At 36.4% G+C, this 128915-nt stretch overlaps 4 protein-coding genes and 1 non-coding gene across 6 annotated transcripts; 4 read left to right on the top strand and 1 right to left on the bottom strand.

Moving 5' to 3' along the window:
- Positions 1-12434: 12434 nt before the first annotated feature.
- Positions 12435-79465, bottom strand: LOC133791422 (uncharacterized). Its single transcript, XM_062229352.1, has 2 exons — positions 79360-79465; positions 12435-12718 (listed from the first exon to the last, which is right to left on the bottom strand). Exons 1-2 carry the CDS (start codon positions 79463-79465, stop codon positions 12435-12437), a joined length of 390 nt encoding a protein of 129 aa, XP_062085336.1.
- Positions 61936-62042, top strand: LOC133793285 (small nucleolar RNA R71). The gene has a single exon (XR_009874737.1). It is a non-coding gene; the product is annotated as a small nucleolar RNA R71 (small nucleolar RNA).
- A 243-nt stretch (positions 79466-79708) lies between the features above and the next one.
- Positions 79709-83598, top strand: LOC133790805 (kinesin-like protein KIN-14U). 2 transcript variants are annotated; one of them, XM_062228580.1, is made up of 10 exons: positions 79709-80684; positions 80782-80865; positions 80961-81122; positions 81216-81322; positions 81424-81605; positions 81715-81879; positions 81972-82190; positions 82366-82403; positions 82481-82608; positions 82684-83598. In XM_062228580.1, the coding sequence occupies exons 1-10, from the start codon at positions 80462-80464 to the stop codon at positions 83308-83310; spliced, it is 1935 nt and encodes a 644-aa protein (XP_062084564.1). In that variant the 5' UTR covers positions 79709-80461; the 3' UTR covers positions 83311-83598. The 2 variants fall into 2 exon arrangements, with proteins under 2 accessions (XP_062084564.1, XP_062084565.1); XM_062228581.1 differs by lacking the exons at positions 79709-80684; positions 80782-80865 and having other exon boundaries at positions 80985-81122; positions 81216-81305.
- A 5284-nt stretch (positions 83599-88882) lies between these two features.
- LOC133790803 (uncharacterized) lies at positions 88883-90871 on the top strand. Its single transcript, XM_062228579.1, has 2 exons — positions 88883-89411; positions 89686-90871. Exons 1-2 carry the CDS (start codon positions 89083-89085, stop codon positions 90338-90340), a joined length of 984 nt encoding a protein of 327 aa, XP_062084563.1. The 5' UTR covers positions 88883-89082; the 3' UTR covers positions 90341-90871.
- Positions 90872-125563: 34692 nt separating this feature from the next.
- Positions 125564-128326, top strand: LOC133790802 (uncharacterized). Its single transcript, XM_062228578.1, has 6 exons — positions 125564-125735; positions 126521-126799; positions 126912-127060; positions 127141-127302; positions 127666-127781; positions 127879-128326. Exons 2-6 carry the CDS (start codon positions 126568-126570, stop codon positions 127895-127897), a joined length of 678 nt encoding a protein of 225 aa, XP_062084562.1. The 5' UTR covers positions 125564-125735; positions 126521-126567; the 3' UTR covers positions 127898-128326.
- The last annotated feature ends 589 nt before the right edge of the window (positions 128327-128915 follow it).

Here is a 128915-nt window from a genome sequence, read left to right as displayed (position 1 = left end):
CCATATTAAATATTGACACCTTTTTTAGAAATTATAATATTAAAAGAATTAGTTTTTTAAAACAATTAAAATTAATTTATCAAAAACAAAATGAAAATAACAAAAAAGTTGACCTAAATTATTGATTGGTTTTCAATTTAAAAATAATATTTTTGAGATATTAGTTTGAAATTTGAATTTAATTGGAAACTAAAATTATGTATTTTCAAGTATTTGATTGGTTAATTGTTTCTTGTGATGAAATGGGGAGAATATGAAGAAAGAAAACAAAAATGTTGTTTTCAAATTTAAATAATTTTGTACCTGTTTTTAAAATTAAGATTTTAACATTTTGCAAAACAAAACAAAAATCAAGTATTTTAGTGGGTTCCACCTATTTTAAATTTTTAGTTCACAAAAGTATATCTAAATTTTAAACCAATTATAGTTCTTTAAGTTTTGTTAAGAAACCTTCCAATTAAATTAAGAGCAAAAGTTGATATTAAACTTAATTAATAATTAAGACATTGTTTAAAAAATAACAAATGCAAATACTTGAAAGTTAATCAACCAAAATTGAAATGTAATCATAGTAGGAGTAATAGTTTAATGAACTAAAAATGCTAATCTTATATATGTAGGTGTTCCTAAACTAAGAGTAGCCATTAGATTATAGGGTTTATAATTTATTGTACATTGTGTCTTGATAAATCATTTTTGAACTATGTGTTTTCAATAAAGCCTTAAATTTGATTATGGTGAAAGTTTTTTTTAAAACTAAAATTACAAATAATTTATTAAATAAATAATTCAGAATAATAACACTATTATTTTGTTTAATAATTATGTTATTATATTTAATATTTTTTTATTATAATTAAATTTAAATGTTTATTTGAATTACTTTATAAAATGCATAATCTAAAAAGTAATTTATTAACGAGTCCAAATAAATTAATGGATAAAATACATAATCCAAAAACATAGATTATAAAAGAACTAAAAATACTTTTCTTTCATTCTTTTTTTAATTATTATTAATATTTTAATTAAGGAGGGGCAAGACAGCAAGATGATAAAGTTTGCACGTGGATGTGGGTTGTATGTAATATAGTTGTTGGTCAAAAGGAACCCAAACTAAAAGGCCAAAGTCAGATTGGGTTCAGCCGTCCCCATTAAAAAAGTTAATACATTTTAATTTGTTTCCTTTTAATTTAAAATTAATATTCAGTGCAAATTTATATAATAACGGATACAGACAAAATCCATAACAGTTCCCAAGTAATTCGAATCAAAGTCTGTTGATTAAAAATATGATACAAATAAGTCAAAATTGCTTATATTTAGATATGAATTAAAGTTTTTTTTTTATTATTTCCTGTGTACCTTGAATTATGCATAAAATTGCTTACCAAACTCTTAAAAGCATAATTTAATTTTTCCTCTACAATTAAACTTAAACATTAAATAGTAACTTCTGATGAATTTGGGGTGAAAATATAATTTGACAGGTAGTTCCTTTTTGACAAAGTGTCCAATTTATAATCACCATTGTATGTTTGGCCAAATGACGGGGACCCTTACTTTGTACCAAGAGATTATCGGCTACGGATTCAATTAGGACCAAACTAAAAATTTGTATATATGAATGTACAGATGTATTTATCATCCGATGTATTAATATTGGTTCCCCAAGATGGTAATGTTACTGTTTCTGTTCCTTTCGTCGTCAGATTTGAGAATTATTATCATATTATATGCTTATAATGTACACACTATTTGTAACATGTAATAAACTTTTTTTTTAAAATGTCCATTTTTAATCGAATCTTTAGATTATTAGTGGCACAAAAGGAAATGTAGAATGGTACATGTCTTGAAAATAAAATAAAGTAATATTTATTAGCATTTCTAAAAAGATAATAAATAAAAACATGCAAATATATTATTATAATATATAATAGTGATATTGACTTTTTATAATAGCATGGATACACAAATAAGCAATACCTATAGATAGGAAAGAATTAAGTTTTATTCCATTCAAAATAATACATATATATACACTAGAGCTTCAGCTTAGTTCTGGTGAGAAAAAAAAACAGAAAAATATACTTGTGAAAATGATGGATGACTAAATAAAATATGCCCTTTACTTAGTTCCATTGACTAACAAATAAGTGCACCATATGTGATACACTGTATTAATCATTAAAACATAGAATATTTATGGCTTACATTTTTTTTATTTTGTGAAATATTTTTAAATTGAATAATATGGCCATATGGGGAGTGTATATAATATACATCTATATATATGTAGGTGTGGGTAGGGTGGGGTAGGATGTAGATGTTGGTGGGTATCTAATGTGAGAACCATTTGCTGAGAAAAACTAAAAAGTCCAAGTCCTAGAAACATGGATGAGTTACCACAACCACAGAATTTGTCAACCAATTTTATTAATGGTTCCACCAGATATTTTTTTTAATGACAGTAAAAAAAATCAAACTTTTGTACATGTTTGGTGGTGGCCACTAGAAAAAATGCATTATATGTTGCTTTTGCTTTTTACAACTCAATGATTGTATCCTTTTGAAGATTTTTTTTCTTCTCTGATGATGTAATTGGCATGCTTAAATGTTTTAATTGTGAAGTTAAGCCTTTTTCTTAAATATTTTTTACATTTTTCTTACCATTTATGGTAGGGATAACCTTAGATAAAATTTGACAGGTGGCAGAGAGAAGTGATTTTTTCAACAAAAAAAAAAACAAAATTGTTAACTTTGTTTGCAAAAACTAAAGTGATGTTTTTAGCATTTAACATAAAACTAAATCAGGGATAATGTAAAAGACCCTCTAATTTTGTTTGTTGTATGATAATAATATGTATCAAAATATATTTGAAGTGTTCTGTATAGCAAAACAACACTAGATACATTTGTTTTAGAGAAAAGGGACCATTCATGATATGCTCTACTTTTTTTTAGCATATGAAATGTATCACATAATTAATTGATTATCTTTTTTTTTTTAAAATACACCTTGCGTAGCTGAAGATCGCATGCATCAGAAGAGATATTTTTTAATGTAGTAGCAACTAATGTTGTGGAGAAATTTGCCAACTATTGCTTGTTTTTTCAATTTTTTTTTTTTACTATATCTTACATATACTAAGGAGGTTATTCGCGTCCAAGTTAATAATAGACATCTAGTTGGTTGAGTTTTTAAAAGTAATTTTTTTCAATACACTTTGACTTTTAGCTCTAAAATGTTATTTTAGAAGAAGCAAGTCTTATCAATTTTTTGGGGACGCAAAAGTCCAATCAAATAAGCGCTTAGGCCAACTCCAATGGGACTGCAAAACATCAATTTACACCATATACCACGCCAATAGAACTCTAAATGAGACTGCAAAATGGTGTACGTGAACAGTGCCACGACATTATTGATGTGGCACTGTTCACCACGGCAAATTTTTTTTTATTTTGGTTTTGTGTTTTATATTAATATTGTATATATATAAATATATGTATATTATTTAATTTGTAAGATAAAATAATATAATATGTACTTTGTGGATAATATAATAATGTTGAATATATTTTTTGGTATAATTTTTAGTGTTATGGTTAGATTGGAAAAAAAATTGTGTTAAAATTACATCATTTTGATGTTGGTTCAACACCATTTTAGTGTTCATGGTTGGAGTTGCCCTTACACCTTTCTTTTTCAGCTCCTTCATAGGGAGTGCATTGTATTTTCAAGATTGAATTTTGTTTTTTCCCTCCCCTTCCTTCTCATCTTCGCCTACTTATGAGAAGAGAAATGGCTTCTGAAAGAATTGGAAACTGTGATCATCTTCATTCCACTCTTTAGGTAATATACAAGAATTGCCTCCGTAATCTTAGGCTACAATAATGAGATTATATATGTTATCAATCAGTTTGCTATGATTGAGGAATTGCTAAAATAAATAGATTTACACGACTAAGTCAATTATTATACATATATTTTAACGATTATATATTTATGATACAAATATTCTAACACTCCCTCGCAGTCAAAACGGGAGGTTCACGGACGCTTAGACTGTAACATCCCAAATTTCCTAATAGGGCTTAGTGCTTGGATTAGGGGGTCGGGAGGCAATAATTGAGTTATAATGTGAATTATATTATAATAGAATCATGCTTGTATGTTAGAGATATTAAATATGTGTTTGTGTGATTGAGACCACATTATTATGTGAAAATATTTGAGTTACTCGATGAGAGGCAGTCCCAATGAGCAAGTTAGCGGAAAAGTCACAACAGGGTCTTAATACCCGGTTCGGGGTGAGCTTGGGGGTATTCTAGTAATTTAGTACATTACTGGAAATTAGTGGGTAATGGGAATTTATTGGTAACCGTGTGAGAATATTGGGAGTAGCGGGAATTATAGGATGCAAATTGTGGATAGCGGGATTTAAGGCAAAGGACAAAATTGCCCTTGTGAGCACTTATTGAATAGGCTAAGGGCAAGGGGAAAATTAGTCAATTCCACTTGGGGTTTCAGACTTGGCTGGCTGAATTATGTTGAGAAGGTTTGAGAAATTACAGGGAATTAAAAAGAAAAGACTTCAGCAGCCCTCTTTTTCTCTCTCACGTTCTCTTTATGCTCCATGGGTGTTTGAATAGTTTTTGGAAAATTGAAGAGGAAAGCTTGGGGGAAAACAGAGGCTAGGCTCAAGTGTTTCATCACAACTGAGGTAAGAATTCTGAACTGAAATTGTATGGTTAGTTTTGCTGAATATTTAGAGTAAGGATGTCTATGCATGCTTGATAATTGAGAGGTTGGGTTTGGTAAGTTTAATGAGCTTTACTGTGATAACTAGTTGAGTTTTATTGGTGAGAATGAGCATATATATTGTGGGAATTGAATTGGAGGTGTGGGTCGGATTTGGTTAAGTTTTGGCTGGGTTCGCTTGAAGAAAAACCCAAAAATTTATGGGTTCGTGGGGGTGCGCCGCGACTCTTTTATGGTGAGCTGCGACCTGCGAAGAGAATTTTGAGCCAGCAGGGCTCGGAGGCAGGGGCAGGCCGCGACGCCTCAAGGGTGCGCCGCGGCACGCGTTGGTTTCCAGGGAGGCCGAGCCTTTGGAATTAGAGGCGGGCCGCGGCTCAGGTGTGAGAGGCCGCGGCTCGGGTGTGAGAGGTCGCGGCTCTTAAGGGGAATTTTGGCTTAAATGAGATTTTTATATTGGGAACCTAATCATTTGGGCTCGGAATCGATTCTACTTCCTTGTTAAGTGGAATTCGATGTGCCGGAGGCTAAGAGTTGGTCTGGAATTTGTTATTTACCCATTATTGATGGGAACTTCCTTATCGCGATTATGACTAGGTTTTCGTTAAGGGCTTGAATCGGGGATCGTACTCAGAGGGTCGTCGCTAATAACCCACATACGGACCAAAGGTAAGAAAACTGCACCTATTATGTGAATGCATGATTAGAGCTTAGTTAAGGTGATGAACATGATTATAATTATGTTGCGAATATCTGATTAGGTACGATGTAAAGTGCATAATTAAGATTATGCTTATGACTATTGTGTGAATGTATTATAACGCATTGTGTGATTATTTGATAAGTATGCTATATGAAACATGTGACTGTCTGTTATGACTGTGAAGCTTAGTTTATAAACTAGGGTATTATTAGGGTGTTAAGTGAGGATCAACTTATTAGTTGAGAATATGAAGGGCTCTAGGAAACTCGTCTTATTAGTTGAGAGTCCCAAGGCTTCTACTTATAAGTTGGAGGCACGTGGTGGCTTGACTTATAAGCAAGGACATAAGGAACTTAGTTTATAAGCTAAGATTGGCATAATGCACGTGGAGTGCAGGTCACCATGGCTGGGCCACCCTGGGAGTGCAACATGCACTTGACTGGCTTGGATGCCAACAACTTGAAAGAAAGTGCAACATGCACTTGGCTGGCTCGGATGCCAACAACTTGAAAGAAAGTGCAACATGCACTTGACTGGCTCGGATGCCAACAACTTGAAAGAAAGTGCAACATGCACTTGTGTGACTCTATGGTCTCCAATTGGGTTTGATGAATGTACTGGTTTCAGTTATTACTGTTTGATAGTTGTTTTATTCAGTGAACTGTGGATTATGTGTTTCTTGCTGAGTCTTCTGGCTCACTGGTGCTTTGTGGTGCAGGTAAAGGTAAGGAGAAGCTCAACCAGCCATGAGTCGGAGGGCATTAGCAGTGGTATGTACATATGCAGTCCGCTCGACCACCACGGCCGAGATGCTCAGAGGAACTAGGGTTAAACCCAGCTTTTGCCGCCTAGGTCGGCTTATTGTGTAATCTGAGTATTGTAATTAGTTTTTAAACTGATGTTTTTGGGATCCCATGTAAAGAACTTGTTTTTAACTTAATGGAAATGTTTATGAGATGATCAAAAGTTTATAATACCCGAACCTTAGTGGCTTAATCACATGTTTAGTCCAAATGACTTGTTAGTAAGTCCAGCACTGGTTTCAAAACACACCTGGTAATGGACCCTAATTAGCAAGGCGTTACATAGACTGTCTCAAAAATCATTAAAAAGTACTCGCGAAAGTCCTTTAGTGAAAATATCGACTATTTGATAGCGATAAGGAACATGTAGGACACGCACCTCACCACATTTGACTTTCTCTCGTACAAAGTGGATATCCATTTCTATGTGTCTAGTGCGTTGGTGTTGAACTGGATTTCTCGAAAGATAAATAGCACTAACAGTATCACAATAAACTAGTGTTGCCTTATGAATTGGACAATGTAGTTCAAGGAGGAGATTTCGAATCCAACAGGACTAGGAGACAACATTGGCAACTCCCCTGTATTCAGCTTCGACACTAGATCGAGACAGGGTGTGTTGGCATTTTGAGGACCAAGATATAAGGTTGTCTCCAAGAAAAACACAATAACCTGAGGTGAATCGTCGAGTGTCTGGGCATCCACCCCATCTTGCATCTGTAGAGGATATAATTGAATGAACTATAGATTTATACAAATGCATACCATAATGAATTGTACCCTGGACATAGCGTAAAATACACTTCAATGCATTTATGTGTTCAACCTTCGGATTATGCATAAAGAGACATACTTGTTGAACAACATATGATATACCCGGCCTTGTGAGGGTTATATATTGTAGTGCACCCGCCAACCGGCGGTATTGGGTAGGATCATCATATGGAGCTTCAGCCGAGGATCTCAACTTTCCTTGTGTGTCGATTGATGTGGGGCAAGGCTTGCAATGTGACATTCCGACCCGTTCAATTATCTATACGGCATATTTATTTTGAGAAAGAAATAGTCCTTGCTGGTGTTGGGTCACAGCAATACCCAAGAAATAACTAAGAGGCCCCAAATCTTTCATATCGAATTTTGTGCTCAGAAGAACCCTAATAGATCGACAAAGAGCATATGATGAAGCAGTGAGAATGATATCACCACCATAAATTAAGCTATATGCAATGTTAGTGCCACAACAATAAATGAATAGAGAATGATCAGATTTTTCTATGAGTAAAACCAATAGTGGCAACGTAGTCTGCAAATTGCTGATACCAAGCACGAGGGGCTTGTTTAAGGCCATAAAGAGACTTCTTAAGCAGACAACCATAATCTAGATGTGTGGGATCTTTGAACCCCAAAGGTTGATGCATATAAACTGTTTCATTAAGATTGTCATGGAGAAAGGCATTTTTGACATCCAACTGATGAATTTGCCAAGACTTAGACAAGACAATGTTGAGTACAGTCCGAATAGTAGTTGTTTTACTACTGGGCTAAAAGTGTCATCACAGTCTATTTCAACTTGTTGAGACCTGCCATCACCTACAAGACGAGCTTTGCGTCGCTCAAAAGAACCATCATATTTCTTTTTATGTCGGAAAATCCACATGGAATGAATAATATTAACATTAGAAAGACAATGTACTAACCCTCATGTCTTATTTTTAATTAGAGAATTATATTCATCCAACATAGCATTTTTCCAATTCGGGTCATTAAGTGCACTCACATGGTTACGAGGTAAAGGTGATATAGCCGAAGTAGTGGTGGCACTTAAGGCTTGGTGTTTAAGGTTTGGCTTAAAAATTCCATGTTGGCTCCATGTAGTCATTCTTTGGGCTGACGTTGGAGCATTCGACCATGTGAGTTGAGGAGTAGGTGGATTGGAAATTTGTGAGCTAGGCTGGGATGATGGTGGAGTTGTGGGTGGTGAAGAAGGTTCGACAGGTGAGAGAGAAGTGGGCAGAGACTGGTCAGGTGGGCTGGAGTAAGGTTGTGGATCACGCTGAAGGGAGATGGGTTATGGGTTTGGACCTGGGGAGTGGGTCGTGGATTGTTGGGTTTGTGGAGAGGCTTGGTGATGCATATGATGAATGAGCCAAGGTGACAAGCCGTCATCTAAAAAATCATAACTTGTAGAATTTGGTGAAAATAACTTAGAAAAAGGAAATTGTGTTTCTACATGTCATGAAATTATGATTTTTTGACTTGAGAGATCATAGCATTTGTAGCCCTGATAATTGGATGGATACCCCAAGAAAACACACGGTATGGAGCGTGCTTGAAGTTTGTGAATTGCAGTAGAAAAGAATAAAGGATAACATAAGCAACAAAAAATCCTAAGATGAGAAAATGAAGGATTTTTCTGGTAGAGAATTTGTGTTGGAGATATGTATCCTAAAACTTTTGTGGGAAGAATATTGAGGAGGTATGTTGCCATTTCAAGAGCATGATGCCAACATGATGGTGGCATCAAAGAGCGAGCTAGTAATGTTCGAAAAATATTATTAATGGATTTTATTTTTCGTTCAGATTTTCCGTTTTGAGGAGAAGTGTGGGGATAAGAAAAACGGAAATGTAAGCCATTAATGTCACAAAATTGATGAAATAGACCACTATCAAATTCCCCGACCATTATCACATTGAAATTTTTTGATGTCCCTTTCGAATTGTGTTTTAATCAATGCTTTAAATTTAATAAAGAGAGAAAATACTTGTGAATTGTTAGCAAGTGGAAATGTCCAAAGAAAATCAGTGTAGTTATCAAGAAAAAGAACATAATATCTATGCCTAGAAAAGCTAACAATTGAGGAGGTCCATAAATCACAGTGAACAATATCAAAAGGCATAGTAGTAAAAGAAATAGAATCATAAAATGACAACTTAACATATTTTCCAAGTGGTCAAGAAGTACAAAAAGAATTTTGGGTATTATTGCATGCAATTAAATTGTTACTCTGAAGATAATTAAAAACTACATTTCCTGGATGATCTAAACGGGAATGCCACACATTAGGAGAAATAACAGAAAAAGTTGAAGGAAAAATAGTTGATGGAATGGCCATATTTGTGGTGAATGGGTAGAGATTTCCTGAGCTTTCACACCTCACGAGAGGACTCCCCGTCCGTAAATCCTTCACAGAGAACCCAAATGGATCAAATTCAACAGAAACCATATTATCAATAGTGAATTTGTGAACTGAAATAAGGTTTTTGATGAGTTTAGGAGCATGCAACACATTTTTGAGATGTAATGGAGGGGTACTTTTGGTTAGTGAGGTATTACCATAACCACGAATTGAAATTGTGCTACCATTACTAAGAATGATGGCATTACTTTTGCTCAAATTAAAATGAGGTGAGAGTGTACCATGATTTGCCGTCATGTGGGAGGTTGCTCCGGTATCCATGTATCAATTATCAGCTGCCTCAACGTATGTTGGAGCCACACTAGGAGGTGTTGTGACAGTGTAGAATGATTGTGAGGGACGGGAGCCGAGAACACCAGGCTGCCTTGCTGCAAGTGGACGTTGCCATGGAGTAGCGAGATACGGACAAGGTGGAGTTGCCCATGGCTGTTGTGGGAACCACGCACCCCATGACAAGTAGATCCATGGAGGTTTTCTGTAACGCCCTGGTTACCCCATAACAGTTACGGTGAACAATGAACCGGAAATTTGACTCGCTACCCGAGTCCTTTGGTTAAAAACGTGATCTAAGTGCTATTTTTAGGCTAAGGTGAAAACCAGTAAAAAGGAAAGGATACATTTCATTAAGTAAATAAACTGCTCATGAGCCTTTCAAAATGTTTACAAGTAGTTTGTAATACGAAGGAGTCGTTACTGTTTCAAATTTACAGTCCCCGCCGGCCTAAGCGGCAAAAATAGGGTAAACCCCTAGTCCCTCTGAGAACTCCTTGACCGTGGCGGTCAAGCGGCCCTGTATGTACACAACATCGCCCAAGATCTCCACTCAGGGATTGGGTGAGCTTCTCTTTCCCTTTACCTGCACCACAAAGCACCCATGAGCCAAGGCCCAGCAAGAAAACACAATAGAGCATGATATAATATCAACAACGATCATAAAAACCATTCAGGACTATCAGTCCAAACAAATAGGTGACAATAGCCAAAAGTCACAATAATGAGCTCAGCCTCCTCTAGCCATGTGACGTTAGGGTCACCAGGGCTCAACTGACGAGTAGTTCTTTCATAAGTTTGATCAGGACAGGTGCATGGTGATTGGTCACCAACATAACCTTCCTCTTGACTCTAGAGTCGAAGCTATGGACAACATCCCCTAGCCATGTGACAAACGGTCACCGGGGTCATATACCTTGGCTATAGACATCTGGTCGTAGACCAGGCAAGCGCTTATAAGTTCTTCAACCTTAGGGTCGGTCCCGCATTAATGCCATGGAGCTATTCAATGCGTGATCATCGACTTTAGAGTCGGTCCCTGACTAGTCAGTGCCATAAACAGGTAATCAGCGTTCACTAGCATTTAATATGCAATCCACGTCCACATATAACAACCAACATGCCTCAATATCAAACCATGCATGTCATATATCTATACAGGGTGCAATTGTATTCATACACTGTTTTCTTACCTCTGGTTTGAGTGGGAATTATTATATGAACGACCCCTGAGAACGATCAACCTTTAAATTCCTTGACGGTCACCTGGTCATAACCAAAATATAGGATTCATCAATAAAAATGATAACAGAGGGTTCCCAAACCAAATCCCAGCCTCCGAGACATCAAATACTACCCAACCGGGTACTAGGTTCAACCCCGAGGCCTAAGGTTTGAATCCCCAAGCTAAAAACATCATTTTGGTCAAAATGGCCTTAAGGGCCGCGGCGCGCCCCTCAAACAGAGAGGGCTCCCCCTGACTGACGCCTTGAGCAGCGGCGCACCATAGCCATGCCGCGGCTCAATACCCAGAATTCCCAAAATGGCAGCACACACCAGCCAACTCTCCCCTGTGTTTTCCTCTCAAACCAGCCCTACAAACCAACTCAAAACCTCCTCCAAACACTCATTTAAACCTCCATACATCACCCATAACCTCCCATCATCAAAACCCAATCTAACCATCAATCAAAACCCCTTTAAATCCATACTTCCATCAAGAATCAAAGGCTGAGAATTTAAAGATAAAAACAGAGCATAACCTGAAACAAGTGACTAAAACTCACCTTGAAACCTATTTTGAACCTTCCTTTATAGCTAGACCAGGTCCACAACTTCAGCCCTTTGAATTCCCTAGTTGAATCCCCACTTAGAACTCAAAACTCCAATGAAGGAAAAGGAGAAAGGTGATGTACGGGAAGGAAGATGACAACCCCTGCTTTTGTTCTGTTTTAGTCTACAACCTTCTACAGCCAACTAAAGGGTAATATAAATCCCTTCAACTGACCAAAATACCCTTAAGCCACCTAAAACCTCTAAAACCATTTCAAGGGTAAAATTGGTACTTTCCACTTATCCCGTTAATCATAATTAATGCTTCCTAATTCCCGCTAAACTCAATAATCTCAAACTCCAATAATTCATATCCCGTTACCCTAAAATCCCCGGTAACGCTATAATCATTAATATCACCCCGAGACTCACCCCGAGACTCACCCCGAGCTCAAACCTGTTATGACCAAACTGATAAATCATGTTTAAAGATCGTCTCATGTCGAAATACTCGAACCAATCCACATTATAATGTGGTCTCACAATACATATCATTAACACGCAAACAAATATTCAATTATACCCTTAACAGGCCAAATTACCAAAACACCCCTGTAAACAAATGTGGACTCACATGCATGCATCTAACATCATATTATAATATAATTCTCATAAACATGCATAAACACATTTAATGACATAATTAGGCAGTTATGGCCCTCCCGGCCTACTAATCCAGCCATTAACCATAATAGGGAATCCGGGGCATTACATTTTCCTTGTTGTGGTTGCCCTTGTTGCGACTGCTGGTTGCCGCCTCTGCGATTGCCGCCATGGGAATGGTTGTTATTCCCTCCTCGACCTCGTCCACGGGTATTGGTTCATTTTCTTCGATTATTATTGCTTGAATTGTTGTTATTATTATCCTACTGTTCAGATGCATAATTATCAGTGGAAGAATGAACAAGCAAAGAAGAGGTCGAACCTGTTTCACGTTGGGTACGTTGCTGCATGCTTTTCGCCTCCAAACAAAGCATGGAACGTGCCTTGGCAAAGGAAGGAAGAGGGTCACGTTGTTGAATAACAGTGACAAAACCGTTGTAGGCTTCGGTGAGACCACCAATAAGTTTCAACATCAATCTTTGATAAGAGATTTTTGCACCAACGTTTGCTAATTGATCCGCCAAAACCTTCAATCGATTACAGTAGGCTGAGACATTAGGGAAGCCACTAAGATGAGTATTAGTGAATTCGATGTCGAGAAAGACGGCACAAGAATTTTGATTATCTTAGAATATGTCAGCCAAGCGATTCCAAGCATCTTTGACTTTATCATCCAGATCAATAATGGAGTTTAGGAGATCATAAGATATTGTACTATAAATCCATTGAAGGACTGTAGCATCGAGCCTATCCCAAAGAGCCTTTTCGGCTGCTTTTTCCGCATCAGTGGAGGAGGAGTTTGTCGGTGTTGTAGTTTCCTATGGTGGGACAATGTGTTCGTACACTATATTAGCACGACAATGAAGCTTGAACAGTGTAGACCAATTGATATATTGGTCGTTGTCCATGTAAAGTACAATAGGGGTGGATGTTTTGATGTTGGTGACGGTGGTAGCAGGGTGAATTTTGGAATCTTCTATTGAAGGGAAGAAATGAAGTAGAGAAAGTGACCAGTGGCTACGGTGGCAGAAGAAGATAATTCCTAAGCAACTGATACCATGAAAGAATGGGAAATTGTGATCATCTTCATTCCACTCTTCAGATAATATACAAGAATTGCCTTCGTAATCTCAAGCTACAATAATGGGATTACTTATGTTATCAATCAGTTAGCTATAATTGAGGAATTGCTAAAATAAAGAGATTTACATGGCTAAGTCAATGATTATACATAAATTCTAACGATTATATATTTATGATACAGATATTCTAACAACTTCTACCCTCATGCTTCACCACTTCACTCCAAAAAATTGACACGCATCCAAATCCAAACCTCCTACGTCACTTTTCACCGCCTTCCACTCTTTTTAAGCTCTGCCTTTCACATTCTACTCCTCTCCTACTTCACCTACTCCTCACCACCTTTCCCTCTCTTTAAAGCTCTTTTTTGTGAAGCTCTCAATCCTCAAACCCAATCAAAATTCAAACTCTTTTTATCTTCTAAGCTCTTTCTACTCGATGTTGCAATTAGGCAAATCTGGGTTCTCCATGACTTCTACCATTTCCATTTGAATTGTTATTTTCAAACTAATATACGGTGGAGGTGGTTATGGCTTCTACCATTTCTACATGTAATATCTAAAACATCCCTTAATTTTTTTAATCTTAAATTGCAGTTCTTGGTATGTTTAAATTGTTTTCAATTTCATAGCTCCTAATATCAAATTACTAAACCCATATAATCAAACAAGGTCATTGGACAAATTAAATATATTGATTTGATTTTTTATGACTTTGATATTGAATGTTACTACTCAAAGTTTGTGCTTGGTATTTTTATAATTGATTCTTGTGTTTGATTTTTAAAATTGCAAAGAAAGAGGCATGCAATTTTTATATGATGACAAACAGCTTGGCTCTCATGGTGGCCTTCCTTATTAATGTATATGTTAATTTTGTGAGTGGAACAATCTGCAAATTTTTAAATTTGAATCCTGAAGATTAGAAGAGCTGTGAAAACTCAAACTTAAATAAGGCTTCATTTTTACCAAGGTGCGTGATTACAGAGATGATTTATATTACTTTGTAGTCTTTATTTATGTTGAAAAGCTACTCTTTTAATTTTCCCTGGATCACTTATTTTTTGATATTGGTCATGATGATTACGAACACCTATATGTAGGGTTGTGCAAACGTTTTTGTAAATCCCCCAACTTGAATAAACCGCCCAAACCAAACTGAAAATACCGACAAAAAATGCAACCCAAATAACTCGACAAAAATTCAAATCGTCCAATTATTATATTGGGCAGTTTAAGAATTATATCGACCCACCCAAAATAACCCGAATAAACCGATTAAGAGTTTTTTTCTTCATTTATACATACATGTATTACCTATATTATTACATATATTATATGTAACATTAAATATTATTTTTAATTTTTTAACAATGAATTAAGAATAATGTTTTAAAGTTTCAATTTTAGAATAATATGTCTAAATTTGGAATATGTATACTATACTTTTAGTTTGTTGAATCTAATTATTTGAACATTTGAAAAAAAAAACTTTAAATAGGTTTGGTCGAGTTAACCCGACCAAACCCCCTAAAACATTGGACGGGTTAAACTTTTTTTTTCTTAATTGGACGGGTTAGAGTTGGATTTTTGCAGCCTGCTTTTTACATTGGGTTGATTAAAATATGTTATAACCTGAACACTGAGCAACCCTTCCTATATGTACATAATCTTTTAGGCAGTTGAAGCTCAAAAAAATTTGCTATGCCTTTGTTGGCTTCAAGTCAGAGCTCCACCATCACAGGAACATCTGGAGGGCAATATGTTGTGCAAGTAAAATTGTACTATTCAAACTTGTATAATATGCTATATGTAAAATTATATCAAATACAATTATTTCACCAATTAATTTCATTTGTCACTTTATCCCAAAATAGGTAAAATTACAAAAATACTCCTTGGCTCACCCCGAGCTGGGTATTAATCTCCGTTGTGACTTTTCCGCAAAATTGCTCAAAAGGATCCACTCATGTCGAATATCGCAAATATATCTACATAATAATGTGGTATCAATCACATAGCATATAAAATTATAATTTTACTCACAACAGGTCAAAATTACGAAAATGCCTACTTTTTTTTTAACAAAAGTGGGTCTTTAAACACATTTAGTACACATATTCGTGCCTACTCAATTACATAAGCATATAAATCACATAATACAATTAATCATCACATAATTACCCCACATGTCCTTTTGGCACGCTAATCCATACACTTAATTCTATTAGAGATTTTGGGACGCTACAGATCCCCTCTTTGATGCCAAGTCCTCCTTTCTTTTGGGGAAGAGAAATAGTCTCTTGAGTGATCGTATTGTATAGATAATATGCTTCACAACATTCTTTTATAAGTAGCAACCAGCCTGATTTTGCAGCCATACACATGTTGTTCCAATCATAGATCATGTACCCGAAACCAGCAGAACAATTGTGCCCTACTTTGTTTTCAAAAGCATGAGATTTTCACTACCCAACACCACAGGTAGGTGACATATTCTTAGTATATAATACTCATAAAATTAGGCTATTAATTTTTAAAAATTGAAACACTGTAGAATAAATAACTTATGTTTTTTTATTTTGATTGTTTTAGTTTGAAATTAAATTAGATAGGAGTTTTAGTTAGTAAAAATGTTTAAATGCCCTAATAAACCACCTTAAAAGATATTATAAATAATATTATAATTAATGAAGATTTAAGGATATGTTAAAAGAAATTTTAGAAAATGAAAATTTTATGAATAATTAATTTATTTAGATAAAAAATAAGTAATTATAAGAGGGAAAAAGAAAAAGTAATTCCAATAGAACTAATTAATTTGACACGCGTACGCGCTAACCTAATTGTAATTTAGAATAATGAGAAATTTCATGTTATATGCATGATAATTTAGTAAAAAATTTTAATATGCCAATATAAGTTACTGTAATGACCCAAAATCGCTAATAAGGCCTAAGGACCTTGATTAGTGTGCCAGGAGGGCATTAAAGGAATAATTGTGATTTAAATGACTAATTATATGTTTCGTAATGTTTATATGATAATTGATGGTATTATGTGGTAATATGATATGAAATAAATATGTAATATATGTGAGAACCACATTATTATGTGGACAGGTTCGCAGAGCATGACTCAAGACGATTCTAGGGTCAGATAACGGGAAAAGTCACAACGGGACTCAGGTTATGACTTTGGATAAATCGGGGGTATTTTTAGATAGTGGGTAGCGATTTGGACTATCGGGTTATGAAAATAAATATATGGAGATATATTTGAGGTTAGGATGTCTAGGCGGGAATATTGGGGGATTTTACCATTTTGGCATCGGGGACGGTTCCGGCACCCCGAGCCTCGGGATTAACTTAACGGGTAAGTTAGACATAAGGAAGCTTTTAGAAGAAAACACAAACCGACTAAAAGCTTTTACCTCAGCTCTCTTTCACGCTCAAGGGAAAACAAAGGGAAAGAAAATACAGAAAACTTAAGGGGAACAAGCTGGAAATTTCTGAGATTTGTGGTGAGGATTTGGAGGTTTAGCTCAAGAGTAAATCAAGAACTAAAACAGGGATTAAGGTAAGCATCTAATCTTCTTTTCTGTGGTTGAATTCTGAGTTCTAACTGGGTTTTGGTTAAGTGTTGAAGCAAATATGGTTTTGATGTCTTAAGGCAGAATTAAGAAGGAAACTTAGGGACTTAGCTTGGATTTGGCTTGGTGGAGTGATTCAATAGAAAAGGTAAGTTTCAACTCTTGGTTTAGAGGTTTTAAATTGGGTTTGAATGGCTGGTTTGAGTGTTTATACCTCTTGAGTTTCAGAAATTGAAAGGAGAGGATTAGTGTGTGTTGGGTTGAGTTTTATGTGGAATTAAGTTGTTTAAGTCATGTTAAAGGTGTTGGATTTGTTGGGTGTTGGATTTGTTGGGTAGGGAGCTTAAGAGTGGTTGTGCCTGAGGTTTTGAGCTTTGAAAATGGTGTAAATTCTGGGTTCGAAGGGGAGGGTCGCGGCTCTGTTCTAGAGCGCTGCAACCCTAGCATGCAAAGGAGCTAAGGAGGCTCGGCCAAAGGCAAGCGTCGCGGCGCCCAAAGCAAGGGCCGCGGCGCGTGTCCTCCTTCAGGGGTGGCGTTGGTTCTGTTTTGGGGAAGGGCCACGGATAAGCTTGGAGGGCCGCAGCCCTTGGTTGCACACATGAGTTTTTGAGGGTTTTAGGCACGGGAAGGTGGTCTAGTGTGCTCGGGATTGGTTTCACCACCGTGCTTGGTGGAATTCGGATTCCCGGGAGTTAGTTTTATAACCAGAAACCTATATCCGAGTATTAATGGAACCTTATACTTTGGTTGTGACTAGGTGATAAAGGCTTAGGCTCGGGAACGGATCGTGCTTGAGGGGCGTTGCTTGTAATCGATAACTGTACAGACTTAAGGTAAGAAAACTGCACCTGGTTGAATATATGTGACGGGACTAAGGGCTCCCTATTGTAAATGCTTGAAAAGATGGTATTATTCCATGCAAGCCATTTAGTGAACCAACGGCCTAAGGGTGCCAAGGGTTACACTAGCGCACAGGGCGCGGCTCGGCCACTGGTAGCCGAGGACAGCTTATTATGCACTGAGCTCGGTTTAAGCGGGCCGGAGTCAGTGGGTTAAACAGAGGGTGCGACCTAAGTCGTCAGCCCTGAATGTTATGTGACATGAATATTATATGTGATAGAATGTATCTTGAACTGGATTGCATATGTTGAGTATTTGTTGAGGATTATTTGATGGGAATACATGCGTATTGAATTAATTATTTGTTATTGTTGTTTGAGTTGTTTATGATGTTTTCTTGCTGGGTCTTGGCTCACGGGTGCTACGTGGTGCAAGTAAAGGCAAGGGCAAGTTAGATCAGCCCTGATTGGAGAGCTCAGCGAGCAGAATGTACATAGCCAGGTGCTCGGCCGCCACGGTTGAGGTCTAGGCAAAGGCGTGGAACTTGAAGACTGTCTGTTTTGCCTTAGTATGGCTAGTGGATACTCATGTACTTTTGGGAGTCTGTAAACTCATTCTAACTTTGTTTTCGTATGGGATCCCATGTTTACTACAGTTTAATATATATAAAATGAGTCTTTTGAGACCAAAACCTTTTTAACCCTAGCTCTTACATGTTTAGTGACACGTTTTCAAAATAATGACATGATTAGCAAGTCCTGCACCTTTATAAGTACATAGTGTAACGGTCTTGGCTATCCAAGGCGTTACAGTTACTATCCCAAATATATGATAATTTTAAATTTTTAGACAAAAATACCCATAATATTTAAACACTCATATCTATCTTAATCTGAACTCTCGCTCTCTAACATCTCTCATTCTCTCACTCTCTCTCTCTCTCTCTCATTATAATATTGTAGATATCGAAAAAATACCAAAATTAAAAAAAAAAAATCATATGAAACAGACATTTGAGTGAAAAAATATGATCCTCCAAAGTTTTCGTCAAATTTTAGTACAGAGCATCGAAATTGCATCGAAAAAGCATCGTTTTGGCAAAAAAATCAAGTTTTCATGATTGCATTGCAATAGCATCAAAACATCATCGATTTTGCATTGAAAAATCATCGTTTTGGCCAAAAAACAAGTTTTCATGATTTTATCGCTAGAGCATTGAAACGTCGTCGATTTTGCATCGAAACACTATCGAAAAAACATCGTTTTCGCCAAAAATCAAGTTTTCATGATTGCATCGAAACACCATCGATTTTACATTGAAAAAGCATCGTTTTGGCCAAAAAAAGTTTTCAAAGCTGATTACTGGTGAAAAATACACATTTATTGATTTTAATAGTCAAAATAAATTATATTTTCATGGAATTAATATGATTTATTTTATAAATGAAAATATTTGATTATGATTTAATTTATTGTTATTTTGTAGGAATTAAAGTTGTATTTTGGCACTTTGAAATGAAGAAAAAAAAAAGAAAACAATTAAATCTGAAAAAAAATATAATAGAAATGGCATTTTTGAAGTAAAGAAGCCCACAATTTGGCCCAAATAGCCCAAGCCCGTGGAGCCCCAACCCAGGCCCGTCTCCTCCCAAGCCCACACCTGACGCCGAGCCGAGCCACGCGCCGCCAAGCCGAGCCACGCTTGACGTCTGACATTGCCTGCCTGCTATGCCTGCCATCTGACAGCGCCACCTGCCATCTGTCAGCAGCCGCCTGCAGCAGCTGTGTGCGTGCCTCAGGTTGCGTGTAGCAGCTCCCTCTCCCGACCAACTCCGGCCCAAATTCTCCCCAGCTGCCACAATGCTTCTAGCCCAATATTTTAAGCACTTTGGGCCTTGAACTTCACATTTTGAGCTTTAAAGCTCACTTTTTTTTTTGTGATTTAGAAAAAGGGTACATTGACCATACACCAAAATAACTAGGTTAATATTTATAATAAGATTTGATTTTTCAAAATCATATTTTATTATTAATATTTCAGATTTATTTTGCAAACCTCAAATTGTTGTTTAATTTCTTTTTAGTCATTTTCTTCCTCTATAAATAGGGACTCTTCTTTCATATTTACCATGTAATTTTTAGGTAGCAAAACTCTACTAAATTTTAGTCTCATTTCTCATATTTTCTCTCTAGAATTTTATGAGAATGTCTAGCATAATAGGCTAACATTCTTAGGAAGGTTAGGATGATCCTATATGCACTATGACTTTGTTTGATATTTTTTATTCACCTTGTGCTTAAAGTTTATATATTTGAGTGATTTATTTTCTTTCATCTCTATTTCTTCATCTTGTTATCTATATTTATGTTTACTATTAGTATATAGATTTTGTCAAGCACATTCTATGTATTGTCAAATTAGTTAAAATAATATAGATAATATCTTTATCATTTTCTTCATCTCATTCATATATATTTACTTTTGCTAAAATCTATATAGAATTAGTCATGCTCTTTCTATGTATTTTATAAATAGTAAAAGTAATATTTATGTTAGGTTTTATGTCAAATATTTTATTTCATTATTGCCAATGGTATAATGTAATTTTTAGATTTCTCATAAGATTTATCTCATCCTTCCATGGTAAAGAATATTAATCACTTGAATGCATTTTTGTGAAATATATTTGTGCTTCAATGTTAAATCTTCCAAATGAATAGTTGAATGTGAACTATTCATTTGTGTAATTTTTTTTAATCAAAGATCCAAATAAATAAGTATGCATATTATTAACTCTTGATTCTTCCTACTTGTTACCTATTCTTACATCACACTTTATTCTATCCTTATTTCTAATCTTTAAATCTAAAAAAAAAAAAATCACTTGTTTTATTTTCTTCATATTATTTATCTCTAAAATTTATTTATTGATTAACTTTATTCATTTGCCTCATTGTGGAATCGACTGTCCGATCTATATTACAATCACCGCTAAGTGGAAGTCACGTTTGAGCGTTAAACAAAAGTATTGAAACATTATCGATTTTGCATCGAAAAAGTATCGTTTTGGCCAAAAATAAAGTTTTCATAATTGCATTGAAACATCGTTTTCGCCAAAAATCAAGTTTTCATGATTGCATCGCAGCATCATCGAAATACCATCGATTTTGCATCGAAAAAGCATCGTTTTGGCCAAAAATAAAGTTTTCATAACTGCATAACAGCATCGAAACACCATCGATTTTGTATCGAAACACCATTGATTTTGCATTGAAAAACCATCATTGTGACGCCCCACATCACTATGGCTGCTTTCTGGAATGACGACTGGCCCTACAAACCAACACAAGTCTTTCCAGCGTGCTTTGTCCTCACTCGCACACTTCTTGGGAAACCGTGGCAGTCAAGCGGCCCCGTATGTACATTACATCGCCCAAGCTCTCCACTCAAGGCTGGCCAAGCTTTTCCTTTCCTTTACCTGCACCACACAGCACCCATGAGCTAAGGCCCAGCAAGAAAACATAATAAAACATGATATTATATCAACAACGATCATAATAACCATTCAGGACTATCAGTCCAACAAATAGGTGACAATAGCGAAAAGTCACAGTAATGAGCATCGCTCCCTCTAGCCATGCGACGATAGGGTCACCAGGGCTTAACTGATAGGTGATTTCTTTCATAATCTTGATCAGGACAGGTGCATGGTGATTGGTCACCAACATAACCTTCCTCACGACTCTAGAGTCGAAACTATGGACAACGTCCCTTAGCCTTGTGACAAACAGTCACCGGGGACATACACCTTGGCTATAATCATCTGGTCGTAGACCAGGCAAGCGCTTATAAGTTCTACGACCTTAGGGTCGGTCCCACATTAATGCCATAGGTCCATTCAATGCGTGATCATCGACTTTAGAGTCGGTCCCTGACTAGTCAGTGTCTCAAGCAGGTAATCAGCATTCACTAGCATTTAACATGCAATCCATGTCCACATACATCAACCAACATGCCTCAAATATCCAACCATGCATGTCATATACATGTACAGGGTACAACTGCATTCATACACTGTTTTCTTACCTCTGGTTCGAGTGAGAATATTATGTGAACGACCCCTGAGAACGATCAACCTTTAAAATCCTTGATGGTCACCTGGTCATAACCAAATTATAGAATTTATCAATAAAAATGACAACCGAGGGTTCCCAAACCAAATCCCAGCCCCCGAGACATCAAATACTACCCAACCGGGTACTAGGTCCAACCCCGAGGCCTATGGCTTGAATCCCCAAGCTAAAAACTATATTTTAGAAAAATTGTCCTTAAGGGCCGCGGCCCCCCTCTGCTGCGCCGCGGCGCGCCTCCAAACAGAGAGGCTCCCTGCCCGCCAAACGCCAAGGGCCGCGGCGCACCCCTTCTGCACCGCGGCGCCCAGCCCAGATCAGCTAGTCGGCCACACACGAACCAAATTTTAACCCTGCGTTCTCCCTCTCAAACCAGTCCCTCAAACCATCTTAAAACCTCTTCCAAACATATAATTGAACCCCCAAACAACACCCTTAGCTTACTCACATCAAACCCCAATCAAACTAACACTAAAACCCCCTTTGATTCACACTTTCCACATCAAAACCCATGACTGAAAAGCTAAAACGAAAACAGAGCATAGCTTAAGTTCAGTGATCAAAACTTACCTCAAAACCTGTTTTGAACTCCCACACAAGCAGAACCAAGTCTACTAACTCAACCTTGAAGTTCCTTAGCTTGATATCCCACCAAGAACACAAAACTCTCAAAGAAGGCAATGGAGAAGATGAAGCTAGGAGAAGGTACGGGAAGAGAAGAAGCAAACCCCTGTTTTACTCTGTTTATTCCACAGCTTTCTAAGCCACTTAAGTCATATATATCCTTCCAAAAAGACCAAAATACCCCTTGGTCATCTTAAGCCTCTAAAGCCACCCCAAGGGCAAAATTGGTACTTCCCGCTTAATCTGTTAATTATAATTAACGCTTCCCAATTCCCGCTAATCTCAATATCCTCAAACACCAATAGTTCATATCCCGTTACCCTAAAATCCCCGGTAACGCTATAACCACAAATATCACCCCGAGACTCACCCCGAGCCCCGAGCTCAAACCTGTTATGACCAAACCGATAAATCATGTTTAAAGATTGTCTCATGTCGAAATACTCGAACCAATCCACATTATAATGTGGTCTCACAATATATCATTATCACGCAAACAAATATTCAAGTATACCCTCAACGGGCCAAATTACCAAAATACCCCTGTAAGCAAATGTGGACTCACATGCATGCATTTAACATCATATTATAATATAATTCTCATAAACATGCATAAACACATTTAATGGCATAATTAAACAGTTATGGCCCTCCCGGCCTACTAATCCAGCCATTAGTCATAATAGGGAATCCGGGGCATTACAACTATCCCCTCCTTACAGAAATTTCGTCCTCGAAATTTACCTGAACAGCTCGGGAAACTGACTCCGCATAACAGACTCCAGCTCCCAGGTCGCCTCCTCGACCTTGCTGTTCCTCCACAACACCTTAACCAAAGGTATCGTCTTATTCCTGAGGACTTTATCCTTCTGCTCAAGTATCTGAACAGGCTGCTCCTCAAAGGAGAGATCTGGCTCAAGCTCCAGATCCTCATAACTCAAAACATGACTCTCATCAGATACATACCTCCGAAGAGCGGATACATGGAATACATTATGCACGGCCGACAACGCCGGAGGCAATGCTAGCCTGTAAGCCACTTGACCAATCCTCTCCAGGATCTCAAATGGACCTACAAACCTGGGACTCAACTTGCCTTTCTTCCCAAACATTCTCACCCCTTTCCATGGCGAGACTCTAAGGAAAACATAGTCTCCTACCTGGAACTCCACGTTCCTGCGTTTGGGATCTGCATAGCTCTTCTGTCTACTCTAAGAAGTAAGCATCCGAGCTCTAATCTTGTCAATAGCCTCATTGGTCCTCTGGACCGCCTCAGGACCTAAGTATCTCCTTTCACCTGTCTCATCCCAATGAATGGGAGATCTACACATCCTACCATATAACATCTCATAAGGTGCAACACCAATGGTAGACTGATAACTGTTATTATAGGAGAACTCTATCAAAGGCAGATACTTACTCCACGACCCACCAAAGTCCAGCACACATGCTCGCAGCATGTCCTCCAATATCTGGATCATCCTCTCAGATTGCCCATCTATCTGAGGATGATAAGCTGTACTGAACTTCAGTCGTGTACCCATGGCTGTCTGTAAACTCTTCCAGAACTTGGAAGTGAATGTAGGGTCCCGATCTGACACGATCGACCTAGGAGCTCCATGGAGACGCACGATCTCTCTCACATAGAGATCTGCATACTGGTCAACAGTATAAGTAGTCCTCACTGGTAGAAAATGAGCTGACTTGGTATAGCGATCCACTATCACCCAAATGGAATCATGCTGACCAACAGTCCTGGGCAAGCCCACCACAAAGTCCATTGTGATGTCTTCCCACTTCCACTCTGGGATATCCAGAGGCTGCAATAACCCTGCCGGCCTCTGATGCTCAGCCTTGACCTGTTGACAAGTCAAGCACTTAGCCACATACTCTACTACATCTCTCTTCATCCCTGGCCACCAGTACAATGATCTTACATCCTGGTACATCTTCGTGGTGCTTGGATGCAAAGAGTAAGGTGTAGTATGAGATTCATCCAGAATATCCCGCCTCAATGCAGTGTCTAACGGAACACATATCCGTCCTTTGTACCTCAACAACTCCAAATCAGACACTGTATAGTCCCTGGATGCTCCAGCCAAGACATCCTCTCTAATCTTGATCAGCTGTGGATCACTCAACTGACCCTCTTTAATTCTCTCTAGCAGCGTAGACTGTAGCGTAATATTGGCCAACTGGCCCACCAGTAACTCTATACCAGCTCTGTTCATATCATCAGATAACTCTCTGGCTATCAGCCTAATACCATGAATCTGTCCCGGACTCTTCCGGCTTAAAGCATCAGCTACCACGTTGGCTTTCCCTGGGTGATACAGAATCTCACAATCATAATCTTTCACTAATTCCAGCCAACGCCTTTGCCTCATGTTCAAGTCCTTTTGAGTGAAGAAGTACTTCAGGCTCTTGTGGTCTGTATAAATCTCACACTTCTCTCCATAGAGATAGTGCCTCCATATCTTTAAAGCAAAAACCACCGCTGCCAACTCTAAGTCATGAGTAGGATACCTCTTCTCGTACTCCTTCAGCTGACGAGAAGCATAAGCTATAACTCTCTCTGATTTCATCAAAACACAGCCCAAACCCTGATGAGAAGCATCGCAATATATCACAAACTTCTCCTGGTCTGTCGGAAGACTCAGAACTGGAGCTGTAATCAACCTCTGTTTCAACTCTTGGAAGCTGTTCTCACACCTGTCTGACCATACAAACTTCTGACCCTTGCGTGTCAGCTCAGTCAACGAAGTAGTAATCTTTGAGAACCCCTCCACAAAACGTCTGTAATACCCTGCCAATCCAAGGAAACTTCTAACCTCAGAAGCATTCTTTGGCCTTGGCCAATCTCTGACTGCTTCAATCTTTGATGGATCCACTTTAATCCCCTCCTTACTGACAATGTGCCCAAGGAAGGACACCTGAGACAACCAGAACTCACACTTCTTGAACTTTGCAAACAATTTGTGTTCTCTCAACCTCTGCAGAACCAACCTCAAATGATGCTCATGCTCTGACTCAGTCTGAGAATATACCAGAATATCATCGATAAAGACAATCACAAACTGGTCTAAATAATCTTTGAACACCCTGTTCATCATATCCATAAAAGCGGCAGGGGCATTAGTTAACCCAAATGACATAACTAGAAACTCATAATGCCCATACCTAGTACGAAAAGCGGTCTTTGGTATGTCTCCCTCCTTAACCCTCAACTGATGATAACCAGAACGAAGGTCGATCTTAGAGAATACCGTCTTACCCTGCAATTGATCAAACAGATCGCCTATCCTTGGCAAAGGATACCGGTTCTTAATTGTCAACTTATTAAGTTCTCTATAATCTATACACATCCTCAGAGAACCATCTTTCTTCTTTACAAACAGAACTGGCGCACCCCAAGGTGAAAAGCTAGGTCTGATAAAACCCAAATCCAACAGCTCTTGCAGCTGTACCTTTAGCTCTTTCAACTCAGCTGGGGCCATTCTGTATGGTGCTCTAGACACTGGCTCCGTCCCTGGGGCCAGTTCTATAACGAACTCAATCTCTCTGTGTGGTGGCAACCCTGCCAGATCTTCTAGAAACACGTCCAGAAACTCACACACCAGTCTAGTATCCTCTGGTCTCACTGGCACGACCTTAATGGTATCAACCACACTGGCTAAGAATCCAATGCAACCCCCTTGCAATAAATCCCTAGCTCTCAATGCTGAAATCATAGGAATACGGGGTCCATGCACAGTACCAACAAATACAAAAGGATCCTCACCCTCAGGCTCAAAGGTGACCATCTTTCTTCTGCAGTCAATGGTTGCCCCATACTTGGCTAACCAGTCCATACCCAGTATCATATCGAAGTTAGTCATAACCAACTCTATAAGATCCACTCACAACTCTCTGCCCTCTACTATCACTGGAAAAGATCTGACCCACCTCCTGGATACAACCAGCTCCCCAGTGGGTAACAAAGTACCAAACCCCACAGCATAGAAATCATAAGGTCTACACAACCTATCAATAACACTACTAGCAACAAAGGAATGTGTAGCACTAGAGTCAATCAATACATTATAAGCAGTTCCTGCACTAAGAAGCTGACCTGTAACAACTGAGGGGGAAACCTCAGCTTCTGCCTGAGTCAATGCAAAGACTCGCGCAGGAGCCGAGCTATCTGCCTTCCTGGGCTCTTCCTTTCTTGCCTTAGGGCAATCCTTCTTGAGATGACCCACTGCTCCACAAGAGAAGCAGGCCCTTGCCTTACACTCTCCCAAGTGATGCCTCTTACATCTAGGACACTCGGGATAAGACTTCCAGGCTTCACTGCCCCCAGGACGGCCTATTGTAACACCACGAGGTCTCTTGTCAGGACCTGAAACTGGGAAGGTGTCAGGAACCTTCCTCTTCTGATCACTAGGGCCAACACCCCTACCAGAACCCACAAATGGAGGACTTGGCCTCCTGAAATCTCTTCTGGCTGCATTTTCACGCCAGATCTTAATCTCTGCAGTTTCAGCTGTAAGTGCCTTCTCCACCACCTGTGCATAAGTAGTCACTCCTGCCACAGTGGTGATACGCACATCTCGGGCTAACCTGGGCTGTAGCCCCTGTAAGAAACGCTCTCTCCTGGTCCCATCAGTGGGCACCAACTCCTTGGCAAACTTTGCTAAACGGTCAAACCTTAAGGCATACTCGGTTACTGATAAGTTTCCCTGAAGTAGCCTCATAAATTCATCAGCCTTCGCCGCTCTAATGGCGTCATTGTAGTACTTTTCATTGAACAAGGTCTGAAATTCCTCCCAGCTCAGGAGATTAATATCCTTGGTCTGACCAACCACTTCCCACCAAATCCGGGCATCTTCCCGAAACATATAGGCCGCACAGGCCACCCTCTCAGTACCAACTACCTTCGTAAAGTCAAGAACAGTGGTAATCATGCTCATCTATTGCTCAGCTTTGGTGGGATCAGCACTGCCTTCAAACACAGGACGTTGCTGTTTCCTGAACCGCTCATAAAGAGGTTCCAATCTGTTCTCAACCCCAGGCAGTGGCCCAATAACTGGCACCGGCACAGAAGGTGCCTCTGCAACACTGGCCACCACAGGCACTTGCTGCTGTCTTAGGAGACGAAGCTCCTCTCCCTGTTTTATCACTATAGCCTGCAAATCACTAAACATTTGCTGCCAGTTTGCAGGTGCTGGCTGTGGAACCTGAGATTGGTCATTCACTTGACCCTGACTATTGTCATTATTCTGACTCTGACCATTCTGGCCAGCTGAGGTGCCTGTCTGTTCTGGGTTCATTCTGTCACTGATACCTTACTGAAACAATAATCAATACGGCCAGTCAGGTAGTAATAACTAAACCTCTTGCCGCCTTACGGTCCAAGAACAAACAGATAATAATCACATTCCACAGTCATTCAATGTTCACAATCAAATACATGTTTATGGCATTCAGCACTCAGCATGTATCACATGATAGCTCATAAACAACCATACTAATAAGCAGGTGCCAGCAATCTCAGTACTAATCAGTACACATTTGCTGAAGATATGATATTTCAGGGCACAGGCTCAGCATAATATCTCATGCATGTAGGTAACACATATATATCACGTTTAAACAATTATTCATGTAACCACGTAAATAGTTACCAAACCGTGAGTCGAGATTGTCTTCGGTGATGTGTGTACATACCTAGCCAGTCTACAGGAACCTTAACCTTGGCATTGCTCTGATACCAAGTTATAACGCCCTGGTTACCCCAGAACAGTTACGGTGAACGGTGAACCGGAAATTTGACCCGCTACCCGAGTCCTTTGGTTAAAAACGTGATCTAAGTGTTAATATCAGGTTAAGGTGAAAAACCAGCAAAAGGAAAGGGTAGATTTCATTAAGTAAACAAACTGCTCATGAGCCTTTTAAAATGTTTACAAGTAGTTCGTAATACAAAAGAGTCGCTACAATTCCAAATTTACAATCCCCGCCGGCCTAAGTGGCAAAAAATAGGGTAAAACCCTAGTCCCTCTGAGAACTCCTTGACCGTGGCAGTCAAGGGGCCCCGTATGTACATTACATCGCCCAAGCTCTCCACTCAAGGCTGGCCAAGCTTTTCCTTTCCTTTACCTGCACCACACAGCACCCATGAGCTAAGGCCCAGCAAGAAAACATAATAAAACATGATATTATATCAACAACGATCATAATAACCATTCAGGACTATTAGTCCAACAAATAGGTGACAATAGCGAAAAGTCACAGTAATGAGCATCGCTCCCTCTAGCCATGTGATGATAGGGTCACCAGGGCTTAACTGATAGGTGATTTCTTTCATAAACTTGATCAGGACAGGTGCATGGTGATTGGTCACCAACATAACCTTCCTCACGACTCTAGAGTCGAAACTATGGACAACATCCCTTAGCCTTGTGACAAACAGTCACCGGGGTCATACACGTTGGCTATAATCATCTGGTCGTAGACCAGGCAAGCGCTTATAAGTTTTGCAACCTTAGGGTCGGTCCCACATTAATGCCATAGGGCCATTCAATGCGTGATCAACGACTTTAAAGTCGGTCCCTGAGTAGTCAGTGTCTCAAGCAGGTAATCAGCATTCACTAGCCTTTAACATGCAATCCATGTCCACATACATCAATCAACATGCCTCAAATATCCAACCATGCATGTCATATACCTGTACAGGGTGCAACTGCATTCATACACTGTTTCCTTACCTCTGGTTCGAGTGAGAATATTATGTGAACGACCCCTGAGAACGATCAACCTTTAAAATCCTTGACGGTCACCTGGTCATAACCAAATTATAGAATTTATCAATAAAAATGACAACCGAGGGTTCCCAAACCAAATCCCAGCCCCCGAGACATCAAATACTACCCAACCGGGTACTAGGTCCAACCCCGAGGCCTATGGCTTGAATCCCCAAGCTAAAAACTATATTTTAGAAAAATTGTCCTTAAGGGCCGCGGCCCCCCTCTGCTGCGCCGCGGCGCGCCTCCAAACAGAGAGGCTCCCTGCCCGCCAAACGCCAAGGGCCGCGGCGCACCCCTTCTGCACCGCGGCGCCCAGCCCAGATCAGCTAGTCGGCCACACACGAACCAGATTTTAACCCTGCGTTCTCCCTCTCAAACCAGTCCCTCAAACCATCTTAAAACCTCTTCCAAACATATAATTGAACCCCCAAACAACACCCTTAGCTTACTCACATCAAACCCCAATCAAACTAACACTAAAACCCCCTTTGATTCACACTTTCCACATCAAAACCCATGACTGAAAAGCTAAAACGAAAACAGAGCATAGCTTAAGTTCAGTGATCAAAACTTACCTCAAAACCTGTTTTGAACTCCCACACAAGCAGAACCAAGTCTACTAACTCAGCCTTGAAGTTCCTTAGCTTGATATCCCACCAAGAACACAACTCTCAAAGAAGGCAATGGAGAAGATGAAGCTAGGAGAAGGTACGGGAAGAGAAGAAGCAAACCCCTGTTTTACTCTGTTTATTCCACATCTTTCTAAGCCACTTAAGTCATATATATCCTTCCAAAAAGACCAAAATACCCCTTGTGTCATCTTAAGCCTCTAAAGCCACCCCAAGGGCAAAATTGGTACTTCCCGCTTAACCTGTTAATTATAATTAATGCTTCCCAATTCCCGCTAATCTCAATATCCTCAAACACCAATAGTTCATATCCTATTACCCTAAAATCCCCGGTAACGCTATAACCACCAATATCACCCCGAGACTCACCCCGAGCCCCGAGCTCAAACCTGTTATGACCAAACCGATAAATCAAGTTTAAAGATCGTCTCAGGTCGAAATACTCGAACCAATCCACATTATAATGTGGTCTCACAATATATCATTATCACGCATACAAATGTTCAAGTATACCCTCAACGGGCCAAATTACCAAAATATCCCTGTAAGCAAATGTGGACTCACATGCATGCATTTAACATCATATTATAATATAATTATCATAAACATGCATAAACACATTTAATGGCATAATTAAACAGTTATGGCCCTCCCGGCCTACTAATCCAGCCATTAACCATAATAGGGAATCCGGGGCATTACAATCATTTTGGCCAAAAAAATGGTTTTCATGATTATATCGCAAGAGCATCGAAACACCATCTATTTTGCATCGAAACACCATCGATTTTGCATCAAAATTGCATCGATTTTGCATCGAAAAAGCATCGTTTTTGCTAAAAATCAAGTTTCATGATTGCATCACAAGAGCATCGAAATTGCATCGATTTTCATCGAAAATGCATCATTTTGATGCAATTTAGTGCTTTTTTGATGGTATTTCGATGCAATCATGAAAACTTGATTTTTGGCCAAAACGATGCTTTTTCGATGCAATTTCGATGCTTTGCACTGAAATTTGACAAAAACTTTGGAGGTTCATATTTTTCACTCAAATGTCGGTTTGAGATGATTTTTTTTTAATTTTGGTATTTTTTCGAGATCTACAATATTAGAATGATAGAAAGAGTGAGAGAATGAGAGATGTTAGAGAGAGTGTGTAATGCCCCAAAATCCCTAATGAGGTTTAATGGTTGGATTAGTAGGCCGGGAGGGCCATAATTGATTTATTATGCCATTAAATGATAATATGCATGTTTATGTGAATTTTATTATTATATGATGTTAAATGCATGCATGTGGGTCCACATTTCATGATAGGGGCATTTTGGTAATTTGGTCCGTTGAGGGCATAATTGTGTATTTTCATGCATGTTGGTGATTATTGATGAGGCCGCATTATAATGTGGATTTGTTCGAGCCATTCAGCAAGAGACGATCTTTTAATGCAAGTTAGCGGTTTGGTCATAACGGGGTTGATTTCGGGGTGAGTCTCAAGATAATTTGATGATTAGAATGATTTATTGGTATTTTAGAATAATAGAAATAACGGGAATTAACGAGATATGCAGGAAATGACGATTTTGCCCTTGGAGGATGTTTAGGGTTTTAATTAGGCTGAGGGGCAATATGGTCTTTTCACCCTAAGGATAGATACATCCATTAGAAAGTTGTAGAACTTGCAAAAATAGAGTACCTAGTTTTTTCTTCTCCCGATAGTTTTTTCTCCTACTTTTTCCTTTGGATTTTTTAGCTTCTTTTGAGGATTCAAGCTAGGGAAGTGAGTCTTGAGGGCTTAGGGCTGTGTTCCACCATTGAAGAAGGTTCTAAACTAAGCTTTAGGTAAGTTTCTAGCCATTAAAACTCTGGTTTTGCTATGTTTTTCTATTGGATTTCTTGATTGGATATTGAGGATTGATGAGAGTTTTTGGCTATGATTGCTTGGGTTATGATGCCTAGGACTTGTGTATATGGTTTTGGGGTTCATTTGGGAGTTTAAATGAGATTTGGAAGCTTGTTTTTCAGGTTGGAAATGAAGGAGTCGAAGGAGGGAAAAACCAGGGTTGAAAACCCTGGTTGTAGCGCTACAGCGCCCATCTATGGGCGCTACAACGCTAGCTAGGGGTCATTTTGCCCTGCTTGTAGCGCTGGGGCGCTAGGGGGGTAGCATTGTAGTGCTACTTTGCTTTTCCAGATTCCTGTTTTGGGCACTTTTGAGGGTTTTTGGCTCGGGGTTTCAATTCCTAGGCTTGGGATTGAATTTACTCACCATTTGGGTACAATTCGGGGTCCCGGGAGTGAGGTTTAGATCAAGAACCTTTTATGGTTAATTTTCATTAATGGAGGTTATATTTGGTTATGACTAGGTGACCGCTAAAAAATCAAAGGGTCGATCATTCTCAAGGGTCGTTTTTTACTATTTCTCGCTCGAACCAGAGGTAAGAAAACTGCACCCCATATGTGACATGCATGGTTATTCATGAGGCATGTTGAGTGCTTAAATGTGGACATTGATTGCATATCAAATGCTTAGCAAATCTTTCTTACTTGTGAATGGCATTGAATTATTAGTTAGAATCGGCAATGGTGTCGGTATTAACTGTAAAGTTGTGACTTATTAGTCAAGTTCGGCAGTAGTACTGAGCACTGGTCGTATGGTATTGGCTTAAGAGTCAAGAACGGTATTAGCGTGCCAATGGAAGTATTCATGTATTCAACTTGATAATTTTATTTTTCGTTAGAATTGCTAGGGACTAGCAATAAGCTAGTTAGGGGTTGTGATTAGTGCTAAAAAATGCAAATTCATTGGTTTTAAAGTGTAAAATAAATTAAGTTTTAATTAATATTTTCATGAATTTATTGTAATATATTTTATAATTAAAAATATTAATTTTAAATTTAATTTGTGTTTAATTTTCAGGAAATAAATTGCATGTGGACATTAATAAAAAAAACAAAGAAATAGTTAAAACTGAAAAAGAAAATGAAGGAAATGACATTTTTGAAGAAATTTGGCCCAATCCGAAGCCCCAAGCCCAGGCCCAGCTCTCCTTCCTCTTTCCCCAGCTGCTAGGTGTCGTCCTCGCGCCAAGCATCCCAACAGCAACCCAGCCAGCCATTCCAGCGTGCGCCACATGTCCAGGCTTCAGCCAGCACTTCCACGCCAAACAACTCCCTTCAGCGTCTCACGCCAACGCATCTCCAGGCCCAAAGCTAGCTTCTCCCAAGCAATCCAATGGCCCAGCCTCTCTCACAACCAACTCCAAACTCCCAGCAGCCCCCTTTGACCCGCAGCTGAACCCATTTCCAGCAAGCCCAGCCTAGTCAAAATCAGCCCAGCATCCCATCTGCCTTCTCCTCTCCCAGCCAGTGCCATATGGCACCTCCCCATTGGCTGGAAGTGGGTCAAAACCCTCTTGTACCACCAACCACCTTCAAGCCATGTTTTGTGGGTATTGGGCCTTGCACTATTTTGAGCTTTAAAGCTCATGTTTTTGTGGTATTTTAGAAAAGGAAAAAATGACCTTACACCAAAATAGCTAGGTTAATATTAATAATAAGATTTGATTTTTAAAAATCGTATTTTATTATTAATATTTCAGATTTATTTTGTAAACCCCATTTTGTTGTTTAATTTCTTTTTAGTCCTTTTATCCTCCTATAAATATGGACTCTTTCTTCACAATTAAGGTGTGTAATTTTTAGAGTAAATAAACTATAGCAAAATTTCTACTCACTTTCTTCTCATATTTTCTTCTTATAATTTTGTGAGAATCATGAGCATAATGGCCTAATCTTCTTAGGAAGGTTAGGGATGATTTCATATGCTAGTGATGTTATTTTGCTACTTTGATTTACTATGTTCTTAATGTAATATATTTGAATTATTTATTGCTATCTCCAAAAATTTGAAAATGATGACGTGGAAATAGAAGTGACAAATGGCAAGGAATGGCTGGGTGATCTCGCTTAGGAGTGATCCGGTAGATCGGTGAAGATTTTTGACTGACCAGTCAAGTGTCATGACCGACCAGTCATGCGCTTGACCGGCCAGTCAGGTGCTTGTCCGACCAGTCATGCGCTTGTCCGGCCAGTCAGGTGCTTGTCCGGCCAGTCAGGTGCTTGTCCGACCGGTTAGGTGCTTGTCCAACCAGTCAAGTGTTTGGCTGACCGGACATGTGTTTGGTCGACCAGTCACTTGTCTTGGCCGACCAGTGAGGATGTGGCCGACCAGTGAAGTGTTTCGGCCCTTCAGTTTTCCTTCTAGGTGTGATGTGGACCAACTAAACAGAACATGCTACGCAAAAGATCCCAATAACAGTTTCACCAAGAATCGGTCATACCTGCGCGGGAATCTCTCATTTTATCCCGAAGAAGTAGTGTATTGTTGTATTTTGAATATTATTATTAATTAAATATAGTGAGAATAACAAAATATCCTGATTATGAGGGACTTCATTTGTACGATCCTGGGCTTATAAATACAAAGCTCATGGCATCATAGAAGGGATTCAGATTCTCATTTTTCAGAGAGAGTATTTGTATCTTGAGAGAAATCTTATATTCTTTTCATCTGCACTGAAGAAACTCAGTTGACTCAGGTTCATCTGATCTTGAGTGTAGATTCATAATCATAACTCTAAGTGGACTAGGCTATTACCAACACATTGGGGCTGAACCACTATAAAAATTGTCTGTGTCGTATTTTTCTCTTGAAGGTTTTTTTATCGTTTTGACGTCTACACGTCATTGGCCAAAAACGCGATCAACATTATGTTCTTTCATCTCTATCTCTATTTTGTTATCTTTATTTACTTATGCTAATAGTATATAGGATTAGTCATGCTCTTTCTATGTGTTTCTAATTAGTAAAAGTAATATTGATATACAATTTTATGTCTAATCTTCTATTGCATTATTGCCCTTGGGTATTTTGTCATTTTTAGATTTTTCATAAGATTAACATTGTGCTTTTAAAGTAAAAGAACTTTATAACTCAAATGGAGTTTTGTTAGAAAAAAATATGGACTTTAATGTTAGATTTTCCAAGTAAATGTTAGGATGTGAACTATTTACTTGTGTATTTTTGTAAATCAAGTAACCAAGTAACTAAACAAGCATATGGATGATTCTTGAAACCTTTCCATTTCTCAAACTCTTGATTACATCATACTTTTATTTCACTTATCTCATTTTATCATTTCATCAAAAAAAACAACACCAAAATCTCAAATTTATTTTCATTTCCATTTTTTTTATTTATTCTTGTTACTAATTTTTGTGTCATTTTTCTACTAATCTTTTGATTTTAGGTTACCTACTTGTGGATCGACCGCCCGATTATACTATAACCTCTGCTTAGTGGTTGTCACGTTTGGGCGTTAAACAACTGACTTTGACATGATTCTGGGTATGGACTGGTTAGTGAAGTATGGGACAACCATTGATTGCAGAAGGAAGATGGTCACCTTTGATCCTGAAGGTGAGGATCATTTTGTGTTTGTTGGTACTATGCATGGACCTCGCATACCTATGATTTCTTTTTTGAAGGCTAGAGACCTATTGCAAGGAGGTTGCATAAGATTCTTAGCCAGTGTGGTGGACACCACTCAGGTCATGCCAGTGAGACCAGACTAGTCTGTGAATTCCTGGATGTGTTTCCAGAAGATTTACTAGGGTTGCTACCGCACAGAAAGATTGAGTTTGTAATAGAACTGGCACCAAGGACGGAGCCAGTGTCTAGAGCACCTTACAGAATGGCCCCAGCTATTGGATTTGGGTTTTATTAGACCTAGTTTCTCACCTTGGGGTGCGCCAGTTCTGTTTGTGAGAAAGAAAGATGGTTCTCTGAGGATGTGCATTGATTACAGAGAACTAAATAAGTTAACAATTAAGAACAAGTATCCTCTGCCAACGATAGATGATTTGTTTGATCAGTTGCAAGGAAAAAGGGTATTCTCAAAGATAGACCTTCGTTCTGGTTATCATCAGTTGAGGGTCAAGGAGGGAGACATACCAAAGACTGCTTTTCACACTAGATATGGACATTATGAGTTCTTAGTCATGTCTTTTGGATTGACTAATGCCCCAGAAGCTTTTATGGATTTGATGAACAGAGTGTTCAAGGATTATCTGGATCAGTTTGTGGTCGTCTTCATCGATAATATCCTGGTTTATTCTTAGTCAAAGACGGAGGGAGCACAAAATGTTTTCAAAGTTCAAGAAATGTGAGTTCTGGTTATCTCAGGTATCTTTCCTTGGGCACATTGTCAGTAAGGAGGGGATTAAGGTAGATCTAGCCAAGATTGAGGCAGTCAGAGATTGGTCAAGGCCAAAGAATGCTTCTGAGGTTAGAAGTTTCCTTGGATTGGAAAGTTATTACAGACGTTTCGTGGAAGGGTTATCTAAGATTGCTACTTCATTGATGGAGTTGACACGCAAGAACCAGAAGTTTGTGTGGTCAGACAGGTGTGAGAACAACTTCCAGGAACTGAAGCAGAGGTTGGTTACAGCTCCAGTTATAAGTCTTCCAACAGATCAGGAAAAGTTTGTGATTTACTGCGATGCTTCACATCAAGGTTTGGGTTGTGTTCTGATGCAGTCAGGGAAGGTGATCGCTTATGCCTCACATCAGCTGAAGGAGTATGAACAGAGATATCCCACTCATGATTTAGAGTTGGCGGATTTGGTCTTTGCTTTAAAGGTATGGAGACATTACCTTTATGGGGAGAAGTGTGAGATCTACACTGACCACAAGAGCCTGAAGTACTTCTTCACACAAAAAGACCTGAATATGAGACAAAGACGTTGGTTGGAATTAGTAAAGGATTATGATTGAGATTTTGTACCAACCAGGAAAAGCCAACGTGGTAGCTGATGCTTTAGGTCGGAAGGGTCCATGACAGATTTATAGTGCGAGGCTGATAGCCAGAGAGTTAGCAGATGATATGACCAGAGCTGCTATAGAGTTGCTGGTGGGCCAGTTGGCCAATATTACGCTACAGTCTACATAGTTGGAAAGAATCAATGAGGGTCAGTTGGGTGATCCACTGCTGAGATCAGAGATGATGTTGTGGCTGGAGTATCCAGAGATTATACAATGTCTAATTTGGGCTTGTTGAGGTACAAGGGTCAGATATGTGTTCCGTTAGACACTGCTATGAGGCAGGAGATTTTGGATGAATCTCATTCTACTCCTTACTATTTGCATCCAGGCACCACAAAGATGTATCGGGATGTGAGATCGTTGTATTGGTGGCCTGGGATGAAGAGGGATGTAGTGGAATATGTGGCTAAGTGCTTGACATGTCAACAGATCAAGACTGAGCATCAGATGCCAGCAGGGTTATTGCAGCCTCTGGATATCCCAAAGTGGAAATGGGAAGACATCACGATGGATTTCGTGGTGGGGTTACCCAGGACTATTGGTCAACATAATTCAGTTTGGGCTATTGTGGATCGTTACACCAAGTCAACTCACTTCTTACCAGTGAGGACTACATATACCGTTGACCAGTACGCAGATCTCTATGTGAGAGAGATCGTGCGTCTCCATGGAGCACCGAGGTCGATTGTGTTAGATCAAGACCCCACTTTTACTTCCAAGTTTTGGGGGAGTTTACAGAAGGCCATGGGAACACAGTTGAAGTTCAGTACTGTTTATCATCCTCGGACAGATGGACAATCTGATAGAACAATCCAGATATTAAAGTACATGTTGCGAGCTAGTGTGCTGGACTTTGGTGGATCCAGGAGTAAGTATCTACCTTTGATAGATTTTTCCTACAACAATAGTTATCAGTCTACCATTGGGGTTGCACCTTATGAGATGTTGTATGGTAGTGAGTGCAGATCTCCCATTCATTGGGATGAGACAGGAGAAAGGAGATACTTAGGTCCTGAGGTAGTTTAGAGGACTAGTGAGGCCATTGAGAAGATTAGAGCTCTGATGCTTGCTTCTCGGAGTAGACATAAAAGTTATGTTGTTCCCTGGTGCAAGAACGTGGAGTTCCAGGTGGGAGACTATGTTTTCCTTAAAGTCTCACTGTAACGCCCTGGCTACCCCAGAATAGTTACGGTGAACGGTGGACCTGAAATTTGACTCACTACCTGAGTCCTTTGGTCAAAAACGTGCTCTAAGTGTAATTAACAGGTCAAGGTATAAAACTAGTAAAAAGGTAATGGAGATTTTCATTACAAACTGCTCTGCAGAGCTAAACAAAACATTTACAAGCCGTTCTCAGTACAAAATGGTCACTACTGTTGTAAAGTTACAATCCCGCCGACCTAAGCGGCAAAAATAGGGTAAACCCCCTAGTTCCTCTGAGAACACCTTGACCGTGGTGGTCAAGCAGCCGCATATGTACACACCAACACATCAGCTCTCCACTCAAGGCTAGGTGAGCTTTTCTTTCCCTTTACCTACACCACATAGCACCCATGAGCCAAGGTCCAGCAAGAAAACATAACACATTATATAAACATTATCAAATGACTATCATTATAACCACACTGAGCATAAAGCTTGCAAACAAGTAGGTGAACACCACATGAGGTCCTGATAAACCACACTGAGTGACTGACAAGCAAGTCACTAATTCAAATGGAAGAGTGGTTGATAGGTAAGCCACTAGCCTTCAACAGGTTCTGGTAACCGTACTAAGTGACTGCCACGCATGTCACTAATTCAGGTGGGAGAGTGGCTTCTAAGTAAGCCACTAGCCTCCAAGCGCTTATTTCATTCATCGACCCTCGGGGTCGGTCTGGCATTAATGCTCTCTGAGTCATTCAATGTTGATAATTGATCAGATCAAATCTTGTTGGCTTGCGTGACACACGCTAAGGCCGTCCTGACTAATAAGTCAGCTTAACATGATCAGTGCCCAGTACCACCGCCGAACCTGACTAATAAGTCACAGCTTCACAGTTGGTACTAGCACCCTTGCCAAACCTGACTAATAAGTTAGTACCATGCACAAATGAGCAACATATGCTAAGCATTCTATATTCAATCCATGTCCATATTCTCACAATCACATGCCTCATGAATATCCACACATGTCACATTTGGGGTGCAGTTTTCTTACCTTTGGTTCGAGCAAGAATGAATAAAAGAACAACCCTGAGAACGATCGAATTTTTGGTGCTTTAGCGGTTACCTGGTCATAACCAAATCATGGGATTCCATCAATAAAATGAATAATAAAAGGTTCCCAAACCAAAACCTAACCTCCGGGACCTCAAACACTACTCAACCGGGTAGTAGGTTCAATCCCGAGGCCTTAGGCTTGCATCCCCGAGCCAAAAAGCTATTTCTGGCCAAAAATGCCTTAAGGGCCGCGGCCCGCCCCTCAGACAGAGGCGCCTAAACCCAGCAGCCCCCAAGGGCCGCGGCTCACCCCTGCCATGCCGCGGCGCAAGCTCCATTTCAGCCAAAACCCCTGTTTTTCCTCCCTTGCGTTTTCCCTTGAAACCAACCCTTCAGACCCAATTTAAACACCACCCAAACCTCTCTCAAACACCCATTTAAACCTCCAAACATCACCCATAACTATCCCTCATCATAACCCAAGTAAAACATCCCAAGAACTCCCCTTGATTCCAACTTTCCATACCAAAATCTAAAGTTGAAAACTATGAACGAAAACAGAGCAAAACCAGTAAAACAATAGATAAAACTCACCTCAAATTCGAAACCAAACCCTCTTCAGTGACTGAGCTATGTCTACAACCTCAACCTCCAAGTTCCCTAGCTTAATTCCACACCTTGAGCTCAAAATCTCCAAAGAAGAAACAAGGAAAGTGAAGGTACGGGAAGGAGGAGAAGTAAACTCTGTTTTGGTTCTGTTTTACTCTACAGCCTTCCAAGCTCATATATATCCTAGCCAAAAGATCATTATACCCCTAGGTCTTTAAAAGTCTCTAAAGTCAACTCAAGGGCAATTTTGGTACTTTCCACCTACACCGTTAGTCATAATTAACGCTTCCCAATTCCCGCTAATCTCAATATTCTCAAACTCCAATATTTCACATCCCGTTACCCTTTAATGCCCGGTAACACTCTAATCATTAAAACACCCCGAGACTCACCCCGAGCCCCGAGCTTATGCCTGTTATGACCAAACTGATAATCAACATTCCTTGATCGTCTCATGCCAAATGGCTCGAACAAACCCACATCATAATGTGGTCTCAATCTATATTACCAACATGCGTTCAAATAATCAATTTACCCTTAACGGGCCAAATTACCATCACACCCCTGTATAAAGAAATATGGACTCACATGCATGCATTTCACATCATATCATGATATAATCAACATATACATGCATTTTATCAATTAATAACATAATTAAGCAAGTACGGCCCTCCCGGCCTACTGTTCACGCCGTTAAATACATCGGAGAATTTGGGGCATTACACTCACCATGGAAAGGGGTGAGAAGATTTGAAAATAAGGGCAAGCTGAGCTCTAGATTTGTTGGTCCATTTGAGATCTTTGAGAGGATTGGTCAGGTGGCTTACATGTTGGACTTACTGATTAGTGGTGAAAAATGCATTATTTATTGATTTTAATGGCCAAAATAAATTAAGTTTAATTAATATTTTCATTGAATTAATATAATTTATTTTATAAATGAAAATGTTTGATTATGATTTAATTTATTGTTATTTTGAAGGAATTAAAGATGCATTTTGTCATAAACAAAATAAAGAAGAAAGAAACAAATAAAGTTGAAGAAAGGAGGAAAAGTTGGCATTTTTGCAAAATTGAAGCCCAAAATTAGGCCCAAATCAGCCGAGGCCCGCTTGGTTTCTTTCTCCGCATCCAGTGCCATGTGGCGCCTTGCTCACGCGCCACCTGTCACCTACATCCCTTGCCTCCTTCACGCTGAAGCTTCTCCAATCTGAAGCATCATTTCTCTTCAGCCATTGGCCCAAACCCAACATAATCCAGCTGAAGCCTCACGCCACATCCAGCGGGCCTAGCTTCCCTCCAACAGGCCCAACGAAGGCCCAGCTCCCCCAAGCAATCCACCTGCCCAAAACCAAAGGCCTCCTCCTTTCCCTTCAGCCAGCGCCTACGTGGCACTTCCCTATTGGCTGGGAATGGGTCAAAACCCACTTCTACCACCAGCCACCTTCAACCCATATTAATCATTATCATTTTCTCCATCTCACTCATATATATGTACTTTTGCTAAAATCTATATAGAATTAGTCATGCTCTTTCTATGTATTTTATAAATAGTAAAAGTAATATTTGTGTTAGGTTTTATGTCCAATCTTTTATTGCATTATTGCCAATGGTATAATGTCATTTTTAGATTTCTCATAAGATTTATCTCATCCTTCCTTGGTAAAGAATAATAATGACTTGAATACATTTTTGTGAAATATATTTGTGCTTCAATGTTAAATCTTCCAAATGAATAGTTGAGATGTGAACTTTTCATTTGTGTAACTTTTGTGAATCAAAGATCCAAATAAATAAGTATGCATATTGGTGACTCTTGATCATTCCTACTTGTTACCTATTGTTACATCACACTTTAATCTATCTTTATTTCTAATATTTAAATCTCAAAAACAACAAAAATATCACTTGTTCTATTTTCCTCATATTATTTATCTCTTATACTTTATTTATTGATTAACTTTATTTCTTTGCCTCCTTGTGGAATCGACCGCCCGATCTAAACTACGACTACCGCTAAGTGGAAGTCACGTTTGGGCGTTAAACACTTACCACCAGCGTTCTCGACCGTGCAAACGTATTTCATGTTTCAGCTCTTCGGAGATATGTATCAGATGTGACTCAGGTCTTGAGTTATGAAGATCTGGAGCTTGAGGCAAATCTCTCCTATGAGGAACAGCCAGTCCAGATACTTGACAGAAAAGATAAGGTCCTCAGGAATAAGATGATACCTTTGGTTAAGGTATTATGGAGGAACAACAAGGTTGAGGAAGCGACTTGGGAGCTAGAGTCAGATATGCAAAATCAGTATCCCGAGCTGTTCAGGTAAATTTTGAGGACGAAATTTCTGTAAGGAGGGGATAGTTGTAATGCCCTAAAATACCTAATGAGGTTTAATGGTTGGATTAGTAGGCCGGGAGGGCCATAATTGATTCATTCTGCCATTAAATGATTATATGCATGTTTATGTGAAATATATTATTATATGATGTTAAATGCATGCATGTGGGTCCACATTTCATGATAGGGACATTTTGGTAATTTGGCCCGTTGAGGGCATAATTGTGTATTTTCATACATGTTGGTGATTATTGATGAGGCCACATTATAATGTGGATTTGTTTGAGTCATTCGGCAAGAGATGGTCTTTTAATGTAAGTTAGCGGTTTGGTCATAACGGGGTTGATTTCGGGGCTCGGGGTGAGTCTCAGGGTAATTTGATGATTAGAACATTACTGGGAATAAAAGGGTAATGGGATATGATTTATTGGTATTTGAGAATAATGGAAATAATGGGAATTGGAGAGCGTTAATTATGATTAACGAGATAGGCGGGAAATGATGATTTTGTACTTGGAGGATGTTGTAACGCCCTGGTTACCCCAGAACAGTTACGGTGAACCGGAAATTTAACTCGCTACCCGAGTTCTTTGGTTAAAAACGTGCTTCTAGGTATTATTAACAGGGTAAGGTGAAAATCAATCAAAAGGAAAGGATATATTTTATTTAAAACATAAAACTGTTTATGGGCCCATAAAAAACATTTACAAGTTATTTACAACTCAGAATGGTCATTACTGTTTAAATTTACAACTCGTCGACCTAAGTGAAAAAAATAGGGTAAACCTCCTAGTTCCATAGAGAACTCCTTGGCCGTGGTGGTCAAGCGGCCGCATATGTACACATCACCACCTAAGCTCTCCACTCAAGGCTGGGTGAGCTTTTCTTTTCCTTTATCTGCACCACATAGCACCCATGAGCCAAAGCCCAACAAGAAAACACAATAACGCATGAATATAATATCAACAATGATCATAATAATCATTGAGGACTTTCAGTCCAAAAATAAAGGAGTGACAATTGCAAAGTCACTAAGGTGGGTTCCGTTCCCATTAGCCATGTGACGATAGGGTCACCTGGGCTTTACAAATAAGTGATCCTTTCACTAGCTTATCAAGATAGGTGCTCCATGAACTAGTCACCAACATAACCTATCGCATGACCATAGAGTCATAACCATGAGATTTCGCTCCCTAGCCATGCGACAAACAGTCACCTAGGCCTTAGGCCCCGGCTCTGAGTAACTAGTCCTAGACTAGTCAAGCGCTTATAATTTTCATCAACCTTAGGGTCGGTCCAGCATTAATGCTCCCAAAGTCATCCAACACTGATATCGATTAGATCTTATCTTTTATCGGCCCTGCGTTCATGATGCTTATGCCATTTTCTGGCTCTCAGGTCAGAAATATGCGACCAATGCCGACCCTGACTAGTCAGTGCCATACACAATTAAGCAAGATTTGCTAAGAATTTAATATGCAATCAATGTCCACATTTAACAACTAACATGCCTCTTCAACAATCATGCATGTCATATACACAGGGTGCAGTTTTCTTACCTTAGTTTCGAGCGAGAAATAATATAAGAACGACCCTTGAGAACAATCAACCTTTAGATTCCTTAGCGGTCACCTAGTTATAACCAATTGGAAACCATTAATAAAGCAAATCAATGAATGGTTCGCAATCTAAAACCACACTCTCGAGACTCTCAATCTACTCAAATGGGGAAAAGGAACCAACCCCCGAGCATTAAAAACCATCCCGAGCCGTAAAAATGACATCCCCTGACCCAAGGCAGAGAGGCCCTAGCCTCTGCCCTGCATAGCGCTAGGGCGCTAGGACTGGCGCTGGGGCGCCAGCTTCAGACTAGAAAAGTTTCTGGTTTTCCCTCCTTGCGACTTCCTTTGAAACCAACCTTCCAAACAAATCCCAAACCCTACCAAAACATCCAATTCAACCCCTAAACTTCATCTACATCATACCCTCATCAAAACCCAAGCATCCAAACCCAAAAACTCCCATTGATTCCAACTATCCATATCAAAATCCATAGGCTGAAAACTATAAGAAAAATAGAGAAACTCTTGAAATTCATGGATGAAATCTTGCCTCAAACTGGTTTTGAATCCTCTTCAATGGATGAACCAAGTTCCTAAGCTCAAAGCTTTAGTTTCCTAGCTTAATTCCTCAATTTGGCTTCAAAAATCAGAAGGAAGAAATAGGGAAAATGGGGTACGGGTGAGAGAGAAACCTTGCTCTGTTTTGATTATGCCAATGGCCTTCTACAGCTTACCAAGGTCATACATATCCCTTGCCAAATGACCGAATTGCCCCTAGTCATTTAAAAGTTTCTAGAAACTCCCAAGGGTAAAATCGTCATTTCCAACCTATTTTGTTAATCATAATTAACACCCTCCAATTCCCGCTATTCTCGATATTTCCAAATACCAATAATTTATATCCCGTTACCCTTTTATTCCCAGCAACACTCTAATCATTAAATCACCCCGAGACTCGAACTTAATCCCGTTATGACTAAACCGCTACTTAATATTAAAAGTTCGTCTCATGGCGAATAGCTTGAACAAATCCACATTATAATGTGGCATCAACAATATATCACCGACATGCATACAAATATACAATTATGCCCTCAATGGGCCAAATTACCAAAATACCCCTGTCATGAAATGTGGACCCACATGCATGCATTTAACATCATATTATAATATTATTCACATAAACATGCATATAATAGTTTAATGGCATAATAAATCAATTATGGCTCTCCCGATCTACTAATCCAACCATTAAACCACATTAGGGATTTCAGGGCATTACAATGTTTAGGGTTTTAATTAAGCTTAGGGGAAATAGGTTCTTTTCACCCTAAGGATAGATACAGCCATTAGAAAGTTGTAGAACTCGCAAAAATAGAGTGCCTAGTTTTTTCTTCTCCTGATAATTTTTTCTCATTCTTTTTCCTTTGGATTTTTGAGCTTATTTTGAGGATTCTAGCTAGGGAAGTGAGTCTTGAGGGCTTAGGGTTGTGTTCACCATTGAAGAGGGTTCTAAACTAAGCTTGAGGTAAGTTTCTAGCCATTAAAACTCTGTTTTTCTATTGGATTTCAGCTTGGATTTCTTGATTGAATATTGAGGAATGATGGGAGTTTTTGGCTATGATTGATTGGGTTATGATGCCTAGGACTTGTGTATATGGTTTTGGGGTTCATTTGGGAGTTTAAATGAGGTTTGGAAGCTTGTTTTTCAGGTTGGAAATGAATGAGTCAAAGGAGGGAAAAACCAGGGTTGAAAACCCTGGTTGTAGCGCTACAACACCCATCTATGGGTGCTACAACGCTAGCCAGTAGGGCTGAGCATAAAATCCGAAAAAACCGTATACACCAACCTTCCGAACACCGAAAAAACCGAAACCGATTAAACCGAACACCGAAAAAACTGCCAACGGCGCAAACCGCCACTGTTCGGTCGGTTTGAAAATTTTGTCCGGACCGACCGGCGAAACCGAAACCGACCGAACAATATAATATATAATAATATAATATTATATAATTATTAATTATTAAAATTATTAAATAAATAAATGAAATTATGTTCTATATATTTATGTTTTAAAAATGCACAAAAATGGATTCCAACAATCTAAAATTTTTAGTTTTTTAACTAAAACTTTAAAAAAAAATAAGAAATTCGGTTTGGTCAGTTTAACCGACCAAACCGCGGTCCAAAACGGTCAGTTTTTTCTTTTAATTGGTTTGGTCGGTCGATTTTTGGATTGCACCAATCCGGACCAAAAACCGAATTCTGGATTTTATGTTATGAAAAAACCGCCCAAACCGACCGATGTTCACCCCTACTAGCCAGGGGTCATTCTGCCCTACTTGTAGCGCTGGGGCGCTAGGGGGGTAGCGTTGTAGTGCTGCCCTGCTTTTCCAGATTCCTGTTTTGGGCACTTTTGAGGGTTTTTGGCTCGGGGTTTCAATTCCTAAGGCTCGGGATCGAAATTACTCATCGTTTGGGTACAATTCGGGGTCCCGGGAGTGAGATTTAGGTCAAGAACATTTTATGGTTGATCTTCATTATTGGAGGTTATATTTGGTTATGACTAGGTGACCGCTAAGGAATCAAAGGGTCGATCGTTCTCAAGGGTCATTTTTTACTATTTCTCGCTCGAACCAGAGGTAAGAAAATTGCACCCCATGTAACGCCCTGGTTACCCCAGAACAGTTACGGTGAACGATGAACCGAAAATTTGACCCGCTACCCGAGTCCTTTGGTTAAAAACGTGATCTAAGTGTTAATATCAGGTTAAGGTGAAAAACCAGCAAAAAGGAAAGGGTGCATTTTATTAAGTAAACAAACTGCTCATGAGCCTTTCAAAATGTTTACAAGTAGTTCATAATACAAAAGAGTCGCTATAGTTCCAAATTTACAATCCCCGCCGGCCTAAGCGGCAAAAATAGGGTAAACCCCTAGTCCCTCTGAGAACTCCTTGACCGTGGCGGTCAAGCGGCCCTGTATGTACACCACATTGCCCAAGCTCTCCACTCAAGGCTGGTCAAGCTTTTCCTTTCCTTTACCTGCACCACATAGCACCCATGAGCCAAGGCCAAGCAAGAAAACATAATAAAACATGATGTAATATCAACAACGATCATAATAACCATTCAGGACTATCAGTCCAACAAATAGGTGACAATAGCCAAAAGTCACAGTAATGTGCATCGCTCCCTCTAGCCATGTGACGATAGGGTCACCAGGGCTTAACTGATAGGTGATTTCTTTCATAAGCATGTTCAGGACAGGTGCATGGTGATTGGTCACCAACATAACCTTCCTCACGACTCTAGGGTCGAAACTATGGACAACGTCCCCTAGCCACGTGACAAACGGTCACCGGGGTCATATACCTTGGCTATAGTCATCTGGTCGTAGACCAGGCAAGCACTTATAAGTTCTTCAACCTTAGGGCCGGTCCCGCATTAATGCCATAGAGCCATTCAATGCGTGATCATCGACTTTAGAGTCAGTCCCTCACTAGTCAGTGTCTCAAGCAGGTAACCAGCATTCATTAGCATTTAATATGCAATCCACGTTCACATATATCCACCAACATGCCTCAATGTCAAACCATGCATGTCATATACCTATACAGGGTGCAACTGTATTCATACACCGTTTTCTTACCTCAAGTTCGAGCGAGAAATATGATAAAGACGACCCCTGAGAACGATTGACATTTTAGTTCCTTAGCGATTACCTAATCACAACCAATTATAACCTCCATTAATGAGAATCCACAATAATAGGGTCTTAACCTAAGCACCACCCTCGGGACCTCGAAACATGCCCACACGGTGAGTAGATTTGATCCCGGGCCTTAAGGATTGAAACCCCAAGTCAAAAACCCTTAAAAACACTCAAAACGGGGTTTGGAAGGAACAGGGTAGCGCTACAGCGCTCAACCCCTAGCGCCACAGCACTCTACTCAGAACCTCCCAAAAGCCAAAAAGCCTCCTGAGGAGCGCTATAGCGCCCTAGGGTGGGCGCTGTAGCGCTACCTCCAGCCCAAAACACCCCTGAACCGACCTTCTTCATCTCCTTCGTTTCTAACTCGATCTCAAATCTTCCAAAGCCTATTCTTGATGCCAAATAAACCCAAAAACCATCCCAACACATCCCAAACATCACAAGCATGGGAACCCTAGCCAAAACTCCCAACAAAACCCATGAATTCATCCTAGGAAACTCAGTTGCAAAACAAAACCAAAACAGAGCAAACCAGAGAAACCATGGTTAGAAACTTACCCAAAGCTTGGCTTATGATGGCCTTCAATGATGGAACACACTCCCAAACTCCCAAGGCTTGCTTCCTAAGCTTGAATCCTCAAAATTGGTTCAAAAACCACAAAGAAAAATGAAGAAAAGAAGGTACGGGAGAACTCCTTTTTGCATACTCTGTTTTCACTACTTTCTTCAGCCAACAAGTGTTATATCTATCCTAGGGGTGAAATGTCCATTTTACCCCTAGGTCATTTAATATTTTCTAAAGGCTCCTAAGGGCATCTTTGGTACTTTCCTCCTAACTCGTTAATCATAATTAACGCTCTCCAATTCCCGCTATTCTCAATAATCTCAAACACCAATAATTCACATCCCGTTACCCTTTATCTCCCGGTAACGCTCTAATCATCAAAACCACCCCGAGACTCAACCCAAGTCCCGACGCTTAATCCCGTTGTGACTAAACCGCTAATCAATAATCTACGATCGTCTCATGTCGAATAGCTCGAGCAAACCCACATCATAATGTGGTCTCAACACATAACATCGATATGCATACAAGTAACATTATATTATAATATAATTCTCATAAACATGCATAAACACATTTAATGGCATAATTAAGCAATTATGGCCCTCCCGGCCTACAAATCCAGCCGCTAAACCACATTAGGGAATCCGGGGCATTACACCCCATATGTGACATGCATGGTTATTCATGAGGCATGTTGAGTGTTTAAATGTGGACATTGATTGCATATCAAATGCTTAGCAAATCTTACTTACTTGTGAATGTCACTGACTTATTAGTCAGAATCGGCAATGGTGTCGGTATTAATTGTGAAGCAGTGACTTACCAGTCAAGTTCAGCAGTAGTACTGAGCATTGGTCGTATGGTATTGGCTTAAGAGCCAAGAATGGTATTAGTGTGCTTAACGCAAGGCGAAAAGATTAGATCTAATCGACATAAGCATTGAATGACTCATCATGAGCATTAATGCTTGACCGACCTCAAGTTTGATGAAAACTAAAAGCGCTTGTCTAGTCACTTAGAACCAGGGCCAGAAGGCCCAGGTGATTACATCGTCACATGGATAAGGGTGCGGAACCCACATTAGTGACTCCATGGTCACTCATTTGGTTTACATTAGTGTCTCACTCATTAGTCACTCATCTCGTTTAAGCTAGTGACTCCATGATCACTTATTTGCTAAGGGTGCGGAACCCACATTAGTGACTTGCACATCACTCACTCATTTGTTTAGGGCTATAAGCTCTAGATGATTATCATAATTATCATCTGAAATTATATACATGCAGTAATGAGTTTTCTTGCTGAGCCTTGGCTCACGGGTGCTATGTGGTGCAGGTAAAGGGAAAGAAAAGCTCACCCAACCTTGAGTGGAATGCTTAGGTGGTGATGTGTACATATGTGGCTACTTGACCACCACGGCCAATGAGTTTCTCGGAGGAACTAGGGGTTAACCCTATTTTTTCCGCTTAGGTCGCCGGGTTGTAATTTTTACACTGTAATGACCGTTTTGAGTGGTAAATAACCTGTAAACGCTTTTATGGGCCCATGAACAGTTTTATATTTTAAATAAAATATATCATTTCCTTTTGATCAAGTTTTTTTCACCTTAGCCTGTTAATAACACATAGATGCACGTTTATAACCAAATGACTTGATTAGTGAGTTAAGCACGGTTCAAAGCTCACAATAACGGTCTTGGAGTAACCAGGGCGTTACGAGAGAGTTCGGCTCGTGATAACCACTAAGCGATGGTTGTGGTATGATCGGGCAGTCGATCCACAAGGAGGTAACCTAAAATCAAAAGATTAGTAGAAAATAACACAAAAAGTTAGTAACAAGAAATAAATAAAATTGTAAATGAAAAGAGGTTTGAGATTTTAGTATTGTCTTTTTGATAAAGTGATAAAATGAGATAAGTGAAGTAAAAGTAAGGGTAATCAAGAGTTTGAGAAATATAAAGGTTTCAAGAATCATCCATATGCTTGTTTATTTACTTAGTTACTTGATTTACAAAAATGCACAAGTAAATAGTTTACATCCCAACATTTACTTGGAAAATCTAACATTAAAGTCCATATTTTTTCTAACAAAAGTCAATTTGAGTTATCAAGTTTTTTACTTTAAAAGCACAATGTTAATCTTATGAAAAATCTAAAAATGACAAAATACCCAAGGGCAATAATGCAATAGAAGATTAGACATAAAATTATGTATCAATATCACTTTTACTAATTAGAAGCACATAGAAAGAGCATGACTAATCCTATATACTATTAGCATAAGTAAATAAAGATAACAAAATAGAGATAGGGATGATAGAACATAAATAACTCAAATATATTACATTAAGAACATAGTAACTCAAAGTAGTAAAATAACATCACTAGCATATGGAATCATCCCTAACCTTCCTAGGAAGATTAGGCCATTATGCTCACGATTCTCACAAAATTCTAAGAAAAAAATATGAGAAGAAAGTGAGTAGAAATTTTGCTATAGTTTCTTTACTCTCAAAATTACATACCAATTGTGAAGAGAGAGTCCATATTTACAGAGGGAGAAAATGACTAAAAAGAAATTAAACAACAAAATGAGGTTTACAAAATAAATCTGAAATATTAATAATAAAATATGATTTTGAAAAATCAAATCTTATTATAAATATTAACCTAGTTATTTTGGTGCATGGTCAAAATGCCATTTTTCTAAAATACCACAAAGTGTGAACTTTAAAGCTCAAAATAGCAATTTGCAAGGCCCAATACCCACAAAATATGGGTTGAAGGTGGCTCGTGACAGAAGTGGGTTTTGACCCATTCCCAGCCAATGGGGAGACGACACGTGGACGACAGGCTGGGAGAGAATGAGCACGGGTTGGGCCTGGTTGCTGCATTGGGCCGCTGAAAGCTTGGTGCAAGAGCTGCTGAAAGGTGCGTTGGGCCTAGGCCTATTGGAAGGTTGGACTCGGGTTGGAGGAAGCTTCGGTGTGCTACGTTGGGCGTTGGAGGCTTGATGCAAGAGTTGCTGAAGATGGCTTGGACAGGTGGCGCAAAGAGGCACGGACAAGTGGCGCACTGAGGAGCAAGGAGGCTGGCGGGCCTAAGTCATTGGGCTGAATTCTGGGCCTATTTTCGAGCTTCAAGAATGCCACTTTTCAATTTTATTTTCAGATTTATCTCTTGTTTCTTCTTTCTTTTTCTCTATGCCAAAATGCATTTTAATTCCTACAAAATAACAATAAATTAAATCATAATCAAATATTTTCATTTATAAAATAAAATATATTAATTCCATGAAAATATTAATTAAACTTAATTTATTTTGTCCATTAGAATTAATAAATATGCATTTTTTTCACCACTAATCATTCATATTGAGAGAAAAAATGAGTGTTTTAATGTTAGGGGTATTTGTGTCTAAAAAATTGAAATTGTCATATATTTGGGATAGTAACTTATGTTGGCATATTAAAAATATTTACTGAGTTATCATACATATAACATGAAATTTCCCTTTGGAATTGTTATTTGATATTAATTCTAAGATTTTTTTTTAATTTTATAAATCTATTCTAACTTCTATTTATGAATTTTTATTACTATTTTTAACTATATAGAATTTGTTGGATTGATTTGTACATAGTGTTTTGGATTTTGTTGATTGAATAAATTTTAGTTTTGTGAATTTATTATTATATATTTTTCTTTTTTAAAAAATAAGCGTTCATGATGTAATCACATTTCACTACAAGGAAAGCACCCTACAACGACGACCTCTATTGCGACGATGCAGAAGTCGTTGCTTATCGCCAAAGGTTGCCTGCCAGTTTTCGTCATCTATAGCAACGACATGGGTCACAAAAATTTGGTGAAAATGTTACGTTTACTTTCTATAGCGACGATATATCGTCGCGTCGCTATAGATCCCTAAAAAAAAAAGAGGGAAAGTTGGCCACCAACAATCAATTGTCGAATTTCGTTGTCTATAGCGACGACATGGGTCCATGTTTGATAACTGAAACGGTGTGTGTACTGTACAACGACGACTTACTTATTCTCTATAGCAACGACATGTTGTCGCTATAGAGACCATCGATATAACTTCTTAGGCGTCGTCTTCTCCCCCATTTTCCCCATCTCTTAAAAATTACAGAGAGCAAAAAATGCTCCTGTCCGTCGCCCTCCACTGCCCCACGGTGTCCCATGCTCGTTTTGGGACCTCTTCGCTGCACCACTATTGTTCTTGGCCATCCTCCTCCCTATTGTGCTTCTGAAAATGTTTTTTTTTTTATAATATTTGTGGTTATTTAGTTTTGGTAAAGATGAATTTTTGAGTTTTTGATGTTTGTTTTTTTCTTTTCTTTTTTTCAGATAGAAGAAGAATTTGTGCCATCTGTGTTGCTCATATAGTAGAGATCCTCCCTTGGGTATTGTTTTTAATTGTTTTTTTTTTTGGTTTGGTGATTGATGAATGTATTGATGTATGTTTAATTTATATTTTATAAGTGTGTGATTAGTTATTTTAGATAATGTTAATTTTTGTTAGATTCGTTTTAAAGACTTAGGATTATTAGAAGTATATTTGTTTGTTAATTTGATTATTTTTGTGCTTTTTTAAGATGAAAATTGTATATTTATATATTTATTTATGTTTTAAGAAAATGATGAATGTATGTTATAAAAAAAATGTTAGGTTAGATGATATAATTTTTTTAATTGTATGTTAGGTTAGATAAATCCATGTTAGATGTTTAATGTTATTTAATATTATAGTTTATATATAAATGTTGATGAATTTATTGATAAATCCATGTTAAGATTTTGTATTATTTATTTATAATATGTTTTTTTGTTGTTGATATGAGAATTTAAATGACTTTATCCAATTTTATATATCTTATGAAACTGGTTTTGTATTTTTTATGCAGATTTTAATTTTTGGGAAGGTTAAATTAGAGTTATTTTGTTGCTGAAATTTTAGTAGATTTAGAAAAAATAAACATTACAAAATAGTTTTAAAGTTAGTGTGATTAAAAATTTTAATTAATAAATTTTAAAGCAATTAATAAAAATTAATTAAAATAATAACTTTACAAGTATAAACTTTATTAATATTTTTTTATAAAATAAGTAGAAATTAAAATAATAATATTTAATGGTAAATTAATAAATTTATAATTAAATACTTGATTATTTAAATAATTTTATAATATATTCATAAAATTTGATAATATATGTAGATAAAATAGGTAATTAAGTTAACTTTTTTAAAATTAAAATAATAAAACTTTATTGTTATTTTTTTTAAATAAAAAGTGAAAATTATTAAATAACATAATAATTATAATTAAATATTTGTTTATATAATGAAGCTTTATAATACATTCATAACTCACAATAAGATTAGTGCTTTGGTGATAAAAATTATATAAACTATAAAGTTATGTCTGCTATTGTTGTTCGTTCTCATGGTGGTGATGGAGCGGGTAATCCTCCTCCAGATCCTTCGCGAGTGCCTATTTCTTGTGAGATATGTAATATAATATAATTAGTATATGTTTTTATCAATAATTGACAAATTTTTATTCTTTTATTCAATTTTATTTTATTATTTAGTTAAAATATGCAGCGACTTTCGTGAAAAAAGGAGGTCGATCTCGATCCAAAAATTTGGAGCAGCTTGTCCAAGAAAATAAAGGTCCGTTGACTCTACAATTTGATCTGAATGAGAGAACCTACAAAACAGTTGGTGATTTTGGGACATTGTTCACGAGACTTATTGGTAACCTTATGTTGGGTTTTATGCCCTTATAAAACCATATCGGACATGTAGCACGATTTCATATTATCAATAAAAGTAGTAGAAATCATTTAGCTTGACAACTGTGTTGCTTGCTTGTTTTATTACATGATTATTGAAATAATACAAACATTTATAAAATCTCGAACATATGGATAGTTACAATTATAGTGACTAGGTCACATTGGATTATAGTTGTAATTATATGTTCAAAAGAACGAGTCCTAAGATTAGATCAGTGCATTGGATTTTCACTGATTAGGCAATCTACGATATGATCTACTTACACATTCAGGGTGTGATGTCTTGTCCAAGGCTTCGACCAAGTAGATAAGATCGGATGTATTTAGTTACATCGGACTAGGACCGATATTGATTATTGATTGATAAATAAGTATCGTTGTTATCAAATCTAATCAATGTCACAACGTTGACCATATATTAAGTCGATCTTAATTCTGAGTGATAATATTCTGCTAATTATATTATTTAAATCTTTTGACTTGTTCGTTACCAGCTTACCCTACAGTCTAGCCCATACTTACATCTTGGAGATTTATTAGTGTAATTGAGTGGGAGTATTATTCATAGATACGAAATCTATAACTTCTGTATGAGAAGTGAAAAGATGATTTCCTTAATCGCTTTGTTCAAAAGGTTAAATGATTGAGATCTCATTTCTGTGATTAAGTTCACGGAAATATCATTTATAAGGAACTTAGTGGGAGTTAAGGATAAAATACTGATGAGGGGTAAAACGTTAATTTGCACCCAGCTCGTTAGTAAGTCATCGATAGAGGATTGACTGATTGTAATGGTTATAACAATGGATAATGTATTTATGGTTTTGAAAATACGTTCTATGAATTCAAGAGTTCAATTCCGAGTCTATAGTGGAGTCACGAGGAATTAATAAGGTAGTGAAATTATTCGTAAATAAATTCACGGTAACTTGTTGGAGCTTGATTTCATGGATCCATGGTCCCCGCATCACCTTTGAGTAAATCATCTAGAATGTCTCAATTAATTGATTTAATTATCAATTAGGATTTTTAAAGTTGACTACGTCAATTTTGGAAAATTTACAGAGATATGAGATTTAGAGAATAAAAGAGAATCTTTGGGTAAATTTATTAATATTGATAAATTGGTATCAAAATAAATAAATAATATTAAATCAAGTTTCAAATTATAATTAGTTAATTTGAATAAGGATTTAATTAATTAATTTAAAAATAAATAAATAAATAAAATGTTTTGAATTTAGGCCCAGTTGGGATTTAAATTCAAAACAAAGAGATTGAGTCCAAGTCCATTTATGGCAGCCCAAGGCTTTTATTTTTTGTTTATTATTTGTAATTAATTTAAATTTAAATAAATCTCATTAAGTTGCCTATATAAGGAATATGATATCTAGGGTTTTAGAAAGCAAGTCAATCTCAGTTGATTTGGGTAAGTGAAAACCTAGACACTCTAATCCTTTCTTAGCCACAATCTCTTCTTCTTTTCTAGATCTCTATCTCATGTGTTGAGAACCAGCCCACACTAGTTCTAGGTTGATCAAAGGCTTGGTGAGGAAGACTGTGTTGCTGATCTTATTCAATCTCTTGATAATACTCTGCTACAGAAAGGAATCAAGGGTTAGAGAGATTGAAGGATGGAGTTGTTCCAGTTCCGCTGCTTAATGTAAGTTTTTACTTTACTCTGTATTTATATCAATTTCATAGGAGCATGTTCTAGGAATTTTCATGTTTGTTTGATAATATGTAAATTGCATGAAAATAAATAAAGATCCTGCAATGAGTTTTTCCTACACCTTATTGGTCACCATGTGTCGTTATATTATGACTCGTGGCAGAGTGTTCCGGATGAGCACAAAATAGGATTGATGCAAAAGATTGAGGTAAATTTATCAATTTATTCACATGCAATGTTTTTTATAATTTCAAGATTCTAACAAGTTTTAATTTTTTTTTGAATGAATTTTTCATTCTTCCTCGAGCTCTCTTGAGTGGCTTCAGGATCGCTACAAGGATAGAAAAGGTCGCAAGAAAAAATACTTCGATGAACATGGAGGGTATGATGATATCAAGACAGCCAGAAAGAATCCACCAGAGGACATTGACAACGAGTGGCAGAAGTTGGTTAACATCACCTCTCCACAATTCATGGCATGCTCAAAGACAAATGCTTCCAATAAAGCAAAACAGAAGTATCTAAGTCTTCATAGATTGACCTGTTATGATTCTGCTCGATTTAAGAAGGTAAATAAAAAATATGTAGATAGTTTGAAATATTTTCAGTTATCTTAATAATAATAATTTAAATATTTAACCGATATTTTGTTTTTTAAAGATGAATCTTCAGACTAAGGAATTACCCAACATTATTGATACATTCCATGACATGCACAATCATCCAACACGTGGATGAGTGAACATGAATGCTAAGGATGCATATGTAAGTAACTTTTTAAGTTTTGTATATATGTTTATTATTTAATTATATTATGTATTAATTGTCTTGTTTCTAAACTGCAGGATGTCTTACAGCAAGAAGTCCAGACACAAACGCAATCCCAATCCCAATCTAAATCTTCAGCAAGAAGTGCCTTTGTCGATGAGAACAAGTCGTCTCGAAGGTACTTGGTCAACGTTCTGGCCACAACCGAGGTATTGGACGCAAGTTGAAGGACATTAGTTCCTTTTCCTCCGGCGTCACCAGATCCTCTTCACAGTCAGAGGCATCACCATTTATGTCGACCACAGTCGACCCTCCAGTGGTACCAACTGAGGCTTTCCAGTCAATGGTTCAACACTTCAGTCAAGCCATTATGACCCAGAACAACAACTTCCTCCAAATGCAATAATTTATGCAAGCTTCCAATTCGAACATTCAAGCTCTACAATTTCAACTTGTGAACTTGGACATGAATATGATACAATCCATGATGGTGAAATTTTTCTAGGCTGAGGCCAATTTCCACCACAATAGCCACAACCACCACAGTAGCCCGATGATGATTACGACTTTGAGATTAATTTAGATGACATTTAGTTTGGTTATGTTATGTTTTTAAATTTATTAATATTTTGTGTTGTTTTTTACATTTTGGAGATTATACTACTTATTTTTACCTTGATATCATATTAATATAATTTCTATTAAATATTAAAAAATATTTTTCATTAAATAAAATTGTTTTATTTATAACTAGTGTAACGCCCCAAATTACCTAATAAGACTTATGACCTTGATTAGGGGCAATGATGTCAATATATGAAATTATATGCTTATATGATATATTTTGTATGATTATGTGATTATGTGAGTTATATGATAAAATCACTAGTTATGCATGTTTAGGAATATTAAATATGCATGTGGGCCCGTTTCTTATTAGAAGGGCAATTTTAGTAATTTGGCCCGTTATGTGCATAATTGTATATATGTGCATATATGTGATATATGTGAGAGACCACATTATTATGTGGGTTTATTTGGGTCACTCTGCACGAGAGGATCCTAGGGGAGCAAGTTAGCGGGAAAGTCACAAGGGGACCCAATACCCGACTTGGGGCGAGTCAAGGGGTATTTTAGGTATTTAGCACAGTATCGGGTTATCGGGAAATGTGAATGAATAATTGAGGATATATTTGGAGTTAGTGAGATTAGGAGGGAATACTGGAATTTTGACCATTTTGCCCTCAGGGACGTTTTTGGTACCCCGAGCCTCAGGATTAGCTTAAGATTACTTAAGCCTTAAGAAAGCAAAACCAAACACAAAAACACTTTGTTAATAGCAACACCAACCGACTCTCTCTCTCTCCCTCATTCTCTCTCAACTTTGTAAGGAATTCCTTGGGAACTAAGGAGATCTTTGGGCTGAAAGCTTGGCAATTGAATACCTAAACTTGGGGATTGGATTAGCTATAGTTAGGAGGACTCAAATCATAACTAAGGTAAGCTTTAAACGCTAGTTTCCACTGAATTTACGTGTTAGTTTGGCTGTTCTTGAGTCTTGTGGCTCAAGGTTGTGAACTTGAGTTTTGATGGGTTTTCAAGCAAGTTTTAAGTTGGGTTTAGTTGTTGGTGATATGTTGAATCTGTTATGGGGATTAAATTATGGTTGTAGGATTTATCTGGGGTGGTTTTGATTGAGTTTGGTTTGAGAAAAACAGAGGAATTTTGGGTTCACGGGGTCAGGTCGCGACCATATTCTTGGGGCGCCGCGACTAGAGTTATAAATACAGGTCGGGATTTCTAGCACGGCACGAAACCGGAACGAGCCCGGGAGGCATGAGCACGAAACGACACGGAAAAATATGGGCTTGGGCCAGGCATGACACGAATTGAAAATTGGCACGACACGATATGTGTAACGCCCTGGATAGCCAAGACCGTTACACTGTGTGTTTATAAGGGTGCTAGACTTGCTAATCAAGTCATTTAATTAAAAACGTGTTACTAAAACTATAGTGGAATTAGGGTTAAAAGATTTTGGTCTCAAAAGCCGCATTTCTTATAAATAACATTTTCTGTTTACATATTTCGATGACAAGAATTGGGTTCAAGGGCATCATGTGCCGACGGGATAAGGATCCTAACTTTTGGCACCTTACACAAGAATGACAAAAATCATTGGTGTCTTTGAACAAGGTGGGCCAGTAAAGGCCGCATTGTAAGATTTTTGCAGCGGTTTTATTCACAGAGAAGTGACCACCACAAGCATCATTGTGGCAAATATTCAGCACACTAGACACCTCATTGTCATGGATGCATCTTCGCATGATTTGGTCGGGGCAATACTTGAATAAGTATGGGTCATCCCAAAAGAAATTGCGCACCTCGACCAGAAATTTGCGTTTGTCTTGTGAACTCCATTCAGATGGGAGTTCACCTATTACTAAGTAGTTTACAATGTGAGCGTACCACGGCAACTTAGCAACAGAAAGCAATTGTTCATCGAGGAAATCATCATGAATAGGTGGACCGTCAGCGGGATCGCTGAATTCAAGTCGGGACAAGTGGTCTGCGACGACATTTTCAACACCTTTCTTGTCTTTGATCGTTATGTCAAATTCTTGTAGGAGAAGAATCCACCGTATTAATCGCGCCTTAGCATCCTTTTTGGAAAGGAGATACTTAAGGGCGGAGTGATCTGTGAAGATCGTAATAGGCGATCCAATCAAATAAGATCGGAATTTGTCAAGGGCAAAGACAACGGCAAGCAACTCTTTTTCAGTAGTGGAATAGTTAATTTGAGCACTATTGAGAGTTCGGCTTTCATAATAGACAACAAAGGGTTTCCCCTCCCTTCGTTGTCCTAGCACAGCTCCCACAGCAAAGTTGCTGGCGTCACACATGATCTCGAAAGGAAGATTCCAATCGGGTGACTGAATGATGGGAGCAGAAGTGAGCGAATTGACAAGCGCTCGGAATGATTCCTCACACTTAGGTGTCCACTCAAAGGTAACATCTTTGGCTAGGAGGTTGCTCAGCGGACGAGCAATCATTGAAAAATTGTGTATGAATCTCCTATAGAACCCAACATGACCAAGAAATGACCTAACGTCTTTGACAGTCTTAGGAGTCGGTAGGTTGGAGATAAGGTCGACTTTGGATTGATCAACCTCAATTCCTTTTTCAGAAACAATGTGGCCTAAGACTATGCCAGAAGATACCATGAAGTGGCATTTTTCCCAATTTAGGACAAGTCCTTTCTCGATGCATCGTTTTAAAACAGCTTCAAGATGAAGAAGACATGTCTCAAAGGAGTTTCCAAAAACGGTTAGGTCATCCATGAATACTTCCATTGATTTTTCGATCATGTCACTAAAGATGCTCATCATGCATCTTTGGAAAGTAGCTGGTGCATTACACAAGCCAAATGGCATACGCCGAAAAGCAAAAGTGCCAAAGGGACAAGTGAAAGTGGTCTTATCTTGATCCTCCAATGCAATCTCAATTTGATAATAGCCAGAATAGCCATCAAGAAAGCAATAGAAAGGGTGACCAGCTACACGTTCAAGAATTTGATCAATGAATGGGAGTGGAAAATGATCTTTGCGGGAGGCGGCATTTAATTTTCTATAATCAATGCACATGTGCCACCCCATCACCGTTCTTGTGGGGACAAGGACCCCTTTTTCGTTTTGGATAACGGTGACACCAGATTTCTTGGGCACGACTTGAGTAGGACTGACCCATTTGCTATCTGCTACCGGGTAAATAATACTAGCGTCTAGCAATTTCAAAACTTCATTTTTTACAATGTCCTTCATCGTGGGGTTCAGTCGCCGCTGAGGGTCTCTTCGAGGGATGGATTCGTCCTCTAGATTGATTCGATGGGAGCAAATTAAAGGGCTAATACCTTTGATATCAGCAAGCGTCCAACGTATCGCAGATTTATGCGTTCGCAGTAGCTCGAGTAACTGCAGTTCTTGAGAATTTTGAAGGTTGGATGAGATGATAACCGGAAAGGTTTCACCGTCTCCCAAGAAGGCATGTTTCAAACCCTCGGGAAGTTTGGTCAATTGAACAGTTGGAACCTATTCGGCTAAAGTTTTTGGCTGTGCCCTCTCGCAAGGTAGCTCTTCAAAGCGAGGTTGCCAAAACTGAGTCCTTCTATTGCGTGAGTCTATGCGATCTGATATTGCAAGAGTAGACTCAATAGAACTAGGACTTTCATTCTCTGACAGAAGGAGGAGTTCGTCAAGATTATCAAAGTTGTTTCGCAATTGAACCTCCTCGGGAATCAAAGAGTCAATCATGAATGTTTGGTAACATTCATCATCTTCTCGGGGTTGTTTCCCGATGTGGAAGATATTGACTTCAAGAATCATGTTTCCAAACGATATCTTCATTAGACCATTCCGACAATTGATCAAAGCATTTGCAGTAGCAAGGAATGGTCTTCCGAGGATAATAGGAATTTTTGACTCCATGTTCACCACAGATTGGGTATCAAGAATAAGAAAATCCACGGGGTAATAGAATTTTTCAATTTGAACCAATACATCCTCAACGATACCCCTAGGCTTTTTGGTGGAACGATCAGCAAGCTGTAGTACAACAGATGTTGGCTTCATTTCTCCAAGACCGAGTTGCGAGTATACAGAATAAGGCATGAGATTGACACTCGCGCCAAGATCAAGTAAGGCTTGACTGACTTCATGGGTCCCAATTTGGCAAGAAATGGTGGGAAAACCAGGATCTTTGTATTTTGGCGGTGTCTTTTGTTCAATTACCGCACTCACTTGCTCGGTTAAGAAAGCAGTCTTCTTGACATGGTGCTTCCTTTTTGCAGTGCAAAGATCCTTGATGATTTTGGCATAAGCGGGCACTTGTTTTATGATGTGAAGCAAATGAAGATTAATCTTCACTTGTGTCAAGTGCTCAAGGAGTTCAGCTCGGTTATCAGGAAGTTTCCCAGCAGGTTTCAAAGCCTGGGGAAATGGTATCTTTGGAGTGGCATTGAGTGGTGGATTTTCGGAAGTGACTTTTGGAATACTGGGAGAGTTGGATTTAATGGGTGGGTCTGGCAAAGTTTTACCGCTTCTCATCGTGATGGCATTCACTTCCTTGACGTTTTGATCATTTGAATTTGAAGATTGGGCCATGTGTTGGCCTTGAACATTGAATTTCGGTTGGGAAGGAAGTTTGCCTTTTTCCGGAATGGACAAGGATTCAATCAATTTTGAGAATTGACATTTCATTTCCTTGATTTCCTCCATCATTTGGCGATTCAATTTGGATTGTTCCTCCATGAATGCATGAAGAGTACTCTCGAGAGAATTTCGTTGTGGATGCGCATTGTAATGAGGTGCAGAATACGCCTTTGATGGTTGAACTTGCTGCTCATTTCTCCATTGGCCTTCAGACGATTGAGCTTGGTTAGAATCTCTCCAACTGAAATTTGGGTGGTTTCTCCAACCAGGGTTGTACGTATGGGAGAATGGCTTGTTATATGCCCCTAAGGCATTGCATTGCTCCTCATAAACCCCCCTCATTTCATTCAAAGCTAAGCAGTCCTGAGCTAAGTGCTTCGTCCCTCCACAAACAAAGCAAGGTTCTTCCGGTTCCCCTTGAGCGATCATGTGCGACTTTTGCCCATTTTTCGTCATTAAGACCTCAAACTGCTTTTTCAAAGCTTCGAGTTGGGCCTTAATACTATCCTCTTCTCGAAGTTGATAGATCCCAGATGGTTTGTGTCGGTTGGTGCTGTCAGTAGCACTTGAACCAGTCCAAGTGTGAGACTTTTTCGCGGTTTCTTCGAGATATTCAAGAGCATCGTCTGGCTCTTTTTCGAGGAATTCACCATTGCATAGCATTTCTACAAACTGGCGCTCACGACTCGTGAGGCCTTCATAGAAGTAACGGACCAAGCGCCAGTTCTCATAGCCATGGTGCAGGCATTGATTTAACAGATCTTTGAATCTTTCCCAGACTTGATAGAACGTTTCATTGTCTTTTTGGGAAAATGTGGAAATCTGTCGTTTTAGACTGTTGGTCTTATGGCTGGGGAAGTGTTTCAGAAAGAAAGATTTGGTCATCTCCTCCCATGTTCCAATCGACCTAGGTCTCAAAGAGTACAACCAGCTTTTGGCTTTGTCCTTCAAGGAGAAAGGGAAGAACTTCAGTCGCACAGCATCGGCATTGTCGGCTCGGTTATAGAACGTGGCTACCACCTCCTCGAATTCTCTAATATGCACGTATGGGCTTTCGTTTTCCATTCCATGAAATGTAGGCAATAGTTGAATCATGCCAGGTTTAAAGTCTAATGCGGGCATATTAGGAGGGAAGATAATGCATGAAGGTGTGGAAGTGCGAGTAGGATGGAGGTAGTCATTGAGAGTTCTTGGTTGGATTTCATCATTGCGAGCCATTGCGAATGGGTTATTATCAGCGAAAGTTTGTGGAGAAGCAGTATTGGTGGAAGGAGTTCCGGTAGGAGTGGCAGATGAATTGGAAGAAGTGTCACTGGAAGTTTCGTGATGATTCATCCACTCTCGGAAATCAGAATTAGATGTATTTTATGTTTCTCTTTTTTTTTTTGATTTTTTTTTTTTTTGTTAAACTTGTTCCCAGGTAGATTTGGAGGTTTTCGGGTGATCTCCAATGCCTTACTAGAACTCCCCGAGGTTACTGAGTAAGTATGGTGGATCACAAGTCAATCTTTTCGACCAAACAACCTTTAAGCAAAGTGAAATTGCTTATTTTAACAAAACAAGCTTGGTTTTCTTATAGTAATAAGTTCAACAATGTAATAGTGCAAAGGCAGATGCTCGAAATGTTCCCAGGCCGATTGGGAAGGTTGCCAAGGTACCGTTTTAGACCCACACTTGCCTAGACAGAACTCCCCGAGGTTCCCAGGTAAGTGTGGAGGGTAACGCTATCACAAACCTTATTTAACAACCAATCTTTCTAGACAGAACAATATCGGTTTCTACCATTTGTAATATTACACAATTGTTCCCAATACTAAGCGTTTTATGATTGAAATTTTATGAACAATTTTATGCAATTTTATGTTTTTTTTTTTTTTTGAAAAACCTAAATTCTAAGGAAAACTAAGGCAAAGGAAAAGAAAAACCTAAACTAAGTAACAAAAAAAAAAACACAAAACACAATAAAATAAAGAAAATAAAATTAAAGTGAAGAGACTCCATCTATTTTTTTTTCAAATATGTATTAAACTAAAAAAAATAGAATAGAAATTAAGAAAGAAAGATAAAGTAAGAATTAAAAAAAATTATATAAATATATGGTTTTTTTTTTAAAAAAAAAACAAAAAGAGAAGAAAAATGGAAAAGAAAAAAAAAAGAAATAGAAATAAGAATAAATATATATATATATTTTTTCTGTTTTTGCTTTTTTTTTTTTTAGTTTATTTTTTAGATATGTATATATATATATATGAATATAAATAGTATATATATATATGATTATAAATATATATATATATATATTTACCGAAAAAAAAAAGAAAGTGTAAAAGAAAAGAAGAAAAAAATATATATATAAGTAAAGAATTTTTTTTTTTTAGTTTTTTTTCTTTTTATTTTTGTTATAATAATAATCTAATTAATTAAAAAAAATAGTAAATAAAAAAAATACTAACACAATATTTATTCCAACAAAAACATAAATAAAGTTACTAATATTTTTGTAAAAATTTCACTAAACCTTTGAAAATTTACCTCCCCGCTAACGGCGCCAAAATTTGTTTAACGCCCAAAATGTGACAACCACTAAGCGGTGATTGTAGTATAATCGGGCGGTCGATTCACAAGGAGGCAACCTAAAATTAAAAGATTAGTAGAAAATAACACAAAAAGTTAGTAACAAGAAATAAATAAAATTGTAAATGGAAAGAGGTTTGAAATTTTGGTATTGTATTTTTTTGATGAAATGATAAAGTGAGATAAATGTAAGATGTAATCAAGAGTTTGAGAAATGGAAAGGTTTCAAGAATCATCCATATGCTTGCTTAGTTACTTAGTTACTTGATTTACAAAAATACACAAGTAAATAGTCCACATCCCAACATTTACTTGGAAAATCTAACATTAAAGTCCATATTCTTTTCTAACAAAAGTCCATTTGAGTTATAAAGTTCTTTACTTTAAAAGCACAAAGTTAATCTTATGAAAAATCTAAAAATGACAAAATACCCAAGGGCAATAATGCAATAGAAGATTAGACATAAAATTATGTATCAATATTACTTTTACTAATTAGAAGCACATAGAAAGAGTATGACTAATCCTATATACTATTAGCATAAGTAAATAATGATAACAAAATAAAGATAGAGATGAAAGAACATAAATAACTCAAATATATTACATTAAGAACATAGTAAATCAAAGTAGGAAAATAACATCACTTGCATATGGAATCATCCCTAACCTTCCTAGGAAGATTAGGCCATTATGCTCATGATTCTCACAAAATTCTAAGAAGAAAATATGAGAAGAAAGTGAGTGGAAATTTTGCTATAGTTTCTCTACTCTAAAAATTACATACCAAATGTGAAGAAAGTGTCCCTATTTATAGATGGGGAAAATGACTAAAAAGAAATTAAACAACAAAATGAGGTTTACAAAATAAATCTGAAATATTAATAATAAAATATGATTTTGAAAAATCAAATCTTATTATTAATATTACCCTAGCTATTTTTGTGTATAGTCAAAATGCTCTTTTTCTAAAATACCATAAAAACATGATCTATAAAGCTCAAAATAGCAATTTACAAAGCCCAATACCCACAAAATATGGCTGGTGACACAAGAGGGTTTTGACCAATTTTCAACCAATGGGAAACTGCCACGTAGGCGGCTGGCTGGGGTGTTGATGCATTGGGCTGGCTTTGGGCTGCTGGAACCGTGGGCCTTTGTTTGGCCACTTGGGCTTGCTGAGATGATGGGGATGCTTGGGTCACGTGGGAGCTTGCAGCTTGCTGAAGGAATGCATTTGGTGGCTTGCGTTGGGCCTCAGCAAAAGAAGGCAAGATCATGTTGTACATGATATATGATATGTATATATGTGTATGATGGGTCAATGCAGGTGGAAAGGAGGCTGAAGGAGGAGCTGGGACGCGTGGCAGGCGGTGGCGGTGACACGTGGCAGCTGAGCAAAGAGAAGAGAGAGCTTGTGCTGGGCTTAGGCCAACGGGCCTGAGCTTCATTTCTTCCAAAAATACCACTTTCTTCCTTTTCTTTTTCAGTTTTAATTATTTCTCTATTCTCCATTTTTATTAGTGTCCAAATGTAATTTATTTCCTGAAAATTAAACATAAATTAAATTAAAATTAATATTTTCAATTATAAAATATATTACAATAAATTCATGAAAATATTAATTAAAAATTAATTTATTTTATACTTTAAAACTAATAAATTTGCATTTTTGAGCACTAATCACATGGCATAATACCATCTTTGACATTATACAGATATCAGAAGCACTTAGTCCCATCACAAACACATAACCGGGTGCAGTTTTCTTACCTTTAAATTCGCTAGCTTCGTTCACTTTGATCCTTGAGCACGATCCCCCTTGAGCCCTAGCGCACACCTAGTCACAACCATAGATCAGAATCATCATCAACCTCAAGTCCAAAACCTAACCACGGGTCCAATCCCGAGCCCTCGGGAAGCCCCAATTCCACTAAACGGGGTGGTGGAATCGAACCCCGAACCCCCGGGCAAAAACCCTTGAAAATAACTCAAAAACCCCTTTCTGGAAACAGGGTAGCGCTACAAACAAAGCCCAAAATCATCCCAGGGTATATGGCCTAGCGCTACAGCGCCCAAAGGCTAGCGCTGTAGCGCTAGTCATAGAACAACAAATGCTGTTTTTCCCTCCTTCGATTTTCCCCGAGCCAAACCTTACCAAAACTTCTCCAAACTTCCACCAAACTTAGAATCAAGCTTACTAACATGCCTAACTCTTCCCAAGCATCCCAACCATACCAAACTTAAACACATGCACCCCTAATCCAACATTTCACCATAGTTGAACCTAGAATTCAAAAACTCAGCAAAACAGCCACTGAAACCACAAAGTTCAAACTAGAATTCCCTTACCTTTGCTGGATAAATTTAGTCTAGGTTGTCCTCCTCACAAGCTTGGCCTTCAATTCCTCAAAGCTCAGCTCCAATTTCCCTAGAATTCCCTACCAAATTCAGCTTAGAAATCTTAGTTCAACATCAAAACCAGAAACCAAAGAAAACCTCAAAGTCTTACCTCAACTGGATGGTTTGTTCTTGCTAAATCCCTGCCAATTCCTCCAGCCAGATCAAAGACCTTAACCTTAAGCTTCTGCTCTGATTCTCCCTAAGTTTCTGCCCCAAAAGTCCTCAAGAGATGGTGAAGAAAACTTGAACCGAGAGAGAGAAAAGAGTAGACTTCCAACCCCCTTTCTTTCCTTCTTTTTCTTTCAGACTCTAGACTTTTCCCACTAAGGCATAAAGCAATAGTTATCCTTATCCCAGTTTTTAACTCAAACGACCAAGATACCCTCCCTTTTATCCCTAAGTCTTTAAATCAACCTAGGGGCATTTTGGTCATTTCACCCAATTCCCGCTAATTCCTCGAGTGACTCTAATATTTATCGCCTACTTCCCGACACCTAAATAATCACCAATTATATTCCTCAATGTCAAAATTGACCCCAATATACTCTCCAAATTCCCAAAAATACCCCCAGGCTTGCCCCGAGCCGGGTATAAATTCCCGCCATGAATTTTTCGCTAACCCGCTCACTAGGATCGTCTCAAATCACAAATCACAAATCACAAATATATCCACATAATAATGTGGTCTCAACAATTATCACATATATATACAGTTATGCCCTCAACACACCCAAAATTACGATTATGCCCTTCTAACCTAATCAGGGCCTACATGCATACTAATACACATAGTCATGCATCTCAAATATTCATATAACATAGTTTTAATCATTAAATCACATATATTCTAATTATTCCATCCCGTCACACTAATCAAGGCCCTTAAGCCTTATTAGTAAATTTGGGTCGTTACAATATGGGTCTGAGCACGGCATGACACGACAAGCCCGAAGGCACGATACGAAAAGAACAAACAAACTAGCCTGAAAGCACGACACGATAAAAAACCCAATATTTTGACATTAATAATGATAATAAATTTTTATTTGTCAATTATCTATAAATCAAAATGATAATAAAAGTCTATTATTTTTCTCAATGTTTATAATTTTATAATTATATTAATTTATTTTAAGATTTGTGAGTTAATTTTTTTAGCATTTATTAGTAAGTATTCAAATTCTAATAATTATCTTTGATATAATTTTGGGTAAAGTATTGTTGAAAAGTATATAAAAATATCTCAAACTACAATTTAAATAAAGAAATTTATTTGGATTGGTGCTGAGTACATTGATTGTTAAAGATGAGATGGAGGGTTCAATTCCCCATCCTCACATTTTTTGGCAATAATAAAATGAGCCTAATAGCATGCCCGAATTTGGGCCCGAATAAAGAAAATGGGCCGGCCCGGCTTGGGCCCGACACGACACGAGCACGGCACGACATGGTTTGGGCCTATGGGTCGTGTTGGGCTTACTCTTTCAAATATGGGGCGGGTCGGCACGAATTTAAATACGGGACCGACCCGACCCGAATTATTCGAAGGCACGAAAATGTGGGCTGGCTCGGCACCCAACCAAACCCAAAGCCCTTGGGGGCTTCTATCTAGGAGGCGTGCCACGACCCTCAAGGGTAGGTCGCGACCCACTTGGGCTGTTTTGGCCACCATGGGGTTTTGATAACGAAAATTTATTCCGAAGGGCTCGAGATCAATTCTACTACCTGGTTTAGTAGAATTCGAGGTCCCAAAGGTTAGGACTCAGTCCCAAAGCCTTTATTTTCTCTTTGTTGATTAAATCCTATATTATGGTTGTGACTAGGTTATCGCTAGAGGCCTCAGAAACGGGATCGTGTTCTGAGTCGTTCTTATTTTACATTATACTCAGACCTGAGGTAAGAAAAATGCACCCAATACATGATATATGTGATTAGGGCTTGGCCTGACTGTTAACTTAATTGTGAATAGGGCTCAGGCCCCTGAAAATGAACATGCTTAAGTTATCGTTTCACTTATTGATTAAACATACTTGAATATTCTGTACCTGATTAAGTGTTACATGACTGTTCGCATGGTTTGTGAAGCTAGGGCTTAGCCCCGTTCAGAAGCGTGGTTATTACTATGTTTGCAATTATTTGATGATGTATTATGATTAATATGTATGCATGCTAGTATTGTTGAAGTATGCTTATCTATATCTGTTTCTGTATCTATATTCGAATACATGGTTCAGGGCTTGACTTATTAATCAAGGACAACAATAGTGCACTGGTCGAAAGGTTTAGGCCTAAATCAGCAACGTACTATTACTTTGGCCAACCCAATGGTCGTTGGAAAACAAAAAATGTTTGGCTAGCTCTATGACTAGTTACCCAGAGCTAAGGGCGTGGGCCCTAGGTGACTCTATGATCACAAAGCTAGGGCATAGGGCCCTGGGGTTGACTCTATGGTCAACTATTAAGGGTAGCGGCCCCAAGATGGTCCAATGACCAGTTATTTGTGATTATATGCATGCATGAGTAGGTTATTACTACTGGGCATGCTAGATAAGTATTTAGAAATCTATATTTTCTGTTCATGCACATGTTTAAGTTTTCTTGCTGAGCTTTGGCTTACGGGTGCTACGTGGTGCAGGTAAGGGAAAAGGAAAGCTTGACCAGCCATGAGTTGGAGAGCTTCGGTGGCAGCGTGTACATATGCGGCTGCTCGTCCACCACGATCGAGGATATCTTAGAGGAACTAGGGTTGTAGCCCTAATTTTGCCGCTAGGTCGGTCGTTTGTAACTTTTGATGTATATACACAATTTTAAACGTCTGTCTGTAATATTTTTGGATCCCATGTATTGTTGACTCTCGTTTTGGTCAACTGACACGAAGTCAAATGCTTGATGTGACAGAAAGTATTGAAATAGATCTAATGGAAAGAAAAGTAAACAACACAACAAATTATAGTGGTTCGGCCCCACGAATTGGTAAAGACCTACGTCCACTTAAGCTATTATTGATCTTGATTCTCAAATGAGTGATCAAAGAACTAGGGTTCTTCGAGTTTCACAAGCCTTAGAGGGATGAATAATACAACCGAAAGATAATAGCTAAAATTCTCTTCTAAAGCATAAAACAAAATCAGCCAAAAGTCCCTCCCTTGAGCTATTTCTTCTCTATTTATAGGCTCAAGGAGGATTACATGAATTAGTTACAGATATTCTTTCCTAAATAATCGGATCATCAGGTATCATGGGAGATAATCTCGGATATGATTACAATTTTACAAGATTATCTCAAAATATACGGAGTACACGACCAAGCTGGTCGTATATAAAAACCCAAACGTTGTGTCAGGAGAATCTCCCTGATGGATGGTCGAACAGAACCTCTGACGTTAAAAATGTTTACCACGTCATCCATATCTGCTTTTTGGATAACATGTATTTATGAAACTTTTTGTAACGTCCCTAAGGTAAGGTAGGGTACGTCTGCCACATACTCGTAATTCTAGGGTTTACAAGTATGTAAGGCACTTGACCAAAAGAATTAAATAAAATGATACGAAGAAATACAGAAAAATTTAAAACTTTTATATAAACTTATTAGAAGAAATTATTACACGTATGAATACTTTAAATTTAAGGCAGCCGTATGAAAACTCTAAACCATTATTGCATTGCTACTGAGTCCGTGCTCCACAAGCTGCTCAACAGCTAAAGCCACACCTGGAAAAAATGTTGGAAAATAACATAATGAGCTAACGCTCAGTAATCAAATCTCATGCATACACATACACATGAATGTCGTGAGTTTGTAGTGCACATATACTAATATGCTGACTATATACTTATGCATTTCATTTATTGCTCATGCACTTTCAAACTTTACTTTTATGCTCTTTCTTTTAGTTTCACATTTTTATGGGCCCAATATCACTTGTGCACACTGTTTGATTCAGCCAATGCCTGCAGGGCTTGTTACACATATCATATAGAATCCCATGGGTTCTCCTCCGGCTAGCCATCATCTCAGCTAGGCTCATCATAACACTCATTTCATCGTTGCCATAGCTGCCATACTTATTACACATATGGAGGAGAAAGACGGAAACATGGCAAACATATCTGAATGGTCAACTCTGACCTAGCCCACACTAGTGGGCAGCCACTATAAGTCTTATAGACTTCCGTCTTCTTTACTGAACTTACTTGATTGCTTCATCAAAACAGTGGCACCCTTTTTAAACATCTTATTATCACTTTGCTTAAGCCTTGTGTCATTAAAATGTTTAACTTTACATAAGACTTTTCAAGACATTTCATAACTTTTCTCATATTCATATGCATGGTCTTATATCACATGATAATGTATCACATAACTGTACATGCCATGCATACATGCTGATGCTGAAATGCCAATGTTCGTGTTCATGACTCATGTTGATGGTATTCAATCAAGGCATTGTATCACATCTCATATAACTCAAAACATCTTTAGTCATAATACATGAAGCTTTGGGTTGGTGGCGTTGTTATACCTTAACGTAGAGCTATGGCTCAGGTCTAAGGTTTCCAGCCTAAAAACTTAAACGCTTCATATATCATAACATATAACAAATCATGAACATAGAGTAATCCACATATCCATCAACATAAGAACACATACTTGCACATAATTCATATCATTCTTAACCAAGTAAGACATCTTTCACATATCACAGAATTCATCAATTACATATCACACAACACCCTTATGGTGTTCATATAACCATTTTTCACATACTTATCATATGCATCATCATCATACCATACTTAACTCATCAGATGTACACAATCAATGTAGTCATGCATCTTACACTTAAGCACAAAAGGTGAGATTTACTTACCTTAGGTCCTTAGCTTATTTTAAAATTCCTCACCAAGAGTCAATCAATCAAATCCATACAAATCCTATTCAAGGCACATCATTTATTAAATTCTATCAAAATCATAAATATACACTATTGATAGTGTATATTAATAATACCAGAAACTATATAAATGATAATAATAAATTATTATCAACGTAATGCAAATAACTCTTCATATAAAACCATGCTTTAAACCTTGCTCATAAGATAATGTACCCTTATGATAATAATAATAATAATAATCCCAACAAAAATAATAATTATCGTCTATAATTAAACTTATTTCGATATTAATAACAAAATACTTCAATAGCAATACGTATATGGATGTATATATTCAAATAGTCATTTTATAAAAGAAATCATATTTTTAACATAAAGTTGTAATAATCAATATAATGATAATAATATAAATATAAATATTTATATTATTATTAATTAGTCATAATATCAATTCTAGTGATATAATAAATATACTTTCTCCAAACTTCACTGGTCTTACAAATATCAATAACTGTAAGAAACTAATATTTGATATTATTTTAATATTCAAATATTAATATACAATAATTATGGTTAGATAATAGGTTTACTATAAATCATACTTTTCATATATATATATATATATATATGAATCTGTATTCTTGATTTACTTAACAAAATAATAACAATAATAATTAAAATTACTTAATCATAATAATTTCCATATTAATATAAAATCAATTAAATATGTATTTTTATACTTTATTTAATATCTAATATTTTCTAGAAAATTAGACAGCACAACGGCTATAAAGTGGACAATTCCAAAATCAAAACCTGTATTAAAAATATATATAATCCCAGACAGCCAGTAAATTACAGAAAATATTCCATATATCAATAATATATAATTATATACTATAAATACACATAATAACAATTACTCTAATCAATCACAATATATAGGTTAAAGAAATTATACCAAAATGATCGGGTTCCACAATAAGTAAAACGATGATTTTCTAAGACTCAAAACGTACTTCGGAACTTCGAACACTAAGTTTCGACCGTCGGTCTACGGTGGATCGCGGTGGCTCGTGGTGGGCCCACCACCCAACTATGGTAGATGTAGGAACAAGTTATTGGGTTTTGAAGCCCACAACACGAGGAGCACGATGGTGGTGACGGATCGGCAAACGGATGCCCGAGGTGGCCGAATCGCAACTTTGAAGTCGCGGGGTGGCCGAACTTAAATCGAGTGGTTGAGGCGTTTAATCGGCGAGTGAGCTCTAGATTCCCGCGTGGGTCGATAGTTCGGAGGCCTCTGAATCCAACGGTCCGGCGCGTGGCTAAAAATGATGGCCGGAAAGTACTCCTGCGTCGTCGACAACAGTAATACGCAGAGGAGAGAGAGAGAGAGAGAGAGAGGGGTTTTCTGAGGAGAGAGAGAGAGACTCGGGTAAAAAAGAAAGGCTGAAGCCTTTTCTTCTTTTTTTTTTTAAAAATTATTTTTAAAATTACACTTGAACCCAAAATATTAAAATTCTTTTCAAATAAGCCCTTTAGCAAAACTTTCTTAATTTTATAAAAATCCTCAATTAAAATTATATGACATTTGGGTCCAATACTTGACTACTCAAGTTTCTCTCTCTTTAATCTCATTAAAAACATAAAATCATATTTTAAACACTATTTTTCCATTATTATTTCTTAAATTTGTAAACTTGTACATTTTATGTATTAGAACTCTGATTTATTATAAATAAATGTATTATGAAAATGTTGGATATTACACTTTTTAAATAAAAAGTCAACAGTTCATTTGACCAAAAATTTTAACCCTAATCATTGAGGTCAACCTTAGTTACAAGTTGAATTGATTAGCAAGTCTGACACAATTTAAAGCACATAGTGTAACAGTCCTGAATTAGGAAGACGTTACAACTAGAATTTAATTAATATTAAAAATAATTTTTAAAAAAAAATTAAACACCTACTATTACAACTGCATTTTATCGTCATTGTAGGTCACTACGTACATACCGACTTACATCGACTTTTTTTTTGTAGTGTTTGTCCACCAAGAATTTTACGTTGGTGTATATATAAACCTAGTATATTTATACATACAAAAAAAAAACAAAATTAATAAATAAACGTGTTGCGATGTTTTTTCTGTCTTAATTCATTATTAAAATTACTAACTCGTTTTATTGTTGACTACAGGAACTTACTAATACATTATGGGAAGGATTACAATGTCCACCTAGCAAGATGCTAACTACTTTGTTTTCAAGATTGCCAGAGGTAATTTAATCTTGACATAAATCAGTCTTTAATTTTTCCTAAATTAATAATAATCTTATTAAAAAAAACATCTCGTAGAGATAATGTCTTCTATAATAAATTACATATCAACTGACTGAAACCAATTTGAATATTTCTTTAATTAGGTGGTCTTACGTAAGCGTCTGGACATGCAATATTACATTAAAGTCTTATTCTGCAAATTAATGAATGATCGATATATATATATATATATATATATAAGAGACGTTATGCCAGCTATGTTTATAAGGTAAATTATTATTATTATTATTACTACTACTTGGGAATGGAATGGGTTAGCTAGCTTATTAATTAGCTGAATTAAGAAAAGCTATTTAAAATAAAATAAATAAATAAATAAACTGGAAACAAGAAATTAACAAAGAGAAATTGTTGCTTTGAAATTGTTGTTAGGCCTTACTTTGGTATGAATAATGTAGAAAACATGATGGGTTTTGAATTTGATCATCATATCGAAGAAGAAGATGAAAAAAAAAAAGAAGATGATGAATACGTGGAAATTACTGATCATAACAACATTCAATCAATGCGAAATTTGGCCACGCACAGATCAGATCGATCAGACTTAATTATACTATTTTCTGTAATTAGTATTTTAGTTATTATATACATGCTTCCTTTTATATCTTTATATCTAGGGAATTTACTCATTCGGTATCTTATGTTTTTACACAATATCATTTTGGTACTTTCTGTTTTCAATAATGCTCATATGGTACCATGTATTTTAAAATTATGCATATTTGATACCTCAGACTCAGATTTGATAGATAAAATTTTGTCAATATGATCAAACTATCATCAGTTATATGTAATTAAATAATTAAATTTAAATTTGGAATTTACATAATTGCCAGCAGTTTGATTAAATTGGTAAAATTTTATTAATTAAATTTGAGTTTAGGGTACCAAATATGTACGATTTTAAAATACAGGGTACTATATGAGCATTGTTGAAAACAGAGGGTACCAAAATGATACTTTGCAAAAATTTACCTACCCTTATATCTATATAAAACTATTAAAAAGTGTTTAAATAACAAAAATATTTTGTTTTAACAGTGTTTTATTTATTTTTTATAACTTTAACAAAATATTTTTATATTTAACAAAATATTATTATATTTAACGTTAGATTTAGATTGAAAGAATAACTTAAATTTAAATAAAATTAAATAAATAAGTAATTAAACAATTTAAAATATAATATTTTTGAAATATTTTACAATAATAATTATTTAAAAATTATAAACTCTATATTTAATAAATTAAATATAATTTAATTAAATTTAAACTTAAAATTATATTAAACATATAATATATAATCTTTTGTTGTCACTACCAAATTTAAAAATTAGAACAAAAATAAATAAATTAAATAACTAAAATATAATATTTTAAATATATTTTATGATAATTTAAATAATTAAATCATATTTATTTAAAAATAATAAAGTCATACATATCATTTTTTTTATCTTATAAATTTGTGTGATAATTTGTTTTTTATCAAATGATTTGAGCTCTTTTTCTTCATCAAATTCACCAAAGGTTATTGTGAGATACATTAGAAACTAAAAATAGTTGATGCATGTATAATATTGTCTACACTATGACTTTTTCTATTCTTATTTTATTTTTATTATTAATGTCTTTTTAAATATTATTGTATTTTATATATATGTCATGTAGCCATGTAAATATATATATGTGTGAAAGTTGTGTTTATATGTCTGTACGCCCTGATTTTCCCACGGGCTGATTAGCAAGCTGAGCTGCGGCCTAACCTTGATTATCTCGTGGACATCCCTCGCCACCAGTGCTGCATCGTAAGGTCATACCTCCTTAGCTCGAGGTTGGTTGGGGGTTCGCCTCTGATAACTTAAAGACAGAGTCCGGGCTACGACGACCGAAGGTCGAGTCAAGCATCCAGCCCACAGTACGAGTTGGGGTTGAAGGCTGTGACCCTTTATAAAGTCAGACACGCAAGGTAAACGTGCATATATCAGACATCACGTGTCTGATATATCCTTGACTTCTCGGACACACAGCAGGAACGTGCGTATTCAGACATCCTCAACTAGGTTGGGCCGTGCGGCCCATTATCCCCTTACCTATTGATTTGACCACACTTATGTGTCAGGTTTAAGAATTAATCATGAATGTCACAGAGTCGACATGATGGGTAAGAAGGTCACGGGATGGCCTTCTTACCAACTCCCAGGTGCCTTCTCCTATAAATATGGAGACCTTGGGAGTTGATAAGGGTTGGATTCTCTCTTGTAACAAAGACCCTATAATTGTATCCCCTGAATATAGTAATAATATCGACTAGTGGAGTAGAAGGATTTTAACCTTCGAACCACTTAAAAAACGTGTCTCGAATAGCCATTTCTTTTTCCTAAGATCATATATCTGTTTTGGTTCACCTTTAGCACTAATCCCTTTCTCTTCTTTTCTAAATTTCCTATTGGCGAAGAACCGCGTCAACAATGTCATATAAATATTATTGATATAAATATTTATATATACTATAGAACTATAATTTATTCTATTATCTTACCTATTATATAAATGGCTATCTAACGGTGTTTGGTATTTAACAGATTTTGGTATGGTTTAACAGAATTTGGTACGACTTTAACAAAATATGCTAAAAAAAAAAGTTAAATTTAGATAAGTCATCCAAACTGAACAATTGCTTCTATTCCCAAAAAATACAATAATTGGTTCTTTACACAATCAAATAATTAATGTTAAAAAAATTAAACAATACAGCACTTCAGAAGTACACATCCTTTCAAGAGTACACAACCTTTTGAGTAACACATTACAAATACATAAATATTATCTTATATAAATATTATATATATATGTATGTATCTGTACACATAGATGCATATAATAGGAATCTGACTTTTAGAACAAGTACCTTATCTGTCAAAGGTCGTTTAGAGAGTTTATAACTTTTCTGGGATAACAAGAAAATGATCACCACGAACAGAAGACCTTCCAAAAAATAATGACCTAAAAACAAACAAACAATAAATATAATAAGATCAAATACCGGGAAGAAAAAACATAGGAAAATTTTTACAGAAGCTGAATTTGAGAAAGTGGAGTACTGCCAATATGAACTCCAAAAACAATAGCTCCAGCAGAAGAAGCATCCAGAGCCTATGTCACCCATTCTAAAGTACTTTTCACAATTTTCAATCCAAAAGATTTCATTTTTTATATCTCAATTTGGTTTGCAGAGAAATACTGATACAGAGAAGAATATAACCAAAAGATAAAAAAAAAAAAAAAGACCCAAACGTATTCAAACACACAAAAAATGCCTCAAATTATAAGTCATCATTAATCCTTCAGAATTGGGGATGACGATTGAGATCTAAAATTTTATTTTATTAGGATCTGAAATATGATTTAGATAGAATGTGGGCTTGGGCTTGTAATTTTTGTTTGACAAATTACATCTTTTATGGGTTTTTTTTAACAAGTTTACAAAATTATGGTTTTTTTCAAAATAACTTATTTTATGACTTTTTTTTTAATTTTTAATTTTATGAATTTAGTTCCCCATATTTTTGTGTAAAAATTATTATTTAAATTAGAAGAATATTTTAATAATTTAAGTATTTTTTATTTGATTATGATAATTTTATAATGATGATGATTTTACAATGCTATAGCACGTGCTTTGTACGTGCACATAACAAGGCACCAAATGGAGGCATCATGTTCTATATTTTGCTTCACCGAAATATAACGTGCATTGCACGTATTTTATACCTAGTATATATATATATTTTAAAAACAGTGAACCAGTTTTTATTAAAATTATAAACAATGTTTACAACTTTAAAACTAAGCAAACGTGCATTGCACGTTACTTCTACCTAGTATTATATATAAATATAAGTTTAATGTAAATTATTTTGTAGAATTTTCCGTATAATAAATCATTTTTCCAAAGAAAAAAAATAGCATTAATTTTTAGAGATGCTCTTCAGCCTTTGATATCATACTTAAAAAAAAAAGTTTATGTTGTTTTATACTTGTGAGTTTTTAATAAATACTATATATATATTATTAAGTTTTTAAAAAATAATAGAGTAATTAGTATATCTTGTGATTGTCAAAATAGAGTTAATATAATATTTGTCATAATTTTAGTTAAACTTATATATTTATAAGTCATCTTTAATTGGATTTCCTTTTCTTTCCTCTCTATAATTTTTTTTCCCTTAGTTGTCGGCTAGAGCTTCATCATTGAATTCCATTGTCGTGGTGGTGCTCGGGTTGGATGGTATAGTAGTGAGGTGTCTTAGATTTATAGTTTTTACTTCACGTTTGGTGTTGGCTGTTTTAGGGTTGCAAAATGTCAAAGGTCGAGGAAAGTGGTGAAGATACATATTGTGGTTGAAGAATCGTTAGTGATGACATGTTTGCATATTGCATTTTGGCCAATTTCTTATATTGTTTTGTTGTTGCACCTAGTATGTATTTGTGGAACTATTTTTGTTGTAGTATCAATAATGATTTTTTTGTTCACTTGCGATCATTTGATGGATTTTTTTTATTTGTTACAATTTATTCGCATGATATGTAAAAGCTCCCATACGAAGGATAATAAATATTCCTTCACATTGAATTTCACTTGAACATCAATAGATTTTTGGTCGAAGAGTTTGTATTTTTTTTAGGAGTTTTTTATTTCATTCACAATTTTTATGAGGATTATGTGTTCGACGTGTAATGGATTATATCCTTGTACCACTAAATGAAATTTCTATTAATTTAAAAAAAAAAGTCAAATTTAATACTAAAATAACTTTAATAAAATTTTCAAATATCTCTTATATATAATAAGTGTGTAGATAACGGAAATTCTTGGTTTTAACGGTTTTTTATTTTTTTAATGTTAACTTTAACAGAATATTATTATATATAACAAAATATTTTTATATTTAAGGGGAGTTTGTAAACATCAATTAAACTTAAATAAAATAAAATAAAATAAATTATCTTAAAAATTAAAATATGATATTTTTGAGATATTTTATAATAATAATTATGTAAAAATAATAAATAATTAACAAATTAAAATAATATATTTTTTAGATATTTTACCGTGATAATTATTTAAAAATAATAAATAATTAAACAAATTAAAATATAATATTTTTAAAATATTTTACAATAATAATTATTTTAAAATAATAAAATCATACGTTTTATAACTTAAATAAAATTTAATTAAACATAAACCCACTTATTAGAATAATATCATATTAAACATATAATATAATCTGCTTTCAATTAGCAACAATTGTGTTTTAAAAAAAAACTAGCAAGAAACTTAAATTTAAAATCCACGTGTAATATTTAATATTACATTAAACATATAATATATAATCTCTTGTTGTTACTCCCAAATTTAAAAACTAGAACAAACGCAAACTTAAACAAAAATAAATAAATTATTTAATTAAAATAGGATATTTATTTAAAATTTATATAATATTAATATAAATTTAATAAAAATAATTAATAAATTCTATAAATAAAACTAAAGAAATGTGTATTGCATTACACATTACTTATATCTAGTTCTATTAATTATGTATTTATATTTAAATGTTGTTAATTTGTATTATTTTGGGGTTTTAATTAAAATTTTATTAATAAGCTTGATTAGAATTAAATTGGATGTTATTTTTAATTATTTTTTTATAATCGGGTTATATATGAGATTTAGGTATACAATGACTTAAACTGTTTACAAAATTTACATTTTTATTATTAAAAAGAATAAATATATAGTTTCAAACAATAAAAAAAATTGTTTATGTTTTTTTATTATTGATCAGCAGAACCAATATTTGTGAAAGATTAAAATAAATAAATGAGTTTTCAAAGCAAAGAATACCAGTCTCACTTACCCGCCATTATTACAGCTTTTCCGTTAACGGCAAGTCTTTCGTAGTTCTCTGTAAAAAAAAGCGTAAAAGAAACCACAAGGACAAAATCCACTGCACTGAACTCCATTCTACTACACCACGTCATCCAATAAAAAGTTGACACATCATCAAACAACAATGCTGTTGGCCATCTAACCTGCCATGTCAGCATCTTAGGATTGGATGCACTGTAGACAATTAATTCATGTTCTTTTTAGCTTCACTTTTGGTCAAAGCTTTGTAAAGCTCCAATGAAAGGTTAATGTAAATAAAACTATTACTAGTGAGTTCTGGGACCAAGAAACATCCATTGAGATTTCTCATTTCTGTTCCACTTTTGCCCCTCAACACGCTCCTCTCTCTCTCTCTGGTCTGCGAAAACAACTTTACAGTTCAGTTTTTAGATCTAAGACCAACCAAAAAGAATATCTCTGAAGAAACAAAACATAATTATTTAAATGGTATTATATTAAGCTAAGTGAGACCCTTGAACTGTACCTGAGCTTATATCACCTCTTATTCTGGGTCATTAGAGTGTTCAATCATTGAAAGTAACTCATACACACTTGCTCTTTTTCCTTTTTTTCATCTGGGCTTTTCAAACTTTTCTTGGATTTTTTTTTTCTTTATGCTCTGTTTCTCAACTTCTTGGCTGCTTTTCTTTCTTAGAAAAATGCAGTTTTATTGATCAGCTATTCTTTTTGGGTATGATCTAGGGTTCTTGGAACTCTTAAATTTTTCATATATTTTTATTGGAATGTTTTAGTTTCCATTACTAGCACTTAAAGTGCTTTATGGGATTCCTTCATACGGATTCAAGTGTGTCAGTTTGTGGAAGTAATAAATGCTTCAATTAATACTCGTCGTTATTTGTTTAATGTTCATAAACCGTTTTTACCTCTTTTCTCTGTTTTAAGTTATAAACTTTATGGTCTTGATAAACAGAGTATATATACTTCTTCATTTTCTGCTTTTCTTTTTTGGGGTATTACTTACGCAAAGTGATCTTATTTCTACTCTCTGGCTCTCTCTATTCCAAGTCCTTTAAAGGGTGTCCAACTGTTTGTTCTGAGTTGTCTGAGAAATGTTAATATCAACTGAAAATGAACAGATCTCATTGCCTTCAGTTAACGTAAAAGAGTCCTTGAAATCATCTCCCATGGAAGCAAATCCAGTTTTCCCTGATGGGTTTCCATTAGCTTCTGAATCGCCTGATTCTGCTCCCCTTTCTACAATCTATACAGACGTAAGTGTTCTACCCGAGTACGAGAAGTGCGGACTCCTTCAGTCCATATCAGACCTTGAAGGTAGATTTTTTTCAAATATCAGTCAATTATTGTCTTAAGTTTAAACATTGGAGGTCATTTACATTATACTAAAATATAAACTGTGTTGCTTTCATAGGAGAAATTGAACAATTGAGGCTAAAGCATAGATTGTGGAATGAGAAGCGGAGAGAAGCACTGAATAAGATATTGGACATCAAAGGTAGTGGATTTTTTGTTAGTTTATTGATCAGGCTGTTAAAGACCAAAGGGCATTTTTAATCTGCTTTAAATCTTTCTGTTGGGCAAAATGATCAGGCACCATTCGAGTGTTTTGTCGAGTTCGGCCATTCCTTGCTGTGGAAAGACGAAAAAATCAAGAACCCATTTCAATTGGAACAGAGAAGATTATAGTGAAGTCAGCTGGGGCTAAAAAAGAGTTTGAATTTGACAAGGTCTTTCCTCAACAAGTAAACCAAGGTGAGAGTCCAAAATCATGCCTATTTTCCCCTAGTTTTACTTTATGTCTAATATTCTAGTAGTGAAAGATAATTCTGCTTAAAAACACTTCAGGAGATGTTTTTGTTGATGTGGAACCGATTCTGAGATCTGCACTAGATGGCCATAACGTATCGGTTTTAGCATATGGTCAAACTGGCACAGGCAAGACATTTACAATGGTTAGTAATTGAGGCTTTTAAATGTGTAATTGTTGCATTCAAGTGGCGGCAAATTCAAGCATTGGCCTTCAAATTAGAGCTGATCTGAAATGAATATGCAGGATGGCACCAATGAGCAGCCGGGGATCATTCCTCGAGCACTAAAAGAACTCTTTCGCCAAGCCTCGTTGGAAGGCGAAAACTTAAAAGTTTCCATGAGTATGTTGGAGGTATACATGGGCAGTCTGAGAGATCTCCTCGCTCCAAGGCCAACTTCTAGAGTATATGAACCTGTAATTAGATGGTAAAACTAAGTAAAATCTCTTGTTTTGTATTCAACTCCTTACAGAAGATGACAGAGGCAAAGGTTATTTCTTTGGTTGCTTGACTATGATTTAGCTATTTGATTGCAGCAATCTCAACATTCAAACAGATCCAAAGGGGAGTGTGGAAATTGAAGGGCTTACAGAAGTGCAAATCCTTGATTATGCTAAAGCCAAATGGTGGTACAACAAGGGGAAGCGAGCTCGATCTACTTCATGGACAAATGTCAATGAAACATCCAGCAGGTCTCACTGGTGGGTTCAAGATCTAGTTACTTATATCAGAAAAGTTCATTGCAGTTATTTAGTTTGACAGTCACGTTATCCGTTTAGCTTTATATATCTAGCTTAACAAGGATAACCATATTCCGGCATGGGAATGGAGCTGGAGCTAAAACAGAACTAAGCAAACTGTGGATGGTTGACCTCGGAGGAAGTGAACGATTACTAAAAACAGGAGCTAGTGGGCTAACACTTGATGAAGGGAGGGCCATAAATCTTTCTCTTTCAGCTTTGGGGGATGTTATTGCTGCTCTAAGAAGGAAGCGTGGTCATGTTCCTTACAGGTAATTAACTAACTTTGTACTTTGAATGTCAGCTTTAGTTTTTATTTATCTTCTTAAAAAAGATGCAATCTTTAACAAGGGTCTATCAGAGATGCACATGGATTGATCCTGTAATGCTCCTTTTTCTGCTGGTCCAACTGTCATACCTAATTTTATTGTATCTCTCTGGTTGCAGGAATAGTAAACTAACTCAAATTCTCAAGGACTCATTAGGTAAGAAAGCTTTTCATGCAGCCATTGTAGACCATCTTATGAAACAGCTTATGGTATTTATAATTAAATTGTTATAGGCGATGCGTCGAAGGTGTTGATGCTTGTTCATGTCAGCCCTTGTGAAGAAGATGTTGGAGAGACAATATGCTCTTTGTGCTTTGCAAAAAGAGCAAGAGCAGTAGAATACAACAGAGAACAAGTGGAGGTACATACATGTCTCTTTTTGCCTTTATGAAATGCATGAGCAATAATCAATGCTAACTCCTAGCAATTACTTTAGGATCTGAAGAAGCAAAAGGAGAAAAGGATCCACGAGCTTGAAGAGTGTATGAGAGAAGCTGAAGAAGAATGCCAGAAAGTTAAGAAGCAAATACAGAAGGTTGAATTCATACTAAATGAGAACAAAAAGCTTTACTCAAACACTGGTCAACAACCACTTGAACACGAAGAAGAAGAAGAAATGGTGCTTTTAAGTCCAAAACAAGATCTAAAGAAAGTAAAAGAATCCCATAAAGAAACTAGAAGAATCATTTCTAGTTCTTTGCCAAGGTTCATGACTTCGACAGTAGCCAGCCGCGAAAGGCAGAGTGCGTCTGAAAGAGAAATTGTTGGAAGAGCAAGAGTTCTGAGATCAGGGACCAAAAGTACTATCCATTTTACAACTTCTCAATCAATAAGTTATTCAGATCGTCGATTCAAAGCAACTTTACAAAACTCAAACAGGAAAAAACAACATGCTGAGACTAATGATGATGTTGTCGTCAACAACATTGTTGAGAGCCCAAAATGCAATGGCTCAGACTCCAAATCAACATCCTTGCCCAAAAGTAGGATGGTAACATCTTCTGATTCAAATTTGAGAGCTACACTAAGTCGCCATAGAAGAAGGATGTCTAATCTGATTTAAAGTGTGAGAAGACATAAAATGCTTGACTTTTAGAGAGTAATCTTGTGTGGTATTTGTAAAATGTGTGCTTTTTTTCTTTTTCTCTTTTTTTGGTGGGGTGGGGTTTATATATTGATTTGAATATTTATACATATATATGTACCATTATATTATAATGGTGGTGCAATGGTGGTGCTTCAACTCAAGTCTTGTTACTCCCCTAAAAACAAACGACTTGTTGTTTGATGGGGTGTTTTTTTTTCTTTCTTAAATTATGTATAATTTTAAGATAAATTTATTATTTGTTCACATGGTCTGTTTATTTTTTGCTAGAAGTTTTAACTGTAATAATTGAATCATCAACTGTCCCGGTTCAAACCAGAAATTAGAAAGTGTCAAGTGGCCCACCAACTGTCGAAAGCATGTTATCCTCATATATAAATTCAGGCTTTGGACAGATCAATCTTAAAAGCTCATAATATTTGAAAGGAGACACTATACCTTGATTTTGTAACTTCTTGTTTAACATACATTAATATTTAATTAGAGATTCAAATATAAAAAAGCAATTACTGTTTTGTTTTTCAAGTTTAATATATAATCAAAATGAATTGGACAAGGATAAATAGAAAATTTGATATTGTCAAAAATTCAATCAAAACAAATTTAATCTAATCTATACATTATAAACCAAATCTTTAAATAAATTACTTAAAAAAAATTAAAAAGTATATATGTGATTTTTTATTGGTAAAATATTTTTAGAAAGATTTTTTCCATGTTTATATCCCAAATAATAATGATTCTAAATTAATATTATTAGGGAATTTTACATTTTGTTAATACATTTCATATTACCTCATTTAATGTGTGCATAACTTTTTTAACATTACAATTAATATTATTTTCTCGATATATAATTTAAATTACAAATGCCTTACTTTATTATTCATAAGAAAATTAAATGGTTTCTCTTCTTCAATTATATCCCTTTTATGGTGCATTACTTGCACGTAAATGAAATGATGTACAATCGGAATCATTAGTAATCAAATTGACCTTCAATCGAATTATTGAATTGAAGTCAGAAGGTCAATCAAATTACTGAATTGAAGTCAGAATAAGTTGTTTACTTAATTTGCAATAATTAAAATGGAAATCACCAATATTCTCATTGATGTGTTTATTTTAGGATTTATACCTTTTTGGACCCTGTATTTTTTCTCATTACCTGTTTAGACCTTGTATTTTGACAAATTACTTTTTGGACTCTATATTTTGTAAAATAGTTAAAATGGAATCCTAAACTCAATTTTGATGAAGAAAAAATTGAATATAACAACACAGTTTTTAAGCATAATGATTTTATTTTTGTTCTGAATTGTTAGTTTGATAAATTATTTGTAATTTTAGTTGAGAAAACATTGACTAAAATCGGGTTTAGGGTTCTATTTTAACAATTTTACAAAATATAGGGTCCAAAAAGTCATTTGTCAAAACACATGATCCAAACAGGTAATGTGAAAAAACACAGGGTCCAAAAATGTATAAACCTTTTATTTTACTTTAAAATCAAAATAAATTATTCGTAAGTTACAAAAATGTCATTGATTAAAGTATAACTTTTATAAGCTAAATTTTATATATAAATATTATAATTAAATCTATTTTTAACTTTTGATATTAATTTATTTTTCTATTAGTTTTTAAATATAATATATAATTAAAATATATTATAAATAAAATAAATTAGTAATTTTAAATAAAACACAAATGAAAATTGGCAAATATTTAATTAATGTATTTATATTACTTTTTATTGAATCAAATAAAAAATATTTAATATTAAATATTTAAATTATTAATTTAATACATTATATATGCTCTTTTATTAAAAAAAAATGATATATTATCTTAAAATATATATTATAAATATTTTTAAAAATAATATGTATATATATTTTTTAAATTGTATTCAAGTTTAATTAAATAAGGACAAAAATAATTTTTTATAATTTGAGTAGGAAATGGCAATCTCCCAAATTTCATGGGATTTCTAATCTCATTCTTCAATCTTAAATTGGTACGGGTCTCACATATTTCATTCTCATTCTTAACAAAAATTAGTATTAGAAGAAAGCTCTCTGTTCTTTGTATTTCACTCAATATATCAGTACAAGAAAAGAGTTAGCCATATATATATATAAGCTAACAAGAGTTTGTTTTAGACAAAAGACTATTACAACAGAAAAGTTATAAAACTGTTATATAATAACTAATTAACCAATAATGGTTATAACTCTAAAACTCCCCCTCAAGATGAAGTGTAGAGATTTTTTACACTCATCTTGGATAACAACTCCCTGAAGTGAGTTGGAAATAGAGCTTTTGTGAGAAGATCAGCAAGGTTATTTTTGGATGGAACATGAATGAGCTTGATGGAGCCATTGTGAACTTTCTCTCGGACTATATGACAGTCTATTTCAACATGCTTTGTACGCTCGTGAAAGACAGGATTTTCGGAGATGTGAATGGCAGCGTTGTTGTCGCAAAAGAGAATGGCAGGCTGTTTGTGATGAATGTCGAAGTCTTGGAGAATATTGAGTAACCAAGTGAGCTCACATGTTGCGTTTGCCATGGCCCTAGAATCTTTGAACTCAATGAAAGTCTCATTAGTCTTCATCAAGGTGATGATTCTGTAAGTGCTTATTTCACTAAACTCAAATCAATGTGGGATGAAATCAATCAATTAAGGCCTAGAACTCCTTGTACTTGTGTTGCCTCTGTTGATAACTTTCATTTTCTGAATCAAGATCAAGTCTTACAGTTTTTAACAGGTCTTAATGAATCCTTTCATGCTGTAAGAGCTTAGATTTTGTTGATTGATCCCTTTCCCCCTTTAGCCAAAGTTTTTTCCATGATCATTCAAGAAGAACGCTCTCTGTTCTTTGTATTTCACTCAATATATCAGTACAAGAAGAGAGTTAGCCATATATATATATATATATATATATAAGCTAACAAGAGTTTGTTTTAGACAAAAGACTCTTACAACAGAAAAGTTATAAAACTGTTGTATAATAACTAATTAACCAATAATGGTTATAACTCTAAAAATTAGGGAAGTAAACAAGTCTCCGTTCCTTAATCACATAAGTAAGCACACCATTAATACAATAAATGATAATGTTATATCTATTCTACTAGAAGGAAAACTCTCTCTCTCTCTATATTTATATATGAGTAAAACTTTCATAAAGTGTTACTCTATATTGAAATAACTTTCATATAGTCACAAAATGTTTTAGTCCTAACTTAGGACCAGTTATAAATAGGAATAAATTTTACATTGTAATAAGTTATAATATTTGTTGGTCCCGCATTTAGAAAATATGCATCCACAAAGTAATAATTGTGTTAATATTAAATATATTTATATATATATACTATTTTATACATACTAAAAAATTATGGTATAATTATTTATCAATTTAAACTTGTAAAATAACTTTGTATATTTCCAACATTATATAGATATATATATTGTAGCTATATTTTTATGTCATTTTTATTTATCAATATTTATAAATTGAATTTGACATGTTTTATCAATTATTATTTAATTTAGATTTAAATTAGCATATTTCCAACATTTTATAAATATAATTATATTAAGTTAATAAAATATATTAGTCCCAACATTATTAGTATAAAGAGGTTTTATTGTATATATAAGCATATCATAGTAACTTATAAATTTTAATTGATTTTCACATATGATTATTTTTCTATTTGGTGAAGCTCAGTTTGGACTAATCTTACATCTTTCCAGAGTTTTTCATTTCTCTAAGATTTATTGTCTAAAATATTTAATAATTAATAATAATTTGGACAAATTAGAGACTGTCACGTATCCTATACAATGAATGTTAACTATTGACTTATTGACAATGAGTTAATTGCAAGAAAATTGATTACTTAAACAATAGTGGTGGACCCAATTATTTTTCATTGGTGGTGAAGATTAAAATTATCGTATTAAATATACAAGGTTTATGTATTTGTAAAAATATTTGCAATGATTAAATAATATATCTATATATAGGGCAATATATTGACATTGTATCTAAAGATTAAATAAGAAAAAAAAATTTATCATGGACATACTATAAAAAATCTAAACATAAAGGACCAAAATGTAAAAATAAAATTACATTAAGAGTAAAAAAAATAGTAACAAAGTGAGTTGGCAACCCTGGGCCTAAGGTAGATCCGCCGGACAGGAGCTAGAGATAAATATTATGACAGGTTATTGTAAATGTATTTTTTTTATGAGGGGCATTATATAAAATATATACGTATATTTATTTATTTTCAAATTTTTAAAAAGTATATAAAAGCTTGGGGGGCTATGCTTTTAAGTAGTTGGGTCCGCTCGTGTATTTAAGTAGTTTTACGATCAAATTTTTTACTTAGGTAGTTGGGGGTGTGGATAAATTATTGGATCCAATTAGAATTAATCAATTCAATTATAAGTGATGGCCAAAAATTAGATATTAAATTATGATTGGATTAGATGAAATTTGATTTTTGAAAATTCAAACTAGATCGAGTAAAAAATCTAATTATAATTAGATGATAAAAGTAAAAGTCTAATACAACAAAATTGATCTATTTTTAAAATATATTTATTTATTTAATTAGAATTATACTTATAATTTATATTGAATTAGTATGATGTTATATCATTTTGAACAAATTAATATTTCTATTTACAATATTATTATAAATTATTTGAATAAATTCATCTAAATAAAGACTCCAAAAAATTAGATGGAACTAATTTAATTCAATACATAAGCAAAGGATATATCCAATAAATATAACTGATATAATATAATTGATAATTAGATTAAATCAGAACAGTTAAAATAAGTTAATTGAATTAGATCGATTGTAAAAATTTAACATCTAATGAATTTGATAAGATGAAACCTTAGATAATTAATTGCAATATCTGTAAAGTTTAGTAGCCAATATCTCTTTTATTAAATATATTAATGTTGTATGTGTTAAAAGATATTTGTTTAAATATAAATATATAATATCTTTTATTTGAATTTAAATTAATAATAATTAGAATAGGAATATGATAAAATTAATTAGTAGATTCAAATTAATGGTCTATAAATGGAGTTTGTAAAAGAAGAAAGTAAAACTGCCACAAACTACGTAGGTCAGTTTTTTCTTCTTGGGGTTTTTTTTTTCATCTTTTCAAGTTTTTTTAACTTTGATAACTTTTTATCATATAAATGATAAATTTTCCAAAAAACAAAATTAAAACTAAAATTGATAATTAATAGGTTAGCAACCTAAAATAGACTAAAAATAAATGGTACTTTACATATATATATATATATATATCTTCGACAACAAGCAATCTCTTTATGTTTTTTTAGATAAGCAACAATCTGTTTGAGTTGGTATTTGTTGCTTTCTTCTAGTATGGTGCCACCTTTTCAAGGAGTCTTTCTCACAAGCCCGCACGTTCCCCAAAACGACATTCTTAGCGACACACTTTGTTTTTCCCAACCAATAAAAAAATAGCGATTAATTCCTCTGCACCACGGACACGGCGTCGTTTTGAGAAGAACCCGAATCTCTTACTCCGTAATCAATCCGACACTATGTTTACTGTTATTTACACAAATTGACACTATCCATTTTTTCTCAGAAGTCGAACAACTAGAAGAGGTCCGAGTCTCAGAGACCACAGATTTCAATCACGCACAGATGGCTACGTCGACGCCGGCGAAGGGCGTAGTGATCACGGTACCGGTGCTCATTCTGGCAGCCTCAGCCATCGCTATTATTTTCCTTCTGTTGTCTCTCTCCTCCTGCGATTGCCCTTCCGCCGTAGGTACTGTTCGAACCCCAGTGATCGATGGCGCTGTTGTTGAAAACTCCGCCTTTTCGGTGGCGGAGCGGATATCTCCGAGCAAAGACGATGTGGAGTGGGTGAAAGATCAGATCCGAATCAATGGGCTGCATATGCAGGACAATGTGCTTCGAAAGGGCATTAACCCTCGCACAAGAGCTGAACAGCTCCAAGATCTCATAAAGTCCGTAATCTTCTCTCTCTCTCTCTCTGTATATAATGTTTGCATTTTTGCCCCTGTCTGTTTGAAATTTGAATATGTAGATTTGTTTATGTTTTAATTGTGTTATTTGGGCTCGGGAGTTGTGAGTTATATTGATTTGTGCATTTAAAATATAGAATCTTTAAATTCGAACTCAGCTTTGGCTAGCTTAGATAACTCGAAGGGAATCCAAACTTTGAATATTTGCTTTCTGTACTAATTTTTGAACTAAATTTTTCATTTTTTTAAATTATAGTTACAAGGGAATTTCTCACTATGAAGGACCCGAAGCAGACAATCACACTGCACTTCCATGCCCTGGTGGGCTCCTTGTTGAAGAGCACCATAGCAACTATGGTGAGCCATGGGCAGGGGGGCGAGATGTGTTTGAGTTTCTTGCCGAGTCTTCCCACCTCAGACCCAACTCGCGTGTTCTAGAGATTGGTTGTGGCACCCTTCGAGTTGGGTTGCATTTTATTCGGTATCTCCAGCCTGAACACTTCCACTGCCTTGAAAGAGACGAGTTGTCATTAATGGCTGCTTTTAGGTATGAGCTTCCTTCCCAAGGTCTATTGCATAAGCGCCCTTTGATTGTGAGAGGTGAGGACATGGAATTCAGTAAGTTTGGCTCAGGAGTTGTCTATGATTTGATCTATGCTAGTGCTGTGTTCCTCCACATGCCTGATAAGCTTGTTTGGGTTGGACTAGAGAGATTAGCAAGTAAGCTTAAACTCCATGATGGGCGCATCTTCGTTTCCCATAATGTTAAGTTTTGTTCACGGTTAGGGGGAGAGGAGTGTACCAAGCGGCTCTCTAGTTTGGGGCTTGAGTATCTTGGGAAGCATACACATGATAGCTTGCTTTTCAATCACTATGAGATCTGGTTCGGGTTTAGGCGGTTCAAGGCTTAGAGTTTTGATAACTTATTTCTTACTTTGATTGTGGAATTGTGGATCCTGGATCCTCGTTAGAAAGATCAAAGAGAATGTTATGAATGGATGCTTTCCTTTGCCTTGCTCTTGTTGCATTGCCATTGGTAGCTGTAACGACATTTTTTAGAAGGCCAAGTCTTACTCCTGTTGATAAATTATTTGAAAGAGAAGCAGGTCAGAATCTAACAGTGCATTCTCTTGATGCATCACTAGTTTGCACAGAATTTGCTGACAAGTGAGACTCCTGCTTTCTGTTTTGTTTGTAGTTGGATCAGGAAAATGATATTGTGTAAGTTCTGAATGCAAATTGGATAATCTTTATGCTTAGATTTATTTATTGTAACGTTGTGTGATCACTGTATCGAGTGAGATAGTTGTTGTAGCAGATGCATTTTTTTTTTGCATTTCCTTTTTGAAAATGAGGTATGATTATATAAATGTGTAACTTTCTTGATATAATTACATTTTCTTTCCCTTCTGCAATTGAATTGATATCAGTGTTGATTTTGAGTACAAGTTAGTAAAATTAAGAATTCATATGTCTTGTTTGGTACAGGAACAGACTTAAGCTAAAGAGCAAATAAACTTGTCGATTAATATCCATATGAATTATACTTTTTTTTTTTAAAGAAAGAACACGAAATTATGATTGAATGACTGCAATTTGTTGCTGAAATGTTACTATGAATGGGAACTTTACAATATTATTGAAAAATTACTCAGGAATTCCATATCCTTAATTTTATTATTTATTTTTAATGAGAAAAAGGGTATTGTGGTATTTTTACATATAATCAGTAGAGTGGTATGCTATCTTTTCTTAAATATAAAATAAAATAAAAATAGTGGTATGGGAATCATTCAACTAACATGAGAGTTTTGATCAAATTAGACCCAAATTAATTCATAACTCATGTAACATGTGACATTTAAGAAAACTACATAATATGACCACTTTCTTTTTTTTTTTTCTCTTAAGTTGTACCGTATATTTTATTTCCTTATTATTATTGAAAATCCGTTTATAGTAATTACTAAATTAATTAAATTAACTAAATTAGTAAGCAAAATCCAAGTTTGAAACTCATAACCTCTTTCTTTTGGTTAATTAAAGTGCAGAATGGTAATTAAATATTGAAACAGATTTCAGATCTGTCGAAACAGAATAAGAACTTGTCACGACAGAAACTAAACACAATAAAAAGATAGTGCAATAACAATAAAGAATACAACAAATTTTTACAAGGTTTAGAAACCCCTTCAGATATCCTACTCCTTGGGGCCACGCGCTAGAGAATAAAATTGATTAATAAATAATCACAAGTACAAAATATTGACTTAAACAAAACAAGACTCCTTCTTAAGATTTGCCGCAACTTTGTTGTACTTCTCTTCACTAATATGATTTTGATTGAAATGTGTAACCACTTGAACTCCCTTCAATGACCAGCGAGTGTTTGCATCCTCCCGATGCAAGGCTTGTAAAAATCTTCTCCCGAAGACTATAAGAGTTGTGTTCAAATTACAACTTCTATTCACTCATGAATGTGGTATAGACTCACCACAAAACTAACACTCATTTTACTACAAGAACACGTGAATACACTGATCTTGATTACAAACTAAGAACTTTCACAAATATTTCAATTCACGCACAAACTATGCACCAAAAAGTTCACTTTTTCTCAAGGCCTAGAAGATAATTTCGTGCACATAAAGGCTTAGAAAGAATCTCCAATAAAAGCAATAATGTTTGAAGATATTCTTTATTAATGAAGATTTGTCATTTTTAGTTGATTTTGATCCGACAAACTCGAATTTTACAGGGACGGCTAATACCTGCGTCATATCAAATTTCTCAAGATAGAAATAACAATTAATTCCTTCAAGGATTGTATTTCATGAAGTTTATTATCTTGAGCAATACGAAAATCAATAGACAAATATTCTAGAATTGAATTCGAATAAACACATAATATTTTCTTTATAAAACCAAGATACAAATTCATTTTATAAACATATTGTGAGAATGTTAAACTAAATAAGGAATTATTTGCAAACCTTACGAATTAATCCAACATATTATTTTCGAAAATCACAATAAAAGGAATTTAAAATCATCTTTTAAATAAAAATATCTCTATAAAATTTGCCAATTTTAGGATTTACAATCTCCCACTTTGGCAATTTTATAGACAAAGCATATCTAATTTTTAAAAGACCCTACCAAAGCAAGTTAGTTCTTAAATCCACAAATAATTAAAAGAGTCCCAAAATGACTCCCCCTGCGAAATATAACCAAACGCACATAACTAACACAAGTAACCATCGTAGGTCAAAAACATAATCAATGCACAAAAAAAAAAAGAGTTACTCTCTCTCCCCCTAACGATCTAAGAAAATGCCAAAGAAAAGAAAAGAAACTAGACCAAAACAAAGGCACATTTAGTAACAGCGCCAAAATTTGTTTAACGCCCAAAACGTGCATCCACTAAGCGGTGGTTGTAGTATAGATCGGGCAGTCGATTCCACAAGGAGGCAAGGAATTAAAGTTAATCAATAAATAAAGTTTTGAGATAAATAATATGAGGAAAATAGAACAAGTGATATTTTTGTTGTTTTTAAGATTTAAAGATTAGAAATAAAGATAGATTAAAGTGTGATGTAACAATAGGTAACAAGTGGGAAGGATCAAGAGTCACCAATATGCATACTTATTTATTTGGATATTTGATTCATAAAAATTACACAAATGAGTAGTTCACATCCCAACTATTCATTTGGAAGATTTAACATTGAGGCACAAATATGTTTCACAAAAATGTATTAAAGTGATTATTATTCTTTACCATGGAAAGATGAGATAAATCTTATGAGAAATCTGTTTAACGCCCAAAATGTGACTACCACTAAGCGGTAGTTGTAGTAAGATCGGGCGGTCGATCCACAAGGAGGTAATCTAAAATCAAAGATTAGTAGAAAATAACACAAAAAGTTAATAACAAGAAATAAATAAAATTGTAAATGAAAAGAGGTTTGAGATTTTGGTATTGTCTTTTTGATAAAGTGATAAAATGAGATAAGTGAAATAAATGTAAGATGTAATCAAGAGTTTGAGAAAATGAAAGGTTTCAAGAATCATCCATATGCTTGTCTAGTTACTTGGTTACTTGATTTACAAAAATACACAAGTAAATAGTTCACATCCCAATATTTACTTAGAAAATTTAACATTAAAGCCCATATTCTTTTCTAACAAAAGTTATTTGAGCTATAAAGTTCTTTACTTTAAAAGCACAATGTTAATCTTATGAAAAATCTAAAAATGACAAAATACCCAAAGGCAATAATGCAATAGAAGATTAGACATAAAATTAGGTATCAATATTACTTTTACTAATTAGAAGTACATAGAAAGAGCATGACTAATCCTATATACTATTAGCATAAGTAAATAAAGATAACAAAATAAAGATGGAAATGAAATAACATAAATAACTTAAAAATTTTACATTAAGAACATAGTAAATCAAAGTAGCAAAATAGCATCACTAGCATATGGAATCATCCCTAACATTCATAGGAAGATTAGGCCATTATGCTCATGATTCTCACAAAATTCTAAGAAGAAAATATGAAAAGAAAGTGAGTATAAATTTTGTTATAGTTTTTTTTACTCTAAAAATTACATACCTATTATGAAGAAAGAGTCTCTATTTATAGATGGAGAAAATGACTAAAAAGAAATTAAACAATAAAATGAGGTTTACAAAATAAATCTGAAATATTAATAATAAAATATGATTTTGAAAAATCAAATCTTATTATTAATATTAACCTAACTATTTTGGTGTATGGTCAAAATGCTCTTTTTCAAAAAAAAAGAAAAAAAAGATGAGCTTTAAAGCTCAAAATTGCAATTTTGCAAGGCACAACACCCACAAAATATGGGTTAAAGGTGGTTGATGGTACAAGAGGGTTTTCACCCACTCCCAGCCAATGAAAACGTGACACGTAGGCAGGCTGCAGAGTTGTTGGGCAGCTGGGCTCTTTGGGCCGAATCGGGCTTGGGCGCTGCCTTTGGGCCGCTGAGAGCTTGGGAGAAGCTTGCTGGATTGGACACGGAATGATGAGGGGCGTGTGATGTTGCTGAGAAGAGAATTGGGCTGGTCACATTGGCTTGCTGAAAGGAAAGGAGTTGAAGGTGTTGGGCCTTCAAATTGGGCCAGCTAGGTCACGTTGGAGTGAAGCTTCTTCGGATGTGTTAGTCGTTGGAGCTGCTGCCTGGGTGCATGGCCGAAGGGAATTTAAGGTTGGCCTGGAAACCCCTAGCATACACAATACTAGGTCTACAAAGTTGGTCTATCACCCTAGCAGATACAAATGAGTGGGTAGCCCCTGAATTAATCAATGCAGTATACAAGGAACCAGCGCTAGAGATCTGACCTGTCACAACTGAGGGACTAGCCTCCGCCTCAGTCTGAGTCAAAGCGAATACCCTGGTAGGAGCGAGACTGTCTCCCTACTTTGGCTCTTCTTTCTTAGCTTGTGGGCAGTCCTTCTTCAGATGGTTGGCACTCCCATAGATAAAACATGCCCTAATCCGGCACTCACCCTGATGTCGTCGCCTGCACCGAGGACACACTGGAAAACTCCTCCAGTTGTCACCTCCGCCCTGACGGCCAACAATAAAACCTCGTACCCTCCTATCAGAACCAGGAGGAGCAAATGAATCTGGAACCCTTCTTTTCTGCTCACTGGGGCCACTGCCCCGACTAGACCCAACAAAAGGAGGCACCGTCCTCCTGGCATTGCGCCTAACAGCACTGTCCTTCCATATCTAATCCTCAGCCCTCTCTGCAGTAAGGGCCTTATCCACTGCTTGAGCATAAGTAGTAGTCTCTGAAATCAACGTGATATTCACATCACGGGCGATCATCACATTCAACCCCCGTATAAATCTATCTCTCCTGGCCGCATCCGTCGGCACTAAGTCTGGCGCAAACTTCGCCAGTCTGTCAAATCTCAGGGCATACTCAGTAACTGACAACCTGTTCCGAGTCAGGTTGATAAACTCATCAACCTTCGCAGCTCGTACTGCTACGCTGTAATATTTATCATTAAAGATACTCTTAAATTCCTCCCATGTCATGACTGTAACATTCCTCCGCTGACTCACTACATCCCACCAGATGCGGGCATCCTCTCTAAGCATGTAGCTAGCACAAGCCACCCTTTCATTTCCTTCGACCCTCATAAAGTCTAAGATCAAGGAAATCATATTCATCCACTGCTCTGCCCGCAGTGGGTCCGATCCACCCTCAAAGGTAGGAGGTTGTTGCTTCCTGAATCCTTCATACAAGGGTTCCAACCTATTCTCAATCACAGGCTGAACCGGCACTGGCGCCATATTCTGCTGAATTAGTAACCCTATGACTTGTGAAGGGGCCTGTTGCCTCATCTGACGAAGTTCTTCCTCTGTTCTCTGCAATCTAGCCTCCATTTCAACTAATATCTGTTGCCAGTTCTATGGGGCAGGTGGAGGGTCCTGACCCTAATTGTCATCCTCGGCCCGACTGTCGCGGAGTCTAGATGATTTCCGAGGCATTACAACTATATGCCTGCAATCAGTGACACCGCTCATCAGGCATGATAACAAGATCCAATTCCACCTCTCAATCTCAACAACCAACTAAGATCAACAATCCAAATAAAATACAGAGAGCATATAGCACACAACGGGCCTTGCCCTGGCATCATGCATATGTTATTTCATTCATCATCCTCTTTATAAACTAAGCAGGCAAACAAGGCATTCAAACACATATTCAAGTATATTAATCAACCATACCAATCAACCCTGAGTCGAGCTTTTCAATGGCAGCGTGCGTACATGTCCGGTCAATCTCCAGAACCAATAAACCTTGGCTCGCTCTGATACCAAGTTGTAACGCCCTACTACCTTAGAGCCGTTACTAAGTGAGTTTAAAATGTGCAATTAACTCAATAAGTGAGGTTTTTAGAACAAAAGTGTGATTAAGCAAAAAGTCAAGGCTGTAATCTTTGAAAGTACTCTATTCCATTAAAAGTTCCAAGAGTTTAATATTCGGGATCCCAAAACGAGGTTTTAAAATATTTACAATTCAAAATAGGTTTACAGATGACTAACTATCAAAAAACATAGTTTAATACAACCATTTCTTAAAATGCCCCCAACCAAAGCAGTCGGGCAGGCCAAACATGTACGCGCCACCCCCACGCTCTCCGTACTCATGGCTGGTTGACTTTCTCCTTGCCTTTACCTGCAACACAGAGCACCCGTGAGCCGAAGCCCAGCAAGAAAACTCACACAACACATAACATACGCATAACATATAACCATTATGTCAGATAATCCACAGACAAACAGATAGTCTATAAGATTTAAACACATATACGGCCATGCCGTCCCAGAAGTGTTACCAAAGCCTGGGTTCTCGGTCCACACCGTAAGGATATCCCATGTACCCATTGGGGTTTCACCCTAACCATAAGCACTCCATGTACTAAGTGATATTCCCAGCCCCACTGCCGTTCTCGACCCTTAGCCGTTCCCGGCTCCTTTGCCGTTCATTATGCTATAACCACATATAGCATTCTCAAACAACAATCAGACATATAATAATTCATTTAAAGCTACACCCTAACAATAATACAATCTAGGGTCGTGCCCTGCAACAACACTATGGGCCCATGCCCTGCTCTACGGGTGTTACAGTTTTCTTACCTGTATCCCGAGCTTCACAATGCACCAAAGTCACGAGCACGATCCTCTATCCCGAGCCTCTCCGAAGACCTAGTCACAACACATATTAAACATCCTTTAATACTAACCAATCCAAAACCACTTCCCGGGACCAATCCCACACTCTCGGAATCCCCAAATTCCTAAAACAATGCATCAGAAACATCCCCCGAGCCCCCGGAGCAAAAGCCCAAAAATGCAAAATTCCTTGTTCTGAAAATAGCCTAGTGCCGTGGAGCTGCCCTTGAGGGCCGCGGCGCCCAGCAAGTTAGAGAGTATCCCCCAGCCCTGAAGCAGCCTCACGCCGCAGCACCAAAGAACAGGGCCGCGGCGCCCCTTCGCGAACCCAGAAATCTGGGTTTTCCCCTGCATTTTTCCCAAGCCAAAACACCTCCAACTCAACCCAAACACATACCTAAATCCCAAAACCAATTTAAAACCCCAAATGAACCATTATACAACCTATAAACACCAACAACAAACTCAAACATACAATCACACCCAAAATCCACCCTTGGGTTCCAAATTTCATAAACTTAAATCATGGCTTCTAGAACATAACCCAGAGCTTGAAAACTATACACCATGCCTCTAAAATCTTAAACCACATCAGGTACGAAAATTTAAACATGTTAAAACTCTTACCTCAGTCAAAAACTCAGCTTGAATTCTCCTCAATCCTAGCTTCAAGTCACCTTCCTTTTGATTATCCAAACTGAATTTTCAAATAAAACCAGCCATCCTATCTTTAAATTTCCACACTTAATCTCTGAAAACCAACCTTAAGCTCAAGCAAAAACAGAGCATAATCCTTACCTCTGAGTAGTCCTAGCTTAAATTTGACCTTGGTTGTCTCCAATCCCTCTTGAATTTCCTCCTAGGTCTCAAGTTTCAGGCCTCCTTCTTGCTTCCCTTTCTTTCTAGCCTTTTCTTCAATTTCAGCATAAACCAAAATAATAAAGTGTTGAATGTGAACCATCTTTCCTTCAGCTGAAACTCATCTACCCCTAGCCAAATGACCATTCTACCCTTCCATAAAAATTCTTTCCTAACTAAACCTCAATGGCACTTTTGTCATCTCATCTCTATTACAATTCTACCATTTTCCCATCACGACTTGTTACTCTCAGCAGTTACTAATGGTTACTCAAGTTACTCAATCATCAATAACCATTATCCACTAATTTTCAAATTTACAAAATTCCCAAAATACCCCTAGGCTCCTCCCGAGCTGAGTATTTAATCCCGTTGTGACTTTTAAGTTAACTAGCTCCCTAGGACCGTCTCGGCAAGTGCATCACATTAACATCACCACACTCACGTGGTACAAATCACATAATACAATTATCACATTTATGCCTTCAGCGGGCTAATATTACCAATTTACCCCTAACATAGAAACGGGGTCCACATGCATACTTATACCACCTAAACATGCATTCTAATCACATATTCATTCAAATTCATATATTATCATGTTAATTCACTTATTGCCCTCCAGGCATGCTAATCAAGGTCCTAAACCTTATTAGCAAATTTGGGATGTTACAAAAATATTAATTAAAACTTAATTTATTTTGACTATTAAAATCAATAAATGTGTATTTTTCACCACTAATCAGTGTTCTTTTACAGTTATGGAAAGAAAATAAAAATAGATGGAGAGAAACTGTAACCGTCATGGAGCTGGAGTGGTAGATGCATTGATGATCGCCAAAGAAGCCAGAATTTGGCACTAAGTATCCTCCATGGCAGTGAACCACTTGGAGAGACAAGTAATACCTCTCTAGACAGAATTAAGAGCAGTCTGAACAGCAGGGGAGTTAGGCTCGACATCTTCAGACCCAGAACCAGCCAAATTAATGCCCTTGACCTTTCTAGCTGTGGTAGGAACACTATCATCTTTAACCTCTTTGACAGTGTAGGTAGGACCAACCAAAGGAGGAATCAATGTCTCATAATATTTCTTCAAAGGACGTTGAGAGTCCAACAATTTGTAAATGACTTGAGGAAACATCAAGTGTTGACCCTTGAGCTCGGCACCACTCAAGAACACTATCTGATCAAAGATAGCGGCAACAAGATCAACAGTGACACCAGACCCAATTTTGAACAATTGGAAGGCCATGTCTTGGGTGATGGTCGAGAAATGAGTGGTGGGAAGCCAATTGAACATAGCAAACTTGAAAAGAGCCCCATAGTAGTGTGTAAGGTCCGAGACTTGGAGAGATGCACTCGGTTCCCACACCATAGCTTGGCCAACTAATTCATACAAAACTTGATCCTTGCAAACTCAATGGAATCATCAATCTCAACACGAACTAGATTTAGAACCTTAGCGATTTCGGCAGGACTAAACTTATACCAATGACCTCTAACATAAACCTTATGAAACATAAAGGAATTCTGATCCAACAACTCATCATTCAGATTAGCCTAAAATTTCTTAACTACCCGAGGCACAACCCCATCAAAACCAGAAAAAAGAACTTAATCATCCCATTTCTTCTAATGTAAGCAATACCCCAAAAACACGATGTAGAGAAAAATGAAAATTACGTTCACTAATGAAGTGACGATGCTCATAAAATTGCATAATTTTCTCATTACCATTAAAACATAAAGTAAGAGAATGAACTTTGAAAGAGGAACCTTAAGAGTGAATTGGGGCACTTTTGTGTTTGGAGCTTTTGGTAGACAATTTAGGAAAAGCCAATGGCGTTTTGCCTTTCAGATTAGAGGCAACATGAGTGGTTTCTGATGGGTCTTCTTCAGATTCTATCTCCCCCTCCGAGTCTTCAAGAAGAGGATCTTCTTGTGGTTCTTCATGAATTGGCTCAGTCAGAGATGGGTCTAGCTCGGGCAATGAATCTTTAGTTTCAGGAGAGACATCCTCCGAGGAGGTGAGGATTGATTTTTGCCGTTATTTTGAATTTAGATAAGGGAGTGGAATTGGAGATGGAGCTAATACCTTTCGCCTGGGCTACTTTGGCCTTCTTGGTTTGCTTTGTGCTAAAGGCTTTGGATTTGCGCTTGCCCTTTGCCTTGGGTGTCAGTACATCAGGAAACAATGAAGACAGAGTCTTGAGTAGATGGATCGGTCTCGACTTCTGTGGAGAAAGACTTGGGAGGGCTTGAGGTCGAGGATGGCTTCTGTTTGGCAGGGTCTTCGGGTGAGGCAAGTGGAACCGCCGAGGATAGTGTTGGATTAGCTTATACATGATCTTTATTTATTTTCATGTATATCTCATATTAAACAAATTAATACGAGATAGCCTAAAACATGTTTCTAAAATTGAATTCAAAGAGAAACAAATAATAGAATACTTACAGTATACGCAGCGGAATTAAAGAGTCCTTCCTTCAATTTCTCTAACTCTTGTATCCTCTCTGTCGCAGAGTATTATCAAGAAACTGAACCGATCTTCTATTTTCTTCACAATCTTCCAATGTATCCTTAGAACCACCTAGACTAGTGTGGGCAATTCTCAACACATGAGATAAATATAGAGAGAAGAAGAGAAAATAACAAAGTGGCTTAGAAAATGACTTGTGTTTAGAGAGAATCTAAAACTATCAGAAAATCTGACTTGTGACTTATCAAAACTTATGTTTTGACTTCTCTCTAAGCACTTCTTTTATAGACTCAATTAGGCCATTTAATTTAATTAAAAAATCAATAAAATAATAGTCATTTTGAAGCCCTAGGTCGAAATTATCATGGGCTATAGGCCTGTGAAATTTCTCATTTGATTATAAGCCCATTGGACTTAAAATCAATGCCTGTATTATTTTCTATTGATTTAATTAATTAAATAATTATTTAAATCCTTTATCAAATTAATTATTTATAATTTGAACCTTGATTTAAACTTATTTATTAATTTAGATACCAATTTCTCTTTTCTTCTCAAAATTACACAACTCTGTGAAACTATCCAAAATTGACCTGATCAACTTTGATAATTCTAATTGATGATTAAATCAATTAATTGAGACTATCTAGATGATTTTATCCAAGGTAAAACGGGGGCCATGGGCCTATGAAATCAAACTCCAATAAGTTATCATAAATCTAACAGATAAATTTACTAACTTATTAATTACTCGTGACTCCACTATAGACTCGGAATTGCACTCTTGAATTCATAGAACACTCTATAACAAACATAGATACGCTATTAATTATCCATTGTTACAACCATAATTGTCACTCAATCCTCTGTAGACGGTCTACACTGAGATAAGACTAAAATATCGCTTTACCCCTCATTGTATTTTATCCTTAAAACACTTAGTTCCTTGTAAATGATATTTCAGTAAACTAATTTAAGTACTGAAATGCGATCTCTATCATTTAACACCTTGAACCAAACTAAAAGGAAACCATCGTTTCACTTCTTCATCAGAAGCTATAGATGTTCATATCTACGATTAACTGTAATGCCCCAAATTTCCTAATAAGGTTTAGGACCTTGATTAGGAGGCCGGGAGGGCCATAATTGATTTGTTATAGTATTTAATGATTATATGCATGTTTACGTGAATTATATTATTATATGATGGTGGATGCATGCATATGGGAGAATTTATCATTGTGAGGGTATCTTGGTAATTTGGCCACTGTGGGCGTAATTGTATATTTTGGGTGCATGATTGTGATTAATTAATATAGCCACACTATAAGGTGGATTGGTTCGAGCTATCGACATGAGACGATCATGAGATGTAAGTGTTCGGTCTAGTCATAACGGGTTTAAGTTCGGGGCTCTGGGTGAGTCTCGGGGTGAATTTAACGATTAGAGCATTACCGGGAATTAAAGGGTAATGAGATATGATTTAATGGAATTTGGGAATATTGAGGATAGCGGGAATTGGAGAGCGTTAATTATAATTAACGAGATAGGCGGGAAAGGACGATTTTACCCTTGTAAGCTTTTAAAGGGGTTTATTTGGCTTAGGGGCATTATGGTCTTTTGACCCTAAGGATTTATATCAGCTTTTAAGTGTTGGAAGGCTGTGGAAATACAGGGGAAAAACAGAGTCTCTCCTTCTTCTCTCCCGATAGATTTTCTTACTCTTTTCTCTTTGGATTTTCGAGCTCAGTTTGAGGAATCGAGCCAAGGAACCAAGCTTAGCCAAGCTAGGGTTGTGCTCCACCATTGAAGAGGGTGTGTTGCCAAGATTAAGGTGAGTTTCTAGCCACTAGAACTCTTGGTTTTACTCTGTTTTATAAGTTAAGTTTCAACTGGTTTTTGGGTTGGAAACTTGGGAATTGGTTGGGGTTTTGGCTAGGGTTCTTGGGGTTGTGGTCCTTAGGACATGTGGAGATGGTATTTGGGTTCATTTGGGAGTTAATTTGACGTTTGGAAGCTTTTGGTTTGGGTTAGAAATGGTAAAATCGAAGGAAGGAAAAACTGGGATTTGGCTGGCTGAAGGTAGCGCTTCAGCGCCCAGTGTAGGGCGCTATAGCGCTACCTGCAGGGAGGTTGGGTGGTTTGTGTTTCTGCCTTGAGCGCTGGGGCGCTAGAAGGGCAGCGCTGTAGTGCTCCCCTGTTTCCTCTTAACCCTGTTTTGGGTGTTTTTAAGGGCTTTTGGCTTGGGGTTTCAATCCTTAAGGCCCGGGATCGAATCTACTCACCGTATGGGCATGTTTTGAGGTCCCGAGAGTGGGGTTTAGGTTAAGACCCTATCTTTGGTAATTTTCATTAATTGGAGATTGTTTTGGTTATGACTAGGTGACCGCTAAAGGATTAAGGATCGATCGTTCTCAAGGGTCGTTCTTGTTTTAACCTCTACTTGAACCGGAGGTAAGAAAACTGCACCCTGTGTATATGTGACATGCATGGTTATTATGATGCATGTTAGTTGATTATTATGTATGACATGCATGGCTATTCTTGATGCATGTTGGTTGATTATTAAACGTGACATGCATGGCTGTTATTGGTGCATGTTGGATGGCTGGATATTGCATATGATGCATGAGAAACATGTGATTAGGACATGCTTTGTATACTGAGTATGATATCGTCCAGAGCTTGAGCCTCTGTGTTTATGCATGGTCCTAATTGTACTAGTACCTGTTTAATAAGCATGTTGAATACCTTGTTTATGGATATGGAACATGTGATATATGATTGGCGGCATGACTTATTTGTGAATGACAATGACTAGTCAGGGACCGACTCTAAAGTCGAGAATCACGCATTGAATGGCTCTATGGCATTAATGCTAGACCGACCCTAAGGTCGATGAATCAAGCATTGAATGGCTCCATGGCATTAATGCTGGACCGACTCTAAAGTCGAGAATCGTGAATTGAGTGGTTCTAAGGCACTAATGCCAGACCGACCCTAAGGTCGATGATCACGCATTGAATAGCTCCATGGCGTTAATGCGGGACCGACCCTAAGGTCGAAGAACTTATAAGCGCTTGCCTGGTCTACGACCAGATGACTATAGCCAAGGTATATGACCCCGGTGACTGTTTGTCACATGGCTAAGGGACGTTGTCCATAGTTTCGACTCTAGGGTCGTGAGGAAGGTTATGTTGGTGACTAATCACCTTGCACCTGTCCTAACCAAGCATATGAAAGAATCCCTTATCAGTTGAGCCCTGGTGACCCTATCGTCACATGGCTAGAGGGAGCAATGTTCATTATTGTGACTTTTGGCTATTGTCACCCATCTGTATGGACTGTTGGTTCTGATTGGTTATTTTGGTTATTGTTGATATTATATCATGATATATTATGTTTTCTTGCTGGGCTTCGGCTCACGGGTGCTACGTGGTGCAGGTAAAGGCAAGAGGAAGTTGGACCATCCTTGAGTTGGAGAGCTTAGGTGATGACGTGTACATATGCAGCTGCTCGTCCGCCGCGGCCGAGGTTTAAAGTGGAACTAGGGTTGAACCCTGCTTTGCCGCTTAGAACAGCCTGTTGTAAATATTTTCTGTAATAAACTCTGAAATTATATTTTCGGGATCCCAAAGTTTAAATTAAACGTTCTAGTGAAACGTTACATCCTAACCAAAGTTTTTAATCCCTAAACCGCTAATTACACTTAGTTCACGATTTTGGCCAAATGACTCGATTAGCGAGTTTAGCACTGTTTACAAGGCACACTGTAACGGTCCCTGGAGTTTGGGGCGTTACAACTTGGTATCAGAGCGAGCCAAGGTTTATGGTTCCTGAAGACAAGCTGGGCATGTACACTCATCACTGAAGATAGCTTCACTCAAGGAATGGTAACTATTTCTGTAGCTATGTGTATAGCTGTTTGAATAAAATGTGAATGCTTTACCTGCATATTGTATTAGGGAGCATGAGATTCTGATAGAGCCTGGCTCTTGACTATGTGATTATATGCTCCGTGAATATATATATGACTGTGATCATATGGTTACCTGCTCTGTGAATATATATATAATTGTGTTATTTGCCTGCTGGGGTCAGAAGCATGGTTTGAGTGTTGGAAGAGCAGGGATTATGAATAATGTATGAATGCCATGGGCATGTTGTAGCACTACAAGTGGTTTATGATTATGGTGTGGTAAGGATTATTCCGTGGGAGAAAGCCCTTGACATGGTTATTGTGACTAATAGGTCAAGTTATTGACTGCAGATTGAAACAGCAGGTTTATATTCAAGGCAGATTATGAGGCCTAGTGATACTTATACAGGGGCTGGGAGTTACAGCCAGGGTATCAGTTCTTCGTCTGCATCTTTGAATGTTCAGCAGACGCTTACAGACTTGCAATTAAGATTGCAGAGGTAGGAAAAAGAGATCAAGTATTTGATGCAACAGTGGAGTCTGTTGGGTAGTACCTCTGCCTTTCCTATGCCAGGGGTGGCATCAGTTTCAGCTCAGCCTAGGGTTGAGAACAGATGGGAATTTCTCTATGGAAGATTCCTGAGGTTTTATCCCCCAATATTTGAGGGAGGCCTAGATCCATTCAGAGCTGAGCAATGGATGGGCATGATCAGCTCCATTCTTGATAGTATGGGGTTGGTGGATCACGATAGAGTGATCTGTGCTACATGTGTACTGCGGGATGATGCCCGGACATGGTGGGAGGTAGTATCCCAGACACGAGACACAGCTGTGATGGATTGGAAAGAATTTAGGCAGTTGTTTAATGAGAGGTATTACTGTGATGTAGCTAAGACTGCCAAGATGAATGAGTTTTTGAATCTTGCTCAAGGTAATGCATTAGTGACCGAGTATGTTACTAAATTTGATGAGTTGGCCAAGTTTGCCTTAGACATGGTACCCACAGATATGGCTCGGAAGGAAAGATTTACTCAGGGATTGAATCCTGGAATAGCTCAGGGCATTAGAGCTGCTCCAGTGTATGAGGTCTCTACCTATGCTCAGGTGGTAGAGAAGGCTCTTGCTGTTGAGAGTTTAGTGGTTGGGCAGCAGAGTGCTGGAGAGCACAGAGCTCAGATAGTTGTACCTCCATTTATTGAGACGAGTAACAGGGAAAGCTGGAAGACCCGTCCAAAGTGCACTCGGTGCAAGAGGCATCATCTGGGAGAATGCCGAGCAAAGGCATGTTTCTTTTGTGGGATGGTTGGGCATCTTAAGAAGGATTGTCCAAGTCTAAGAGAGCCTAAGCAAAGGAGGATAGTCAGCTCAACTTCAGCTCGAGTGTTTATTCCAGGGCAATCAGAGTCTGAGACCGAGACTAGTTCCTCGGGGGTGACAGGTCAGTTTTCTAGTTCTGAGTTGTGAATTATGCTGTTTGGCTTTGGCGCCATGTTATCTTTTGTTGGTGTGTATATAGAGAAGGTATATTGATGGTATATATGGAACACATGGTTATGTTGTGATGGGAAACGTAATATGGTATTGGCAACTTAAGAGATAAGTTGAGTTATGGCAAGGACTGATCAGGGATTCTGATAAAGCTGGTTATGATAGGCTTGGGTTTGATCCAGGGTTTGGATTGGTTAAGTAATTAAAGAGCAGTCTTGAATGGAAAGGAAAGTATAGTAATTCTTAAGTTTGTGAGCGGGAAGTCTTGTGACGGTTGGCACTGTGCATGGATTTGATATGTTTGTGATACTTGTAGTGAGAGCTAGAGTTGTGCAGGGGGATGCATGGAACTCTTGGCTAGCGAGGTGGATATCACCTAGATTGTATTAGTGAAATCAGGACAGACTGGATTAGTCTGTGGGTTTTCTTTAAATGTGTTTCCAGATGGTCTGTCAGACCTTCTTTTTATTAAAAGAAGATTAGATTGGTGACTGATTTAGTACCAAAAATGGAATCAGATGTAAGTACTGTTTTGGGTGGCTCAGTGGAATTATAAGAATTAAAGGTTTAATTGCTGAGTAAGATGGAATCCTTTAAGGTGGATCTTGGATCTGGTTAAGACCAGTTAGAGATCAGAGTGAGGAAATTATGTAAAAGATGGTGTTGGTATCAGATTAGAGCACTGTGAGTGCTGAGTATATCTTGGTAATTGGTTTGATGCTAGGTGTTTGTGAATCAGGTTAATAGTGCATTCAAGGGTAGACTTGAATGGGACTTATGATCGTCTTGGACGATGGAATAGTGGTGTTTTCTCTACGGAGAATTGCCAAGAGTGAAGAGTGCCTTGGGGACAGGGGTGTCCATGGATAGTAAAGATATTTCAGGTGCCTTGGGGAGAAAGTGCTGGGTCTTTATAGACCAGGATCAGTTAGTGGGTTGCACGAACACAGAGGCTCAATCTCTGAACGATATCATACTCAGCATATTAAGCATGTCCTAATCACATGTTTCTCATGCATCATATGCATTATATTTAACAATCCAACATGTACCAATAACAGCCATGCATGTCACATATACATAGGGTGCAGTTTTCTTACCTCTGATTCGAGCTAGAATGATTAAAAGAACGACCCTTGAGAACGATCAACTTTTAGTCCTTTAGCGGTCACCTAGTCATAACCAAATACGGGACACCAGTAATAAAAAATGATTAACATAGGTTCCCAAACCAATCTCTAGCCTCTGGGACATCAATCCAAACTAAACCAAGTAGTAGGATCGTTCCCGAGGCCTAAGGCTAGCATCCCCAAGTCAAAAACTCATTTCTGGCAAAAAATGCCTCTATGGGTTGCGAACCTCCCTAGCCGTGCCGCGGCTCACACCTCAGACAGAGGCAAAACCTCCCCAGAAATCCACACAGGCCGCGGCTCACCATAGCCATGCCGCGGCCCTTTACGCAAACCAGCAAGCCACTAGCTTTCTTCCCCTGCGTTTTTCCTTGAAACCAATCCCTCAAACCAGTCCCAAACATCATCCAAAGATTCAATTCAACCCCTAAACTTCATCTACAACACACCCTCATCAAAACCCAAGTTAACACCAACCAAAACTTCCATTAATTCCAATTTCCCACAAATAACTTACAAGCTGAAAGTCTAAAGCCAAAACAGAGTATACTATAAAACTAATGGCCGGAACTTACCTGAAGCTTGATTTAACTGCCCCTCACTGATTGAACCAAGGTCCTAAGTCCTCAAGCCTTGCTCTCCTAGCTTGTTGCCTCAAGTTGGTTCTCAAAATTCAAAGGTAAATGAAGGGAAGAACATGTACGGGAGAGAAAGAAGGAGATGTGAATGATGCTCTATTTTTGTTCTGAAGGTTTCTACAGCCTTGGGTTGATATACATCCTAGGGGTGAAACGACCACTTTGCCCCTAGGTCAAATAAAAGCTTCTAAAGTCTCCTAAGGGTAAAACCGTCCTTTCCCGCATATCTCGTTAATTATAATTAACACTCTCCAATTCCCACTATTCTCAATAATCTAAAATACCAATAAATCATATCCTGTTACCCTATAATTCCCGGTAACGCTCTAATCATTAAATTCACCCCGAGACTCACCCCGAGCCCCGGACTTAAACCCGTTATGACTAGACCGAGCATTTGCATTCCATGATTGCCTCATGCCGACTAGCTCGAACCAATCCACCTTATAATGTGGCTATATTAATTAATCACAACCATACACCCAAAATACACAATTATGCCCACAGCAGTCACATTACCAAAATACCCTTATAATTATAATTACTCCCATATGCACGCATTTATCATCATATAATAATATAATTCACATAAGCATGCATATGATCATTAAATAGCATCATAACTCAATTATGGCCCTCCCAGTCTCCTAATCAAGGTCCTAAACCCTATTAGGAAATTCAGGGCATTACAGGTCCTGTCTGATGTAACAAATACATCCGATCTTATCTACTTTGCTAATGTTCTGAAAATAACATAACACTGTAATGTGTAAGTAGATCATATCGTAGATTGGCAAGTCAGTGTAAATCCGGTGCACTGACTAATCTTAGGACTAACTTATTTTGAACATATAATCATATTTATATTCCACTGTGATTACGTCACTATAAATAAGATTAGCTATATGCTCGGGATTTAATATAAGTTTATATTAAACAAATAATCACGAAAATAAAACATGTGAGAAAAGTGATTGACCAAGTCAAAAAATGATTTCTATTCTTTTATTGATAATAAAATGAGATTACAAAGAATTTGGATTTTAATTAGGGCATAAAACCCCAACAAAATCCCACTTGCACTAATTGAAACTAATGCCTTAATTCTACTAATCCCATTTCCTTGATATGCTTATCAAATGTAGCTTATGTTAGTGTCTTTGTAAACGGATCCGCAAGATTGTCTTCAGTTGCAATCTTCATAACCTTCACATCTCCTCTGGCCACATATTCTCGAATAATGTGATACTTCATTTCTATATGCTTACTCCTCTTGTGACTTCGAGGTTCTTTCGAGTTGGCTATCGCTCCTGTATTGTCACAAAACAACACAAGCGGTTTATCCATTTCTGGAATAACACCAAGATCCGAATAGAACTTCTTTAGCCAGACTATTTCCTTAGCTGCTTCTGACGCAACTATGTACTCAGCCTCCATGGTGGAATATGAGATTGCAGACTGCTTTACGTTTCTCCAAATCACAGCTCCACCCCTAAGAGTAAACACCATTCCAGAAGTAGACTTTCAGTCATCGACATCAATCTGAAAATCTGAATCGGTGTAGCCTACAAGGTTCAGAACACCACCCTTGTAGACTAACATATAATCCCTAGTCTGTCTCAAATACTTCAGGATATGCTTAACTGCTATCCAATGTTCCGGTCCTGGGTTTGACTGATACCTGCTCACTACTCCCACTGCATAGCAGATATCTGGTCTAGTACACAACATGGCATACATCAGACTTCCAACTCCAGATGCATAAGGAACTTTTCTCATTGCATCTTCCTCTTCAGGAGTCTGGGGAGACTGCTTCTTTGAAAGATGAATTCCATGGCGGGACGGTATACACCATTTCTTGGAATTTTTCATTGAGAAACGTTCAAGCACTTTATCAATGTAAGCTGCTTGAGATAAAGCTAAGAGTTTGTTCTTTCCATCCCTGATGATCTGGATACCTAGAACATAACTTGCTTCACCCAAATCCTTCACCTGGAATTGAGTGCTCAACCAATTCTTCACATCTGATAATTTCTTAACATTGTTTCCAATGAGTAAGATATCATCTACATAAAGAACTAGGAATACCACTATTTGATTTGCCTTCAGTTTGTAAACACAGGGCTCATCAATATTTTGTTCAAAGCCATAGGTTTTGATTATTTCATCAAACCTAAGATTCCATGAACGAGAAGCTTGCTTAAGTCCATAGATGGACCTATTCAACTTGCAAACTTTTCCTTCTTGTCCAGATACTTTAAATCCTTCTGGTTGATCCATATAAATGACTTTGTCAAGCTTTCCATTAAGAAAAGTTGTCTTGACGTCCATTTGCCATATCTCATAGTCGAGAGCGGCTGCTATGGATAGAAGGATGCGAATGGATTTGAGCATGGCTACCAGACTAAAAGTTTCCTCACAGTCCATGCCTTCTCTTTGGGTATAACCCTTTGCCACTAATCGAGCTTTATAAGTCTCAATATTTCCATCAACGCCTCGTTTCTTCTTGAAGATCCACTAGCACCCAATGGCCCTAAAGTCACTAGGTGCTTCCACAAGATCCCAGACGGAATTTGAGTAAATGGACTCCATTTCCTGTTTCATGGCTTCGAGCCATAGTTCATTTTCAGGGCTAGCCATTGCCTGTTTGAAAGACAACGGATCATCGTCACTAGTGTCACCAACAACCATATTGGTTTCACCATCCAAACCATAGCGAACTGGGTTCCAGAAACCCTCCCGCTACGACGAGGCTTCGTGACTGTTTGCTCAGGAACAGTGGTACTTTCTTCATTTAAACCGACACGTGAAGAGTGGGAATTTTATCATCAACTCGCATTGATGACGATGGAACATTGGTTGGAGTCAATTCTTTAACCATCTCCTCTAGAACTACTTTGCTACGAGGTTTAAAATTCTAGACATAGTCATTTTCCAGAAAAGTAGCATTTATAGAAGTAAACACTTTTTTTTTTCCTGAATGACTATAGAAAAGTCCACCTTGAGTACCTTTAGGATTGCCAACAAACATGCAAACTTCAGTTCGCGGTTCTAGCTTTCCCTCCTTTTTCCTCAGGACGTGAGCGGGACACCCCCAGATTCTATAATGGCGTAAACTAGGTTCACAACCATTCCAGCGTTCTAAAGGTGTTTTGGGGATTGATTTTGACGGCACGACATTGAGAATGTCATTCGCGGTTTCAATTGCATGTCCCCAGAACAAAGTTGGTAGAGTTGAGTAACTAAGCATGCATCTAACCATTTCCAATAAAGTTATGTTTCGATGTTCCGCTACACCATTTTGTTGCGGAGTACCTGGGGCAGTAAGTTGTGATAAAATCCCAAGTTTAGTTAAATGATCTTGGAACTGCATATCCAAATATTCTCCTGTTTAACGCCCAAAATGTGACAACCACTAAGCGGTGGTTGTAGTATAATCGGGCGGTCGATCCACAAGGAGGTAACCTAAAATCAAAAGGTTAGTAGGAAATAACACAAAAAGTTAGTAACAAGAAGTAAATAAAATTGTAAATGGAAAGAGGTTTGAGATTTTGGTATTGTATTTTTGATAAAGTGATGAAATAAGATAAGTGAAATAAAGGTAAGATGTAATCAAGAGTTTGAGAAAATGAAAGGTTTCAAGAATCATCCATATGCTTGTTTAGTTACTTGGTTACTTGATTTATAAAAATACACAAGTAAATAGTTCACATCCCAACATTTACTTGGAAAATCTAACATTAAAGTTCATAGTCTTTTCTAACAAAAGTTCATTTGAGTTATAAAGTTCTTTACTTTAAAAGCACAATGTTAATCTTATGAAAAATCTAAAAATGACAAAATACCCAAGGGCAATAATGCAATAGAAGATTAGACATAAAATTATGTATCAATATTACTTTTGCTAATTAGAAGCACATAGAAAGAGCATGACTAATCCTATATACTATTAGCATAAGTAAATACAGATAACAAAATAAAGATAGAGATGAAAGAACATAAATAACTCAAATATATTACATTAAGAACATAGTAAATCAAAGTAGCAAAATAACATCACTTGCATATGGAATCATCCCTAACCTTCTTAGGAAGATTAGGTCATTATGCTCATGATTCTCACAAAATTCTAAGAAGAAAATATGAGAAGAAAGTGAGTGGAAATTTCGCTATAGTTTCTCTACTCTAAAAATTACATACCTAATGTTAAGAAAGTGTCCCTATTTATAGATGGAGAAAAGGACTAAAAAGAAATTAAACAACAAAATGGAGTTTACAAAATAAATCTGAAATATTAATATTACCCTAGCTATTTTTGTGTATAGTCAAAATGCTCATTTTCTAAAATACCACAAAAGCATGATCTTTAAAGCTCAAAATAGAAATTTACAAAGCCCAATATCCACAAAACATGGTTGGTGACACAAGAGGGTTTTGACCCATTTTCAGCCAATGAGGGAGTGCCACGTCACACTGGCTGGGAGAGGATTGGGCTGCTTCAAATGAGCCTCAGCTGAGTTGGGCCTGGAGTGAGGCTGAAGGGAGTTGTGTTGGAGGAGTCACGTTGGTGGCCTGGCAAATAGATGTCCAAATGGGTTTGCACTTTGGCTAATGGTATCAGACCATTAGTAAGGAGGAATCTCCAAAGATTAATATGCATATGTGATTAGTATACCCATTAATTAACCATGCATATCCATATGCATCTAAATGGTATAAAAGAGACATATTTTGTTGGGCTTGGGCTATTTGGGCCAAATTTTAGACTTCAATTTTGCAAAAATGCCAACTTTTCCTCCTTTCTTCAACTTTATTTCTTTCTTTCTTCTTTCTTTTCTTTATGACAAAATGCAACTTTAATTCCTACAAAATAACAATAAATTAAATTATAATCAAATATTTTCATTTATAAAATAAATGATAATAATTCCATGAAAATATTAATTAAAACTTAATTTATTTTGACAATTAAAATCAACAAATGTGCATTTTTCACCACTAATCATCTCCACCCCTATCAGATCACAAGATCTTTAACGTTTTACCTAATTGGTTCTGAGCCATTGCTATGAATTCCTGAAACTTTGAAAATGTTTCTGATTTCCTATGCATTAGGTAAAGACATGAGTATCTAGAGTAATCGTCAATGAAAGTGACGAAATACTCAAAACCACCCCTAGCTTGTACATTCAAAGGTCCACAAACATCTGAATGCATAAGACCAAGTGGTTCTTTGGCCCTATCACCCTTTGCAGAGAATGGACGCTTGGTTAGTTTGCCTTCTAGACAAGATTCACAAACAGGTAATTCACCTAAGGTGAGTTCTCTCAAAGGTCCTTCCTTTGTAAGTCTTTGAATCCTATCATAGCCAATGTGACCTAGTCTCAAGTGCCATAAACACGTCATATTTTTGTTATCGGTCTTTTGACGTTTATTGGTCCTAGGTTTAGCTACTTTGAATAAATCATTGTTAAGAGCGAGGGGTTCGTTAGGTCGCAGAATATAAAACCCGTTTTCCAAACATGCAATACACAATTGTGATCCATTGAAAGAAATAGATATATTAAAACTTGTGAAAGTCATAACAAATCGTTCTAATTGCAACATGGAAACTGAAATTAAATTTCTACTGAAATCCAGAATAAAAAATACATCTTTTAAAATTAAGTATTTATTTCCGAACTTCAGACAAGCTATTCCTCTAGCTTGGACCTTAACGAACGCTCCGTTCCCAACTCTAAGCTTTAAGCCACATTCGTTCACTTCCTCCCACGATTCAAGAAGCTGTAAAGAGTTACAAAAATGGTTAGTAGTTCCATAATCAATAATCCAAACGGATTTATCATTCTCTAAAACACATGTTTCCAAGATAAATGAACTATAATCGTTAACTTTGTTTTTCGCTGCTAGAAACTTAGGGCAATCTCGTTTCCAATGCCCCTTCTCTTTGCAGTGAAAACACTTATCTTTACCTTTCTTGTTTTTCTTGTTCTTCCCCTTAGGCGTCTGTGCACTTGGTTGTGCACTCGTCTTTGCAGCCTTTGCAGGCTTGGGGTTGTTTATTTGTCCACCTTTCCTCTTGTTTCCAGGTTTCGAAGACGAAGCTTGGTTAGCTTCAGCCTTAGCTAGATGAGCAGCAACATCAGTAGTCTTATTTTCACCTCCTTTACTAGGTCCACCCATGACAGGTTCAATAATCTGAAGCTCGTTCATGAGCTGCGTCAGACCATAGTTGAGTTGAGTTGAGCACGAACGTGCAGACACGGTGCCATCCGAGAATTTACGGTGCCATCACGAACGTGCAGAGACGGTGCTATCCAAACATTTACGGTACCATCACGAGCATTGATGGTGCCATCACTAACGTGCGGACACGGTGCTCATTCTTGGGATTCCTCAATCATGACGAATTCAAAGTTGTCACCAATCAACTCTATGTTGATATTCTGCTTCCAGTTAATGAAGTTTTCTCCAGTGAGTTTGTCCATTGAAAGTTGAGAAAGGATGGGAGTATACACAGACACTACTTAGCTTAAAACTACAAATTATCAATAAAATAGAAATCAATCACATTTGCTCAATAAAACTTCTATTCACACAAATTTCAATAAATAGCACAACATATATAAAAAATACGTAAGATATGAGAAAAAAATACCAAAAACAGTCATATATCTATTTCTTTAGGTTTTTAACTAATCTATGATATCCTTGTCCCGGTTGGTGAGAGTAAAAAATATCACTAGTTAAATAGAGTTGTAAACTCATTTAATAATGGACACCACTATTAACAACCTACTATTCGATCAAAATAAGAAAACAAAATCTCTTATTTTATGAGCTAGACCCACGGTTTTAATAATCATAGATTTAGTCCTAGTAGTCACCGTAGGGGTGAGTCTAGTAGAATTTGACCTATAATTATTTATCTTTCGAAATCTAACATTGTCAAAATAACTAATGAATACCTTCCGTAGGGGGACGAATCAAAGCGCCTCGAGGCCCCATTAAGCTATTGACTATGTTAAATCAACGGTGGAGATCGAATAAAATTCTTAAAATAAGCTCATTATAAAATTAAAAATTGTATTTTTATTATTTATTTTTAGAAAATTAATGACTATGGTTTTCCCAAAAAAAAATTAAACAGATTAATTTTTTTAAAACCAAAGTCCTATAATTTCTTATTAATTCTAAAGTTTCACATTGAAACAAATTCAATTAATTTAGAATTAATTTGTTGCTAATCAATATTTAGGTTTAACTAATATAATGAACCTATACAATTAAGTCAAACTCAGGTAAATGAGCCTTAACAATTGGGCTTGTATGGAGGAGGGCTGGGTCCAGTATGTCATTCCCACTACAAAGGCCCCTATCTTCCATACAAGGTCCAAAAAACAGGAATTTAAACCTTTGTTTTATTAATTGTTATTAATTGATTAGGCCCATTATAGTCATGCAAAGCAAATGAGCATTCACAAGTGGAATCACTCATAATAGAGGAATTTAAACTTTACATTTTCTAATGGGCCCAAATAAAACCTATCATTTTATGAATATTTTATTTGGCAAAATACCATATATCTAACAAACATATGTGCCACTATATGCATCTAAGCCCAATTGCAAAAATACCACATATGGTGCAAATAGACATGTTATAATTGGATGAGCCTAATCATGTTACTATATGAGCAATTCTATGAATTTATCCAAAAATACCACAATTTATTTCATTTGCAAAAATACCACAATTAATTATCTAGAATTTATCAAAAAATTCAAATTAATTAAATTTGTACAAAAAATAAGTCTATTTAAATGAAATTTATCAACAATTAACAATACTTAATTTAAATTTCATTTATCAACAATTAACTTAGTTTTAGGTTAATTTGATAAAAAAAAAAAATTTAAATATGATTTATCAACAATTAACCAAAGTTAATTTAAACCTCATTAAAAAAATATTTTATTAATTAGCTGAAAAAAATGATATTTTTCAAAATTTAACCAATTTTAAATTTTAAAATCAATATCTTAACTATTTTCAAAATATATTGTGTTGTTATAACTATTAGCTAATATTTTAACCATTAAAATATATATATATATATATATATAAATAGTTATAACAACCCTAAAATATCTCAAAATAGTTAAACAAATTCAAATATCCATAAAAATATCTAACTAACAATGTTCAAATTTCAAATAATTTAAATATTAAAAATTATATTTTCAAATAAAGATTTAATAAAAATATCAAGAATTTAAATGAAAATATCTTAAATATCTGATATCATAATTCTAATATTTTAAAATATTAAAAAATTTAAAATTAAGTTGTTGATTAGTGGTGAAAATTGCATTATTTATTTTGGTTAATAGCCAAAATAAATTAAGTTTAATTAATATTTTCATTAAATTAATATGATTTATTTTATAAATGAAAATATTTAATTATGATTTTAATTTATTGTTATTTTGTAGGAATTAAATATGCATTTTGTCACAAAGAAGAAAGAAATAAATAAAGTTGAAGAATGGAGGAAAAGTTGGCATTTTTGCAAAAATTGAAGCCCAGAAATTCGGCCCAAAGCACCCTAGGCCCGCAGCTTTCCCTTCTCTCCAGCGCGCCACTTGTCGCGCTCCTTGCATGCCACGCGTCCCAGCAGCCATCTTTGACCTTTGACTCACCTTTGACCCAGCCTTTGACCTTTTGTTAGTCCTTGCTTCATTCCTTCAGCAAGCTCCCCACGTGACCTCCCATCAATCCTCCAAATGCATTGACCCATATGCACATATATGCATATCCTTCAGCATGTTAACGTGACCATTCCACAAAGGCCCAAATGCATATGAAAGCCCAACATCACATGCCCCTCATCATTCCATGTCCCTCCCAAAGCACCCAACGACCCAGTCAAGGCCCAAGGCATTTTCTTCAGCCAGGGCTGCCTACGTGGCACTCTCTCATTGGCTGAAAATGGGTCAAAACCCTCTTGTGTCACCAGCCATGTTTTGTGGGTATTGGGCTTTGTAAATTGCTATTTTGAGCTTTATAGATTATGTTTTTGTGGTATTTTAGAAAAAGAGCATTTTGACTATACACAAAAATAGCTAGGGTAATATTAATATTAAGATTTGATTTTTCAAAATCATATTTTATTATTAATATTTCAGATTTATTTTGTAAACCCCATTTTGTTGTTTAATTTCTTTTTAGTCATTTTCCCCATCTATAAATAGGGACACTTTCTTCACATTTGGTATGTAATTTTTAGAGTAGAGAAACTATAGCAAAATTTCCACTCACCTTCTTCTCATATTTTCTTTTTAGAATTTTGTGAGAATCATGAGCATAATGGCCTAATCTTCCTAGGAAGGTTAGGGATGATTCCATATGCAAGTGATGTTATTTTGCTACTTTGATTTACTATGTTCTTAATGTAATATATTTGAGTTATTTATGTTCTTTCATCTCTATCTTTATTTTGTTATCTTTATTTACTTATGCTAATAGTATATAGGATTAGTCATGCTCTTTCTATGTGCTTCTAATTAGTAAAAGTAATATTGATACATAATTTTATGTCTAATCTTCTATTGCATTATTGCCCTTGGGTATTTTGTCATTTTTAGATTTTTCATAAGATTAACATTGTGCTTTTAAAGTAAAGAACTTTATAACTCAAATGAACTTTTGTTAGAAAAACTATGAACTTTAATGTTAGATTTTCCAAGTAAATGTTGGGATGTGAACTATTTACTTGTGTATTTTTGTAAATCAAGTAACCAAGTAACTAAGCAAGCATATGGATGATTCTTGAAACCTTTCCATTTCTCAAACTCTTGATTACATCTTACATTTATCTCACCTATCTCACTTTATCATTTCATCAAAAAAATACAATACCAAAATCTCAAACCTCTTTCCATTTGCAATTTTATTTACTTCTTGTTACTAACTTTTTGTGTTATTTTCTACTAATCTTTTGATTTTAGGTTACCTCCTTGTGGATCGACCGCCCGATCTTACTGCAACTACCGCTTAGTGTAGTCACATTTTGGGCGTTAAACAGTTGTTAGTCTATTTTTAAATTTGAATTTGAATGTTTGTAGAAAATATCTAATTATTTAAATCTCAACTAACAAAAATATCATTTTTTTAAAAAACAATTTTAAATACAAAATAAATATGATATTTTTGGCTTTGATTATAAATAATAAATATCCACAATTTTAATTTTATTTATTTTTTTAAAAAAAAAAAGGATGAACATGGGCTGCAGTGGTGTGCGCGCGCAGCACAGAAGTGTAATGACCCAACTACTCTAGACTTTTGGACCATTAATGAAACTATACATACAAATCCTTCATAAAGCTTACATTGCGAAAATACCATAATTTTATTAGGTAACTTGTAAAAATAAGAGTTACTTACAAAAATATCAAGAAGGATATGGGATCCCATTGTCTTAAAAACAAAACATAATTTAAAATAAAGGAGTTACATAGAAAGTGCAGAAAATTACACATAAACCCATAAATAAAAGACTACATCCTCGAAATCGAACTCTCGACTCCTTGAATCCATTCACCATCGATACACAATCTCCAAGCATCCACGAACCTTACCGCCACTAATAGCTATTTTCCTGCACATTTAAACAAAAAGGAATGAGCCTAATGCCCAGCAAGGAAAATCTAACACATACTTCATATACATAAATTTCATGAGAAACATAAAGACATAACATAACACTTTATCATACACATACTATAATAGCCATTATTACTTGGGGTCCCATAGACTAAACAAGTCATATGCCCATGAGATTAGTGGGGTCCTACTAGCTAAGTAGGTCATATGCCCATAATCTATTTGGGGTCTTGTTAGTCATATAGGTCATATGCCCAAGCCTACAAACATACATATCATAACATAAGAAACATAAGATAACATATAAGACATATAACATATGCATTTCTATCCTATTTTCCTTACCAAAGTTACCGGGATAAGAGGACAGCGTTGAGACTTTTGGAACACTCCTAAAACCATATATAACATGGTGAGTAGATTGAAGAAAAAGTAATGAAAAGAATGGAAGGAATGGAATGACTAAACCTTTGAGAAACATACTTACCAAAAAACTTATGTGTAAGTTCTTAGATTTCCTAACCAAAATAAGAATAAGGTTAGAAGACTGAGTAGAAGACTATGAGAAAGAAATAACATAATATCAATGAACTAGGGTATAGAAATACCTTGAAGACTTGTAGACCAATCTAAACCTCGAACCGAAATACTATGAAACCTTACTTCCCAAAGTGTTTGATAAGCTTATGGTGATCAAGCTTATGATTCCCCAACCCAGGTGTTTACACTCTCACACTCACTTAGCAACTTGCAGCCTCTGAACTTAGAGTAAAAGGTGAATAATGGCTGGGTACTAGGTCCTATTTATAGAGTTTAGGAATGAAAGGATCTTAATTTTACTTGAATAAAAATAATAGCTTTTTAGGTGAAAATAATTTGAATAATTGTTCAACAGAGGCTGAAGACTCGTTCAAAAAGTGTTGGACTTATCAAGAGGTTGAATGGCTGAAAGGAAAAAGAATTCAAAAACTTTTGAAATATACTGAAGGAGGCGATATATCGCCTGGGCCAGTATGCCCGAGGCTATCGTGCATCGTTTCGTGTTTTCCGTATCTACGTGCTGCGATATATCGCCCCCTATAGCTGCGATATATCGGTACACGCTGATTAATTAAACACGAAATTACACATTTTTAGCTAAGTTTGAATGGAGTAAACAGCCTTGACTAAGCCCTCAACGTATTCAAAGCTGCTGACTGACCTTATAGCATTCAAACTTTACCCCTTATTAAATTTATTCTTCAAAAATACTTAATCCTTAATCACCCATTCATAACATGTGCTTAAAATCCTATTGGTCCTTATCTAAACCTTATAGTATAATAAATATTATCCTTAATATCAGTCATATAATCAAACCTTAGGTTAACATTAATATTCTTAAACTATAGGTTAAACTTAGAAAATCTACAAGTACTACTATGAGTGTCCAAATAATTCCCGGTCTGAACAAAAAATCCACAGTTACAAAGATAATACTATAATTACTATAATACTACTATCTAACTAGCTAAGTAAAGTTCTTTGACTCTACAAGAAGGCTGCCGAGGGATGCGCGCGTGCGTGCGCATGTGTGTGTGCATGGCAGTCAGAAGAAAAAAATTCGAAAAAAAATTTGTGTGCAATTTTTTCAACCAAAACCATTTTCTAATTAATTTTTAACACGTTTTACACAAAATAAAGCATATATAAAAATTAATAGCATAGAAAACACAACAAAATAACCTAAAAATTGATAAAATTCACATAAAATCAATATGTTCATAAAAACTTGAAAAACCATCAAATTATTCAAACATATCAAATAATCAAATTTTAAACATGTTCATGCATGAAAATAAAGATTACCAGTTGTTGGATTAGCTTATACATGATATTTATTTATTTTCATGTATATCTCATATTAAACAAATTAATACGAGATAGCCTAAAACATGTTTCTAAAATTGAATTCAAAGAGAAACAAAGAATAGAATACTTACAGTATACGCAACGGAATTAAAGAGTCATTCCTTCAGTTTCTCTAACTCTTGTATACTCTCTGTCGCAGAGTATTATCAAGAAACTGAACCGATCTTCTATTTTCTTCACAATCTTCCAATGTATCCTTAGAACCACCTAGACTAGCGTAGGCAATTCTCAACACATGAGATAGATATAGAGAGAAGAAGAGAAAATAACAAAGTGGCTTAGAAAAGGACTTGTGTTTAGAGAGAATCTAAAACTATTAGAAAATCTGACTTGTGACTTATCAAAACTTATGTTTTGACTTCTCTCTAAGCACTCCTTTTATAAACTCAATTAGGCCATTTAATTTAATTAAAAAATCAATAAAATAATAACAATTTTGAAGCCCTATGTTGAAATTATCATGGGCTATAGGCCCGTGAAATTTCCCATTTGATTATAAGCCCATTGGACTTAAAATCAAGGCCTGTATTTGTAACGCCCTGGCTACCCCAGAACAGTTACGGAGAACGGTGAACCGGAAATTTGACCCGCTACCCGAGTCCTTTGGTTAAAAACGTGATCTAAGTGTTATTAACAAGTTAAGGTGGAAAACCAGTAAAAAGGAAAGGGTACTTTTCATTAAGTAAATAAACTGCTCATGAGCCCTTTTAAAATGTTTACAAGTAGTTCATGTTACAAAAGAGTTGCTACAGTTCCAAATATACAATCCCCGCCGGCCTAAGCGGCAAAAATAGGGTAAACCCCTAGTCCCTCTGAGAACTCCTTGACCGTGGCAGTCAAGCGGCCCTGTATGTACATCACACCGCCCAAGCTCTCCACTCAAGGCTGGCCAAGCTTTTCCTTCCCTTTACCTGCACCACATAGCACCCATGAGCCAAGGCCCAGCAAGAAAACATAATAAAACATGATATAATATCAACAACGATCATAATAACCATTCAGGACTATCAGTCCAACAACTAGGTGACAATAGCCAAAAGTCACAATAATGAGCATCGCTCCCTCTAGCCATGTGACGATAGGGTCACCAGGGCTTAACTGAGAAATGAATCTTTCATAAGTTGTTTAGGACAGGTGTATGGTGATTAGTCACCAACATAACCTTTCTCACGACTCTGGAGTCAAAACTATGGACAACGTCCCTTAGCCATGTGACAAACAGTCACCGGGGTCATATACCTTGGCTATAATCATCTGGTTATAAGCCAGGCAAGCGCTTGTAAGTTTCTCGACCCTAGGGTCGGTCTGGCATTAATGCTATAGAGCCATTCAATGCGTGATTCTCGACTTTAGAGTCGGTCCCTGACTAGTCAGTGTCTCAAGCAGGTAATCAGCGTTCAATAGCATTTAATATGCAATCCATGTCCACATATATCAACCAGCATGCCTCAAATATCAAACCAAACATGCCATATATCTATACAGGGTGCAAATATATTCTTACACTGTTTTCTTACCTCTGGTTCGAGTAAGAATTATAATATGAACGACCCCTGAGAACGATCAACCTTTAAATTCCTCGACGGTCACCTGGTCATAACCAAAATATAGGGTTCATCAATAAAAATGATAACTGAGGGTTCCCAAACCAAATCCCAGCCCCCGAGACCTCAAATACTACCCAACCGGGTACTAGGTCCAACCCCGAGACCTATGGTTTGAATCCCTAAGCTAAAAACCACTTTTAGCAAAATTTGGCCTTATGGGCCGCGGCCCCAAAAAGCCGTGCCGCGGCACGCCCCCAAGCCCTATCTGCCAGACGCGTATGGGCCGCGGCACACAAAAGCTGTGCTGCGGCACCCAGCCCAGTTCAGCAACTAGCCCACGCACGAACCAGATTTTCCCCCTGTGCGTTTTTCTCTCAAACCAGCCCCTCAAACCATCATAAAACCTCCTCCAAACATGTAATTAAACCCCCTTACAACATCCTTATCTCACTCACACCAAACCCCAATCAACTAACACCAAAAACCTCCTTTGATTCATACTTCCCACATCAAGAACATGAATTGAAAACTATAAACAAAAACAGAGTACCAGCTGTGATTAATGGCAAAACTCACCTTGAAACTTGTCTTGAACCTTCCACACAAGTCTCCAACCCAGCCCTTAAGTTTCCCTAGCTTGAATTATCACCAAAAACACAAAACCACCAAAGGAGCAATGAAGGAGATGAGGTACGGGTAAGGGAGAGGCGAACCCCTGTTTTTGTTCTGTTTTATTCTACAGCCTTCAACCACTAAACATCATATAAATCCTCCCTAAAATGACCAAAATTCCCTTATGTCATCTTAAGCCTCTAAAGTCACCCCAAGGGCAAAATTGGTACTTCTAGCTTAACCCGTTAATCATAATTAACGCTTCCCAATTCCCGCTAATCTTAATATCCTCGAACACCAATATTTCATAACCCGTTACCCTAAAATCCTTGGTAACGCTATAACCTTTAAATTCACCCCGAGACTCACCCCGAGCCCCGAGCTCAAACCTGTTATGACCAACCCGATAAAATCATGTTTAAAGATCGTCTCATGTCGGAATACTCGAACCAATCCACATTATAATGTGGTCTCACAATATATCATTATCATACAAGCAAGTATTCAGTTATACCCTCAACGGGCCAAATTACCAGAATACCCCTGTAAACACATGTGGACTCACATGCATGCATTTAACATCATATGATAATATAATTCTCATAAACATGCATAAACACATTTAATGGCATAATTAAACAGTTATGGCCCTCCCGGCCTACTAATCCAGCCATTAACCATAATAGGGAATCCGAGGCATTACAGTATTATTTTCTATTGATTTAATTAATTAAATAATTATTTAAATCCTTTATCAAATTAATTATTTATAATTTGAACCTTGATTTAAACTTATTTATTTATTTAGATATCAATTTATCTTAATTAATAAATCTGCTATAATTTCTATTTTCTTCTCAAAATTACACAACTCTGTGAAACTATCCAAAATTGACCTGGTCAACTTTGATAATTCTAATTGATGATTAAATCAATTAATTGAGAATATCTAGATGATTTTATCCAAGGTACAATGGGGACCATGGGCCTATGAAATCAAGCTCCTATAAGTTATCATAAATCTAACAAATAAATTTACTAACTTATTAATTCCTCGTGACTCCACTATAGACTCGGAATTGCACTATTGAATTCATAGAATGCTCTATAACAAACATAGATACGCTATTAATTATCCATTGTTACAACCATAATTGTCACGCAATCCTCTATAGATGGTCTACAATGAGATAGGACTAAAATACCATTTTACCCCTCATTGTATTTTATCCTTAAAACACTTAGTTCCTTGTAAATGATATTTCAGTAAACTAATTTAAGTACTGAAATGAGATCTCTATCATTTAACACCTTGAACCAAACTAAAAGGAAACCATCGTTTCACTTCTTCATCAGAAGCTATAGATGTTCATATCTATGATTAACACTCCCACTCAATTATACTACCGAGTTCCCAAGATGTAAGTATGAGCTAGTCCGTAGGGTAAGCTGGTAACGAACAAGTCAAAGAACTGAGATTGAATACTAACCACTCAAAATTGAGATTGAATTGACCTATGGCCAACTATATGATATGACTAGAATAGATAATAACGGTATGTTTACTTATCTTATCAACTGTCAATATCGGTCCTGTCCGATGTAACAAATACATCCGATCTTATCTACTTTGCTAATGTTCTGGAAATAACATAACACTGTAATGTGTAAGTAGATCATATCGTAGATTGGCAAGTCAGTGTAAATCCGGTGCACTGACTAATCTTAGGACTAACTTATTTTGAACATATAATCATATTTATATTCCACTGTGATTACGTCACTATAAATAAGATTAACTATATGCTCGGGATTTAATAGAAGTTTATATTAAACAAATAATCATGAAAATAAAACATGTGAGCAAAGTTATTGACCAAGTCAAAAAGTGATTTCTATTATTTTATTGATAATAAAATGAGATTACAAAGAATTTGAGTTTTAATTAGGGCATAAAACCCCAACAAATAGGTGTTGCTGTACATTGAGGTCGGGAAAGGTCACACCTTTACTAGTGACCCCAATCAATGGAGATCCCTAAATCTTCTCCTGAAGACTATAAGAGTTGTGTTCAAATTACAACTTGTATTCACTCATGAATGTGGTATAGACTCACCACAAAACTAAACACTCATTTTACTACAAAAACATGCGAATACAATGATCTTGATTACAAATTATGAACTCTTACAAATATTACAATTCACTCACAAATTATGCACCAAAGAGTTCACTTTTTCTCAAGGTCCTATAGGCCTATTTATAAAGACCATTTCGTGCGCAGAAAGGCTAAGAAAAAATCTCCAATAAAAGCAAGAATATTTGAAGATATTATTGATTAATGAATATTTGCCATTTTTAGTTGATTCTGATCCGATAGACATGAATTTTGCGGGGACAGCTAATACCTGCGTCATGTCAAATTTTTCAAGTTAAAAATAACAATTAATTCTTTCAAGGATTGTTTTTCCTGAAGTATATTATCTCGAGCAACATGAAAATCAATAGACAAATATTCTAGAATTGAATTCGAATAAGCACATAATATTTTATTTATAAAATCAAGATACAAATTACTTTTATAACCATATTGTGAGAACATCAAACTAAATAAGAAATTATTTGCAAACCTTACAAATTAATCCAAGATATTATTTCCGAAATAAAAAAAAAATTTAAATCATCTTTTAAATAAAAATATATCTCTTTACAATTATGCACAAGATTTTTTTTTTCTATATTTATATATTATGATAATTTTTTCATGCCCATAACAATATTTTATGACTAGTGTTTTTGTATGGACTTTGTTCCAATTTAACCATTAATGAAATTTCATTTGTTTTTTTTTAAAAAAACATTTTAGCACCAGATTTTTTTTTGTTAAATAATTAATACACTAAAATAAAATGAACACATCATCATTATTATTGAAAAAAAAAGTTTATTAGATTTGCCCCATGCTATAACAATTACATAATTTGGGATAATCTATTCAGTAACGTAATTAACAATAGTCTTAATTTTGAAGGCTATTAATGTATACTCAATCATAGTCTTTATTCCGTTTTCTTCACTTTGATGTCGTTTTTAAAAAATGTGAAGGTTTTGTCTGTTCTTCCATTGTCGTTTATAATGTACTGTCGTTTTCTTCAAATATTATAAACCATCAACTAAGCCAAAATGTCGTTTGGATCTCAGACCAGATCTTCGTCCTTCCCCCACTGCACCGCCCCCTACCTTGCTGGGAGCGAGTCCCCTCATCTCTCTTATTTGTCTCTCCGCCTTCGACCTAACCGCCACCGTAGCCATCTTCTCCGGTGAGTCTTCACTCTTTTCTACACCAGCCCATATTTTGAATGAGCCATTCTTACTATTATCTGGGTTTTTGAGCTTTTTTTATTTTGCTTCTGTTTTGCCAAATTCATATATGTATGTATATAATCTACGTAGGTCCAATTTTACCTAACCTGTTTATGCAGTGACTATTGGAACTCAAATAAATTATACCCACTAAAGCACTGATGCTAGTAAAAAGCTTTGTTGATGTCCTCTTTATCTGGTCTTTTGTGTATATTCATTGTTAGCTTAATACGCTGCTAATTTCTAACGTCTGACTCGGGATCAATACTTCATTTGTGGTTGAATTATATAATGTGCGCTTCTTGTATTTTAGGAGGTGAAGTTTGATCTCCTTACTTTGAAATTTCATTGTGTGAAACATGTTAATGTGGTCTGTTTGATTAGGAGATATGCCGGAGAAGAATGGCTTTTGCTATTAAGTGAGTGGTTTGTGTTTGATTTTTGTGGTTGTTCGGACTGTTTCTCAAGAAATACATGTATTATTTGATTGATTTGCTTGTTTTGAATTGTTTCTCATTTGATTTACTCAGTTTTCACTCGGATAAGGTATGGAATATGAATGACCATAACTTTGTTCCATTTTTTTTGTTTCTTTTTCTCTTAATGCAGTGCTCAGCTTAATTTTTAAAAATGCTTTAGAGAGTACGACACCTTTAGTAGTAATGTAGTATAGTATTGGTTTGATAGAAAGTTCTTTGGTGAGGTCATGTATGATTGGTACTTGCTCTTAACTGTTTGGTAGGACAAGCACTACAGTGGGTCAGCTTCTTTCCATGCAAAAGTCTCAGAATGTATTCACAAATCATTGGCAACACTTTGTGCAAGAAAAATTCTGAAATTATTTTTTCTCTATCTTGCTTCTGCCACCATGGATCTCAGTTTGTTCCATCACAGTATCGATCAATATTCTCAACAGCGCAGCTACAAAGTTCATGGGTGAACAAGATCAAAGGAGTCTTCACTGGCCAAAAGAGCTCTCAAGAAGGAGCTCAAATCAGCTCCGAGTCATTCACTCTTCTCCGTATGCCCTTGCCTGATTCTTCTGCCATTTTAACCCAACAGTTTATTTTTCTTTCTCTTTAACTTTTACTTATGATAATTAATTAATTAATTATTTACTTGTTTAATCATAGGTTTTGCGGAGGAGTTGAGTAAAACAAGAAAAGTAGGGGCCTTTAAGCAGTATATAGTAGGTAGAAGCAGTGAAGCGACATTTGCTGAGGCTTTTGAGAAACAAGAAGCTGTAATTCGATGTCTTGGAGGGTTTGATCCCACTGGTGATGTATTAATTTTGTAATAATATAATTTCTCAAATTTCATATACTGTGATATTTTTGTAGTTATAAACCTTCTATTTTGTAGAATCTCCAACTCAGTCATAAGAAAGAGGCAGCAAAACTCTGTAATTGCACAATTACTGATGTTGAGAATGCTCTGGCAAAGTTTACATGGGCTAAAGAAGCACAAAGGAAGATAGAAAGTTTACAAAAAGAAGGGAAGCCAATGCCAAAGAGTCTTGCTGAGGTGTCGCTTATCTTGACCTATGAAATTCTTCTATTCTTTAGTTTTATTTATTTAAAGTTTTATGTCCTGCACATGTTGATATATATGTGTATTGCGATTGTCTTGTGCCATGGCTTATATTATAGAACATACAAACGTCTAGGTTTATGGTGACATTGTTGTTATTAGTTTCTTAAAACTTATTTGGAAATGAAGTGAACCAAATTTCTTGTCACCATCCTTATTATTATTGTCACATACAAAACGTCTAGGTTTATGGTGACGTTGTTACTTTTAGTTTCTTAAAACTTATTTGGAAATGAAGTGAACCAAATTTCTTGTCACCATCCTTATTATTATTATACTGTATTTTATTTACTTCAGGTGCAAAAGCTGATGGGATCTACACCATTAGATATTGCCAAGTCTAATTTGGCCAAGAGTGGACAAATAAGTAGGAATGCCCTTTGCCCATGTGGTTCTAAGAAGAGATATAAATGGTACCTTTCTGTTCTTATTGCATTTTATATCAAACGGTTTGTTAGTCTTATGGGCTGGTTTTACTTGGTCTATTCATCTAATTGTTCTTATCAAAAGGTGCTGCGGGAAGAATTAAGGTGATTGAAGACGTTTACAGCTCTTTAGAAGGTCCGTACTCTAACTAGCATGAAATGGAGATTTTGATAGATGCCTGGAACTCCTAGAATCAACTTTGAGATTTCAGATGGTTTTTCCTAAGCAGATTTGTGACCAGATGGTCAGAATTGCTGAACCTTGATTTGTTACTTCTCCTTTATACTTTCATTTGTAATAAAGCTAGGTGAAGCATGTTTGAGAATAAATTCTCAATTGCCAGATTTTTAATTCTCATTTTTTTTCAATCATCACGTGCCATCTGTATTTCTTCCACATTGTGTGGCAACTCTCTTTTGGCAGTACCCGAGTTGTGGCACTACTGCAATGAACCAGCCAATTTTCCTGAAAATGGCTTCACAATTTGATTTTAAGGTATCTTTTTTCTATGAATGTTTAGCTATTCAGTTTAGTATGTATGCGTTGGTCATTGCTTATTGTATAGCAACATACCAATTTTTATAGTTTTGAATTGAGGTTTATAATTACTTGATGATTGCATCTATCAAATGAAAATCCAATTTGATTCAGTACGTTATTGTCATATTGATCATATTTGCATATAGTGATAATGACTTCATAACATTAATAGTAATAGAGACACTAAAAATGTAAAGGCAAGGGGCTTACTCAGAATTGCGTATGCTCAAAGTAAAAGATAGGAAAATACTCCAAATCATGCCTTTTACTTATGTCCAGTACATAGTTTCTACTCTTTATAATTCTTGATATATGCTTGTTATGAAAGGTAATGGAATTCAATTATTTTCTAATTCTTACACATTACATATACAACTTCAAACTTGAAAGAATCAGTTTGCATTTCATTCAAGCTTACTGCTAAACAGTTAACAGTTTACATATAAAGAAACTTGTCTGCAGGAGGGTTTATCAAATAAGCCATCCTTCAAGGGAAAAAAACACATTAGAATTTGTTCTTCTGAAATCTTATGTGAACTTATAAATATTATTTATGGAATTAGGAGGCTCCAAAATAGATT

This window comes from Humulus lupulus, chromosome 7, assembly GCF_963169125.1.
Source record: "Humulus lupulus chromosome 7, drHumLupu1.1, whole genome shotgun sequence".
NCBI classification, from domain to species: Eukaryota; Viridiplantae; Streptophyta; class Magnoliopsida; order Rosales; family Cannabaceae; genus Humulus; species Humulus lupulus.
This window is presented reverse-complemented; position numbering and strand designations above follow the sequence as displayed.

What these genes read in the sequence shown, in the direction of transcription:
- LOC133790805 (XM_062228580.1), top strand. Translation starts at nt 80,462, where the DNA reads ATGTTAATATCAACTGAAAATGAACAGATCTCATTGCCTTCAGTTAAC. An exon ending in TCCTCAACAAGTAAACCAAG is followed by an intron (nt 81,123 to 81,215) that starts GTGAGAGTCCAA and finishes AAAACACTTCAG; the next exon opens with GAGATGTTTTTGTTGATGTG. An exon ending in ACATCCAGCAGGTCTCACTG is followed by an intron (nt 81,880 to 81,971) that starts GTGGGTTCAAGA and finishes TTATATATCTAG; the next exon opens with CTTAACAAGGATAACCATAT.
- LOC133791422 (XM_062229352.1), bottom strand. Translation starts at nt 79,465, where the DNA reads ATGGAGTTCAGTGCAGTGGATTTTGTCCTTGTGGTTTCTTTTACGCTT. An exon ending in AAAAGCTGTAATAATGGCGG is followed by an intron (nt 12,719 to 79,359) that starts GTAAGTGAGACT and finishes CTAATGTCTCAG; the next exon opens with CCTACTGTAATCGATTGAAG.
- LOC133790803 (XM_062228579.1), top strand. Translation starts at nt 89,083, where the DNA reads ATGGCTACGTCGACGCCGGCGAAGGGCGTAGTGATCACGGTACCGGTG. An exon ending in CAGCTCCAAGATCTCATAAA is followed by an intron (nt 89,412 to 89,685) that starts GTCCGTAATCTT and finishes TTTAAATTATAG; the next exon opens with TTACAAGGGAATTTCTCACT.
- LOC133790802 (XM_062228578.1), top strand. Translation starts at nt 126,568, where the DNA reads ATGTATTCACAAATCATTGGCAACACTTTGTGCAAGAAAAATTCTGAA. An exon ending in GGTTTGATCCCACTGGTGAT is followed by an intron (nt 127,061 to 127,140) that starts GTATTAATTTTG and finishes TCTATTTTGTAG; the next exon opens with AATCTCCAACTCAGTCATAA. An exon ending in TGCCAAAGAGTCTTGCTGAG is followed by an intron (nt 127,303 to 127,665) that starts GTGTCGCTTATC and finishes TATTTACTTCAG; the next exon opens with GTGCAAAAGCTGATGGGATC.